General features: G+C 40.4%; 2 protein-coding genes across 6 annotated transcripts; one reads left to right on the top strand and one right to left on the bottom strand.

Moving 5' to 3' along the window:
* Positions 1-26,916: 26,916 nt before the first annotated feature.
* On the top strand, positions 26,917-41,566 carry Cbll1 (Cbl proto-oncogene like 1). 5 transcript variants are annotated; one of them, XM_048339802.1, is made up of 6 exons: positions 26,917-27,274; positions 32,433-32,591; positions 35,959-36,056; positions 36,380-36,463; positions 37,338-37,411; positions 40,121-41,566. In XM_048339802.1, exons 1-6 carry the CDS (start codon positions 27,262-27,264, stop codon positions 41,154-41,156), a joined length of 1,464 nt encoding a protein of 487 aa, XP_048195759.1. In that variant the 5' UTR covers positions 26,917-27,261; the 3' UTR covers positions 41,157-41,566. The 5 variants fall into 5 exon arrangements, with proteins under 5 accessions (XP_048195759.1, XP_048195758.1, XP_048195757.1 ...); XM_048339801.1 differs by having other exon boundaries at positions 26,918-27,274; positions 35,956-36,056; XM_048339800.1 differs by having other exon boundaries at positions 26,918-27,274; positions 32,433-32,600.
* Positions 41,567-49,477: 7,911 nt separating this feature from the next.
* On the bottom strand, positions 49,478-81,840 carry Slc26a3 (solute carrier family 26 member 3). Its single transcript, XM_048339796.1, has 20 exons — positions 81,660-81,840; positions 81,017-81,156; positions 79,323-79,433; positions 78,901-79,070; positions 76,957-77,121; positions 74,441-74,593; positions 73,924-74,006; positions 66,189-66,336; positions 65,962-66,075; positions 65,781-65,858; positions 63,422-63,517; positions 61,725-61,831; positions 60,299-60,368; positions 59,606-59,698; positions 58,249-58,344; positions 57,458-57,691; positions 55,670-55,724; positions 51,851-51,993; positions 51,663-51,728; positions 49,478-49,668 (listed from the first exon to the last, which is right to left on the bottom strand). Exons 1-20 carry the CDS (start codon positions 81,788-81,790, stop codon positions 49,645-49,647), a joined length of 2,277 nt encoding a protein of 758 aa, XP_048195753.1. The 5' UTR covers positions 81,791-81,840; the 3' UTR covers positions 49,478-49,644.
* Between the last annotated feature and the right edge of the window lie 60,763 nt (positions 81,841-142,603).

Here is a 142,603-nt window from a genome sequence, read left to right as displayed (position 1 = left end):
TTAAATGTTCATAAATAATGTTTCAATAACCATTTTGTTTTTCGTCGGTTTGTGGCTTGAACTCAGGGATTGGGTACTGTCCCTGAGCTTTTCTGCTCAAGGCTAGCACTCTACCACTTTGAGCCACAGCTCTACTTCTGGTTTTCTGGTGGTTAGTTGGAAATAAGAGTCTCACAAACTTTCCTGCCACTGCTAGATTTCAACCATGATCCTCAGATTTCAGCCTCCTGAGTAGCTAGGATTATAGACATGAGCCACCAGCACCTAACAGTTTTTTCAGGTACTTTTCTATGTCCCAGAAATTTGGAAGGATCTTCTGTTCAGGGCTTAGATGTATAAGATTTCAGTCAACACAATTATTATTCCTTTTTTTGCCAGTCCTGGGCTTTGAACTCAGAGTCTGAGCACTGTCCCTGGCTTCTTTTTGCTCAAGGCTAGCACTCTACCACTTGTGCCATAGTGCCACTTCCAGATTTTTCTATATATGTGGTGCTGAGAAATCAAGTCCAGGGCTTCATGCATATGAGGCAAGCACTCTACCACTAAGTCACATTCCTAGCCCATCAATACAATTATTGAATGGGACTAGCTACATAAAAAAGTTTGGTTTCAGCTAGAATAGAAAGCATTTATCATGCAAAGGGAATAATAGACAATGGGACGCAAAACACATAAACTCTTTTTTGTCTTTTAGTAATTTTATAGTTTTGTTTCTTTTTAATATTCTTATTGTTATAAGGTGATGTACAGAGGGGTTACATAAGTCAGGTAACGAGTACATTTCTTTTTGAGCAATGTCACCTTCCCTCACTCTCTGCCAGTTTTTCCCTCCTTTCCTCACCCACAAGTTGTATAGTTCATGTTTAACATAGTGTCTAGTGAGTACCACTGCTGCATTTGCTCACCCTTTATCTCTCTATTTCTGTGCCCTCCCCATAAACTCTTATTGTATAATCCTAGGTCATATAAAAGAGCCACACAATGAAAAATAGCTAAAAAAAAAAAACAAAAAAAAACATGGGACAAAAAGAAAGACAGAAATAATGAGGGAAGAAAGAAAGGAATGTCTGGGTAACAGTAATAAAGGGGAGAGAACCATTGATAAAGAAATGGCATTAGGGAAGAAGAGAACTAGGAAAGCTCATTTTCTTCTTGGGTAACTAGAAGAAGAAAGAGAAAATCTAAAGGGCAGAGGGAAGAAAATAGAGAGCAGGAAGAAATAGAATAATAGGGTAGAGTGATAGTAGGAAAATAAATTCAAATAGAGGATCAATTTCAGTACAAGCATATTCATTAAGAACCCAACAGGGGGGCTGGGGATATAGCCTAGTGGCAAGAGTGCCTGCCTCGGATACACGAGGCCCTAGGTTCGATTCCCCAGCACCACATATACAGAAAACGGCCAGAAGTGGCGCTGTGGCTCAAGTGGCAGAGTGCTAGCCTTGAGCGGGAAGAAGCCAGGGACAGTGCTCAGGCCCTGAGTCCAAGGCCCAGGACTGGCCAAAAAAAAAAAAAAAAGAACCCAACAGGGGCTGGGATATGGCCTAGTGGCAAGAGTGCCTGCCTCATATACATGAAGCCCTGGGTTCGATTCCCCAGCACCACATATACATAAAATGGCCAGAGGTGGCGCTGTGGCTCACATGGTCGAGTGCTAGCCTTGAGCAAAAAGAAGCCAGGGACAGCGCTCAGGCCCTCAGTTCAAGCCCCAGCCCCCCCCCCCCAAAAAAAACCCAACAAAGTTAGCAACACTTCTCTTGTGATATACACACCACACCATCTCATGAGTTCTTGGGTCTGTTTTACCTACTGCAATCCCTTCTTCCCACAATAGTTATGATTTTCTAGTATGCCCCCCAAATTCACTAATAGTGTCTAATATCTCTTCCTGCCTCTTCCTTATGTTATAACATAAGTGTCACCAATGCAGAGTGCTGTATTTTGTTCCTAAACATATCCAAAACACTTAGAAGAATGAAAAGCACAGACACAGAGTAGGTGCTCAGTAAGTATTTCTAAATGACTGAACTAAGCTGAAGTTAGTGATGATGAATGAGGCCTACATGGGGAGTAGTCTTCCAAGTAGATAAAACAGTGTTTCAGGACTATTGGTAAGGCCTACACAGTTTGCCTGCTCACTTACTTGTCTACATATATCAGTTTCCAGAAAAGGGGCTGGGAACTTACTTGGATGCTAACAAAGCGCATTATGTTCAGGAACTGAATAAAGATTTCTTAGCCCCTGTTCCCATTTTGAATATGCTAATCAAGATAGATAATTTCATCCTATTGCTCAGGTACATCATTGGGCCTGAGTACAGAGGCACTGTTTTTGTACAACATCTTATAGCTTCAAGGTCATTATCAATACATGTGTTTAGAGCAAGGGCTTCAGGCCTCAACCCCATCACTTAAATCTTTGTATTTTAAGATAATTATAAATCCACACTAATTTGCAAGATCCACATATCCTTCAACTGGTCTTCCTCAATGTGAACAGCTTGCATAGCAGGACAATATGAAAAATAGGAAACTAGTATTGGTACAGATCATAGCACTCATTCACATTTCACTAGTTATACATGCATTTGTGTGTATGCATAACTATGCAATTTTATGTACATGTATACACTACCACAACCAAGTAACTCAACTATATCAGCAGCACAAGAATCTTTATGAAACTCTTAAAACAAACAAACAACACTCCAAGCAGTGTGGTATATGCCCACATCTTTTATTCTTGCTGTCTAGGAGGTGAGGGTCAGGACTGTGGTTCTAGTCAGTCTGAGTGAAAAGTTTTTAAGACCTAAGCTGGCCTAGGCTGGGGGCATACTAACCCTATCTCAAAAATAACTATAGAAAAAAGGTATGGAGACATGGCTCAAGCAGTAGAGCATCTGGGTCACATGTGAAAAGCTCTGAATTCAGAGCTAGTACTGCTGAAAAAAATGAACAAAAGAAGCTCTCCATGTGTGGCTACACCTTGCCACATTACACCACCTTCAGATTTACAGCGAAATAAGGACATTTCCTTTTTGTGTCAGTATTAGGGTTTGAACTCAGCACCTGGAGCTCTTACTCACGCCCCACCACCACAACCAGGTCTGGCACTTTACCATGAATCATACCTCTACTTTCTAAATGAGGACATTTAGAGTTGGATGAGCACCTCTTATACTAAACTACCTGTGGCCAGGAGAGTCCAACACCTGATATTCTATTATAGAACTTCTTTTCAATGACCTCCAGCGAGCCTCCAAGAAGAAAATGCTCTTCTTCCATTTCTTTTCTATCTACTAACATTGTAGGTGTGGAGGAGCTCTAAAGCCACTCAGACATAAAAGAATGGAATGTTACAAGTTCTGGCCAACCAAGAGAGGAAGAATAGGTGCTGCTTTTTCAAGTCATCTGTGGCTTATGGGACAATGCTTACCATGAGGATGGTTCTTATAGTGATGTTAGAATAGTCAAGTTTACCCTTTCTAGATGAATTTATTTCCTAGCGCTCAACTTATGATAAACCACATGGCAGCATGCCTTTTACCCGTTCCTCTAAGTCTGTACCATATACACAACGACAAGGGCCGGATATCCTTCTCTACCCCAGTGCAGATATACTTGGCGAGTAGAAGAGAAAGGTCTGGACCATGGAAGACTCTTGTGATTTCATGAACTTTCTCCAGTAAGTTTCCAATTAAGTGGGTCAGGGAAGGAAGTGGAAAGAAATGGAAGCTGGAAGATGGACTGGAGCCATATAATGAGGGGCCTTGTATAGTACATTAAGGAGCTTGGATTTTATCCTCCTGTCTGGTAAGGGATAAAGGCAAAAGTGGTTGGGTTACATTACTTGGCTAATCCAATCAGATGATCTTGGTACCTAGAAATAAATTCGGAAGGTGAAATTAAAGTAGAGATGAATGAGGCTTTTGTTTTGTAGTTTCCAAGGAGAAAGCAGGAGATGAAAGAAGATGTATTAGCTTTTGTGACTTACAAATAAAAGGGTTGTTCCATTTATGTGATTATTTCTATACTTATATGTTTAAGATAATTTGGGTATTATTCATAATTATTTGAGGTCTTTTATCATCAGGAAAAAAGAAACACATACTATTTTAAGACATAGAAAGCAGATGTAGAAGCTGATTTGAGATGGTAGAGTTACTATTTCCCTATAAATATGTGGTTGTTTCTTTCTGGAAGCTGGGATTTGTCTTTCTGGTTTTACTTGCTTGTAAAAATAAAGGAACATTCAGTCTCTAAAACAAAGAAGTGGTTGCTTAATATTTCTGTTTGAACCACTTATTAAATGTCTGTGACAAAATAACAAGCTTTGGCAAATCGGGCTCTGTGTCTGATGACATCTCCTCCCAAAGACTTAAAGGGCTGGAAACTTTGGAAGTGACACACAGTTTTGGTTCTCCCCGCCCCCCCCACCCCCATCCTTATACTGTGTGGCTGACCTTTGGGGAGACCTGTCAGCTATATGGAGCAGAAGCCAGAGAAACAATATGGAGGCCAAATTGCTGGTTAAGTAGTTGAGCTTATCTCACTTTACTTTTATCTACTTCCCTCACCTCCATGTGAAGGGCACTAGTTTTCCTATCACTTCCTCATTCATTAATTCATCAAACTCTTAATATTGACCTATTTTATAGTAGGCATGGAACTAGGGGTTAAACAAAACAGATTTACTCTGTTCACATGAAACTCATAGTTTAATGTGGGAAACTGTCAGTAAAGCAAAGATATGTTGCATTGTTCCTAGAAGCTTTGCAGATACCTAAATCCATACATAGTCAAGTCTCTGACATTAAATCTTGTAATGTTTGCATACAGTCTAAGTGCATCCATCTTGCCTATATGCTTCAAATCATACCAAATACACTGTACATACCATACAAATAATTGATATACTATATTATTTAGGAAAACGTGACAAGACTTTCAAACATTTACAAGATTTAATAGACATTTAATAACATATTTATGAGGCACAGTGATATTTCAATCGCATATATTCTGTATAATGATCAGATCAAAGTAACTGGCACATCTATCACTTCAAACATTTATCATTTCTTTGTGTTGGTAACGTTAATATTCCTGTTGTCAATCACAGTTACCTTACTGATGTCAAATATAGTTCCTAAGTGTGGTTGGCTCAATCTATAGGTGCAGACACTATGGGTATAGAGGGCTGATTACACAGTGACTATTTATACAGGAGGCTTTGAAGGTGACATATGGGGTGACCACAGGGAATAACAGGAGTGGGAGGGTTAACACACTCTCAGAGGAGAAAATACTTATGGAAGAAATTAGCTTGTGCAGACCTGGGGAAGAGCTTTTCAAATAGAGAGAACAGCATAGGCTTTATTTTATTAAATATTTTTATTGTTATTAAAAAGGTGATGTACAGAAGTGTTACCATTTTGTTTTTTATTTTGTCAGCTCTAGGGTTTGAACTCTGGGCCTGGGTGCTGTCCCTGAGCTCTTCTCATGGACTTTCCTGTCTGGGCTGGCTTTGAACAGTGATCCTCAGATCTCAGCCTCCTAAGTCGCTAGGATTGCAGGCCTGAGTCATCAGCACCTGGCTATTTTGTTTGTGTGTTTTTGTTTTTTAATTCAACATAGTTTCTTTTTTTTATTATTTATTAATTGAACACAAATTTTTTGACAAGGTGTTGTGCAAAAAGGGTACAGTTACATAGTAGGGCAGTATGTACATTTCTTGTGATATCTTTTCTATCTCTTCTCTAGGTCAGGTAGACATATATACAATATACAATGTATCAAGAACATATACAGTAGCCACGTGGCCACGCCCAAGAAAGTTCGCCTAGGGCTTTAAATGTAATGTAGATATTAGACCATATGTCCACAGTAGTCTTATATGAACATACATACATAGCTTTTGAGCTATTGTATTCCCCTGAGAGGTCAATTTTTGACCTTTATATGTTGAGTAATTGTTTGGTTTTAGTTACATACTGTTGGGTCGCTGCCCCAATCCTGTGGGGAATACTATTTGACAAGCAGTTTTTGGTTTCACAGACTTGGTCTCTACTGTCTCTCCGTCTCCCTTTGTTAACAGTCATATATCAGGGAGATCATGCGCCTTTGTTTTCTGTGTTCTAGGCTTGTCCCGCTCAACATTATTTGTTCGAGTTCTGACCATTTCCCTGCGAATAACAATATTTCACCATTCCTAATCACTATGTAGTATTCCATTGTGTATAAGTACCATATTTTTTGGATCCATTCGTCTGTGGAGGGGCATCTGGGTTGTTTCCATATTTTGGCTATTGTGAATTGTGCCGCGATAAACATGGAAGTACAAATGTCTTTTTGATATCTTGGGGTTTGCTGTTTAGGATAGATGCCTAGGAGTGGTATGGCTGGGTCATAGGGTAGGTCTATATTGAGCTTTTTGAGAAACCTCCATACTGTTCTCCAAAGTGGTTGTACTAATTTGCACTCCCACCAACAATGGAGAAGGGTTCCTCTTTCCCCGCATCCCCTCCAGCATTTGTTGTTGCCTGAGTTCAGAGTATAGGCCATTCTAACTGGGGTGAGGTGGTATCTCAGGGTTGTTTTTATTTGCATTTTCTTTACTGCCAGGGATGTTGAACATTTCCTCATATGGTTCTTTGCCATTTTTATCTCTTCTCTTGTGAAGTCTCTCTTTAGCTCCTTTGCCCATTTCCTAATTGGTTTATTGGGCTTGGAGGGGCTTAGTTTTTTGAGTTCTCTGTAGATGACCGATATCAGGCCTTTGTCTGTTGCTGTGCTGGTAAATATCCTTTCCCATATCGTTGGCTGTCTATTTTGGTGGCTATGTCCTTAGCTGTGCAGAAACTTTTTAATTTGTAGTAGTCCCATTTGTCGAGTCTCTCCCCTATTTGTTGTGCCCCTGGGACTCTATTCAGGAAGTTCCTTCCTGTGCCTATAAGTTCTAGCGTCTTTCCTACTCTGTCCTTCAGTAGTTTCAAGGATTCAGGTCTGATATTGAGGTCCTTGAACCATTTTGAGTTGATCTTGGTGCATGGTGATAGGCTTGGGTCTACTTTGAGTTTTCTGCATATGGGTGCCCAGTTCTCCCAGCACCAGTAGTTGAAGAGGCTATGTTTATTCCATTGTATGTCTTTAGCTCCTTTGTCGAATATCAGTTGGCTGTAAGAGTGCGGTTTTATTTCTGGGTCTTCAATTCTAATCCATTGGTCTTCCGATCTGTTTTTTATACCAATCCCATGCTGTTTTTGTTATGATGGCCTTGTAGGAGAGCTTATTTGCTTTGGCTATTCTATGTTTTTTGCTGTTCCATATGAATTTATGGATTGGTTTCTCTATTTCAGTGAAGAATGTGGCTGGGATTTTGATAGGTATTGCATTGAATTTGTATAACAATTTGGGCAATATGGCCATTTTCACTATATTGATTCTGCCTACCCATGAGCATGGGAGGTCTTTCCATCTCCTTGTGTCTTCTTTGATTTCCCTTATTAGGTTTTTATAGTTTTCATTAAATAGGTCCGTCACGTCCTTGGTTAAGTTGATCCCAGGTACTTTATTCTTTTTTTGACTACTGTAAATGGAATTGTTTCCATAATTTCCTTTTCTGTTTGTATATTGCTGGTGTACAAAAAAGCTGCTGACTTTTGTGGATTGATTTTGTATCCTGCTACTTTGCCAAATTGGTTTATTAGGTGTAGGAGTTTGAGTACTGAGTTTTTGTGGTTCTTCAGATATAAGATCATGTCGTCTGCGAATAGGGATAACTTGATTTCTTCCTTGCCGATGTGGATTCCTTTGATGTCCTCCTCTTGCCTTATTGCTATAGCTAGGGATTCCAGCACTATGTTGAAAAGAAGTGGGGAGAGTGGGCATCCTTGTCTTGTTCCTGAGTTTAGGGGGAATGATTTAAGTTTCTCTCCATTTAATATGATATTAGCAGTTGGTCTGTTGTATATGGCTTTTATGGTTTTGAGGAATGTACCATCTATTCCAGTTCTCTCCAAAGCTTTAAATAGGTATGGATGTTGTATTTTGTCAAAGGCTTTTTGGGCATCGACTGAGATAACAATGTAATTCTTAATTTTAGATCTGTTTATGTGGTGAATTACGTTGATTGAATTACGGATATTGAACCATCCTTGTGACTGTGGGATGAAGCCTACTTGGTCATGATGTATGATTTTCTTGATCAGTTTCTGGATCCTGTTAGCTAATATTTTATTGAGGAGCTTTGCGTCTGTGTTCATTAGTGATATTGGTCTGTAGTTCTCTTTTTTTGTTGGGTCTTTGCCTGGTTTGGGAATGAGTATGATATTAGCTTCGTAGAATGAGTTTGGGATTTCTCCCTCTGTTTCTATTTCGCGGAAGAGTTTGAGGAGTACTGGTATTAGCTCATCACTAAAGGTTTTGTAGAATTCGTTGGTGAATCCATCTGGGCCTGGGCTTTTCTTTGTTGGGAGGGTCTTGATTACCTCCTGTATCTCATTGTAGGTTATTGGTTTATTTAGTTGATTTGTTTCTTCTTGGTTCAGTTTGGGCAGTTTGTACTTCTCTAAGAATTGATCCATTTCTGTAAAATTATTGTTTTTTGCTGAGTAGAGGTTTTGGAAATAACTCCTTATGATTGTTTGAATATCGTGTGTACTTGTTGTAATTTTTCCGGTGTAGTCCTTGATTTTACATATATGAGTCTCTTCTCTTCTTTTTTTTGTAAGTCTTGTGAGGGGTCTGTCAATTTTGTTTATTTTCTCAAAGAACCAGCTTTTAGTCTTATTTATTTGTTGAATGGTCTTTCTATTTTCAATCAGATTTATCTCTTCTTTAATCTTTGTGATTTCTCCCCTCCTAGTCATTTTAGATTCTGTCATTTCTTGTTTCTCCAGTTGTTTTAGTTTCATTGTGAGGTTATTCACCTGCTCTGCTTCCATTCTTTTAATGTGAGTGCTGAGGGCAATGATCTTGCCCCTCAGTACTGCCTTAGCTGTGTCCCATAGGTTTCTTTGTGATGTGTTTTCATTGTCATTGTGGCTTATGAATTCGTTGATTTCATCTTTAATTTGGTCTGTGGCCCAAGTGTTGGATAGCAGTGTGGGGTTTAGCCTCCAAGAGTGTGTATAGCCTCTGTGGTATCCTTTGTTGTTGAGGGTTACCTTTAATCCACTGTGATCAGATATAATACATGGGATGATGTCCATACTTTCGTATTTGCTGAGGTTCTTTGTGTGGGATATGACGTGGTCTATTTTGGAATATGATCCATGGGCTGCTGAAAAGAAGGTGTATTGGGTCTCTGTAGGGTGGAAGATTCTGTATAGGTCTGTCAGATCCATTTGGGATATGGTGTTACTTAGGTCCTCAGCTCCCTTGCTAATCCTCTGGGTGTTGGATCTGTCTCTTGGAGAGAGTGGGGTATTAAGGTCACCCACTATGATTGTGTTTGGGTCTATCTTGTTCTGCAATTCTGTAAGAATTTGCTTGACATATGTAGGGCCTCTTTTGTTCGGTGAGTATACATTTATCACCGTGATGTCTTGTTCTGGATTTTTCCTTGTATTAAAATGTAGTGACCTTCTTTGTCTTTTTGAGTTGATTTTAATGAGAAGTCCAGCTTGTCTGAGATCAAGATGGCTACTCCTGTCGTTTTGGTAGGTGCGTTTGCTTGGAAGATCTTGCTCCATCCTTTCATTCAGAGCCTGTTTTTATCCCTTGCTGTAAGGTGGGTCTCTTGTAGACAACAGATGGCAACTTTTTGTTTGCGGATCCATTCTTCCAGTCTGCTCCTCTTTATCGGAGAGTTTATAGTGTTTATATTAAAAGAGATCAAGGATATGAGTGTTTTTTCTCCTTCCATTTTCTTGTTGGGCTGTTTTTCCTCTTTTTTTTTTTCCTTGTCTTTAGTGAGCTGCTCTTTCTTTTGGGCTCTGGCTATTGTAGTTTCTTTCTGTTTCTGTTTGTGTGTCCTGTACGATTTCTATTGGGTGGGATTCCCCTCTTAGAATTTGCTGTAGGGCTGGTTTTTTATTCACATACTCCCTTAGATTCTCTTTGCTATGGAAAGATCTGGTTTTCCCCTCGAATATGAAATCCAACTTCGCTGGATATTTTATTCTAGGTTGGCACTTGTTGGCCTGTAGAACTTGGATGGTGTTCTTCCATTCTCTTCACGCGTGGTAGGTTTGTGTGGAGAGGTCTGCTGTTATTCGGATCCTCTTCCCATTGTAATAGATTTCTTTCTTTGCTTTGGCTGCATTCAAAATTTGCTCTTTATTCCTGAGATCTGAAGTCTTGAATATTATGTGCCTTGTTGTGGCTTTTCTGGGGTCTGGTTTGCCAGGTGTCCTATAGGCTTCGGTTACCTGGATGGGGTCCCCTGTGAGATTGGGGAAGTTTTTGGCAATAACTTTATTGAAAAGATGTTGAAGCCCTCTGCTCTGGTATTCGGCTCCTTCTTCTATTCCAATTATGCGCAGATTATATCTCTTGTCTTTGTCCACTAGCTCCTGGATTAGTCTGCCCTGGAGCTTTACCGTTTCTTGGAGTATGGTAATTTTCTGGTTTTTATCGGCTGCATTATCATCCAAGAGAGAGATTCTGGATTCAATATGGTCAATTCTTTGTGCTGTGGATTCAACTGCAGACTTTATGGGTGTCAGAGAGCTATTTATGGTTACCAGATCAGCTCTGATCGTGGAAATTTCACCCTTTAAGTTGTATTTTAAATCTATTTTTTCATGCATTTCACTTCTCAGGATGTTAAGGTGTTCTTTAACAGAGGTTTGCACTGTATCCATTTTTGCTTCCATTTCTTTCTTGGCTTCCTGGATGTTCTTTGAGACTTCCACTCTAAACTCCTGGAATTGTTTTCTGATTTTGTTTCTGAGACTTTCCATCATTTCTGCTAACTTAGCCTCAGTTGATTATTCATTCTCCATCTCCTCTTCAGTCATGTTGCTTTTTGGAGCTGGCAAGTTGGCTTGTCCTTTGATGAACTGTGTTATATTTCTTTGTGATTTGCACATCTGGAGATCTGTGGGTGGCTTCCCTGGTTTGGCTTTGTCCTGGTTCCCGCTGGTCTGTCAGTGGGAGATTTGTGTCCTGGCTCTGGGTTTGACTTGGGTTGTTGAACCTTACTGCCCAATGGGTGAGCGTGACCATCTCAGTTGTTGCTGGGGTGGTCACCCTCACTGCACTTGGGGGCAGGTAGGTTCTGTGTCTTTCTCTGCGGGATGGTGTCCTGCCGCTGTGTTGTGCTGACCCTAGAGTGCCCCTGGTGGGGTTTTGTTGGTCGCTGATTCAGCGTGGCATGGAGGCTTTTTTCTTCTTTGGTTCTTTTTTCCACTCTCTATCTTTGTCAGAGGAGCTCACCTCTCAGGCGGTTCGCCCTCCTGTGCGGACCGCTCCCGGGCCGGTGTTGTTGAGGAGCGGCCCACCCACTTGTGCGAAATGCGCCAAACTGAGTGGGCACCGCCGTTGGGGAGCTCTGCCCTCCTGTGCAGGCACGCCTATCAGAGTGGGCGCTGTCGCTGGGGGGCCCACCCACCTGTGCAACATGTGCCCACCACAGCGGGCGCTGCCACTGGGGCCCTGCCCACCTGTGTAGAGCGAGCCCTGGGTTGTTGGGGTGTGCTTGCGCCCTCCCGCAAGTCCGCTGTGGGGTGGTATGTGTGGGGCCCAGTGGGATCAAGTGTCCGGGCATGGGTTAGCACCCACAGACTGCACCTCCGCTGCAAGGGGGAGGGCACATGATCGGGCCCAGGTGTCCCTGCTGGGCTGGTATTGCCCACCAGCGCCCGTGATTTTAGTTGAAAAAGTCCATGAGGCCCAGGCGCCTCGGGTGGGGCTTGCAATGCCGGCCGTCCCTGGGCCCCTGTGGGAAGGGGGCGTGGCCTGTGCAGCAGGTTCAGGCTCCTCTGCTGCTCCGCCCTTCCCCTGCTAACTCCTGTGTCTTCCCAGATCCTGGTGGGATCTTGCCGCCTGATTTGGGGGTTCTTTGTTCCCTCGGGGTGGGGAGGGGGAGGGAGGGAGTTCTAGCTTTTTTGTAGGGTTTGGGTCTCTGATAGATGGTCTCCCGTTGGGTGAGGGAGCAATGGGGAACTCACTGATCCTGGATTGTGTGTGTGTCCCGCGCCGCCACTGGCCCTTCGGGGGTGAAGTGCTGGGGTATGGCGAATGGTCGTGGTGGCAGCCCCAGCTCTCCCCTTATGCACCACTTGGTTCCCCCGCCACTCACATCCGATCCTGGCCATGCAGTCCCGAACTACTGTCGCCGCAGTCTGTCTTGGTCCGTGCTCCCCCTGGGGTCCATGGAGTCCTGCTGTCTGAACTCTGCGCTCCTGGTGTGACTTTTCGGCAGTTGGTCTGCCAATCGCCGGGTCCCCTTTCCCCGCCTGGCCCTGTTCGGGCCAGGGTCGGTGGGTGGGGGGAGGGTACCCCGGAGATTCTCCGGCTCCGTGCAGGTTATAGGCTCTTCTTTTTTTGTTCCTTTTTGTTTCCTGTGTTTCTCCACTGCTTCTGGCTGCTGGTTTTGCTGGGTTCTTGATGGGGTGTTGGGTGCTGGGGTTCCCAGCTTGCTATTCAGTTGGAGTGAGTTGGGGTGCCTCCCTACTGTGGCGGCGCCATCTTCCTCCCAGATTTGCTTTTTATAAAAGTTTGTTCTGAGGAGAAATACAGACTCATTTGTAAGAATAGAATACATTGGTTCTAGCCTTTTGGTTGCCTCTAAGAACTGGGTAGCTGAGGGCAGAACTGGGAGGCAGAATTCCTATGTAGCCACTAAATTGTAGGGAAGTGATCTATCTGTATCCCAAGATGGGGAGCAGGATAGGAAGAAGGCTATGTGGATGGCCAGAATGTATCTGAGACATAACATACTTAGGGAAACCTAATGATTAGATTGTGGAGAGAGAAAGGGAGAAATTAAATTGATTCCTCCTTGTTTGGGGATTTGAGATGGAAAAACTAAATGGTTCAGAATTACTGAAATTTGCGAGGCTTGAAGAGGGACAGCCTGGGGCAATGGCAGCTGCAGAATTTTTGTTTAGAGAGGTGTATGAATACTCTGAACATGATTTGTCTTAAAATATATACTTGGATAGCATTTATATAAGTCTTATTTATGTTAGATTTATACACCTATAATTATACTATGCTATCCTATAACATACATATATATATATATATATGCACACATATCTAGAACTTTAAAGAAAAAACAAGCAAAAGTCTCAATGGCTTATTCACTTATACAACAAAAGTCTTCTTTTGTTTTTTTGTGTTGGGACAATTTTTCTTAGAGCAATAGTGATAGTGCAGCATTCTAGGCTGTTTTGATGTTAGCCATCTACATTTCAACACATGGGAAAAAAAGGAAGCTGCTTTAAATAGTTCTGCCAGAAGCAAAGAGTAACTTCCATTCACATTTCAGTGGCCAAAGTAAATAAGGAGGCTACATATAATCTTCCAAATGTTTAGAAAGGAAGGAGAACCAGAAATATTGGTGAGCACAAATGATGTTTGCCATGATACTTTATCTATGTCTGAAAGAACAAGATGGACATTATGAGGGACAGTGGCATTGGCCCATCCCCCAAGGACCCAGACTGCTCAGTGCTCTGGGCTATTGCACTGGATTTTTTTTTGTTTGTTTCTGTTTTGTTTTGTTTTTGGTGAGGAAGATGCATATGGGGGGATATAAGGGGATATGGAGTTTGGACTCAGGGTAAGTGTTCAACCACTTAAACCATGCCTATAGCATTTTCTTTTTTTTAAGCTTTAGGGTCTTATACTTTTACTCAGGGCTGATCATGGACCACAGTCCCCTTATCTCTGCAACTAAGATTACAAGCATGTGCCACTGTACCCTGCTTGTTTTTGTTCTTAAACTGCAATCCTTCCATCTCTGCCTCTCATGTAGAGAGAACAGGGTTGCAGTGTGTGTGTGTGTGTGTATGTGTGTGTGTGTGTGATTCAAGTATCCCAATTTTGAATATGTTAAATTCAGTATGACTTTACCTAAGCAAATAGAGGTGTCAACTAAGTAGCTAACTCAATCGTCTGCATACATAAATTTTTTTTTTTTTTTGGCCAATCCTGGGCCTTGGACTCAGGGCCTGAGCACTGTCCCTGGCTTCTTCCCGCTCAAGGCTAGCATTCTGCCACTTGAGCCACAGCGCCGCTTCTGGCCGTTTTCTGTATATGTGGTGCTGGGGAATCGAACCTAGGGCCTCGTGTATCCGAGGCAGGCACTCTTGCCACTAGGCTATATCCCCAGCCCTGCATACATAAATTTTGAAAATTAAAAAAATATATATATCTGGAGTTGGGGTAGGAGAGTAGGATGTCTAGTGGTCTAAGCTAGTGTGGTTTAGGAGATAATAACAAAATAGTTGTAGACAGAGCCCCACAAGACAAGCAACATTAAAGGATACACTGGAAAGAAGACTGAGAAAGAACAGTCAAATGGAGTCCAAGACACAAACTAAAAAGTGCTTAAAACTAAAAGGTGTGTGTGTGTGTGTGTGTATGTGTGTGTGTGTGTGTGTGTGTGTGTGTAGCTGAGGACTGAACTCAGGCCCTTGTACTTGCCAGGCAAGTGCACTTCCACTGAGCTAAATCCCCAAGCCTGCCAAAAGAGCTTTAAAGAGTATGTATTTCAGCTCTTACCTAAAGCAAGACTTGTGTAAGGGATCCCTTCCCTTTCTGTATTTTACTTCTTTCTCTACAATAAGCAACTAAATAGACTCTAGTCACATTTTGCATCTTATAACCAGTCCTCACACTCCTTTTTTGATTCTAAGCACCTTGATTTTACAAAGCTCTAGGCATGAGGGTATGCATTCTGTTTCTCCTCTCTGGGAAGCAATCCCTCCAGATTTTATTCAAGATTCATTCTTTCAGACCTATCAGGTCTCAGCTTAAATGCCACTTTCCCAAATGGGTATTCTTTGACTATACTGTACAAACCATCTCTCCATCCCTGTACCATGGATGTTTTATCTCTCACTGTCCTGCTCTATTTCTGTCACAGCATATGTAGTTGTCTGAAAGTATTTAATGTGCACACTGCAGTTTCACTCCCATTAGAAAGCAAGTCCTAAGAGGACATAAGCTTAGTTGGGGTAGATAATGAGGTTTGGAAAACAAGTAGTAGTCCAATGGGCTACCTGTTAGAGATGTAACATTGGTAGAGAACTGTTAAGATCATGGTGGCATAACATTTGAACAAGCAGGGCTGGGAATATGGCCTAGTGGTAAAGTGCTCGCCTCGTATAAAGGAAGCCCTGCGTTTGATTCCTCAGCACCACATATGTAGAAAAAGCTAGAAGTAGCGCTGTGGCTCAAGTGGTAGAGTGCTAGCTTTGAGCAAAAAGAAGCTGGGGACAGTGCTCAGGCCCTGAGTTCAAGCCCCAGGACAGGCAAAAAACAAAACAAAAACATTTGAACAAGCAGTCTATGATAAAAGCAGAGTAGTCAGATAGTGGTTCCCTTGTATGTGCTTACTGTCCCATCAACCCATGTATGAGACTCTCTGTTCTGGCTCCAGGGCAGATATCAAACATGGTTATACACTTGGGGAAGCACCTGATCTTTCTGTACATCACAGTGCCTATACACAGAGAATATGCAGTAATCATTGAATAAATGAACAATAGGGTCAAAGGTTTGTGAAGCCTTTTATAAAATCCTTACATGTAAAATGGGCCGGGGGTGGGGGGGAATTCCCCTCAAAGTTTGCCTGCTGTCCCCTTGGAATCTCCTGGAATCTAGGAATCACACCACAAGTTTTATTACAAATTAAATGCTTAGTTTGGGGTTACAATCTACATGTGTACATTGAATTAATGCTATTACAGTTGATGAAGTGGATATACTTGGAGATTTTATTTACCTGTGGCTACTGCCATCTAGTGGGCATCATCTCCTGAAGAGGCTTGAGCCTAGGCTTTTGTTACCTGGCAAAGATTTATTCCATGTTTATTTTTGTTAGGAATAGTGTTCAGTGATGCTAATTTATTTAAATTTTCTGGCCAATTTAACCTAAAAAACAATGATTAGGAGTAGGAAGAATTATCCCCATTCTACAGATAATAAAAACTAAAATAAATAAAGGCTGAGTATGTTATTGAAGGCTGCTCAGGAAGTATATGGCAGAGATAAAATTCCAAGGGTTCATATCCTTAGCTACTGGAAACATGAAGTCATCTTAATAAATAAGGAAATACATAAAGTATGTTTGTATATTGGGGGTAAGTGGTTGTGGTTTAACATGATGATGTCTGAAGAAGACCTAAGTACTCACAAGAAAGCAGCATGATTTTGTCCTGGGATTTTAAAAAGGGCGGAGGAATGCCCTGTATAGCATGTTGAGTAGGTAAGTTCGGTGCCTTACACAAGAATGAAGATAGACTAGTTCATCTGTCTCAGGATCAGTAAATGGAAGTGGCTGTGAAATCGCATCATGAGAAGAGGACAGATGAATGGAAAACTGAAGGCTCTGAGAAAGAAAAGCCAAGTAGTATTCTGTGTAGCTGCTGTTTTCTCCCCACCCCCATGTGTCAGACCTTCCTTCTCCATTTGCACTAAGAGCTGAGTGGCTTCTAGCATGGGTTACTGAGTTACTCACTTTTGTTGATTTTTTCAGTTTTCCTATTATAATTCCTAGTATTCCCTCACTAAAACACCTGAAACAGTTTTTATTTAGACCCTATGTGCTCTTCAATAGATGCTATCTTTAAAAAGTTCTCATTTCAGTTAATTTACCTGAAGTTCTATTTTCCTTAAAGTGTTATTTATAATATCTTAAGCTACATTTTAACTTGTAACAATAGACAATTTAGTGAAAAATCAGTGCTTGCGTTTTCTGTACCTTCTCTCTTCCCTTTGTAAATTTTCACTAATATTTATTTTGCCCAATTTCATATCATTTACTTTCTATACTGTGGTAACAATTTCCATAGTTGTTTGGTATTAATAACTACATGCCTAAAGCAGCCATACTTTAACAGAAGCTGAATTTCATGAAGGCAAAGGGAGTTGACTGTTTTCTTCACTGATTATCTACAATGATGTCTGGCTCACAAACAGGCACTAATAAAAATCTGCGGTTGAATAAATTTATCACAGATTTTCAGTTCCTGAGTTAAAATTTTTTGTTTCTCTCCATTTTATTGTTTTGTCTGTATAAATAAATACACACATATATACGACTTTTTTTCTCCCTCAAAGAAAGCCCAGGCATGCTGTGTGGTTTAAATCTTTCACATTTAAGAGTGAATGGCTTGGGGGCTGGGATTATGGCCTAGTGGTAGAGTGCCTGTCTCGTATATATGAAACCCTGGGTTTGATTCCTCAGCACCACATATATAGAAAAAGCCAGAGGTAGTGCTGTGGCTCAAGAGGTAGAGTGCTAGCCTTGAGCAAAAAGAAGCCAGGGACAGTGCTCAGGCTCTGAGTCCAAGGCCCAGGACTGGCAAAAAAAAAAAAAAAAAAAAAAAAAAAAAGAGTGAATGGCTTATGTGTATGTTTGAATTGTCTTCTTCATTGGACCTATCCTCTTTGATCATAATCCCTCCAGAAGAGGCTCTGTATACATTGGGCATTATCTTTTAGCATTAGATGTTCTTTATCTCATTGTGTTGTCATAGAAAGATGAACAGACCATTGAGACACCAAGCAAAACACTTGGAGGGGTTGAAGAAACTCAGGCTTATTTTACATTGGCAAGCCCAGAGGAGTCCTTTTCAAAGTTTGAGTCCCAACTACAGGTTTGTACAGAGTATTTGTAAGCAAGTTTAAGTGTGGAGGGGGAGGTAGGAACTTGCTCAGACAGCGTGACTGCAGGAGCTAATGGCCCAGCTCGTTCAGGCTCTGTCATAGTTAAACTGATTACAACAGTGGCTGGTTGACTTATCACTAGAATGATCCCTGAAGGAGAGAGGGGGTCCTGTTTCATTTCAGATTTCTAGACTTGACATTGTGAACTCAGTGAATATAGACTGATGCAATAAATTGCTACTAATTCTTTATAATCCCAGTGACTAATGCCTTTGCATCACAATTTTTATTGTGAGCTTTTAACTAGTGGTCGCATTCATGCATAAAAGTTTAAATTGTAACACTTCTGACATGGTCTTTGATAACAAATACTTTGTAAACACTTTCTGTTAAATGTCACTTACCATATAAATATGAATGACTACTGAGCCCTAGTTTCATGGAGGTTGACTTGTAGGATGGATAAAATATGTTGCTCCAGTATGTAGTACAAAGTGATATCTTCAAAGGAACATAGTGCCTGGGTGTTCTAAAGGAGTAATAATTACCAAGGGGAATGGAAGAAATAAACATCTAACAGAGCCTTGTTATTGGGAAGCAACAGAGACTTCATAGATGTCATCTCCTTTTGTTGAGGGAAGTCAGACTGACTCCATCTTCACTAAGATCTCCCCCACCCCTGAGCTTCAGAGTTGAGGGCCATGCCCTGTCAGCTTGCAATCCAGGGAAGATCTCCCTCACTGTGAACAGTTATTACCCCGCTCCCATGAGTAAGCCCATCGGCCTGTATTGTGTGGGCCAGACAAATTTGCAGGCCAATTCTAACTAAAATAATAGGTTGTTAAACAGTTACTATGAGGCAGACTGTAACTCCACTGGCCACCTGCATGTGACCAAGTGTTATAACCTCATTGGCCACCTGTGTGTTGCAGGCTTGACCATGTGATATTTGTCTTTATAACCCCAACCCCAGCCTGAGGTTACAGTCCCAGCCCCCAAGTCTGGGCTGCGGCCCTGGCCAATCAGCACGCTTTATTTCCCCAATAAATCCACCTTTTTTCATCTTTTGCTTGAGACGGTCTCTGAGTGGTGGACTCTTGGATAGATGGGGAATCCCCTCCCTCAAACCCCCTAACACTTTGATCTTTGGGATAACTCTGAAAAACAAAAACTATAATCGTCCCCATTTTATTGATAGTAACTGCCCAATATCACGAGGAAATATTTGACATTTGAACCGGACTCCAAAGATTACTTTATATCACCTGTTGCAAAAGTGAGAGAAAGCTTGTTGGAGGAGGTGGCTGTGAGACCAAAATGACTCCATTTTGGAAAAGAAGCAGTCATGTTAGAGTTAAAAACACAGCTACTGGAAAAAAAACCCACAACTAGGGGCCCACCCAGTAGCCGAACAAGCAACAGATAGGGGGCAAGCTGCAAGCAACAGATAGGCAAGCTGACCTAGCCAGGAAAAAAAACATTGCTGTTTTGAAGTGTGCATGGCCCCTAACCAACCAAGTTTGAAAATATCAGGCATTACTCAAGGTCGACCAATAGGATGGCTGTCAACATGGAAAGTTACCGAAGTTGTTTGTTCACCTGTATAAAAAGTGTGTAATCCCCTTCCTCAGGGCCTCATCTCTCAGCTGCATCTGGTGAGCACGTTGGCCCGAATGTGCATTTGGTAATAAACAGCACCACTGCTTTTGCATTGATCTCAGTCTCCGTGGTCTTTGGGGTATCTGGATTCTGGCACGACAGTGGCAGGTATCTTAACAGGTATGTAGGAATTAAGGAGGCAATAACTGAAAATTCAGAATGGGCACTGGTGGCTAATATCTATAATCCTACCTACTTGTGAGGCTGAGAGATTTGAGAATGACACTTCTGAGTCGGCACAGGCATACTAATTAGTGAGACTCAAATTAACTAGCAAAAAGCTGGAAATGGAGGCACTACTCAGGTGGCAGAACACAAACCAGTGAGTTAAAAAGTCGAGCAAGAGCAGGAGGCCTTGAGTACAAGACTCAGTATGGCACTATTCCTCCCCTACCAAAAAACCTGCAAATCTGTGTCTGGCATTTTCCTCATTGGAAGAAATTGCCTTCTTCCCCCATTTAAGACACTGTTTGGGAGGAAGGAATTGTCCAGTACAAGAAAATTTTCAAATAATTTTGTTTTTAAATTTCCTGGGATTCTTTGGCCTTAAACTCAATTTTCTTCCTCCTCATTCTTTTGTACCAACTTGGAATAAACTTCCCCAATTTAAGATTAATCCTTCCTCTCAGATATTTCTTTATTTTTCTTTTATTTTTTGTCAAAGGGAGAAGGGGTCCAAAGGTTTCCAATTTGTTGTTTAAATGGCTACATTGTAAAAATACAGGAGACTCTAAGCTTGTTTTTCTAAGTTTCCACCCTTTGTTAGAAGCTGTTCAATCCTATTTTGGACAAGTCCTGGGGGGTGGTGAGGAGTGGTGCTAGTTCTGCTCTCTGCAGATTGGTTACAGGCTCAGGTAGTGGTGATGAAGAAGAATATAAAGTTAAAACTGGTTATGTAATTTGTGCTTCTCCTATTTAGTGCAAATGTCGACAGTTTCTCAGGAAGAGGAGAGGTTGCTTTGCCTTTATTCTATTGGAAATGTACAGGCCGGAGAAGTACAAATTCAACTAAGAGTGAGAAATATGAAAGACACTTGGAGCTTACAGCAGTGCTGCATCATTTTTTTTTGAAATATCAGGGATGAAAAAATACTTCACTGAGATTTTTTGTCAGGTGCACAGAGATACTTTGCAGCCTGAAGTAATTTCCAGTTCCTCTCTCCAAGCGTTAGCACAGATAGGAAATGTAAGGGCCTAATGGCAATGCTATTATTTGTTGGGAAGCATACAGATGGGTTTATGTTTGAGCTTCTAGGGCATTGCATTTTTTTTTAATAAAATGGGTGGGAAGAAGCAAAGATGCTCACGAAGGAGTTCAGACTTGTAATGGTGGAAAAGTCAAACAATGAGTTACAGTCTAAGCATAATCTCCTCGGTTGCACCATGATTTCCTGATGAAAGACCCGAAGTGCCCTGCACTCTCCTCCCCCTAGGAGATCTGCCCCCCTAAACCCAGCAAAACGTGGACAAGCGCCTTGTGCGATATTTTTTTTCCTTCATCTTGTTTATTGTCAAAGTGAAGTACAGAGGGGTTACAGTTTCATATGTAAGGCAAGTGCATTTCTTATCCAACTTGTTACCTCCTCCCTCATTTTTCCACCATCTCCCCCCCTCCCCAGTTCCCTTCCCCCCCCCCACGAGTTGTACAGCTGGTTTACACCAATTTGTTTTGTAAGTGTTACTATTGTGATGGTTTGTCTTTTTATCTTTTGTTTCTCGATTTTGGTATTCCCATTCCCTTCCCTAGTTCCAATATACATACATACAGTATCGGGGTACTAAGATCGGATACAGTGATAGGAGTAAAACCACAGGAAGGGAATACTAGAGGAAAAAAAAGGGTACAGTTTCACATGGCATGTTGAAAACCTCAATATTTCTTGACTAGCATAAACTTTCCAGAATATCATGGGAGATGTAAAGTTATGGTCTTCAAACTTAGATTACAACCATTTGGTGCAATCTGATATTTAGGGCATCATAATATTTTTTAAATAGCAGAATAGACATAGCAGTGAGGATCACATATAGCTAAGTGTAGCTTCATGATGCTTACATGTATGTGTAAATCTATATTCATGGCAGGCCATGCAATAAAATGAATTCCTGACAGTGAGAAACATCTAAACAATAACAGGATCTATCATAGCCAGAAATACTCTACAATTCTAGCACTTGGAGGCCAAGGCAAAAGTATCATGAGCTAGAACCCAGGCTTGTCTGGACCATATATAAAAAGCAAAAACCCTTAAACAAAATTATCCATGGTCTATTTATAAGCCAAACAAATCAAGTGTTTTAGACTATTTGTGTTACTATAATCATGAGTCATATAAGCACGAGTAACTTATAAAAACTTTTATTCAATCTGGAAGTTAGAAAGTCCACTGTCAAGGTGTCAACAGAGTGGTACTTGGTGAGGGTTTAGATTCCGAGATGGCATCTTGCTACCATCCTCACAAGGTAGTCAAAGAGAGGAACACTGTCCTATGGCTGAGGGTCAGATCACTGCTCTTTGAAGCCTCTTGTAAAATCATGACTTCCACTTATGAGGGCTTTGTCCCCAAGGATTCTACTTCTTGATATCACCACTGCAGGGATTAAGATGTGTGTGTGTGTGTGTGTGTGTGTGTGTGTGTGTGCCAATCCTGGGGTTTGAACTCAGGGCCTGAGCACTGTTCCTGAGCTTTTGTGCTCAAGGTTAGCACTTGATCACTTGTGCCACATCTCTACTTTTGGCTTTTTGGTGTTTCATCAGGGATAAGAGTCTCACGGGCTTTCCTGGCTGGGCTGGCTTTGAACTACAATTCTCCTATTTCTGCCTTCTGAGTAGCTACAACTGTAGGCATGACTCACCAGTGCCTGACAGTATAATATGGAGGTCAGATCTGGCCAGCAAAAGAGGGCAGAAGCTGACTCCATCTCCACTATTTCCCTAGCCCCCTCTGCTCAGAGACCTGGAAGATTCCCTCTCCCTGTAAACAATAGTGCCCCACCCCCCTAAATCTGCACAGCAATTGTTGGTGGGCATGCCTGGATTCCTACAGGAAGGGAAGTCCCATCCCCAAGTAATGGGAGTTCCTGAACCCCAAGAGACAGGGGCGGCACATAGCCTATAGGTTACTGAACCTGTCTGTCAAATGCTTGGAACTGGGAGCTTCCTGTGACCCAGCCCCCTGACCTGAGCATATTTAGGGGCAGGCCAGCTCAGGCACCATTGTGCCATGACACATGTTCAAGTCTTGTGTTTCTTGTCCCCATGATGTCCCAATTCAGCTCTCCATTGGAGCTGAATTGGTTTGTTGGAATCCCCTGGAAGTAAGTCTCTGTGCCACTGTCCTGTTCTGTGTTATATGTTTTTCTGAAACCTGGGACCGGTCCATCTGGAACTTCCCCAATAAATTCATCTTTTTACTTGAGACTGTCTCTGAGTGGTAGACTCTTGGAGGGATGGGAGATTCCCCCACTTTGGCCCTCCCCCCATTACAGCAGGATATGTTGTATCATACAAAATTTGGAGGGACATATACATTCACAAAACAACCTAGGGAAGCTAGCAAACCTCTTCTGACTGGTGTGGAGTGGCAGCTGAGGTTAGGGTCAGGGAGCTGGCAGATACAAGTTTTCTCAAGTCTAGGAAGCATCATCATAGACTACTTACAGCACAATGGCATATATATATACAGCAGTTTAATATGTCTTGTTCTGTTTTGTGTTGGCATAACAAAATATCCAAGACTAGAATTTTTTTTTTTTTTTAAGATTTATGTCAGTTTTGGAAGTCCAAGAGTATAGCATTGTCATTGGTTTCTGGTGAGGGCCTCATATGGTAGCACAGGGCAAAGAATGGGTGTATGTATAGGGGACAGGTGGTGAGAGAGGAAGCATGTGAGAAAGGTGAGGAAGCCAAACTTCTTTTCTTGGTGGTACCAGGGTCTGAACTGAGAGCCTACCACTTAGTAAGCAGGTGTTCAACCCCCCTAATCCTCACCCTCAACCTTTTTAGTTTCTTGTTTTCCTGAAGATAAGGTCTTTATGTTTGTATTCAGGCTAGTCAGGATTTAGTTTTCAACTAACAAATCTAGGTAGATAGGATTAGAGACTAGAGCCACCACACTAGGATTCCAAATTTGCTTTATAATAGCCTGCTGTTATGGTAACCAAATTCATTCCCCAAGGTGTAAAAGCTCATTCCCACAAGAAAGGCACTCTTAATGATCTAATCACTTCTTAAAGGTGCCATCCGCAAATTAAGGCAGGTTTTGCATTATCAGCTTCTCTGGACATCTGCCAGCAGCCTGTTTTTCTACTAGTATTACATCACTGGGGGGGGGGGGGGAGGAATGGGTAAGTACAGCAAAAAGGGCTGGGGGTGCAGTTTTAGCAAGTCCCCAAGGTCAAAACTCCAGTATCAAGTGTGTGTGTGTGGGGGGGGGGGGGGAGGGAAACAACATATACACCACTCAGTGCTTCAGACTGTCCACTATGACTTCATTTTTAAAAACCATAGGTCAATACCATGCTAAATAAATATTACTGTCAACTATTTGTAAGGTCCAAGGGAGGGCTCCATGCAGATGTCTCTTGCCTGTCTAAAGTCTCCACTCAGTACTGGCACACCTGGAGGCAGCCACCGAGGTTACATCCTGGCCCTGATTCCTGCCCCCCAGGCCCTAGAAAAGGCGTAGCTTGAGGGTGATTCTCTTTCTTGCTTGCCATAAGTGCTTTGGTCTTGGCTGCAGGCCAGCAGTTTGGCAGAATAAAATGTTTTCTTTTCTGCTTGAATATCTCATGGTGTTCGATCATCGGCTACCTACTTTAATAAACCTAACACTTTAAAAATTTCCCATTATTTTTACTAGCATACAATGTGAGTGTCATTGTGGTATTTCTTTATCTGTATATAATACTTTGGCAATATTCACTTTTCCACTTTTATCCTTCTTTTGCTCCTTTTTAAAAAACATTCTCGCAACTAAATAGGTTTCATTATGACCTTTTTGCACATGCATACAATATACCTTGATCACATTATTCCTCTTGACCCACCCTCTCTTCCCCTCTCCCACTGGTCTCTAAAGGCCCATTTTAATGTACATCCCTTTTTCCCCTCTAGGTCTGGATTCCATGAGAGAAAATAATGTCAACTTTTGATAAAGTGTTTTCTGACTAATTATGACACAGAAGCCACTAACAAGGGGAGGGGTTTAGGGGGAGGGAAGGTGGGAGAAAAATGAGGGAGGGGGTAACAAGGATGACCAGAAATGTACTTACCACCTTACGTATGTAACTGTAACCCCTCTGTACATCACCTTGACAATACAATTAAAATTTAAAAAGCCACTAACAAGGAATATTAGAAAGTAATAATAAAAGTCAACAATGAAAACTTTTTTTTTTTTTTGGCCAGTCCTGGGCTTTGGACTCAGGGCCTGAGCACTGTCCCTGGCTTCTTCCCACTCAAGGCTAGCACTCTGCCACTTGAGCCACAGCGCCGCTTCTGGCCGTTTTCTGTATATGTGGTGCTGGGGACTCGAACCTAGGGCCTCGTGTATCCGAGGCAGGTACTCTTGCTACTAGGCTATATCCCCAGCCCCAACAATGAAAACTTTTGAGAAAGAAATCTAAGAAGACAATAGAAGATATAAAGATCCCTCAAGTTCATGGAGAATTAAGTTTAAAAATGTCCATATTACTAAAAATGACCAATAGATTCAATGCACTTCCATCAAAATTCACTTGAGAACAAAAGCACAGATAACTTTTGTTCATCAACATCTTTAGCTGTGAATGTGCCCACAAACTTGCTTATGAAGCTGCAGAAAAAGTATGAAAGTCCTTTCAAAAGATCTCAGTAAGACAATCACCCAATAACGGGCTACACTAATAGTATCGGCCTTCTTGGGAATGTAATACGGAGGTTAGATCTGGCCAGCGCCATCAGTGGCCACATGGCAAGTTGTACTACCTAGCATCTTGTCTTGATGGGTATTCCTAGAAGGGAAGTCCCATCCCCAAGTAATGGATGTTCCTGAATCCTGAGACAGGGGTGGGCACATGGCCTATAGGTTACTGAACCTGTTAGTCAAGTGCTTGGGACTGGGAGCTTCCTGTGACCCTGGCCCCCTGACCTGATCCTATTTAGGGTCAGGCCAGCTCAGGCGCCATTACCCCTCCTGTGTCCTGTCTCTTCTCTTGTCCCCATGGCGTCCCAATTCAGCTCTCCATTGGAAATGAATTGGTTTGTTGGTAAATCTTCCGGAAGTAAGTCTCTGTGCCGCTGTTCTGTTTTGTTACATGTTTTTCTGAAACCTGGGACCTTTCCACCTGGAACTTCCCCAATGCTTCTTTTTTCATCTTTTTACTTGAAACTGTCTGAGTGGTGGATTTGGATGGATAGAGAACCCCCTCCCTCGAATCCCATATAATAGGGACTAGTCACATTATTAATGAACAACTACACACAAACAACACCTTGCTACTCAAAAGCATCTTCCCCTCCCCCCCTAGGAACTGGCACTGAAAGTGTGAACCACCCAAGGAAAAGATGTCATCACCAAGGGACAACAAGAATAGAACGCAAATCCCCTGATTCCCAAGATTGTGTTTTGCACTAATTGTGCTTCTTTGTATCCATCTGAGAGCATCCAATGTAAAAGGGCTAGGAGGAGAGTGGACACACAAGAGCACCGGTCTGCTAGGTGAAGACTGGACTGGAAGAAGGAGCCCTCGGCCACTTTCTGTTTAATTTGGGCTCAGCAAGATGAAAGCAGCAACCACAAACCCCTGGGACCAAGAACTGGAACTAGGTACCGTCAGTGGTGGTAACTCTCTCTTCTTGAGGTCTTTTCATCTCTCCCTTCCGGCCAAGCCCTAGTACTCCCTCTCCGCCCCCCCCCCCCCCACTAATCCTCCCCCCTCATCTGCACTTTACTGCGGGTGACTTGTAACCTGGCCCAGCTCGCAGTCTTTAGGAGTGGTTCTCCGCCGACGCCCTCCTTTTCTAGAAAATGAGGGTCATCAAGCATTATAAAGTGTGGTTCCAACGTTAGGAACTTGAGAGGTTGGAACGGGGTCGCTAACCGCGTCGTCTGCAAGCTCGGTGGCGCGGGGCGCAGGGCTTGGACAAAGCAAACCGTAGACAATAGCACACTGCCCAATCCCCGCCACCTGTCCTACTCAGGCTCTCCCTTTCGCCCTCCCCCTCCCCCTCTCTAGCAGACAGCACCCCTCTCTCCCCTCCCCCCCAACCTCGGGCAACCACCCGCTGGCAAACACCTTCCGGAGCGCGCGCGTTTGATCCTCTCCTAGGCGGGGTGGAGGAAAGATGCTCGCTAACCCCGGGGATACCAAACCGTTACTCCGCCCAACGGCTGAGCCTGCGCACTGGGCCAGCCGACTCCAGCAGACTACAAGTCCCAGCAAGCCACGCTTCCCAGGGGTGGGGCGGGACGGTCGGCCGTCGACCTGCCGCAAGCACGGTTCCTCAGGGCGCCCATCATTTCTCCCGCCCCCGTTGGTGCCCTTTTCACAGCTAAAGGCAACTTCCCTTTGAGGCGCCGGAGTAGCCTTAGCGACCTCAAGACCCCGCCGCTTCTCGCTTACTCGCTCGTTCTGCCTCTGCCCAGACTATGCCCGATTCCCTCTCCAGAGTGGGGGTGGTGGAAGTGAGAGAAGGAAGCCAAAAGCTTGTCAAAGCCGGGTTATCCGGGCGCACTTCCGCCTCCCGGAACTCGGAACGTGTTGCGCACGCGCAAGCGGCGACTCTGGCGCGATTGACTTCCGTTCCCATCGTGCACTGCGAGCCGAATCATGGATCACACTGGTAAGGAGGCGGAGGCTCTGGGGGTCCGGGTTTCTGCCCCCCACGACTGTTGTGGGATTCGTCGCCCAGCAGGCCAAAGGGGTTATGTTCCACCAACAGCTCTGGGGGCTAGCAGGGAGAAAGGAAGCGCACAGAACCTTTTCTGTGCGGAGCGGGGCCTGCGGCTTCCCGGCCTACCGTCCGGTGCATACCTTCATCCTTGGGGCCGGCTCCAGCCGCTGGTTCTCTGGTTCTGCTGAGAGCGGAACCGGGACCCTGGGCGATACGAGCTTTGTGGGAACGGGAGTGGGCAGGGAAGGTCTTACTTTTTTCCCCAGCCCAGATGCTCTGCATTATGTTATGGGGAAGTGGAGGGTGGATTCCATTCTCGGAGTTGGAGGAGCCTCTTTCTGCTGGAAGTAGATAGGTGAGAGGGCTGGAGACATTCTGAGGTGTCTATCAGAATTGAGAAGTTACTGCAGAGTTCATCTTATGTTGTTGTTGCGTCTCTGGCCCCTAAAGGGACTGGAGGTTAGATTAGGAAGTCTAATGTAGTTTCAGAAGTTCTAAACGGAGCACTTTTTCTAATACCCCGCTTTTAGTCTGTCGTCGTTTCTCATCATTTGGAGCTGTTTATAAAGGAGATTTAAAAATCAAGACATTAACGTCCCAAGCTCCAAGTTAGAATAGCTCCATCCTTTGTTATATATTTATTGGCTTTTCTTCGTCGTGGATCTTGGATTTGGATGAGTTCACTAGTCATTAATGTTTTACCTTACAATTAAATGCTTCAGTTTTATAGATCATAGCACGAAGAGGGGGAAAAGATGTACTTAAGTATTGATTGGAATATCTTCACATCAGATAAACAACTTCATTATATAATAGTATAAACATGTATAACATATATATGTATTAGATTCAGGTAATTGTAGGTCTGGAAATGGGATGATGGTATAGTTTAAACAATAAGTCTGGATTCTTGTTCTCTTGGAGATTACATTATATTGGGGAAGACAGTTTTTTAAAAATAACTTTTGTTTATAGATTATGGTTGAGTGCATTGAAGAAATGGGCTTTGTGCAGTTGAAAATTTCAGGGAGGTTGGTCAAGGAAGGTCATCCTGGAAGGGTAATAGTTAAGTGGAAGTCTGGTAGATGAGAAGAATCTGGCCATAAAATAGAGCAGGGGAGGAAAAGCACAATATAAAGGCACCAGTAGAAGAGTAGGTGGTCTGGGGAAAGCCAGTGCCCTGTAGCTTTGTTAGCAAGAGTAAATGAACCCCCAGATGATATGGGGAAAGGGAAGCTCTTCAAAGCCCTTATTCAGGACTTTTGAAAAACATGCTAAAGATGTTCATTTTAAGTGACTCTAAGCCACTGAGCAGAAGCAGGAGAGAAATATAATCCTTACAAATATAATAGACTCTTCTGTGTAGAATATTGTAAGAGAGGAAGAGAAGAATAATAGAAAATAATCTGTCCAGAAGGAGTACTTGGTTTAGTGAAAATGAAGGGGTGGCACTTGTAGCCCGATAGAGTACTTGGCTAGCATGTCCAAGGTCCTGGGGTTGATCTTCATCAACTCAAAAATGAGAAAAAAAAAAGTGGGCAAAGGAGGAATGGACAACTGCAGTAAATACTTTGGTGGTAGAACTGAAACGTGCTCATAGATTAGTTTGGAGATGTGTGAGAAAAGTAAGAAATACCTGGGTTTCTGATATGTGGGTTTTGGGTAGTACCTGCTGTTAAGTTGGGGAAAACTTAAGAAAACGCACCTTTTAAAAGTGGTAGGAGATTGGCATTTGGAAACAATAATTTGATTGTGGACTTCCAAATATGAGATGTGTATTGATACACAGAGGGAAAGGAAAGATAGGATCCGAAAATATGTATTTGGAGACTAGGTCTTCATAGTTCATACCGTGAGGCCAGGGATTGGTGACATCATTTGAATGAATACAGAATCAAGTCCTAAGGAACTCCAATGTTTGGAAATTTTGTAGAGTTGAAATTTTAGGATCTTGAAGGTACAAACAAGTGTTTGGTTTTAGCAAAATATTCTTAATTGATCTTGTTACTGAGATTGGGAATCAAGCCCCTGGTTCAAAGACATAAGTGTGGAAATAGGAATATAAATGTTTGTATAAAGGGGCTCATCATCCTACTTTTCTAAGTGAAAAGGTTGCCTCAGAAAGTAAGTCATCCTAACTGAACAGTCATTAATGAGCTGAACAGTCAGATGTCTTTTCTGCATTTTATGTGCTTTCAACTTCTTTATGAAGCAGTCTGCTTAATGCTTTATATCAAAAGACAGTATCAATTATTATGCATTGATTGTGGGAAAATTTTCACATTTTCCAAAAGATTCAAATTTGAAATTTTCATTAAGTTAGTAAAAATGAATATGATAACTATTTGAGTCACAAAGCCATTGTGAGGAATGAGGGAAATGTCAGTTAACTGGAGACACGGTGATAGAGTAGACATCTAGAGTAGACCTCTAGATGTAGACTCTAGTAGACATTCATACACAGTGAGACCAAAGGACACTCTAGGGGAGGAGCACAAAGGTACCATGACTCTGTGCTTCTGATCATACATAAATAGTATTTATTGAAGTGAATGCCAGGAAATGGAAGCAAGAGGCTTTCTTTCTCTCTCTCTCTTTCTTTCTTCCTCCCTCCCTCCATCCCTTCCTTCCTTCCTTCCTTCCTTCCTTTCTTTTTTTAACCTTTTTTGTCCTGTTCGTTTTTTCTGTCTTTGAGGGGGAAAAGGGGTGGACACAAAAATGGAGGGGCATAGTGTGAACAAATGCAGTAGTGATACTTAGTAGAAACTATGTTGAAAATGAACTTTACAACTTGTGAGTGGTGATGGGAGAGGAAAACTGGGAGAAAACAAAGGAAGAGGGGACATCCAAAAAGAAATGTACTCATTACCTGACTAGTGATACTAACTCCTCTGTGCATTGCCTTTATAATAACAATATATAATATATATGAGCTCAAAAAACTTGAAATTTATATTTAAAAAGGGGCAGCTAACCTCAGAATGTTGTCACTATTAAGCCTTGTTATTTATAACTCGAAATTTTTGATAGAAACAGTAAAATTTTGATGGGAAACTGGCTTTTTGAATTATGTTGTTCATGGTGATATGAGAGCAGACTTTCAATACAGTGTTGGAATTTTCATTCACAAAAGTAAGCCCACTAAGACTCCCTTTAATAATGTCTGAAGAAAATCTGTTTACAACAGCTTGCTGTTTTTAGTTCATTGGAAAAGGAGGAATACTTTTTGAGCATCAAAAAGTCATTGTGTCATATCTGTCTTCGGCTCTTGAATTACTTTTTAAGTACATTTACACAGATTAGCATATATAAAGTAGACAGATAAAATACATTGGCAAACCTGTTCATTTAGTGAAATGTTGCAAGTTGATCAAGTTGGGTCTACTCAAGATTTTAGCTATCAGTAGAATTCCTTTTCCAAGAATTTTAGAAGGGGGATACAGTTTTATGAGTAGAAAGTACAGTGAAAAATACTAAAATAATCATTTTGGACCCATTTTAAATTTTGTTTTATATATTCACAAAAACTAAATGAATATAAATTTAATGTGACATCACTGGAAGTCAGTACAAGTTTACTAGCACATTTTGGCTTATGAAATCTAATGTGGCTATCAAATTGTATTATTTCTTATAGAGATTTTGTACAGTAACTTGTGTTTCAAACAGTATAATTTAGAAATCACTTGCATTTTCCTACTTGAGTATATTCCTTTTTATCTCTAGATAAAGTTGAGTATTTCCCTCCCCCACAGGCTATACTGAGATTTGAACTATGGACCTGTTATTTGGGGAGGGAGTTACTCTCCTGCTGTGCCAGGCCTCCAGTCTTGAGATATATCTCTTCTTAGATACTTGAAAAAGGCAGCTCTTGAGCTTTCTATGAGTTGGTTCTATGAGATAATGTATCTGTTTCTCTTAATACCAAGAAGAGATTAAAAGTGTTGGTTATTTAAGTCCAACTTGAAGATAGAAACATTGTATACTCCGAAACTGTAATTTCCTACTTCAGTGCTTAATAAGAGTAACTCAGTTGCTATTGTCTCTATAAATGTTATTGCATGTTTTGCTACTAAATAATATAATTTGTGCAATATTCCTAAATAGTTTTTAGGGGAATTATTCTCTTAAAATTAACTTCATTTTCAGATGCATTATTCAATCATCAAAGTTTATTTTGTATTTTCAATTTATAAGTTACCCTGATGTAGATTTATAAGTAAATTTAGCAAATTTATTGTGTGGCTACTTTGCATATTTGAGAATTAGACACAAATAGAGAATTTTGTTTTTTATTTTTTAAAAAAATCTTTTAACAGTTGAGATGGGTTCTTAAGTTCATTAAGGATTTTGTTTCTGTAATAGAATTACATGGAATTTTTTCTGGGTTCAATTTTCTAGAAAAAGATAGTTTCTGTAACTTAGTAGTTTCTAAAAAGATTTCTTGTCTCAACGAGGGTTAAAAGTAGTTCTTCAGGGCTGGGGATATAGCCTAGTGGCAAGAGTGCCTGCCTCGGATACACGAGGCCCTAGGTTCAATTCCCCAGCACCACATATACAGAAAACGGCCAGAAGCGGCGCTGTGGCTCAAGTGGCAGAGTGCTAGCCTTGAGCGGGAAAAAGCCAGGGACAGTGCTCAGGCCCTGAGTCCAAGGCCCAGGACTGGCCAAAAAAAAAAAAAAAAAAAAAGTAGTTCTGCAAAGATTTATCCAAAATACAGAAAAAAAGTGATTAAGTGTAGGTCAATCTAATACTTAAAATGAAGACTATTTATGGTGCCAGTCCAGGGTGCTGTCCCTGAGCTTTTGTGCTCAAGGGAAAACAGATTTTGTATTCTACCATTTGAGTCACAGCTCCGTTTGTAGCTTTTTGGTGGTTAGTAGGAGATAAAGAGTCTCACAAAATTAACTACCTGGGCTGGGTTTGGATAGGGAACCTCAGATCTCAAAGTCCCTGAGTAGCTCTAGGGTTACAGGCTTGTACCACTGGTGTAGGCTAAAACTAAGATCTTTAATCCTTGATAATGTGGTTATGTTGTTTTAGTACTCATTACTTTCTTCAGAAAGAAAAACTAAAAGAGATTACTATTCTTCCCCCCCTCACATAGACAATGAGTTGCAAGGCACTAACAGTTCTGGATCCTTGGGTGGTCTTGATGTTCGCAGACGAATTCCTATAAAACTCATCTCTAAACAAGCAAACAAGGCTAAACCTGTACCTCGAACTCAAAGGACGATTAACAGGATGCCTGCAAAGGCTCCAACTGGTGAGGAAGGTAATTTGTTTAATAGATGTATCCATTTTTCTGTTTTAATTTGTACCATATAAGCTGTGTGAGCTTAGGTACTTACTGCTGCCCTTAAATAAAACACAAAAAACCTTACATGTGCTATTATTCATTCTTCAACCTTTTTGTTTGACTCTCATTTTGGTTTGTTCTGCTTTTTTTTTCCTTTGTAAGTTTTCCTATGAAAAGAGTCCATAAACAATATGACAGAAAGTATAACATTGGAAATAATTTTCTCCTCTCTTCTCTTCAAAGATAATCTATGTTAATTTTTATATGCAAATATTATTCATATATAACTGCATTTCTTCATGTAATCTGCATTTAAAGAGCTTGCCTTACCAGTACCCTACAAATATGTTTCATTTAATAAACTGGTTTAACCAGATATTGTGGTATATTCTTGAAACATCAGCACTCAAGAGGCTGAAGTAGGGGAATTCATGAATTTGAGGCCAGCCTGGGCCACATGGCAATACCCTGTTTTAAAACAAACAGATATAAATTTCTGTGTTTATTTGATAAACGTACCCTAATGTATTTGATAGTTTTTCTTGATTTGTTTTGCTATAACTACTTTAGCAAATATCCTTACACATACAGCTTACTATGTGTACTTTGTAGAGTCTATGCTTTGCAAAACATTTAAAACTTGATAATTGTACTTTTTGGGATATCAAATATTGTTAATTCTCCAGAAAAGGTATATTAGTTTATACTCCCACACAAGAATATTTGGTATTACTGAAGTTTTGTTTTGATGTGAATGTCTTCAATTATGTGTGAGGTTGTATACCTTTTCATAGTTTTGGTCATTTTTTTTTTGCCTAGGTGCTTCCTGTTTATATCCTTTTCCAATTTTTCTGTTTGGCTGCCTTTCTCTTTATTGCTGAATTCTTGGTCAATTAATAAAACTGTCTGTTTGTTACATTGTATATATTTTTTGTCTTGAACATTTTTACTGAAAAGAGAGTGACAGTTTTTTGTGGTCAGTCTTTGCTGTTATTTGTCTTAGTGCTTTAAGACATTCTTAAAGTGCCTTCCCTCCATGTCTTTGAGTATGCAACCAAGTCAGCATACTATGGCCTATAGAAGAGATTTAGCTCTGATTGTAGAAATAAAATTTCTGTAACACAGTCAACACCATTCATTAAAGCATCATCTGTGGCTGTTCTCACAGTACAATAATAGAATTGAATAATTGTGATAGAGATGATACATCCTAGAAAGCGGAAAATAGGACTTGTACAGAGAAAAAATCATTGGCTCCTGCTCTGCAATTGTTATGGATATGTATTTTGGCTATTATATATAAAAATAAAGTGTGATCTTGCTTTTTTTTTTTCCTTTTAGCCAGTATGTCCGCTGTTGACTTGTCTTTTCCTTGTTGAATAGGAATCTTGCCGTTGCCATTGCATACAATACAGTTCTTAATGTAGTTAGGTCTGTTTCTGGACTTCCTGCTCTATTCTAGCAATTTTTATTTCTTCTAGAAAAACGTTATACCTTATAAAATATGGTTCCTCTACTGTAACTTTTCTTTGCCTACCTAAACAAATATGCTTGAAGTTGAAATGTTGTAAACTGTAGTAGTGAGGCTTAAGGTATAACTCAGTAGTGGACCATATGCTTAGCATGTACTAAGGCCTAGGTCCAATCCTTAGCACCAAAGTTAGTCACTCTAGTAGAAGCCTACTAGTTGCTGCATTGTCTGTAATCTAGGCTTCCCTGCCCTCTGACTTTTCTCAGGTTTTTTGGGGGGTTTTTTTTGGCCAGTCCTGGGGCTTGGACTCAGGGCCTGAGCACTGTTCCTGGCTTCTTCTTGCTCAAGGCTAGCACTCTGCCACTTGAGCCACAGCACCACTTCTGGCCATTTTCTGTATATGTGGTGCTGGGGAATCGAACCCAGGGCCTCATGTATATGAGGCAAGCACTCTTGCCACTAGTCCATATCCCCAGCCTTCTCAGGTTATTTTTAAAGTACAAATAACATACAAATACAGTCTTGGTAAATATTCAAATAATACAAAAAAGCCCAAATCTCCCTTCTGCCTTTTTCCGTGATAGTATGCCCTCATACCCTCAAGCTGTCCAGCCCCTTCTAGAGGGAACTACTGTTAGTGGCTACTGTTAGTGGCACATTGACCTTCAACATAATCATTGGATACTTTAGTTTCACCTATCTGCATAATTTTTTAATTATTTTTCTAAGGCATTGATCAAAGTAAGGACTCTTGGGTGCCATTATGATAGTGCAGACATATTTAATGACAGTCGCTCTATTTGAATCACCCTGAAAAATGGTAATGTGCTTCATATTTACTGGGCCACTGATCTCAATCATTTTCTGTGTTTGAAATATTGATTTTGCTTTGAATTTTAAATAATATCAGCTTTTAGGAGGTATGGGCCACATAAAAGACCCCAGGGGATACTCAGATGTTATAAGAACACCCTGGCTTTGAACTAGACATTTGTGTTAAAGATAAATAGCAATCTAGTAGAGTATTAGCTTCAATTTTTTTATTTTTAATTTTTTTGCATCACTGTGTGTGTGTCTGTCTGTACACAGGTGCTGTAATTTAGCCATGTGGGCAAAGTTAAAACTTGTGTGCTTTGGCTACTCTGTTTACCAGTTCTAGGGCCAAAAGAGTCGTGAGAAGCCTGGCACCTTGGAGGGATATATTTGTCTACTCAGCTTTACTTTAGGTAATTGGATTCTATCTAGAATTCCCATTAGACTATTCATTGGTTTTCTGTTCTTTTGTGTAAGAGGATTGCCACCAACTTTTTAATCAATTAGACCAGAGGAATTGAGCCCATTTGACCTTGCTGTTATTCAAGTTTATAGTTATATGTGTAGATGGAGAGGATATTTGTAAGTATTATGGCTACTGCTGTTCAGTTTCGGACTAAAGAAAAATATGCCTAATTTGGTAGGTCTTAAGAAAGTCTGCAGAATCATTTATGTTTTCAATGAAGTTTCATACTAGAGAGACTTTTGAATTGAATTGAGCACTTTAATGGTAGTCAAGAGCTGTAGGTCCGTTCTTGGCTCTGCTGCTAATCTGATAATAATGAGTTACTGAATATTAATCAAACAGCAGTATTTGCAGTTGCAAGTAGGGGAATAAGACTAAATGATAAAAAAAAAGACTAAATGATCACTAAGATCACTTGTATGATACTATGAACTAGTTTCAGTTATCTTGTTAGAAGACCTTTAAAAGGCATCAAGATGATCTTCTCAGTGAATAGGCATATTGTGTCATGTAAATATACTTCGAAAATGAAATCTGAGGTTTGGAAAGTTAATAGGTAACACTTGTCTTTTTTTCCTCAGAAGGATTTGATTATAATGAAGAAGAACGTTATGACTGTAAAGGGGGCGAACTGTTTGGAAATCAGAGAAGATTTCCTGGACACCTTTTTTGGGACTTTAAGGTATAACTAAAAATGAAAAATTAAACATTAAGTATTTGTAATGCAGAGCACATATAATTCACACCATGTCTGGTATGAATTTTATTATGTCTGTGACTTTCAGCACATGAAAATCATTTACCTATTAATTCCATATTTACAGAAATAATTTTAATGTTTCAGTTCAGTAATGTCAATAGCTACTATTTAAGAAGAAAACAAGTGGTGTATGGTAACCTAATTCCAGTTGTTGCAACAACTTTCAACCATTTCATTGTATGCATTATAGATATAAAATTTTGAAATTGCTCAAGGAGGAAACTTTAATTATATCATTTCAACAGATAAACATCTTAGGTGAAAAGGATGATACCCCAGTTCATTTCTGTGACAAATGTGGATTGCCTATTAAAATCTATGGGCGAATGGTAAGTACAATTAAAATTAATCTTTTTTTTAGAGGTGAAATTCTAGAATTTAAGTGGATAAGCTTACTATTTAATAACTAAGTTTATAGCATTTAAAAACAAATATGAAATACCAAAGGGAAGTTTTGAACTAATTGTTTTACTACTTTGAAATGCTTTGAAGAGAAACATAAAATGTTACAGTTTTTTTTTTGTTTGTTTGTTTTTGCCAGTCCTGGGCCTTGGACTCAGGGCCTGAGCACTGTCCCTGGCTTCTTTTTGCTCGAGGCTAGCACTCTGCCACTTGAGCCACAGCGCCACTTCTGGCCATTTTCTATATATGTGGTGCTGGGGAATCGAACCCAGGGCTTCATGTATACGAAGCCAGCGCTCTTGCCAGTAGGCCATATTCCCAGCAGTTTTTTTTTTTTTTCATCAGGAGCTTTTACACTACTGGGTCTATGGTTAAAATATATAAAGTTGACGTCTCCAGAAAGTATAAGCAGATATCTATGGCTTCATATTGTAGGCTTGTGATTTCAGCACTTGTGAGGTTGAAGCAGGAGGATCTTGAGTTTGAGGGCAGCCTCAGCTATGTAGGGAGTTTGAGGCCAGCCTGAGCTATAGTAGTGAGACTATGTCTCACTAAAATGAAAATCAATACAAAGTGTAAGCAGATACTTGGGAAAGGGACCAAAGTTTTCAACAATCCTCAAAAGGCTTTATGATTAAAAAGTTTGACTGCTGATTTTATATAATTAGTATAATAATTGTGTTAAAAAAACAGTTCTCATGTACCTTCGATGTGTGATGTGTTAATGTTCACTGTTAGTGTTTTTTTGTGGAAATATTTTTAAGTTCTAATAAGTTTAAACTATAATATCTTTGTTTACAGATTCCATGCAAGCATGTTTTTTGCTATGACTGTGCTATTTTACACGAGAAAAAGGGAGATAAGATGTGTCCAGGGTAAGATATGGTTATTTTTACATTTTAATAGTAAAGTTTGTAATGTAATAAACTGTAAGCTGTATTAAAGCTCAGGCAAGGGCTCAGATGTGCAGGCAAGACTAATCCTCTGTGATCCCGGGGTTGGCTTCAGTCTTTAAGATGTGTCTGAATAGCCCCTGTCTGCCAATTCAGAATGATCAAAATGATGAAGTCTGTTTGCCATCATATAAGGAGATTTATAAGCAAAGAGCGTTTCTTTTCTGGGTCACAAGGAGAGGTAGTATGCTATGGTATATAATCGAGAGCAGATTCCCATGACTGTTGGGTGATAGAGGTACTTGGAACTGCTATTGGCTTCCTAAATTCTTTATAATCTGGCTGAAACTAACTCAAGATTCGTAATATTGGTCACTAACAAAGCTACTTGAGCCGGGTGCCCATGGCTCATGCTTCTAATTCTAGCTGCTCAGGAGGCTAATCTCTGAGGATCACAGTTTGAAGCCAGCCCAAGCAGGAAAGTCTATGAGATTCTTATTTCCTGTCAAACACCAAGAAAGCCAGAAATGGAGCTGTGAGTCAAACGGTAGCGCACTAGCCTTGAGCACAAAAGCTCAGTGATAGCATTTTTCAAGCCCCAGCACCGGCATACACACACAAAAGAAGAAGCTACTTGGGATTGTAAGGGATGAATCCCTTTTGTAGTATAGGAAAATAGCATCACTGGGAGAGAAAGGGACGATTTATTGACAACTCAGTAACAACAAAAATTTTTGGCATATTTTATCCTGTTTTTAAAGCAACATTGTTAAATTTGTCCTGTGTATTTACTGAATATTCTTTTTGTAGAATTAAAATTCAGTTGTTATAAAGTTAGAAGTACATCGCTTATTTGGTGTATTTTCTTAATGCCTATTTTTTCCATCCCAGTGTATGTACATTTATTTTAAGTTTGGTGGTTAAGTTCAGTCCTTTTAGTGGGATATACTTTTTTTTTTTTTTTTTTGCCAGTCCCAGGGCTTGGACTCAGGGCCTGAGCACTGTCTCTGGCTTCTTTTTGTTCAAGGCTAGCACTCTGCCACTTGAGCCACAGCGCCACTTTTGGCCATCTTCTGTATATGTGGTGGTGGGGAATTGAACCCAGGGCTTCATGTATGGGAGACAAGCACTCTTGCCACTATGCCATATTCCCAGACCCTATAATTTTTTTATATGTGTTAAAACCCTGAATATAGAGGGCATTAAAAAGTTTCTGTTTTTATGTAAATTTTCCAGGGTTAATGTCTAAAAGGAAATTTAGTTTTTTAACATGCTAAATAAAATCCAGCAAGACCCTTACCTGTGTGATTCTTAACTATTTAAGGCAAAAGTCCATTTGGATTAATAGACTCAGATCAAGAAGTAAAGAGAGGCTGGGAATATGGCCTAGTGGCAAGAGTGCTTGCCTCCTATACACGAAGCGCTCGGTTCAATTCTCCAGCACCACATATGTAGAAAATGGCCAGAAGTGGTGCTGTGACTCAGGTGGCAGAGTGCTAGCCTTGAGCAAAAAGAAACCAGGGACAGAGCTCAGGCCCTGAGTCCAAGGCCCAGGACTGGCAAAAAAAAAAGTAAAGAAATAGCAACCCAAATTAATTTTAGTAGAATAAACTACTACAACAAAGTGCCTCACTACACAACAGAAAGTGCCTCACATCCTATTCATGTGAGATGTTTCTGAGTTTATAATGAGTGAAAAGGGAAGAGGGGGAAGAGGCATGCAGTCTTATAGCAAGGATGTGAAAATAAGACAATTTAAACTCAAGAATATAGAGCCATTTAATATAGTATCAAATGACACATACTCCATGACATTAACAATGATTAAATAATGCCACTTTCATCATTGCGTTTGACCTTAAAGATATTTTAAGTAAGGTGAAATAGATAGAAAAACATTGTGAGTTTGGAAAAGTAAATCTTTAAGCTCCATTTTACAAATGTGAAGATAAACTCAGATCCATGAAATATCTTCCAAGTTATAGAGCCACTACTCTCTCAGCTCTTGGGATTTTTAGTTTGGTACTCTTTCCATGTTATGAAACTATTAAAGGCCAGAATGGATTGAATATAAATGAGTAGTAATTATTATTTTGACCTGGATCATTATGAAAATGTTAAATATAGTACTTGGAATTTAGACAAGCATATGTACTACATTAAAATTTTCCTGGCAACTCAGAAAAATGCCTTTAAAGAAACTTGATGGTCAGGGTTTGAATTTTTAAGTTACTTAAGTTGTTTAATGTTAGGAAAGCTAATGATTAGAATAATCAAATTTATTCTTGTAGTTCTTGAAGCATTTTCCACTTAGTGTCTTCCCCTTCATATTTTACTTAATCATATTCAGGATTGGATCTGTGAATGTGAATATATTTTACTTTGCCTTGATTTTTTTTTAAACAAATGGATACAAAGAATACATCTGCTCGTGAATATTAGGTAAATTTGGGGCGTTGGAAATACAAGGTCTCTCAGTATGGTCATATTATGTTTGCTAATAGCATTAAGAGTTCTGAGGTTGACAGAAATGATTAGTAGCTAAGACAGTAGAGCTGGGAAGATTAAAGGCTCCTTTTATGAATATTTTATTCTGTTTTATGTAATGTTCTAAAAGTAGATCTTTTTAAAAACAAGTGTATTATTTTTATATTCTTTTCCTAGTAAGCTTTTTTTCCCTTTCTAATTCAGCTGTAGTGATCCTGTGCAGCGAATTGAGCAGTGTACACGAGGTTCTCTCTTCATGTGTAGTATTGTTCAAGGGTGCAAGAGAACGTATCTGTCTCAGAGAGACTTACAGGCTCATATCAACCATCGTCATATGAGAGCTGGAAAACCTGTTACCCGGGCTTCACTTGAAAATGTTCATCCTCCTATTGCCCCACCACCAGCTGAAATCCCTGATCGTTTCATAATGCCACCAGACAAGCACCATATGAGCCATATTCCGCCAAAGCAGCACATCATGATGCCACCACCTCCTTTGCAGCATGTGCCACACGAGCACTATAATCAGCCACACGAAGATATTCGAGCTCCTCCAGCAGAATTGTCCATGGCTCCACCTCCACCTCGTTCTGTCAGTCAGGAAACCTTTCGTATTTCAACAAGAAAACACAGCAATTTAATAACCGTCCCTATTCAGGATGACTCAAACTCAGGTGCTAGAGAACCGCCACCTCCTGCCCCAGCACCTACTCACCATCATCCTGAATATCAGGGTCAACCAGTGGTCTCGCACCCTCATCATATTATGCCTCCACAGCAACATTATGCACCACCCCCACCTCCTCCACCACCAATAAGCCATCCAATGCCCCATCCTCCCCAGGCAGCAGGTACTCCTCACTTGGTATATAGCCAAGCTCCACCTCCTCCAATGACCTCTGCTCCTCCACCAATAACACCTCCCCCAGGACATATTATTGCCCAGATGCCACCTTACATGAATCATCCTCCTCCAGGACCTCCCCCACCTCAGCATGGTGGTCCACCTGTAACTGCGCCCCCTCCTCACCATTACAATCCTAACTCTTTACCCCAGTTTACTGAGGATCAAGGAACTCTGAGCCCTCCATTTACACAACCCGGAGGAATGAGTCCTGGTATATGGCCAGCACCAAGAGGGCCACCTCCTCCTCCACGAATGCAGGGTCCGCCTTCTCAAACCCCACTTCCTGGACCACATCATCCAGATCAGACAAGATACAGACCGTATTATCAATGAGGATAGTATTTTGAACTGAAGCTATGAAAAAATAAACTTACATATAGTCAGTTTTTTAATTCAGCTTTGACTTTGGGAAGGAAAAAAAAAAGTACCTCCTCTGGGGTGGCTTTAAAACACATAGGGTCTTACCTGTTCAAATGGTTTTAAATCTTGACCTTAGGATTGATTTCTAGTACTATACTGTACTGCAGATAAGCGGCTCAATTGAGCACATAATATTTTAACAACTGTTTCCCTAGTCTGGGAAGTTGACCCAGAGGTGACCATTTGTAAAAACCTTGAAAAAAATTTTTCATTGTTCCACTTTCAAAAATACTGCTTTTTGGTTAAACCCAAGGTTTACTTTTTCTTGTGATAACATTTGTTAACCTGTGTAAAAGGATTAAACTTCAGTATGGTTGTAAAAATGCTTTTATGTGAATTAAGTGCAGCCACATACTGTTTTTTAAAACCATGTTTTGCCACTAATTTCCCAAAGTTATAATAAAATCCTGAAAACAAATCTCTACTAGAATTTGCTATAAGGCAGACTGTTAAATGATAGAGAATCACTTCACATACTAGGCACTGAAGTTTTGAGGTATAGTAAGCATATAATGCATGTCACTGGGATGCCTTTTCATGTTTAGACAGCCTCAGGAGCACCAACATACATAGGAATACAGATGTTTATATTTGTTTTATTAAAAGGCATTCTAATTTGGAAACATTGCCAAAGTAATCAATTTTACCATGCCCAAGTTAGTGATGAAGTACTCATTGATGCTTTTTCTACAGAATGGTTTCAGTCACATGCTGCATTACACTTTCTAATCTTAAGTAACATTATTTATAGACCTGTTTAAATGGTGTTATTTAGATAAAGTGTGTTCTACTGTGTTCATTGTTGTAAGCTAAATACTTAGGGCTGAAGAGGCTTTATATAAATCCTCATTTCATGGCAGTTGGATTCTTTGCTTACATGAGCTTTTGTTGGGTTTTAACCTACGACTTGAATGCTATGGAGGAATTTGAATAATGTATTAATGAAAGATGTCTCTTGTAATCACAAATTTAGTATTTGCTCAGGTTTCATTGCTATATGATAACGGTTTTTCCTCTAACTTGAATTTGGAAATCATTATTTCTTATTCCTTTTTGTTGGTAAAACAATCTAAACGTGGAAAGTTTTAACATAGAGTCACCATTGAAGACTACCAGATAATTTTGTATTGGAAGAGAGAAGAGCAATGACTAAATTGTAAATTTCAGTGCTTTATAAGGTGCCTTGAGTCGACTTTTGTATTATAGGGGTTTGTTACAATACAGCTAAGATGACCACTTAACAGTTTATAGAAATTTCATGTATAAGTCAATATTCTTAGGATATTCCTACATATCCTTTGGATTGAATAAACTCCTGTGAAGCTTTTCCTCTCCCCTAAAATGGTGCATAATATAAACATGCTGTGTAGTATGCAGATGTCACTTATTAGCTTATAGTGTGTAAATTGAAAGCCTATTTCTTTTTTTGACAAAGAATGACCTGGTGGCAAATTTGCCATTTTATTTTGCTAGGTACAGGCAAAAAAAATTCCTCATCTTTGATCAGAAGCAAGACAATTTCTGAACTTAGGACAGAAGTTAGAAAAACGATAAATGTCCATTTCAACCTTGACCGGCCAAGAAGAGCTAGTATACTTTTTTTCTTAAGTAATTTTTCACACTTAGCAGGTTGAGAGTCTTGTTTATTAATGCACTATTCCTAGTAAGGAATTCTTGTTAGAGGCATGGGAGTGAAATAGTGTGGAATGTTGGTGAGTGCTTCTATCATAATACTGTAGGTACGTGGACTGGTGCAGACTTGATTCTTTTTCATGACCCCATTTAGGAGCTATTAAAATTATTACTGTTAAAAATTCAAACTTTTATATTTCATATAATTAGAAAATAGCCAAACTCATTATAGAGCTTCTTGACTATAAAGAGCTCTCCTTTTGTTGAAATTTACCAGAATTGAATGTGGTTAATTAAAAAGAAAAACACCACTTAGCCTATATTTCAGATAAAATAATGTCATGGTAAAACACATTACAAAAATGAGATTTTAAAAGTGATTTATTTTCAGTTAGGCTTAATTTGTTATGCAGGGAAGCAGATAAGATGAATGTCCTATAGCAGACAAAGATTTTAAATGTTAGATTCGAATTCATCAGGTAATTGTTTGAATGAGGGTTGGTGGGTAGAAGGATAACAAATTATGGTTAGTGTTTCTTAAGAAAAAAGATGTGAATCCCAACCTTATTTCAGGGAAGCCTTTAAAGCTGATGATGGACGTAAGTCTAAATGTATGTTTCGTTATATTGCTCTTAAGACTACTGAGGTGGCAGTTAAATTCTTTAAAATAAAATGGAAGCATAAATACTATTTTGCCTACAGGAGTTTTTAACTGGTGTCACATTGAAGGACTTTCATGTATATGTTGCTATAACTTTGTATAGTAAAAATAGGCTAATTTTTAAAGACTAAGATAAGTTGTGATATTTACTCAATGGCATGCTTGCTTAAATACAGTATTTGGGGAAAGATCCATTGCAAAGATTGTATGAAACTATTCAATTTTCCCTGTAAAAACCACTTGTTCAAGATTGTGTAAATACTAATCAAGTGTAACTGCAATATAAATACAAAAGAAAGTGTGTATATATACACACACATTTATATTTGGTACAGAGGCTTGAACTCAGGGTCTCACACTCTTGCTTGGCTTTTTCACTCAAGGCTGACATTCTACACTGAAACCTCTACTGCAGTTAATTGGAGATAGCATTTTCATGGACTTTTCTGTCTAGGCTGGCTTGGCTTTTCACCCTTGATCCTCAGAACTCAACCTTCTGAGCAGCTAGGGATTTTTTCTTTTTCATATTCTCTCTCTCTCTCTCTCTCTCTCTCTCTCTCTCTCTCTCTCTCTCTCTCTCTTCCTCCTCCTCACCCCCCCTCTCTTTGGTCAGTTGTGGAGTTCAGATCTCAGCCTCCTGAGTAGCTAGGATTATAGGCATCAGCCACCAGCACCCAGCTTGAATGAAAAACAAAATATATGTGTATAATATTTGTTTGTTGTGGGGCTTGAACTCTGCCTGGGTGCTGTCCCTGAGCTTTTTGCTCAAAGCTAGCACTCTACCACTTGAGCCACAGCTCCACTTCTGTGTTTGTTTTTTTTTTGTTGTTGTTGTTTATATTGGAGTGAAGAGTCTTAAAGACTTTCCTGTCCTGACTGGCTTCAAATCTCAGTACTCAGATCTCAACCTCCTGAGTAGTTAGGGTTACCGGTGTGAGCCACTAGCACCTGGCTTGAACCTATTTTTTAAACGCACTGTAAGTGGCTGTTTACTATGTGTAGTATAAACCATCTCTAAGGTTTTGTTCTAATTCATTGGAAGAGTATGTTTTATCTTTTAGTAAAGCCCTAAAGTCCAGTCCTTCATAAAGTTTTTGGAAAAGTCTTATTAGTATGTAAAAATTTACAAGTACCTGAAAAGATTACTCAATTAGGTATCAAATTAGATTGATACTAAATGAAGTGTTTAACATAGTCATCAACATACACTATATTCTGATGGAAGTTATTGTCTTTGTTCACTGGTGAAAAGCTACTTTTTGAAGTTACTGCCTAGACAGCATTTACTTCAGTAATTATGCAGTCTAATGACACAGTATTGGATATAAGCCTAAAGAGGAATGGGGAAAGTCAGGCAAGAACTAGGGAATGCTACTAATAAAAACAATCTCAATGCAAACAGTCGTGCTTTAATTTTCAATCACTGAGGGAAATTTTTTTTAAGACCAAATGCTTTCATTATCATGTTAGTGTCAAAGTTACTTTTCCTATCTTGGCCTTTAAAATTTAGGACTATTGCCAGGGTGCCATTGGCTCATGCCTGTAATCCTAGCCACTCAGGAGGCTGAGATCTGAGGATCACTGAAGCCAGCTCAGGAAAGGAAAGCCTGTGAGCCTTTTATCTCCAACTAATTACCAAAAAAAGAAAAAAGGAAAAAGGAAATGGACCTGTGGCTTAAGTGGTAGAGCTCTAGCCTGGAACACAAAGAGACAGCTCAGAGACAGCACCTAGGGCCAGAGTTCAAACCCTAGGATGCATTCTCTCTCTCGCACTCTCTCTCTCTCTCTCTCTCTCTCTCTCTCTCTCTCTCTCTCTCTCTCTCTCTCTCTCACACACACACACACACACACACAAATTTGGGCTTTGTAGGCATTACAGAATCATAGGATTGAAATAGCAAATCCTGGGTTTAGGTCACATGCTTGGGTGGGACCATCTTAAGTAGTTGTAAGCACCCTTCTTCATTGCATTTAAGCCCTTTTTCCTTTACTCTGCCCTTAAAATTATGCTTCTTTCACCTTCTGATTAAAATTTCTACTTTTACTTTTCTTTGTGGTGCATTCAGTACTAAGTTTTCATTTCCAAGTTCCTACTAATTTTCAATAGTAAATCTTGTGGGAAAAGTAATAGTAAAAATAAAGATTAAGATCTCAACCACTATCCTAGTGAGCTGCTTCTAAGTATCTAAATACTATTAATAATTTTTACCTGTTAATTTTAGTTTAAATTTAGTTACAGATCTGACAAATAGGCTCCATGCTCTGGTAAACATCCAAGTCCATGCTAAGTGTAGTATTTTATGACACTCAATAATTGTATCCTGAGTTTCTATTTTATGGGATATAAAGTTCCATTCAAATATTTGTGTTTCAGACACATTGGTAAACAGTTGGGATGCACTAGTCGTTAAGATAACTGATCCATAAACATTAAATTAGAAGTGTAATGAAATCATGGAGGGACAATGTATGAGTGGGGTAGTTTGCAGCTGAATGCATTGAAAAGATTACATGTGAACAAAGATACTCAGGTGAAAGCCACATAGGTAATGTGGGCAGAGTTTTTCTAACAACAATGAGGGAGACCAGAGGCTTTCTAGCTCATCATAAAGACTTTGATAGACCCGGGAAGCCATATTGGAACCCTGAGCATAGGAATATAATGGGATGATCTGGTCTTTTTTTTTTTTTTTCTTTTCTTTTTGGTGCCAGTCCTGGGTCTTGAACTAAGGCTTGGGCACTGTCCCTGAGCTTTTTAGCACTTAAATTGCAGTTCCACTTCTGGCTTTTTGGTGGTTCATTGGAGATGAGTCTCATGGACTTTATTGCCTGGGCTGGCTTTGAACAATGATCCTCAGATCTCAGCCTCCTGAGTAGCTAGGATTACTTTATGGGCCACTGGTGCCTGGCAAAATACATACTTAATATATTAAATAGTTTTCTTGATAGGCTTTTTGGTGAGAACAGACTGAAGAATGGTGTCATTATTCATGGAGGCAGAAAAGAAGGTGGCAGAGCCCATTAAGAGGGCAGGTCAGCCAATGTTTCAACATGGCAAGATGCATTAGGTAATCACCTGAGTTCATTATTCCCTTTTGCTATTTCTGTTCATGCAGTGCACAATCAAGCTTGGACTTAAAACATGTTAAAGTATTAAGTTACTATTCTAGTCATCAGCTATCAAATGTTTAAGTGATTTTTAGTATAAATTGCTCAGCACTTAGTTTAACATTTCTTAATTTGAGTCATGTTTGCCTCCAGAGTACTCTGTCCCCCAGTCACTTCCTTTCCTTTCAGTCTTGTTCTGGTTTAAGTTTTATTTTTATCTTTCTCTATGGTACTTAACACCTTCCTAAATCAGGAGTCAGATTTCCATACTATATAATCTCCAGTATTATCTGAAGCAGAGAAGTAAGCATGTAGACCTGCATAGTCCCATTATCCAGAGTATAGAAGAAACATTAAAGGATGAAGATATAAGTGACCTTCTAACGTGTAAAGATCACGTGTTTGTGTGGGCATAGAACTGGAGTGGTTGTGCCTGTCCTTGTGATTTTGGTTGTCAGGAATTTAGAGGACTGGGAAGATGCAGGTATCAGCAACAAACCTATATGGTTTTGCCCTACTCCCAAACCAAGTGATCACTTAAGTAGACTCTTGTTTTCAATCTCTACTCTGTGCTCTGAAGGAACAGCTCATACTCTGAGATTTATTTGGGGGGTGTATGCAAATGAGTATGTTTTCCCTCAAAATTCACCAGGTGCATGAAGGTATCCAAGACAAAATTTAAGAAGTAACTGGGCTGGGAATGTGGCTTGGTGGTAGAGTGCTTGCCTAGCATGCATGAAGCCTTGTTGATTCTTCAGTACCTCATAAACAGAAAGAGCCAGAAATGGTGTTTTGGTTCAATTGGTAGAGTGCTAGCCTTGAGCAAAAGAAGCTCAGGGGCAGTGCCTAGGCCCCGATTTCAAGCCCCAGGACTGGCAAAAAAAGAAAAAAGAAAAAGATACTGGGTAAAAGGTATTGATACTCTAGTGTTTAATTATATGTAAACAACCTTTATCATAACTTTCTGTGTTTGAGCTTAAGTCCAGTAGACAAGCCCACTCAGTAAAGACTGGATGAATGTGTACTTTGACAACAAATATTTAGAGCTAAGTCTGAAACAATTGGGGCAACTTTTCCCATTGATAAAGTGGTTTGATGTTTAATAGAGGGCACTGAATCTTTCAGGTGTTGCTAATGTTTAATTTATAACAATCACATGAATGAATAAAAATTCATACTGCCAACAGTGTAAAGAGAAATGTGGATGCTGAACTTCATTTTTAGACACTGATATCTAGAACGGTTTATTACTGTGTAAGTTACAAATAACAAGCAGCTGGAGTGGGCAGGAGAATTGTACTGCTTCCTAGGATTTATTTTCTCCTAGTGAGACCAGGAAGAATTGGATCCCTGTCACATTTTCTGTTTTTCCCTTTGCTTTGTCATTTTACAGCCCCTATTACCTCAGACAGTTTTTATGCTAGGATGGGAGCTATAAGGATTTGCCTTAAAAACTAGTTCTAAGACCAGGCACTGGTGGCTCATTCCTGTAATCCTAGCTACTCAAGAGACTGAGATCTGATGATCATGGCTCAAAGCCAGCCTGGGCAGGAAAATCCATGAGACTTATTTCCAATTAACCACCAGAAAATTGGAAGTGGAGCCCTGGCTCTAAGTGGTAGAGTGCTAGGCTTAGCAAAAAGAACTGAGAGACAGGGTCTAGGCCCTGAGTTCAAGCCTCACAACTGACCAAACACACACAAACACACACACACCTAGTTGTAATTACAGATGTGGCATTAGAAGGGTTGTGTCTAAATATGGATAGGTTAGATGCTTTAAAAACACTGGGTTCCCATGGCTCATACTTGTAATCCTAGCTACTTGGGGGGACTGAGAACAGGAAGATTGAAGTGCAGGATCAACTCATAGCTGGTGGCAAATTGTGCACATCGATCAACCCGTTACATGGGAGGATCACAGTTCCAGGTCAAGGAAGGGTAGAAGAGAATGCAAGACTCCTTTCTACAGAGGGAAGCAGGACAAGGTGGTGCACAGTTGTGATCCCAGCAACTATGGGAAGCCTAAAGTAGGCGGATCCCAACTCAGGTGCATGCCCCTGTGCAAAGCAAGACCCTAACCTAAAAATAACCAGTGAAAAATAGGCCTACTGTGCCAGCCTAGCAAGTGTGGGGCCATGAGTTCAACTCCAATTTTGCAAAAACAAATATGAACAACAATAAAAACAAAGCCAAATGCAGCAATAATCATAAAATCTGGGCAAAGAAGTCTCATTACAAGAGTTTTGTTAAAAGATGCCAGATAGAGCTGGGAATGTAGCTTAGCGGTAGAGTGCTTGCCTAGCATACATGAAGCCCTGGGTTTGATTCGTCAGCACAACATAAAAAGAAAAAGCCATAAGTGGCGCTGTGGCTCAAGTGGTAAGAGTGCTAGCCTTGAGCATAAAGAAGGCAGTGATAGTGCTTAGGCCCTGAGTCCCAAGCCCCAAGACTGGCCAATATTTTTTGTCTATTTATTTTTTGTTCATTTTGAGACTTGAATTCAGGGTCTGAGTGCTGTCTCTGAGCTCTTTCTTTTTTTTTGCCAGTTACGCAGCAAGCATGTCCTAGAAAGCTAACAAATTTAATAAAATGAAACACATCTGCTGTACAACTGAATTTTTTTAGATGGAGATATAATAATATGACTTGTATAAGTTATGAGATCCAAAACAGTGGTATAAATACACCACAGAATATTTATTATAAGTGAGGGTAGTAACTTAGATGGAAATCTGTCAGTGTTCAAAAAATATATATGTACAAACAAAACAATTTTCTTCCCTTGATAAATCTACAAAGTATAAAATTATGAGTATTTACATAATTTCATACTAAATGTGTGAAAAATATACCATGCTAGAACAATCTCGTTCCAAAGTTTGAAACATAATTCTGTCAAAAATATTCTTCATACAATGTATGAACTTATCAATAACTTTCTAAGTATAAAGTTCTTGATGTGACTGTCAGACGAGGATCCTTCTGAGTTAAATTTTGATTAGAATTTCGTTTCCACTGGTACCTGAAAGAAGACGGAAAGTTCTTGTTTTAAAAGATTTGTTAAGTTCTAATTTCGACAAAGGCTCAATTTTACCAAGTACCAACAATTTTTTGCCTTGAATTTCAACGACTAACCTTCCATTGCTGCTTGTTACAGAGATCTGTGTGACATGCTTGATCTATGGACCTACTGTAACAAGTAAAACAATAGTGCAATATGCAATAGCAATGTATTTCTTCACATTTGTTTCAGGGACCATGTGATCTCCAAGAGGCCATGTGTGCTGGCCAGGCACATTCAGCTTTTACCCTTAATAGGGTAAAAGATTGTGTCTAAATATTGATAGAGTGGCTCATGCTTGTAATCCTAGCTCCTCAGGAGGCTGAGATCTCAGGATCATGCTTTGAAACCAGCCCAAATAGGAAAGTCTGTGAGACTCTTGTCTCCAATTAACCATCAAAAGCTTGAAATGGAGCTCTGGCTCAGGTGGTAGAATGCTAGACTTATGCAAATAAGTTAAGGGACCACACACAGGCCTGGAGTTTAAGCCCCAGTACCAGCACACACACAAACATGGATAGGAGGTTAGATGCTTTAAAAAAAATATGGATGCTAGGCACATACATGGCACACACCTGTAATCATAGCTACTTGGGAGACTGATAACATAAGAATCAAGGCACATTCAGCTTTTACCATCATTTTGGCTCATCCACAACTGTGGATTTTCCTCTAAGAAAAGTCAGGAGCCAATGTTAAATGTTTCAAGCTTCTATGGGTCAAAGATCAGATTTGAATGTTCTTCTCCTGCTTTAATCCCTGTTATTTCTTGAGAATTCTGAATCCAGCTACTTGTAGAGGGATTTTCTGGTATGAAGTGGGTTTTATTTATTTCTTTATTTAATCAAGGTACTCAGGCAAGGTGCTGAGTCTGCATTTCTCTGGAATCTAGTGTTGGGACACACACAGCCTTGTGGCACTTATCTGGATTCTCTCACCTCAGGTCTATTTAACTTTCTTGAATGACCTGTTCACTTGACCTTTGCTACTTGATAGCACTCTTTGGTTCAGTTATCTTGTGTCACACATCTCTTCATTCCTAATATATATTTAAACTAATTCCTGTTTTTAGGTCTTTAAGAGAAATACCACCTCTTGTGCCTGAAGACAGCCATTTCTTTCTTTCTCAACCATTTCTTTCTTTGATTAATTTTTCATTGAAGAACAGAAGCAGTATACTGTAGTGAGGAGAATATAGGTTTAAATTCTGTTGCTGTCACCAAGTATGTTACTGTAAGAAAATTAGTTAAGCTCTCTGAGCCAGTTTCCCAACTTTCTCACTTGTATCATGAAGATAGCATCTTTGTCTATTGTCATAAAGGTATAAAATAATGAATGGATGTTCATGCCATGTACTGGGCCTATACATCATCAACTATTTGATTTGATATTCTGCATTTCTTAAGTTAGAGACATTGCCTTAAGGACTGAATGTTTTAATAGGGAATGTTCTATAATGGAGTAGAACTCTATTTAAATGATTACATGACAACTCATTCTAAAAAGGAAGGAAAAGAACACAGCTTTCATGCTGTGCTAGATACTGTGCCAGGAGCTTCCTATGTGCTTGGATATCAGGAGGTGTTTATTAATTCCTCAGCTCCATCACTAACTCATCTGTAACTGGATATAGCAGTGTGGTCTCTGCTGCCTAGATTATTACAAGACTAGAATTAGAAGATTAGAAGAAGATCATGGTTGTTAATTACTTTGAAAAAAATAAAAATATATGCTCAATTTTAATAGAAACCTACTCTTCTCATTTTGAGATTATTTTTCTCAAGATTCCCTATGAGACTGGTTGGTATTATGTTAGTTTCTAGAGATGAGGTACAAAGGCTCAGATAATTTACTAGACTTTCTGCAGCATGCCAAAGAGGCCCTACCTTTTTGTTTGTTTGCTTATTTATTCTCCTTGATGTCTAAATGAAGATAAACCAGATAAAGAATCTCACCTGACATTCTCGATTACGTAATCCTCCGTTTGTGTTTATGGTAAAGTCAAATTTTGTTTCTTTTTCCTGAGAAGAAGACAATGGAAGTATGAATTAGGGACTGATTATTTTAAAATGTTGAAATATAAAGGAAAGTTTAAGAAAGTTTAAGAAATACACATATGAATGTCATCCAAGAGAGCTGGTACCTGGCTGGAATTAAACTTTGAAGTACTATAATCTTTCTTCATCAGAATATGCAAAACAGCATCATGGATTGTTAAGAAAAATATTGAGTCCGTGACTTCATCATCAAAAAATTCACACCGGGTAAGCTTCTCAATGAAATCATCTGAAGAGAGAAAAGAGCCAGCGTACTTAAGAGGAAGTAATTATTTTTTCTAAAGGTTTCTAATTTGAAACTCCACTTACAAATATGTATTTCATTGTAACATTCTGTGTGTGTGTTTGTGTTTGTGTGTGTGTGTGTGTGTGTGTACTAGGGGTTTGAACTTATTGTTGCTCAAGGCTGACACTCTACCGTTTGAGCCACACCTCTGCTTCCTCATTGACATTGTTTGTGAGGCCTGGTAGTACCAATACCTGGTATTGCAATGCCTTCTGGAATTAAAGGGTAGCTTTTTAATACACATATATACTTATTTAATGCCCTAATGGAAAAAGGAAAAATGAGAAGATTCAAATGAGAACACCTTAAGTAGTTCCCACAAGAAATTAATTCAAAATTATTTAGGCAGGAGCCTAGAAAGTTATGTTTCTACTTAATGATTGGAATATCATTAAAGTTAAAAATTGGGATTCTTCCCCAAATAGGAAATATGCTTATAGATAATTGGTATGTTATCATTTTTGGCTGCTACACCTATTTACCAGTTACTGCTGTTTTATTAGAAAACATCTTCCTTAGCATCCCACATTACCTTTTCCATCATCTATAACACATACAATCCTTGTAAGCACTGACGAGCATTTGTTTGCCCAGCCAAATATGACTTGATGTCTGCTATGTGCAAAGCTCTGGCTGAGTAAGAAAAAGTATCAGAGGCAAACTAGACCTGAATCTTGCCCTCAAGAAAGGTAGAACATTTATAAGTAACTGCAGAACTGCAAGGAGTAGTTTGATTCCCCCCCCCTTTTATTATTAGTCAAATATATTTCTATGTAAAGAAAAAGATCCTTGGATTATTTTTGTTTAATGAACAAGAGGTACAAGACATACATTATAGAAATCCTAAGACACTAAGCAAAGATTGTTTCCTTTGGGGGAGTATATGGGAATAGTTGACCAAACAGATACCATTTTATAGTGCTAAAGACTCGAAGAAAGGAGGAGGAAGACAAGGAACAAAGGATAGAGATGGGAGACTGTTCACACAGACAGGCGACTGCAGCCAGGAAAAGGATAAGAAGGAAAGTTATGGTGATGTCAATTAGACTGAGAGGGCTGCCAGAAGCAGGAGTAGACAGTTTCAAAAAGATCTGGGATTATAGGAAAGGAATGAATTGGCAAATTAAGAAGTAACTAGGATCAAGAGAATGTTTGTTATGATAAGTAACTCTTGAAACTAGAATGTGTAGATTTTAGGGCTAAGAGCCAGGAGAGGAAAGATTGAAGATACCAATTTCTGCCTCCTTGAAGACCAGTTTATACCAGTCATCACCTCTCCCTAAAATGCTCTTCCACAGTTCATTTTGATCTCCACCCAAATGTCACATTCAGCATGCTCTCAGATCACTAGTCGAAAACAGCACCATCTCTTTTTCTCTGTGTCTCTTTATCCTGCATTATACTTTTGCTCATTATATAGTGTTCCCTAAGACTATAAGCTTCATGTGGACAAGGGTTATCATTTACTGCTATACACAACCAGAGTAGTTCCTGACAAGTCATATCCTAGGGAGTAGGCAAGAGACAGTGAAACAGAAGATAGAATAAAGCCAGACATCAGGAGCTTACACCTGTAACTCTAGCAACTTGGAAGGCTGAGACCGGGAGGGAACCTCCCCCTCCCACCCCCCCCACCCCCACTTAAGGACAGCTCAGGCAAAAAAGCTGGAGAGTCTCCTATCACTCCAAAGCTGGGCATAGCAGAGCGCTCCTGTCATTCTGTACTACGTGGGATGATTAAAGTTTCAGTCTACCCTGGGCAAAGAGGTCCTCGAGCCCCCATCTCCACAGAGGGAAGCTGGTGTGGTGATGTACTCTTGTGACCCCAGCAACTACTGGAATCCTAAAGTAGGCTGATTGAAGTGCAGTATGGGCTTGAATGTGAAATGAGATCCTAGCCTAAAAATAACTAGTGAAGAATAGGGCTGGAGGTATGGCTCACTGGTAAAGCTCCAACATAATAGCAAGAGAAAGGCTCTGTGTTCAAACCTCAGTATAGGAAAGAAAAAAAAGGTAAAACATTTGAGGGGAGAGTATATTTAATTGAGGACACAAATACAGAATATAATAATGTGATACATGTGAATTCTGCAGATGCACAGGCTGAAGATCCATTGCTCTGCTTGGGGAAGGAAGGAAGTGTTTAGTTATTGCTGGAATTTTCTAGTTGGAAAAATGTCAGCATGCTAGGGATAGACAAGAACACTGATTAGAAAGGTCTTCAGGAGGAGAGAAAAGAGGAGGGAATAAGGATGTGCAACTGGAGAAAAGACTGCTTAAGAAATTATTTCTGGCCAGGTGCTGGTGGCTCACACCTGTAATCCTAGCTACTTAGGAGGCTGAGATCTGAGGATTACAGTTCAAAGCCAGACTGGGCAGGAAAGTCTGTGACTCAAAGTGGCATTGTGGCTCAAAGTTGTAGAGCATTAGCCTTAAGCAAAAGGAGGCTCTGAGTTCAAGCCCCATGTTCTCCACCACCCTCCCCCCCGCCCCGCCCCGACAAAGAAATTATTTCTGGACTTGATGGCTCATTGACTGCTGAGGGAAGGACAGGGGAAGAGATGCTTTTGCGGTTTCTACTTTGGCAACTGGTGAGTAATGTTCTGGTGGTTGACAGAGAAGGGGAGGAGCAGTTTAGGGGGAGGGTTGGAATATGTGGAATGAGCACCTGGGGGGATCCAGAAGGTGAAAGAGTGCATGCTAAAGATTTAGTATGGAGATACATTAACATATAGATATACTTGAAGTTCTAAGTATAGAGGAGATTGACAGGAAAGAATCTATAGATTCAGAACTGTAGGGTTTAAGGTTCAAGCTTGGGGAAGACCAACTGCTGGGGGTTGGGGTGTGTGTAGAGGGACAAGGCAGAGGAATTCAGTGTCAGAAACTGAGGAGCTACTAGAGGGGTAGAAGGGAACCCAAAGAATGAGCTTGCAGAAGTTAGAGAAGAGAATTTCAATGACAAATTCTAAAGAAAGGGGCCAAACACTCAAGCAGGCTCCAGAGAAGAGGCTGAGAAGGAGGCTTTTAATCTTGAGTGACTGGTTGACACACCAATAGGTAACCTTGGCAAGAGTGGTCACATCAGTGAGAGGAAGCCAAAACCAAGTTTCTGTGAGCTTCAGAATGCCAGGGAGGGAAAAGAGGAAGCAAGATAGAAAACAAAACTGCTTTCTAGCAAGTTTAGAGGGAAGAAATAGTTAACATATCTGTTCCTTTACTGCCTACTAGATCCCATTCAAATTCACTTACTTATATATTAGCATAGCTGAAACAGAAAATGCTGTTTAATAAGGATTTTTATTAGCTAAAAATTAGATTTCCTTCTTGACAATTATATAAAATATCTGTTTGTTTTTTTTTGGTGAGGCTGCCCAGTCAGCATTGGCAGAGAGCCTGAAGTGACAGTTACAACATAAAATGAAAATTAAAAATCCTGGGCTGAGGATGTAGCTCAGTGGTTGCACTTGCCTAGCTTGCATTGGCTGTAGGTTCTATCCTTAGGAGAAGCCCTACTGGTTTTTAGCTGGATATGAGGCAACGGCTAGAGGATCTTGAGTTCAAAGCCAGCTTGGGCTACATAGCAAGACCCTGTCTCAAAAATTAATGAAGAACTTACCGTCGCTTCCAACAATATACACGTCTACCTTGATCCTGATAAATTCTTGTAAAATCTGTTAAAAATAATGTAGATATTGTTTAGGTTAGGTTCATTTGTCAGAAACATGAAGAAAATGATTGTAATTATACTTTATGGCTGATGTACTACTTGCAGAACTTTTTATATTTTGAAAAGATGATGAGTAAGAAGCTACTAAAGGTGAAAACAAGGCTGCATGGCAGAAAAAAAAATAAGGCCTGTTGGGAAGAGTAAAAAAGTTTGTAGTAAAAAGTTAAAAAGGATCATTCTTGAAGGAAGTATTATACAGAATGTTCTGTCTTGAACTCACAAGATCGAATCTGGTTTAACTTTCAGCATGAGAATGAATGGGATTAGAGTTTTTTCTACCTATATAGAAGCAAAGAAAAACAAAACAAACACTGTGACCCAGATGTTCATTTTTCCATAGTAGCTGATGTATCCAGCAGTAAGAAAGAGTTGTGTGATATTAAAACAAATTATCTTGAGAGTTCTGTCATATGACACAATTGAGAGAAGTTGAAAAAGAACTAAGTTTGATCCAGTTTTCTAATTTTGTATCCAGTCCTCCCATATTTCATGGATCTTCTCTAAATTCAGCTCAGGCAGTGAAAACCTAAGAAAAACAGAGCAGTGTAAAATTCCTTAAACTTTCTTTATAGTTCTACATTTTGGTTGGAAGCTAATTTGTTTCAAAAATGCTAACCTATAGGAAAAAAGCATATTGCACCTGCTTGCTTTAGTCCTGTTTTAAACCACAGGTAGCATTTATTCTTTCAATCAGCTATTTTTAGTCAGATTTTTAAATAGCCAAGTGAAATTTCATCACTTTATAATGGATGAGGATGAAAGAAATAAAAGGGAGGACTCAGGGTTCTATCCCTCCCCTACTAAATCTGATTTCAGGATAATTTATGGTCTGAAACCATCAAAATGTATATATACACTTAATAGGAGAATGAATATAGGTATCCATTCTTAGAAGTAGGGTTCTACAAAACTATGTGCAGTGTAATGGAAAACACACTTCTTAAGAGTGTGGTTCCCCTCCCTTCTGTCCCTTTATGGAATAGTGTAAAATTAAATTGTGCAAGATTAAAGAGTGTTTCAAATTAACTGTGTATTTTCTAAAGGAACATCCTTTCATTTTTATTAAATATTTAGTTAATGATTGGTTGTTATCATTAAGAAAAAAAAGCTGACTATGAGACATCCTGCTTACATGGGAGGCTGAGAGCAAGAGGATCAGGGTTTCAGGCCAGCAGGGGCAGAAAAGTCCACAAGACTCCAGCTCAACAGAAGAAGCTGGGCATGGTGGCACACACCTGTCACCCCAGGTAGAATGCAAAGCCTAAGGGAGGCAGACCATGGTCCAGGCACATGCCTGGTGGTTTAAGTGAGACTTCATCTAAAAAATAATATGCAAGGGGGGCATCAGTGGCTCACATCTGGAATCCTAGCTACTCAGGAGGCTGAGATGAAGGGATCGTGGTTCAAAGCCAGCCAGGGCAGGAAAGTCCATGAGATCCTCATCTCCTCCAATTAGCACCAGAAAACCAGAAGTGGCAATGTGGTTCAAAGTAGTAGAACCTTGAGAAAAGAGCTCAGGGACAGCTCCCAGGCCCTGAGATTAAGCCTCATGACTGACAATAACCATCATCATCAGAACAAAAAGGGCTGGAGTTGTGGCTTAGTGTTAGAGCCCAGGGATAACAATAAGCATGAAGCCTTGAGTTCAAACCCCACTACTGCTCCCCCAAATATTACCGTTTTAAGACCCCTCATTGATGAAACATCAAGAAAGGACACTGCTGAGAAATCAAGAATGAGGCTGTGGAGGCTGATTTTGGGGACCACGATATTGAGTGGAAGGTCAGCATTCCAGTCTATCTCAAAGGGCAGGTCTGTAGTATTGATCGGCTGGTCCAGTTCTTCTATCTGATTGTTGTCAAGCTCCTCATCAGAATCTTTTAAGCCTTCAGCAGTGCATATGAAGCCCTTCTGCAGGAGAGATAACATGCGTGAGAATTCTGACTATGAAAAACGTGTGGATGTCAAGGAGAACTAGGGAGTTTTTGAAGCAGAGATTCAAAGTTGTGTTGAGCAGTGGGATTATAGCTCCTTGTCTTGGGTACTTACTTAGGACCATAAACATTTTAAGGACTTTCCCCAAGATGTCACTTAAAAAAATGACATTGACCCATAAAACATGTTCAAAGGGATGGAACAGCAGGTGTCAGTGGCTCATGCCTATAATCCCAGCTATTCAGGAGGCCGATACCTGAGGATCATGATTCAAAGCCAGCCTGGTCAGGAAAGTCCTTGAGACTCTTACGTCCAACTACCAGAAAGCCATAAGTGGAGCTGTAGCTCAAAGTGGTAGAGTGCTAGCCTTGAGCAAAAAAGCTCAGGGAGAGCACCCAGGCTCCAAGTTCAAGCCCCACCACTGACAGAAAAAAAAAAAAGAAATAAAAGAAAAAGGGATGAAGCTAATACCTTGATCTATTGTATTCTATGTCTTACTATGCTGTTAGTCTCAATGTAATTAGGATACTCACAGGTGTCACTTGCAGCAGGCCTCGCTTCTGTAGTTTTCGGATTTTCTTCAGAGCTTTGTTGCGCTTGCGTAAAATCCGATGAGGACTAAACCCAACCTGAAAAATTCATTCTGTAACTCTGTGTATCTGCATAATTGAAACAACTAGCTGGGGTGGGTTGAGGGATTAGGACCCCTTAATAAGAATATTTGTGATGTAATTTAGAGTAGTTTAAAGAGCACCAACAAGAATGACGTATCATGTCTATGATTTGCTTAGCATGTATGCTATCATCAAAATTTAAAAATCTCTGTACAGTCAGGATTTAGATAAGAATGATCCATGAATATATTTTAACTTTACTTGATTGATTCTGTTTGCGTTTGGTGATTCTATCTGATTTATTTTTCTATCTGTCAAATATAGGTGATATCTATTTACTATTCTGCTTCTAATACTATTTTTCTTCTATTTAAGTTTATATAGTCATATTTTATAAAGTTTATTCTTATATGAGTTTATAATTTTAGTATTAAATTGAGCTAACGTTTACTTCACTGTTTTCAACCGGTCTGTTCTTATTTGCTGCAGCATTTAGCTCCAGAGTAGTAAAAAAGGAGAATAAAATTATTTTATTTGTGGGCTAGGGATATGGCCTAGTGGCAAGAGTGCTTGCCTCCTATACATGAGGCCCTGGGTTCAATTCCCCAGCACCACATATACAGAAAACAGCCAGAAGCGGCGCTGTGGCTCAAGTGGCAGAGTGCCAGCCTTGAGCAAAAAGAAGCCAGGGACAGTGCTCAGGCCCTGAGTCCAAGCCCCAGGACTGGCCAAAAAAAAAAAAAAAAATTTATTTGTCATTGTATTGTTATTAGGCATGGTGACACATGCCTATCAATCCAGCACTTGGGAGGCTGAAGGCAAGAGGATTATGAGTTTGAGGACAATCTGGGCTACATAATGTGACCCTGTCACATTAAAAACAACAGATAAACACCCCAAACTTGCTATCCTGAATCTCTTCAAGATGTAGTCAAATATTTAAATGCTGCCCCATTGTTTCTAAAATTGATGCTCAAGAAAATCTGTAGAAATATAAGCAGCCTAAAATCTTATGGTGTTTTTTTTTTACTGTTTACCATAGAATTTGATAAAAATGATTTTATTGTATTTATCAAGAGGTTTATTTTACAACCTATTAACAGATACTTTATACAGTACTTTAATTTGCTCTGGTACATGAGACACCTAAATACTGATACATCCCAGCCTCAACAGATGGGAAGTGAATGACCTTCTTGTGAAAAACAAACATTTCATTCTATAAATTTAAAATTGACTAGATTTTAAAAAGAAATTAAATAACCCCAAACCTTACAGCATCAGTAAGTTTCTGCTTAAAGAAACCAATATTTGCAAAGTAGATTGGAGATGGACATCTGAAAATTTTCACTCCTTCTGGCTCATACATCTACAAGATAGAGAAGAAATATTAGGTGATACATGCTAGATTCATGTCCATATCTTTTTTTTTTTTTTTTTTTTTTTTGGCCAGTCCTGGCGCTTGGACTCAGGGCCTGAGCACTGTCCCTGGCTTCTTTTTGCTCAAGGCTATCACTCTGCCACTTGAGCCACAGTGCCACTTCTGGCCTTTTCTATATATATGGTACTGAGGAATTGAACCCAAGGCTTCAGTTATACAAGGCAAGCACTCTTGCCACTAGGCCATATTCCCAGCACTCTTGCCACTAGGCCATATTCCCAGTCCTCCTTTACTTCCTTTTTTTTTTTAAATTGGTTGTGAGGTTTGAATTCAGTGCCTAGGTGCTGTTCCTGGGCTCTTTTTATTCAAGGCTAGCACTTTACCACTTGGAGCCATAGCTCCACTTCCGGTTTTCTGGTGGTTAGTTGGAGACAAGAGTCTCATGGACTTTCCTGCCTGGACTGGTTTTGAACTGCTGTCTTCATATCTCAGCCTCCTGAGTAGCTAAGATTACAGGCGGGAACCACAGGTGCCCAGCTCATATTCATATCCTTTAACAAATCGAAGACAAAAATAAATCTTTCTTACATCAGAATAATCCTTTTTGTTCTTATAAATGTTGCTCCTCCCAATGTTGGCTAGGGTACTGCATTTTGGACTGTAGGGGAAAAAACAGTAAGTAAATACTCATGGCCAATAGGGCTAACACTGATTTTCCTTCTAGCACATCAACATAGATTCACTTTTTGAAACTTAAAGGGCTGCAGGTTGTCATGCCATAGAGGCCTGCCTGGAGGGTAAGCACACTGATTTGCATAGTGTTGTGATTTCCCACAGCTCCTAAACAGGAACATCACCTTTTACAAAGCACTTCTGTAGCTTTGGGCACACTGATTCTGAATATCGAAGTGAGACAATATAATGCCTACATTATAGATAAGCATCTGGAGAGGTAAAATGACTTATATATATGACCACTGGGTTTGTCTCAGTGTTTGATGGGTCCACTGTAAAGAATCCAATAAAAATATAAATGCACAAGAGTGCAAATGCAATACTAAGTGCAATGTATTTCAATCTCAGTGTATTGTGCCAGATGAGGAATAACTTTTTTTTTTTTTTGGCCAGTCCTGGGGCTTGGACTCAGGGCCTGAGCACTGTCCCTGGCTTCTTTTTGCTCAAGGCTAGCACTCTGCCGCTTGAGCCACAGCGCCACTTCTGGCCATTTTCTGTATATGTGGTGCTGGGGAATCGAACCCAGGGCCTCATGTATATGAGGCAGGCACCCTTGCCACTAGGCCATATCCCCAGCCCGGGATGAGGAATAACTTTAACAACAATAACTTGTGTTCTAGAACTTCTTAGTTCCCAGGCAGCTGTACATCTATCTCCTTGTGATCACATTATAATTACCAGTGTAGGCTGAGTGACCACACGGTGGTAGTATTATGTGACAAAGATTTAAAGATGCAAGAACTAACTGAATGGTTATTAGTAATCAATTTAATTCTTTTGTGGCATTTCGGATCTGGAGGGGCCTTTGAGAAGTTCTCTGATCCAGTTCCAAGCTTCCAAAGTGAAAATGCAATCTAACAACCTCTGAAGATAGCAGCTGTCTGTTCCTGGAGGGTCTTACAGGTTTTCTTTGCAATACATCTTCCTCTTTAACATGGCTAAGGCAATGACATTCAACTTGCTTAGAACAGAAGTAGCTGTAGTTTACAGCCAGGTAGGGTACAGATACAGTGGTTTGTTGACTTTCTCTGAATCGGTATCACCTATTAATGCAGGAAACAAAACAAAAGCAGTTCTCTCTGGACCGGTGCTGTGATGTTGGCCTGTTCTGTTCCACTGCCCTTCAAGGCCTGAAGTGAGCAACTTGGGGAAGGCTGTAAGGGCCAGTCCTGACAGATTTGCCAAACTACTTTTTTCAAGCTCAGTGACAATTCTTTTTATCTTGTCTTCTGACTGTACAAGCTAAAGCCTGCTAGAATGCAGAACACTGAACACTCACAATTGGGTTCTGAACACGATGGTCAGGAGCTGAAATGCCACGCTTGCTGCCAGGCCTAAGCCAAGTCCCAGGACAATGGCAAAGATGAAGGTCATGATCCAAATTAACTGTAACAACACGTATAAAATACAACGGCTTAGGTCTAGAATGATGAGAAAGTATGAATTTCTAGGTCTAAAAACAGAGGCTAAAAGTTTGTGGGTTTTTTTTGTTGTTGTTGTTTTCTTTAACTCTGAGTCAAGGGTACACCCATTTCAGAGGTCATTTCTATGGGCTCAGGTTCTAGGCCACCAAAACACAAGCACATACAAAAAGATCCACAGAAAATATGTTCATTTCAAACCTCATCCCTGAACAAGCTATGGAAATGGGATGGAGCCTATCTGTCTGCCTGTCATAGCAAAAATTCCAGAGCTATCCCATTTACTAAAGCCAGCAAACTAGGCTGTCATTCAGTGTTAAAGCTCTTACATTTAGCACGCAGGAGGCCCTGGGTTCTAGCCCCAGCTCTGTGAAAATAAAACCAAAAAAGGTTTGTAAAAAATGTCTCCCCTACCCGCCCCCCCAAAAAAAAAATTCAGCAAATTAAGTGAGCGAGAGCCCAATCATACTCTTGGGCTATTAATTTAATTAATGCCTACTACTCTACCAAAATTTTAGCATGCAAAAAGAGGGTTAAAAGTCACCCACAGGGATCTATCAGGAACTAAAATTATTCAAGGGTAGCTTATTACTTTATGCTCTCTAAGTACCATAGGGTATGTCGACAAGCACTTTTACACCACAGACTTTGACCCTGATTAGATTATGGACTCGGCTTCTCATTGCAAGGCATAAGAATAGGCTTCCCTAATAGTCCAAAAGAAAGTATTTCTAGAAGGAATGAGTATTCAGAATTTAAATTCTTCACAGCTTCTTCATCACAAATACACTATATAATAAAGAAGAAAAACAATGTAAACCCTTATATCCTGTGATTCTGCGACCTTAAGGATCACTGAAAGAATTGTTAAAACAGGCCTAAGAAAGTCTTGCATGAGTGTTTTGGAAGCATTTTCTACTTGTAGAAGCCTATCCCCCCCCCTCTCTCTCTCTCTCTCTCTCTCTCTTTCTCTCCTCTGTCTGTCTGTCTCTGTCTCTCAAAAGGGTCTCACTATGTCACCCGACTGGCTTTTAACTTAAGATTTTCTGGAGTCAGCCTCTTGTGTGCTGGAATTACAGGCCTGGGTCACCATGTGCAGCTGAGATCCACCCTTCTAAGTTAAAATCCCAGAGAGCCAGACACCAGTGGCTCACATTTGTAATCCTAGCTACTTAGGAGGCTGAAATCTGAAAACAACGATTCATAGCCAGTCCTAACAGAAAAGTCCATGGGACTCATACTCCAACCACCAAAAAGCCAGAAATAGAGCTGCAGCTTGTTATATTGTGCCATTCTTGAATGAGAAAGCTAAAGGACAGTGCCCAAGCCCTGAGTTAAAGCTCTAGCACTGGCACAAAAAAAAATAAAATAAAATTCCAAAGAATGATCACTGGAGTGTGCAATTTAAGGACAGTAAATAAAATGAACTAAAGTGATTTCAAATAGATATATAGAAGCAAAAATTCACATAGCATACAAGATAAAAGTGTATTTGACACCGGCCTTCAACTGTTATCTTGATTTCTGTCTCTCAAATACTTTTGGGTCTACTTACACAATCATATTTATCTTTTCGCCATAATCTGCCTATTTCAGCAAACTGCATCAGCATTCCCTTTAAGTTTCCAAGTGCCAAAGCGGCCAGGACAGACTGTGAAAGACATAAATACCAGGTGTACTTTAAGTTAATCAAATAAACCATATAGAAGCAAAGGTGAAGGCTATAGATAAGCAGGCCTTTAGTAGGCCTCAGAGCATATCAAAGGATACACCCTTTTCCGGTGTGCCAGGCAAGACACATAGAGCTGAGACTCTGACCTGTCCCCCCTGCATGAGGTAGTCCCCACTACAGCAACAAGGGCTGAACTGTTCCTGTGATTATGCCATGGATGATTTGATGAGTCTGTAACTTGGGGTAGAGAGAGGCAGATTTTACATCCTTTGACATATAAGTTCTGGAGGAAATTCTTACTAAGCAGAGCCAGTCTCTATCTGTTTATTAATGTGGAGGAGTACATTAAAGTTTCAGCGTGCAATGCCCTGGAATTAGAATTTTAGCCTTTGTTGATGACCAGTAACCACGTGGACTCCATGGGCAGCACAAATCCTATTTGTCCTTTTCACTGCTGTATCTCCAGATGCAGCAGAAATAATGATGAATGCCTACAGAAGGGGCTTAAGAATTATTCTAGGAATAAAGCTGGGTGCCAGTAGCTCATGCCTGTAGACTTACTCAGTAGGCTGAGGGTCCCAGTTTGAAGCCAGCCTGGGCAGAAGAGTTCATGAGACTCTTATCTCCAATCAACCAGCAAAAAGTCAGAAGTGAAGTTGTGGCCCAAGTGGCAGAGAGCCAGTCTTGAGCAAAAAAAAGCTAAGGCCTTGAGTTCAAGCCCCAGGGCTGGCACAGAAAAAGAGAAGTAGTAGAATTATTTCAAGAATGAGTAGATGGACTGGTGAATTAATATTCCCCAAGCCAGTGCTAACGCCCATAACAGGGCCCCTTAAGAAGTCACAATGTTGACACCTTTGAATAGTGGATTCATTAAGGACCTTACTTAGATCATAAACCCAAATGTCAGGCTTCCAGTTCTTCACATGCTAGAATGCCATAATTGGTCTTGTGGGAGTTCTGATGGTTGAGGTAAGTAACATGCAAATAGTTATTTGGATTCTAACACAATGGAAGGAATCTCTTCCACCCGCCCTTTGAGCCAGTCCATTCTGTGTGGAATGACACTATGAAAGCACAGTGTATGAAAAAAACCAAACATAGCTTATATTTCCATAACTTGAAGATGTTTAGCTGACAAAAAAAAGAAAAAAAAGAATGTTTAGCTGACACAGGTATTGTGTGTGTGTGTTTGTGTGTGTGTGTGTTGGTCTTGGGGTTATGAACTGAGACTGTGCTGTCCCTGAGGTTTTTTTGTTTGTTTGTTTTTTTCTTTAAGGCTAGCATGTTGAACCATAGCTTGGCTTGGCAGCTTTTGATGATTAATTGGAAATAAGAGTCTCATCGACTTCCCTGGCTTCAAATTGTGATCCTCAGATCTCAATCTCCTAAGTAGCTAGGATTATAGGCATAAGCCACTGGTGCCCAGCTTCACAAGCAACTTTCATAATTTATTATCTAAGCAGCTAATTTGATTCTCCAACAGACTAGAAATCATTGTTTTGGAGAAGTCTTTAGTAACTTTAAAGAGAAAATGGCATACAAATGAATGCCATTTTAAAAATAGAGAGAACTGAGTAAGACCTGTAGCACAGGGAACAACGTTCTTATATTTATCATTACCTTGTTTCTTGAAGATTCTATATTTTCCAGGATCTGACATAGATACATATTTTTTTTTCGATCTAGATGCCACAGCAACCTAAAAATTAGACCCTCACAGTTGTAGACAGATAAGTCTGAGCGTCAGAAGGGTAGGCCTGTGGCTGGCTGTTTGCGTCCATTCTGTAGGCTGATAGTGTTGGTTTTGGAGTCAAACCAGACCTCTAGGAGCAGCTGGGTGTATTCCTAACACATCTTGCGGCTGGTAGCACCATTCTCTATATTAGATAGAGAGCCTGATTGCCTTGATCTTGAAGCAAATCTTCACTTCAGTCAACCCAGGTTGAAGCTGCAAAGCCAGAGCACCCTCCTATTTAAGCATTAATTATATTCTGCACCATGCACATGCAGAACCCAGAGTAGATAAGGTAGTTGGGCCTTCTGCATTCCTTACATTCATAAAACACTGCCAAGAAAAAGGCAATATTTTTGGCCCATAGAGTATTGAGTAAAAGAGAGTACTTGATATTTCATCATTACCTCATTTTCCCTCTTCAGTTTAGGCTTTCAGAATTGGAAAGCCAGGGGTCCTTGATTTCTCACCCCAAGGAGAGAGATGTAATAGAGAAGAGAGGAGCACTACCTTTTGTAGTGGTTGCAGAAGAAATCCAATGGCTACAATGACAATCAGCACAATCACAGCGGAGACAAGCCCAGCAACCTGGGAAGACAAAACAGTGCTCACTACAATCTGCACTTGACCTTGCTTGGATTTGCCAGTTTTCAGTGCTAGGATGATGGCAGAAGTAAAGACACCACAATACCTGTGTCTTCCCTCCAGTGCTCTCCTGAACCCCTGATCTGGAGAGGGCTGTGCTCCCTGCAAATCCTTGGAATGACCCAGTGAAGATATTATTCACTCCCAATGCTATTAACTCCTGGCAGGAAAACAAAAAGAAAATGTTTTTAGAAGTATCCACTTTAAAAAAAAAAGATTATATGCACAATATATTCACATTGCCTGAAGACTCAGCATAGGTTGTATTCTTACCTGATTGCCATCAATCGGATAATCATACTTGAGAGAATACACGCTGGCTACCGAGAAGGCCACTGCAAAGGCCACAATGGCGATGCCAAAGCAGTCTCCGATGGTGTCTTGGAAAACCTGCACATCAGGTGTAATAGGGGGATGAAATCTGAAATTGAAATTTAGCAAATCCAAATGTTATCAAACTTGTTTAGAAATCCTTTACTGGGCAAGTCAATGGATGTCCTAGTGAGAGGACACAGTTATGAGACACAACAAGGAAGCTGGGTCTCACCTTGGGGTATGACTTAGAAGAACTTAGTCCCTATTGAAAACTTTGGAATTGGCCTTTTTAATGGTGAAAAGCAATGCTGCCTGGATGTCATATAAGATTTTACGTCTAGTTCAATGATAATGATACACTGCATTTATATTGTGGGTCCACTAACATGATTGTACTATGATAGCCTTATAACTTAATGTTTTTTGTCAAGTCTCTTGCAAAGCATTGCCCACAAAGACGTTATAGTTATCTTTAGTGGAGGCTCTTTGTGCAAACACTTCGATTCTGAGATAAGGAAAGTAAAAAAAAAAAAGCCTTCTGGGGCTGGGGATATGGCCTAGTGGCAAGAGTGCTTGCCTCATATACATGAGGCCCTGGGTTCAATTCCCCAGCACCACATATACAGAAAATGGCCAGAAGTGGCGCTGTGGCTCAAGTGGCAGAGTGCTAGCCTTGAGCAAAAAGAAGTCAGGGACAGTGCTCAGGCCCTGAGTCCAGGCCCCAGGACTGGCCAAAAAAAAAAAAAAAAAAGCCTTCTCTTCATTGGTAATATAACTTTTCAAGGAAAAACCCCACCAAAAAGGTAGGCCTTGGACTTTACCCCCACACATCACAGATCTGCAAGAGTCAGCCATAGCCCCATGGAGAGTGGCACTAGTTTAAAATGATCAAGTGGTAGAGGAACTTGAACCTCACAAAGGATAAATACTTTAGGGCTTATGCACCACAAAGTGAAAGCAGTTAAATACATTTCCAAGTTGCATTATAAAAACTGTCCATCTATCCAGGTACCGGTGGCTTGTGTCTGTAATCCTACTTACTGAACAGGCTGAGATCTGAGAGGATCATCGTTCAAAGCTAGCCTGGGCAGAAAAGTCCCCGAGACTCTTATCTCCAATAAACCACTCAGAAAAATCTGGAAGTGGTGCTGTGGCTTGAAGTGGTAGAGAGCTAGCCTTGAACACAAAGAGGCTCAGAGACAGGGCCCAGGCCCCAAGTTCAAGCCCCAGGACTGGTAAAAAAATCCAGCACCCATTTATGCTAAAAGCCCTGGAAAAACTGGGATTCCAGGGAACATTCCTGAATATAATCAAGGCAGTTTATGACAAACCAACAGCAAGCATAACTCTAAATGGTGAAAAACTAAAGCCATTCCCTTTAAAATCAGGAACAAGGCAGGGATGTCCACTCTCTCCCCTGCTCTTCAACATAGTAGTAGAATTCTTAGCCAGAGCAATTAGGCAAGAAGAGAATATAAAGGGGATCCAAATAGGAAAAGATGAAGTTAAACTTTCTCTCTTCGCAGATGACATGATCCTATACCTAAAGAATCCCATAGACTCTACCCCCAAGCTACTAGAGCTGATCCAAAACTTTTGCAAAGTTGCAGGATATAAAATAAACCTTCAAAAATCAATGGCCTTTCTCTATGCTAACAACCCGAAGACCGAGGCTGAAATCAGGAAAGCAACTCCTTTTACAATAGCCCCCAAAAACATAAAATACCTAGGAATAACCTTAACCAAAGAAGTGAAAGACCTCTTTGAAGAGAACTTTAAAAGCTTGAAAAATGAAATTAAGTCAGAACTAAGAAAATGGAAAAACCTCCCATGCTCCTGGATTGGGAGGATTAATGTAATCAAAATGGCAATACTGCCAAAGGCTATCTACAAATTCAATGCAATACCCATTAATATCCCAACACCATTCTTTAATGAAATAGAGGAAGCAATCCAGAAATTCATATGGAACAATAAAAGACCTAGAATAGCAAAAACACTCCTAAGCAGAAAGAACAGTGCTGGAGGAATTACAATACCCAACTTCAAGCTGTACTATAAAGCTATAGTAATAAAAACAGCTTGGTATTGGCACCGGAACAGGAATGAAGACCAATGGAACAGAATTGAAGACCCAGAATTAAACCCACAGAACTATGCCTACTTAATCTTTGATAAAGGAGCTAAAACAATAGTATGGAAGAAAGATAGCCTCTTTAACAAGTGGTGCTGGCAAAATTGGCTCAACACATGCAACAAACTAAAACTAGATCCTTATATATCACCCTGCACCAAAATCGATTCCAAATGGATTAAAGACCTTGAAATCAAAACAGGCACCCTGAAGACACTAAAGGAAGGAGTAGGAGAAACACTTGGGCTCCTTGGCACAGGACAGAACTTCCTTAACAAAGACCCTGAAAGGCTACAAATCAAAGAAAGGTTGGACAAATGGGACTGCATCAAACTCCAGAGCTTCTGCACGGCAAAGGACATAGCTCTCAAGATAAACAGAAAGCCCACAGACTGGGAGAAGATCTTTACCGGACATTCAACAGACAAAGGCCTCATCTCTAAAATATATGCAGAACTAAAAAAATTACCTTCTTCCAAAACAAAACTGCAAAGAACCAATAGCCCCCTCATCAAGTGGGCTAAAGACTTACAAAGAAACTTCTCTGATGAGGAAATGAGAATGGCCAATAGACATATGAAAAAAATGCTCGACATCACTGGCCATAAAGGAAATGCAAATCAAAACAACATTGAGATTCCATCTCACCCCAGCAAGAATGTCATATATCAAGAAAACTAATAAAATGGGGCTGGGGATATAGCCTAGTGGCAAGAGTGCCTGCCTCGGATACACGAGGCCTTAGGTTCGATTCCCCAGCACCACATATACAGAAAACGGCCAGAAGCGGCGCTGTGGCTCAAGTGGCAGAGTGCTAGCCTTGAGCGGGAAGAAGCCAGGGACAGTGCTCAGGCCCTGAGTCCAAGGCCCAGGACTGGCCAAAAAAAAAAAAAAAAAGAAAACTAATAATAACAATTGTTGGAGGGGATGTGGCCAAAAGGGAACCCTACTTCATTGTTGGTGGGAATGTAAACTGGTTCAGCCACTCTGGCAAGCAGTATGGAGATTCCTCAGAAGGCTCAATATAGAACTCCCCTATGACCCAGCAGCCCCACTGTTGGGTATCTATCCAAAAGCCCACAAACAAAATCACAGTAATGCCACCAGCACAACAATGTTCATCGCAGCACAATTTGTCATAGCGAGAAGCTGGAACCAACCCAGATGCCCCTCCATAGATGAATGGATCAGGAAAATGTGGTACATTTACACAATGGAATTTTATGCTTCTATCAGAAAGAATGACATTGTTCCATTTGTAAGGAAATGGAAGGACTTGGAAAAAGTTATACTAAGTGAAGTGAGCCAGACCCAAAGAAACATGGACTCTATGGCCTCCCTCATTGGGAATAATTAGTACAGGTTTAGGCAAGCCATAGCAGAGCATCACAAGGCCCAATAGCTATACCCTTAGAAACACATAAGATGATGCTAAGTGAAATGAACTCCATGTTATGGAAACAAGTGATATATCACAGTTGTAACTACTTTCAACGTCCTATGTGTATGTGTAGTTTCTATTATTGATGATGTTTTGTATCACCTTCCTATGTTTGTACCTACACTATCTCTGTAATCTTATCTGAGTATATTGGAAACCGTGTTTACTGGTATTGGAAGTAGGAAATCCAAAGGGAATACCAAATTCGAGAGACACAGGGTAAAAAAAGAGAAATAACTACAAAAGCAATACTTGCAAAACTGTTTGGTGTAAGTGAACTGAACACCTGGGCGGGGAGGGAAAGGGGGGGAGGGAGGGGGGCATGAGGGACAAGGCAACAAACAGTACAAGAAATGTATCCAATGCCCAACGTATGATACTGTAACCTCTCTGTACGTCAGTTTGATAATAAAAATTTGAGAAAAAAAATAAAATAAAATAAATTAAGTAAAAAAAAAAAAAGTTGTCCATCCCAAACTCAAATTAATTTACTAAAATGTTCACCTTCTTTAAACATCTGCATTTGACCTAATGTTTGTTCAAAATAGGCCAACTGTATGCAGCCTACTTTTACTACATTGCTATTGTATGTATTGTGAATACCGTTGATCATAAGTTTTTAGCCCCAGGTTTTTTTTTTTTGTTTTTTTTTTGGCCAGTCCTGGGCCTTGGACTCAGGGCCTGAGCACTGTTCCTGGCTTCTTCCCGCTCAAGGCTAGCACTCTGCTACTTGAGCCACAGCGCCGCTTCTGGCCGTTTTCTGTATATGTGGTGCTGGGGAATCGAACCTAGGGCCTCGTGTATCCGAGGCAGGCACTCTTGCCACTAGGCTATATCCCCAGCCCCCCAGGTTTTTTTTAAGTTAATTATTTTTTTCTGTGCTGGTACTGGCCCTTAAACTCATGGCCTTGTCTTTCCATTCGGCTTCTTTACTCACAGCTGGTATTCAGCTTTAGCGCTACTTGAGCTATATTTTCAATTGCAAGTTTTGCTGGTTAATTGGAGATAAAAGGCTCTCCAACTTTTCTACCCAGGCTGGCTTTGAATCAGGATCCTCAGAGCTCAGCCTCCTGAATAGCTAGGATTACAGGTGTGAGCTATCAGCACTCCTCTAAGTTCTCGTTGTGAAGAAATACTATGAGTCTATATTTTGCTGACACCATAGATTGGAAAGTTAGCTAAAAATATTGTTTTGTGATTTAAAAAAACACATCTGTCAGCAATACAACTAATGTTTGTATTTTATAGAAAAATAGCTAGTACTCTATTATTCTTTTCTATTGACTTTTGAACACCACAGAATGGTCTGATAGAGACTTCATTTTCTGGCTTGCCTCTCAATACCCTGAGCCTCAGTTTTCTAATGTAAAGGAGGATAATAACACCTGTTCTCTCACAGTTTGAATGAGGGTCAAATAAAATAAGGTGTGTGAACTGTTTACACCCTGTGAATTTTGAAGTATCTGTTCTCTAGTATTGTAGGGTGTCCCTGGAATCTAAGTGTATCCTCCATGTTTCCTTTACTATCTCATCTAGCAACATCACAAAATAATTTTGAAGGTGCCATGTGCATAATAGCAGATTAGCAGTAATTTATAATCATTGCCTTCTAGCAATATTTTTGTTTGCAATTATCAGAAATTTAATATACCAACTTGATCATCATTTAGAAAAAAAACTGGAATGTAAAAAAGCACATTGTCTGGTGCTGGTGGCTCATGCTTATAATCCTAGCTACTCAGTAGGCTAAGATCTGAGGATTATGGTTCTCAGCCAGACCTGGCAGAAAAGTTCATGAGACTTGTACCTAATTAACCAGCAAAAAGCTGGAAGTGGAGGTATGGCTCAACTGGAAGAGAGTCAACCTTAAGTGAAAAAGTTAAGCAAGAGCATGGGGCCCTGAGTTCGAGTCCCAGTCCCAGTACAAAAGAAAAAAAAGCATATCAAATGTCTAGTAACTTAGGCAGTAAATTAGTAATAGTAGCAATGTGGTTTAAACACTTATGATAGGCCAGGCTCTCCAAATCCTTTTAAGAACACCATCGAAGAGCTATTCTTTTTAGCCCCATTTTTACAACTAAGCCCACTGAGACACTAAGGTCAGTCATTGGCTGAGGGTCAGGAAGTGAGTCTGAAGACAAGCAGAGACCCTCTGCTGCTAGAATCCATGACTTAGCTACAAGATTCTGCTGTCTCTACAGTGTCATGAGAAAATGTGAGCTAGCTACTTCCCCGTCCCACACACCTGGAGAGAGGCTAGCTGACATGAGTGTATTTACTAAATAAAGCCTCTAAGATTACCCCTCAGTGATCTTAAGCTATCATTTATTGTCAAAATCCTTTTGCTTCTGACAGATCCTCTTTGATTTTGCATGTGGTTTCTCTGGTGAGGTTTATATCTAAGACATTTAAATATAATGTAATCATTGGAAAATTTCAGGATGGAGGGAAACCCCAGATAATAGACTTAAGAGTTTCAGCCTTGTTTCTACTTCACAAGTTCTTAAATTTAAGAATGACGTTTGCAGTGCATTAAGTGGAAGACACAAAGATCTGATGAGAAATTTCTTTTGGCTTTTAAACCATTTATGAGGAAAGAGAGCTGTGGCTCAAGTGGTAGAGTGCTAACCTTGTGCAAAAAATGCTCAGGAACAGAGCTCAGGCCCTGAGTTCAAACCCCAGGACTGGCAAAAAAAAATAGATCTAAACCATATGAATCTGCTTGTAGGGTGTGTGTGTGTGTGTGTGTGTGTGTGTGTGTGTGTGTGTGTGTGTGTGTGTATGAGAGAGAGAGGGAGGGAAGAAGAAAGAACAAACTGGGAGAACTGGGACTTGAATTCAGGTTCTCATTTTCTAGCTCAGCATTTGTGTCTGGCATCCTACCACTTGAGCATGCCTCCACTTCCCATATATTTGTTGTTAAAGGAATTTTTGGTTTAACAGCACTAGGGTTTGAAATCAGGGCTTCATATTTGATAGGCAAGTGCTAAACCACTTGAACCATTCTCCTGTCCTTTTTTGATTATTTTTTAATATAGTGTCTTACATTTTTATCTGAGCCAGCTTCACTCTTCCTACCTATTCCTCCTAGGTAGCTGATATCACATGTATGTGCCACTATGCTCAGCTTATTAATTGAGATGTGGTGTGGGTCTTGCTAACTTTTTGCCCAAGTTAGTCCCTAACTTTTATTCACCTGTTCTTTGCCTCCTGAGTATCTGAGATTACAGGCATGAGTCACTGTGCCTGGCTTGATATTTTTAACACTGTGTGTGTGTGTGTGTGTGTGTGTGTGTGTGTGTGTGTGTGTGTTGATTTCTAGAATTCTCAAATTAAACCTGGGGAAGAAAAGCCAGCCTTCCTTCCTTCCTTCCTTCCTTCCTTCCTTCCTTCCTTCCTTCCTTCCTTCCTTCTTTTCTTCCTTCTTTCCTCCCGTCATTCCTTCCTCTCTGCAGGGTAACACCCTTCCTAGGTATATTAAGTTGCAAGAAACAGATCTATCTTTAGTCAGAGGACACAGAGAGGAAGCAGACCTCCCTTCTGGAGCTCCCTTCCCAATCCACTAAATGTAATGCAAGACATATTCAAATTCCTTGAACAGATTGGGCTTCCCATCCTTTGATGGTGCTTAAAGAGGTCCTGGCTTTGTTTTGAATTTGCTCATGGGAAAGGACAGAGCGTCCCTATCTGGGTTGCTGAAGCGGTGTTCCTTCAGTATCTCTTTTGAACTTTTGAAACTTGGCTCCAGTAACCTCAAACAAAGCACCACTACTGTTTACAGTAATTTATGCACAAGGAAATCTGATTTCAGCTGATGCTTCTTTATAAGCAGAAGTGATTTATCGAGCCTATTCTTCTGCTTTCATTAACTTTCCCAAGTTTGCCTTTTGTGGGAGTCCTTGCTTGTCTACCTTTGTGAGTTGTTCCACAGGAGAAACTTCCTGATGTTAACAACAGTGAACTCTGACATCCATGCAGCTGCTTCCTTGAGAGACAGCCTCTTTTATGCATGCAAGGTGCCAAGGGGTTCTGAGGGGGGCGGGATATGCCCTGTCAGTACCCTGTAGTGCTCACTACTGTTCAGTGCTGGGAGATGCCAGCACACAAGACACACTTACCCACTTTTCATCTCCCCAACCACAGACACATTAAACCTGTGTTCAAAATCAAAGCCGTAGGATACACCTGTTGCGATGACGGTCTGCAAAGCAGCAAAATGCCCAAGTTAGAAATGTGAGGTGCAACCAAGAGTCTTACTTTGACACAAATACACCACAGGCCAAACCCACTCCAGCTTCCTGAAATAATAATTCCTAGCCTGAGTGTTTATATAATTTTTTAAAAAAGAAATCTAGGGGCAATTCTAATTTGTTATTGAGATGGGAAACCTTCAGCTCTAATTCTAATGGATCAATCTATTGTCTGATGTCTCTGCACCCTCCTCCTTTGACATGAGAAGAGCAAACCCAAAATCTTAATAGGAAGTTAATCAGTTGTGGGTGAAGAGAAAAACCATACTAAACATTGTGCCCAGAAACTGCAGGTGTCATCTACCCACTAAAATCTTCTGTATACATGGTGAAGGGCTTTTAACATAAGGACATTGGACTCGAAAGACATTCTTAAGATAGTTACCATGATGAGTTCGATGGGAATAGGCACTGGGAGTTTGCTTTTGTAGCACTGGTTTATTTCTTTAACCACAAATACAACCAACAGGATAATCACGGACGTAACAAGGTCTGCAATATTCGTTTTCTGTATTTGGGTGAATACAGATTCTAGAACCTACAAGTTAATAAACAAAAAATTAAATCAAAGTCCTCTATACGTACATAATTTGGATACAGATACCTCCAAGAAGATGTAAAATAAAAGCAAAAGGACTAGCATAGGTGGTTGCAATTCTGCTTCTGTTAACTATGAGCTTTGAAGTAGTAGCGCTGAGCATGGTGATATGATAGGGGTGAATTAGCAGTGTAGGTGACACGCTAGTTTAGGGATGCTTCTGTCATTTTGGGACAGAAGTTCTCTGGCTACTGTCAAATTCTGTGAACAACTTTTTTTGATTTTTACAACACATCTCTTCTGTCCCAGGTCTCTTTGGCTGTTGTTTTATTTCACAATCATTGCTGCTAAAAAGCCCAGTGGATAACTTTTCATCTCCAATTTTTTTTTAAAAAGCAACCATTCCCTTTTATTCTGGTGTTTCAAATCTCCAGACCCCTTAAGTTTTGTATGTGACTCTCCAGGTCACTTCCAGTAAATGTTTTCTTGAATTGCGCTACATTGTTTTTCTCCTTGAAGTGGGTTGAGTACTCTATCAGGGAATTATGACAGCTCAGATAGGCCCAAACTAGGTCCCACAAGAACCCCCCATTCCTGCAGTATCTGGGGACCAGATGAGACAACTTCTCTCTCAGACTCAAGACACCCAGAGGGTGTCTTGATATGGTCCTGAGCACAGTATCAATTGTGAAACAAAATAATGTAAGGCCACTAGTTTGTACTGAGCTCCTGAACAAGGTCCCCACAGACCATACCACTGGACTCACTCAAGCTAAAGACCACGTAACCAAGCCAAAACTTTGAGGAAGCAGGTAAGCCCCCCAAACACAAAAGGTTTCTTTCCTCTTACTAAACACAAGAGATTCCAGTATGAAGTAGCCTAAAAATGTGGTTCCCACTGCTTTAACTCATGATGGCAAGGAGAAAGGGGAGAAGTTAGAAATAGCCTGAATTAACCAATTTTTCCCCTATTGTTCTATTTTCTGATTGCGAGTTTACCAAGCCTATCATCTTACTATTTTCCAGTAGGATTTGAGATCAAGTTCATTTATGATGGTGACAGAGAGCAGTGATATCAATGCCCAAAGATAAAAAAAATCTTCTCAAAACTGAGAAATTGACCAAAAGTCCTCTGCACCTATTTTAATTTGGCCTAAAGTTTCTCCTTACATAATAACCTAACTTGATGCATAAACAGAATGTAACTTACTCAGGAAACAAGTAGCTGATACATGACCAGTCACAAATGGCCAGCTGTTTGAATCACATCCGAATGAACTGTAACGGGTCCCGCTGTCTCTGCACCTCACTTCTGTTTTCTCTCTGTCACTTTTTATTTTATTTTATTTTATTTTATTTTATTTTATTTTATTTTTGGCCAGTCCTGGGGACTGGACTCAGGGCCTGAGCACTGTCCCTGGCTTCTTTTTGCTCAAGGCTACCACTCTGCCACTTGAGCCACAGCGCCACTTCTGGCCATTTTCTGCATCTGTGGTGCTGGGGAATTGAAACCAGGGCCTCATGTATAAGAGACAAACACTCTTGCCACTAGGCCATATTCCCAGCCCTGTCACTTCTTTTACTCCTGCTGTAAATGTAACCAGGCCTTGTGGTGGACTGAAGTATTTTGAACCCCATTGCTAGATTCTGCAGTTGTAAATAAAGCTTCACGTGTTGTAATTTTTTCTCTTAGTATTTTACTTTGCATCTTTTGGAGGAATGGAAGACCATTGCCCTATCTACATACTGGCTAATTTACTTTCTGAGAAATAGGGAAACATCACAAGCTAATAAACTTTTTTTTTTTCCAAAATAGGATTTTGGGTAAAAATTTAAAACCTAAAACAAAATAGCAAAGCTTTGATTGATATACTTAGATTATATATTTCCTTTTTGAAAATAGTTAAGAGTCAATTTTAAGAGAACTGTATCTTCACCAATGTTGCTCAAAGTACTAACCAGATATGGTTGAATTAAAATTTCCTTTTTTTTTTTTTAATTTATGTGACTTAAACTCAGAATGCATTGATCTCTTGGGAATCATAGGTAATCCTCTCAACAAAAAGAAATTCTCAAAAAAAATACAAAAATAAGTTTCATTTGCATTGGGGCTTGAATTCAGTGCCTTGAACTCTCACTTGGCTTTTTCACTCTAGGCTGGTGGTCTACCATTTGTACCACAGCTTCACTTCTGGCTTTTGCTGGTTAATTGGAATTTACAGTCTCACAGACTTTTCTGCCCAGAGTTAGCTTCAAACTGTGATCCTCAGATCTCAGCCTCCTGAGTAGCTAGGATCACAGCTGTGAGCGTCCAGTGTCTACTTGTTTCAGTCGAATTTTTCTTAAGGGAAAGGAATACTCACTTTGAAAATTGAGAATGGGTCGGTGTGTGGTGGGACTGTCAGCTGCAGCATGAATTTGAGTTGAGAAACTAAAACATGAATGGCTGCCGCAGTAGTGAAGCCACTGATTAGGGACTCAGATAGGTAGATGACAACAAAGCCAATCTGCAGGACTCCCAGAGCCAACTGGAAAGGGATGACAAAAGCCTTTGTTAGGGTAGATTAGGAATACATCTCTGCAAAACAAAGCGGGGGCAATTGGAATGATTCAAATGTAATGTTTAGCTTTCAAGTGCATGCCTTGAAGAGTTGGAGGTCTCTGCCTCCCGGAACACCTCCCATTCAGGTTCACCTCTCTTCTCCTCCCCTTCTACTCCTCTCAGGTTGAATTTTACACCATGTTCAAATAAGCCAGAAGTCCAATATGCCCTGGGGAAGTAATAGACTTAGGCCTCCCCTTTTATTTTTCAGGTGTGGTTATTGTTTTTTTTTAGAGTCACCATGAGCTGTTTATAGCAGAATCTTATCTTGCATCAGCCCTGATACATTTGCAGATGTCATTTTAGGTTATACTTTCTAGCTTCCCTGGCATGCATGGGTGAGTGTCCATTCATATTCCTTCAAATGAATTGTTTGATTTGAATCACATCACTGCTAACTGGTTATCAGAAATGCTTAGTCCTAGCTAGAGTACAAGAGTGTATAATTCCCCCCAAAGTATCTGCATTTTGTAGTAAATTGAACTAAGTGGTTTCTCCATCCCTAGGTACCTGACCTCTCTTTCCCCTCTTGTGTCCAGAGTGCAGACAGACTTTGGCTGTGCAAAGTCCATTTGGTTTCCTTTCTGTACTTGGCTGTAGAAATGTATTAGAAACAAGTAATACACATTTACAACCTTGTAAAAATTCTGCCTTTTTCTTTCTTTAAGAAATAGTCTGATGTTGTACACTGGTGGCTCATGCCTATAATCCTAGCTACTCAGGACGCTGAGATCTGAGGACCACAGTTGAGAGAGAGCCAGACAGGAAAGTCTGTGAGACTCTTATCTAGAATGAACTACCAGGACACCAGAAATGGTGTTGTGGCTCAAAGTAGTAGGGTGCTAGCCTTGAGCAAAAAGAGCTTAGGCACAGCGCCCAGACCCTGAATTCAAGCCCCATGACTAAAGAAATAAAAATAAAGAAATAAAAGATGTTGAGGCTATGGGGCTTGAACTCAGGGTCTGTGGGCTGTCCCTAAGCTCTTTTGCTCAAGGCTAGTGCTCCACCACTTTGAGCCCCAGCACCACTTTCAGTTTTCTGGTGGTTCATTGAAGATAAGAGTCTCACAGATTTTCCTGCTTAGGCTGGCTTTGAACTGTGATCCTCAGATCTCAGTTCCTGAGTAGCTTGGATTACAGGTGTGAGCCACTAATGCAACACCTTTCAAAGTCCATGACATTTTCATTATTCAACATGGTATCAGTATTGTGTCTTGGGAGTGAGACTTTGGAGCCACCATAATCCTCTTAAGTTTACCCTACATCTTAAATATAATAACTGCAAAGCCCCTTACCTCCCAGCTACATTCTTGTTGTTGAGGAATTAGGAAAATAAATCCAAAGTCATTAGTGTCAATACTACCTGTGGATAGTTGCATTTCATGACTGTATAAATTCCAAAATATTTTATTAAATTCAGTATTTCATCATTTATCACTTAGGCTTCCTGTGATTTAGACTTTCCTTTGATTTAGACTCATATTCATTCATTTTGCGTGTGGATCTGTTTTTTATCCTCACTTCTAATGTTGTAATGAGTGATCCTTAAAAAAAGTTACTTCTCACAAGCTACCAAAGGAGTGCTAAGCCAAAAGAAGACAAGAGGAGTGGCTGGGGATAGAGAGAGGGAAAAAAAAACTGAGAAATATCTGTCCTACTCAGGACAAGTAGATCTCAGCAGAGTGATTATATGAGAAAGTGCTCACCTGGATGATGCCAGAAAGGACTGTGACAGATGCAGCCACCAATATCTTCTTCTCCTCCAGTAATGACTCATTACTCATTGAGCCACCAGTAAATTCCATATTGCTACTTGCTTCTGGGATCATTCTTGTAACTACTGCCCCGACCATCATACTCAGAACTGGAAATGGACCTAATTGACAGAGGGCAAATGGTGGTCAGTACATGCTTTTCTAAAGCAAAGCTTTCTTTCAACCACAGGGTAGCATAGAAAAAGGGTGTCACGTATAGTCCAGCCCTTTTCCCCCAAATCTTAGGTCATTACAGGAAACAATGGCTCTTCCCATGGACTATGCACTATTTGGAATCCATACAAGATTTGGCTAGTAGAATTCCTTAAAAAATAAAAAAATAAAGGCATGAATCAGTCTAGTAACTGACTTACCCACAGATATGTGTCTTGAAGTGCCCAAGAAAAAGTAACTTATGACTGGGAAAAAGGCTGCATACAACCCATAGCGTGGAGGGATGTTGACCAGCAGAGCAAATGCTAAACCTATAACACAAGCAAGGGAATCATAGAGATTCTCACTAGATCCGTCTGGCATTTAAGATTGCACCTTTAAAAATAATTCTCTTATTTAAGGTATGAAAGATATATGTAAAGACTAAAACTATAAAATTCAGAGAAAAGCATTAATGTAATTTTTGTGAATTTGGATTATACAATCATTTCTTAAAAATGACACAGCATACACAGTCAAAAATAGATAAATGGACTTTATCAAAATTGTATTCAAAGTACACTGTCAGGGGTGACATCATCCAAAAAGAAATGTACTCATTACCTAATTTATGTAACTGTAATCCCTCTCTATATCACCTATATAATGATAAAAATTTTATAAAACAGACAAAGTATACTATCAAGAAAGTGAAATGACAGCTCACAGAATGGAAGAAATTATTTGCAAGTATACAACATTCGATAAGGGTTTAGAATCCAGAATATACAGATAATTCTTACAACTTCACAAGAAAAAGACAATGCAATTTTTAAATGAGCAAAAGGGTCTGGGGGTGTAGCTCAGTGGTAGTGCATGCCTGGCATATATTCAGGGCCCTGGGTTCAATTTCAGCACACATACATATATACACACATATACATACACATGCACACATGCACAGAGGACAAGATTTAAATGGCCATTTCCCACAGCGATATCAGTAGCACCTAAAATGATGCTTAAAATAATTATCAGTTAGGGATATACAAATCAAAACCACAATGAGATGCCCTTTCGCACTCAGTAGGATAGCTAAAATAAAAGATGTATGATAGTAAGCGTTATGGATGTTGAGAAATGTGAATTTTTGCACACTGCTAATAGGGACAGAATGCTGGCAGCTACTTTAGAAAATAATTGGGCAGTACTGCACGTGAATAAACAGTTACTGTATGACCCAACAATTCTACTCCTAGGGATATAACCAATGAATTGAAATATAGGTTTATACCACAAGTTAGAAACGATTGCTAATAATTCTGTTGTATATAATATAATAACCTCCATGTTAAAACAAGTCAATGTCCAGAAAGTGTGGCTATACATTATCCACACAATATGCTGCAATATGGATGAGCCTGAAGAACACCAAGCTATGGGGAAGGAATCAAACACCAAGTTCTACATATTGTACAATTGCATGTATGTTGAATACCCACAATAGAAAAAGCCAAAAGCCACAGAGGCAGAAAGACATTAACAGGGGCGGGGGTAGGGGGAATCAATGTAGAATGTCTGTCAGTAGGCAAAGGATTTTTTTTCTTGATAAGGGGAGATGTATGTGAAAATGTTATGGAATTAGTGGGGTTGGGCACACAACTCACTGAATATACTGAAAAACACAATTGTGTACATCAGGAGTGTAGCTAGAAGTATAGCTCCTGGTAGAACACATGCCCAGCCCGTGTAAGATCCTGGGTTTGATCTTGAGCACCAGAAATAAACAACCAAACCTAGAACTCTAGTATGAATTTTATGGCATATAAGGATATCTAAGAAAAATAAAGGAAAGAAAAGAAAATAAGAAAGAGAAGGGAAGAGAAGAAAAAGAAAAGGAAGAAGAAAATGCTACCTTGAAGTACAGCCACCAACCCCGTGCTGATTCCAGAAACAATGTCGCTGAGCAACCATTCCTTTATGCGGTATGTAGGTAACCAAGATGCTACGGGGAATAAAGACAGAGCAATTCTCTTGACTTTTTGCGTGGAACACCTGAAAATATTGAAAGCCACAGGTCAGGCAATTAGTATTAAATTTTAAGTTTAGTACCTGATCGTGGGTAGAAAATTGGTAAAGATAAGAACACATTACAGATTACACTACCAGTTTTACTTCTACTAGGGTTCACTTCTTTGCCCACATCAATGCTTCCTGGTCACCACCAATAGATTTGTTTAAACAAAAATGCCAGCTTTTCTTTACCCATAATAATTAGAACATATTTGTCATCCTCAGCTCAACTGTGCAGGACTTCAATGGAGAAGTTGCCTGTGTCTTTGTCTGTGAGCTGACCAATTTGGAAAGCCTGTGTTGATAGCTGAGATGGTTATTTGTTAAACACCTGATTTTTCAGCTCAGGCAGGGAGTTTGGAAGTGAAAGATGAAAAGATTCCTTGGGTTATGGAGTAGAGCCAGAGAGGAGAGCTGGAAAGCTAGGACATTTAGGAAAACAATACTTTATTCCTCATGCAAGTATCTTAAAGAAAAATTCTTACCTACAACACAGTTTGAGATGATCTAGAAATGACTTGTGATGTCTGTGTTTCTTCTTATGTTTTTCTCCAAAAGTGTTTAACGAGTACACTGGCCTGGCCACCACATACTGATTCCCGATGGGTTCGATCATTTTGCTTCCTCTGGAGGTGGTGGTAAGTGGAAGACCTTTGAAACTATGTGGTGAACCCTTCTTCTTGCCTTTAGCAGGTTAAAATGCCTGGAACCAAACAGAGCTTGCTTCTTAAATAACTCAGAGATAATGTGATGCAATTTACAGATGAGTGAGCTTGAACTGAATGTTACCACCTTTTGAGATCAAAAGAGGCAGGATTAAGGAACCTAGATTGTATTTTGTGACAGTGATATCACTTTTTCCTCCAATGAGCTGGCCATAGCTCCTCTGGGCAAGTAAACAAGAACTTTTATTTTATTTTATTTTTAAAGATTGCCAAAAAGCAATAAAAATTGATTCAGTTTGCTAATCAGTGAGTCTATTTTCTACTTACAAAGTGAGATCATCCTGTTGACTTTTTTTTTCTAGAAATATTTCCAAACCTATGGCATTGAAGTCTTCATTGCCTACAACTTTAATACAACTTGGGTAAGCTGGAACAGCTTATCCATTAGAATTTAAAAGACAATAACTTACAAGATGCTGTTAATTTGTGAAATTCAAAAGTCATTGCCTATTTTTCCTGTTGTTTGTGGGATTTTAGTGTTTCACAATTTATACTTGAGGAAACCATACATAACTAAACATGACTTGGTTATGTAGTTCATGATGTGATAAGATCTTTTTTGCAGAAACATGGGCAAGTTTTAACCCCTAAGAACCTCATCCATATAATTGAGATAACAATATCCAGTGGTTATGAACTTAAAGGAGAATATTCTCAAAACATCTACCATTATGTCTAGTACACCATAGGCATTCACCAAGGGTAGTTATTATTTTCCCAATTAGTATTTTCTAGGGCTGAGGAGGTAGCTTAGTGGTAGAGCACTTATATACATAGGGCTTTGAGTTCCATGTCTAGGTCTACAGGTGGGGCTAAGGGGGAAACTTTTCCAAACAAGATAGCTAAAATTTTCAGTCTTAACTCAATCTTGTTTCTATTATACTTAAAAATTTGATTTTTAAAGCATCTTTTATTGCATATAGTCAATTTAGGAGAGTAGAGGAAGTGGAGCTGTGGCTCAAGTGGCATAGCAGCAACTGTGTGCAAAAAAAGCTAAGGGACAGTGCCCACGCCCCAAATTCAAGCCCCAGCACCAGTACTTGCACCAAATGAGAAAATAATTGCACACATCCTTCCCCAAATCTTTTTTTTTTTTTTTTTGTCTGTTGTAAGGCTTGAAGTCAGGGCCTAGACGCTGGCCCTGAGCTTTTTCACTGAAGGCCAGTGCTCTACCACTATGAGCCACAGCACCACTCCTGGTTTTTTGGTGGTTAATTAGAGATAAGAGTTTCACAGACTTTCTTGCCCAGGCTGACTTTGAATTGCAGTCCTCAAGTCTCAGCCTCTGGAGTAGCTAGAGTTACAGGCATGAGCCATCGGAGCTCAGCTCTAAATACTTTTTCTTCAAAGATCAGGTAGCAGTTTTAAAAATGGCACCTCCATTTTCAGACTTCTCTATTTTTAATTCGGTATACATTTTTCTAGTGCCCAATGAAGCCTTAATTAAAGCATATTCTGCAAGCCTTTTTCCTGCCCACCTTCCTTCTTGATTCTGTAATTCTGCCCCCAAATGCCCAGCATTTTGTTCTCTGACTTAAATAGCAGGGATTACTTGAATTATTTCACACTGGATTGTATGTTGTTATATGGTGTTCTCTCGTAGCACAAGCTATTTTTAGTATGTTTACTGAGCTCAGTTTATATGCAGGAATCAGATACTGGCCTCAACTTTGGCCTTGCCTATGTCTCAGCCTCTAGTGTTTTCATTATTTTTTCAAATTGGGACGTTTTCCCCTAGGTTGGTCTGATCTAGTGTTCTTCTATTTTATGCTTCCTGCAGAGCTGGGATGATAAGCATGTGCCACTGGACCTAGCTTTTCATTGGTTTTGATAAGGCCTTGTGAACTGCTTGCCTGGGCTGCCCTTAAATTTTATTGTCCCAATCTTGACTCCCAAGTAACTAGTATTGCAGGCATAAGCCACTGTTCCCAGAAGTCATGGCTGACTCTGTGATGTGCTCCCTTAGATCTCCAGCTGCTTTAAAAGCCTCAACTGTAGCCCTCTTGCTGAAGACTGAGAGAGCCTCCTCTTCACATGAAGAGCCACCACAAGGTGTGTGCAAAGGGCAGGAATTAGAAAAGCTGAAGACATCTTTCCAGAACTTGGAGCGAGACCTTGAGAGTCACGCTGCACTCTTCTACCTTTGTTGGCTCCTACTGCCTCATATAGCACATGTAACAAACAACATGAGCCCTGAATATAGCACAAGGAACAGACAACATGAGCCCTGAACCACCCACCCTTGGGGAGCTTCTCCAGGGCTCTGGAAAGCCCTACACAAGCTTCTTCAGAATAACCCACTTTAGTTAAACATTCAAAAATATCTTATTAACTTGTTTTTCCTCCACATAGGTTATCTTTTTCCCCGAAGTTCTTGGAAAATCATTTTAGTGTCTGGGATCACAATTCCAGTTTCAGATTTTAGATCCATATTAATGTATGATGTTTTTAAGGTTGTGCCTCAATTTATCTCTGGTTTCCTTAGGGTAGCAGCAACTTTGGGGGAACTAAAACTCAATTCTCAGAGACATATTCTCCTGATGAATTTGCAATTGTGAGCCTTATTTGTAAATACTTCTAGTGCTGTGTGTGTATGTGTGTGTGTTGCACAGGTGTTGGGGCTTGAAGTCAGGGCCTGAGTGCTGTCCCTCTACTTTTTCACTCAAGGTTAACATTCTACTTGAGTCACAGTTCCACTACTGAGAGAGGAGCTCCCACTTTGAGTAGTTGATTGGAGCTAAGAGTTTCATAGACTTCCCTGCCTGTGCTGGCTTTGAACCACAGATCTCAACCCCCTGGGGAGCTAGGATTACAGGTATGAGCCACTTACACCTAGCTTAACTACTTCTACTTTTTATTTCATTTTCTATGTTGTATTCTTTTCAATTTCTTGGTCCTTATGATATGTACATATATTGTCACACACATATACATACATACATTTACAAACCTGGTGCTGTGTCCTAAGTCACATGTTTGTCAATTTCAACTTTTATTTATTAGCAGAAATAAAATTGGAGCTGGGTACTGGTGATTCACACTTGTAATCCTAGCTATTTAAGAGGCTGAGATCTGAGGATTGTGGTTCAAAGCTAGTCTGGGAAGGAAAGCTAATGAGATGTTTATAAAGCTCCCCCTCCCAAAAAACACCCCAAACCAGAAGTAGAGCTGTGGCACTAGCCTTGAGCAAAAAGAGAAGGGGACAGTGGCCAGGCCCTGAGTTCAAGCTCTACAATTGAGGGGCGGTGAGAAAAAGAGAAAGAAAGAAAATTGGGCCTTAGGGTTAACTTCTGGGAACCGTTGTGGATACCTCCCTGTTCCACCTCTCCAAGCTCAACCCATTTCTGGCTTATAGCCTAAAATCAGTCACTGCCTGCCTTACTATTACTTGGAAGCTCTGCTTGCCCAACACTACCTAGAGATGTCTTATGGCCCTGACCTATCCACTGCTCAGCACATAGCCAGTGTTCTAGTCTTTCAGAGCTCTCCTATTTGTGCTGGGAAACAACTAATTTAAACCACAATGGTCATAAGCCATGCGAGCATCTGTTCTTAATGAGTAGTAATTTGAAACCAGGAGGTAAGCACAAGTGCAGAGCATTTTCCAGGCCCACCCCAGCCACAGGTGATACCTTTCCCTTTAAATAAGGCAGCTCTTGGTGATACCCCTTTCAATAGCCATTCAGGCTAAGGAGGGTCTGTGGGGAGCCATCATTACCAAGGCTGCACTATGCCTGAAACCTGTTTAAAAAAAAAAAAAAGCACTTTCCTATACATGGATCTCAAAATGTCCCTGTGCCAGAGGCAAGCCAGGTTGATTTTGTGAATTAGTCCTTTGAGAGAACGGGTGTAGAACTGTGTTCTGAGACTGCCCTTTGGGGGAAGGGTGAGAGACAGGGGAACAAAATAGAACAGTTGCTTTAGTGAGCACCATGAAGGGAGGCCCAGTCAAAAGCCAGAGAGGAACTGGGATCAAGAGCACAAAAAGGCCCACATTCTGGTTGGTGTCAGGCTGGATGGAAACAGGGAGATTGTGATGGCAGCCTCCAGAGTGGTGATCAGAGTCGCCGTGGGAATGCAAGGGCTCAGCCCACTGCTGGTGAGGTGGGCAATGATTTCCCATGACAGGCTGTGATTGTCCTGGGCTCCAGTTGCTTTTAAATCTCAGCAGGGCAGTTACTAAAGCCTTGCTATCTGTGTATAGAAGAACTATTTCATTGCAAGGAAAACATGGGCTAACATTTAGAACATGAAAAATGCTTCTGTTCTCTGCCATTCACTCACAATTTCTTGAAGGCAATTAGCATCTCACAAATACTTACTTTCATGACTTCCAGAGCCAATTCCTAGAGAGAGCTAGCCCTAGAGGTGTTTAAGAGTGAGGGCACTGGGGTGAGGATCTGAGTGTGTGACAATTTCCCTAGGTGTCCAAGACCAGATAACTGAAGACAGAGTTCTTGACGTTTTTCTTTGGCCACATTTGTGTGGCTATTCACGTGTCTCTATTCCTGTGTTCATAGTAGACAAAAAGGTAGTAGATTCTTCTTCACAAACCTGTAATCTTAGCTACTCAGGAGGCTGAGATCTGAGGATTGTGGTTTAAAGCCAACCCAGGAAGGAAAAGCTGTGAGACTCTTATCTCCAATTAACCACTTAATAACCAGAAGTGGAGCTGTTGCTCAAAGTGGTGGGCTGCTAACCTGACCAAAAAAGCTCAAGAATAGTGCCCAGGCCCCGAGTTGACCAAAAAGAGGTCTGTGGGCATATCTTATAGTGGTCTTATAAGATCTGAAGAAATTTAGCTCCATTTACTTTTAGCTTAGGCCCTAAACTTAATGTTTTTCATTAGCTTCATAGCTACATTGCCCACAGTGGTTAAAAAAAAAATGGAGGCAAACCTAACAGTCAAGGAGTGCAATGTAAAGTAAGACGTTGACAACTCAGCACACCTGACTTCAAATACTTGCTTTTGCTTAACTGTATTTGCTATGAGCAGTTGATTCTAGGCTTAATGTTTCTAATGGCAAAGGAAGTTATCTTCCTTGTAGGGTTGTTGTCAAGGTAAGTTAAAGTACAGAAAGAGAGACTTTGTAGCCTTAATTTTTCTAGGAAACAGCTTTAGGGTGAGTCTTAATATCAACTGTGCAGATTCAATCCTGAAGCCATTACCTACATGACAAAATGGCTCAGCACCTCCTGGGAAATATTAGTGATGCCAGCTCTTCTAGAACATCACATTTGCTCTGAGCTATCTCCAAAGGGTAGCTGTTTTCCATGCTCTAATTTTCTTTACTATAATTTCAAAAAGATGTATCTGCCTAAAGGCTTTCAAGGCCTTTTATATTTCAGCTCTGTCCATGTTTCTTTAGTCTTCTTTATAATTCCATTAGTAGGTTCCTCTCACACTATCATATTTAACATCTCCACATCTTGCACACCTTGTTTTCTTTGTCTGTGACCATGCCTGCTAAATTGAGAGGGAGCCTTAAAAATATTCAGCTGTTCCTGACCATTCATTGATTTCTTCCTTCCATTGACAGTGGTTGATCAACCTATTGTTTGTTAAAAACTTGGTTGTACAAGAGGAGATGATGTAAAGTTTCACAAAATCCCCAGATGGTTAATCATTTCTTTTTTGTAAGTACCTTAGACATATTTCTATTCCATATCCTGCTGTAATGTCCCATATTTGTTTATGTTTCTCTTCCCTGTAAGACTGAGTTTCAGCTGGCTGCACTAGTACATGTGTCTAATCTCAGCTGTTTAAGAAGGAGAGCCTGGATGATGGAGAGTTTATGACAAGCCCTGGGCAATTTAGTAAGATCTTATCTTGAAAACAAAGTGCTGGAGTCAGAGTTTAAGTGATAAACTACTTAAGTGTGAGGCCTCCAGTCTGATTTCCCATACCAAAAAAAAAAAAAAAAAAAGAGGAGAAACAGCAAGAATAAATTTCCCAAGGGCAAGGCATACATCTTTTTTTTTTCCTTTTGCAAAGATTCCGTAACATAGTCAGCGTGCAAGAATTTTTACTACAATAAACTACAAACAAAAGCATATATGATAGAACTCTGAATGCCAAAATTTATATACATAAATGCCCAAAATTATCTGTACAGATTATTAGTTGAAGGAAGAGATTCCAGTGTAGGTTGGAATTGAGAAAAGTTTCATGAAGTTGCTGTGGGTCTTGAATTAGCTCTTAAAGCAATGGGAATGAGAAAATGATATTAAGGTCAATCAGGAGATCGCAAATGGAAACAGAAGGTTTTGTTGGCCAAAGGGAAAACCATTAGAAAACTGTTGAGATGCACCAGACTAACAAATTTTAGATCCAGGAATAGCTCAAAGTAGAACAAAGAGAATCCTTGCCCCTTTCTATGAGGCTCGGTGGTTTTCTTAACACTTTGGCTTTTCTTCCTTTGGTCTTCACCTGGGAAGCATGCAGAAAAAGCGAGTATTATTATTATCGATTTACAAATGAGGAAATTGAGAATGGAGAACTGAAACGAATTTTCCAACTCTAAATAGCAAATGACAGAGCCAGGTTCTGTACATAATACACCACACTGCATACTCTTCTATGCTGTGTTCATATGGGGTCCTCTTAGCTACTATCCCCACGATAGACAAGGCAGGAGAACAGAGCGCCGGGAGAGGCCTCCTTAGTGCCCCTTGCACATACAGCCTCGTTACATCCCTCCTCTCAACATCATGCACACAAGTGAGCTCAGGTAGCCTTGAGCTCATCTTCTAGAAGTCACTCTCAGCTTATTCTGTCCTTTGGTCCCCATCAACACAGTGAAAGGAAGACTTCTACTTCATGTGGAGAACCAAAGACCTTCCTAGTGAAGAACTATATTATGCTATTGTTTATTCTAGTTACCAAAAAATATTCATTCATGAGATAGAGTGGTGGGACATGCTTGTAACCCTGGTTCTCAGGAGGTAGAGGAAGGAGGATCATGAATTCAAAGTGAGACAAACCAGAAGCTTCTAGGAAAAGAAAAAAAATCTATGCTCATTTTTTGAAGTGTTTTGTTTCTTAGTTAAGTACAAACTATTAAGTGGGGATTTATGCATCTGTTGGTTTATGTATTATGAATTCATTTATCCAGAAAGGAGATAAGCATGTATTAATCCACTGTAAAATGCTTGTTTCCACAATCAAAGAGTTGCTTCTGAATTTCTTGCAGGAATTATTCTTTTTTTTTTTTTTTTTTTTTGCCAGTCCTGGGCCTTGGACTCAGGGCCTGAGCACTGTCCCTGGCTTCTTCTCGCTCAAGGCTAGCACTCTGCCACTTGAGCCACAGCGCCGCTTCTGGCCGTTTTCTGTATATGTGGTGCTGGGGAATCGAACCTAGGGCCTCGTGTATCCGAGGCAGGCACTCTTGCCACTAGGCTATATCCCCAGCCCAGGAATTATTCTTTATGTGGCCAACTTTCACTACCCTGCTTCTGTAAATGACACACTCATATTGAGAAAGAAGATTTTTCACTCTAGTGATTTAGAAAATTGCTTCTCATGAGTACATTTGATGCATATTGTAATCAAACGTGTGTGACATTTTAAAGAATCAAATAGACTTTTATCTTGCTAGCACTGGTGATCCATAGAACAGGTACTCTGCGCAGTATTGTGTACCTGTGGCCTGGGACATGCCGCTGCTGTCCAATGACAACTTTCCCTCTGCTTCTCTCCCTGTTACGCAGTCCATTGACTTTCCTACTTCCACCTTTCCTTCCCTTAGTCTTGTACTTTGTGGGGTATCTGGCAGATAAATCCTTCACAAGTGGACAAGATGACCTTTCTAATTCCTTTCTAACAGATGATTTAATCCTCTGGGAGAAACTTTTCCTAAAATGCTTGCGTTGGTGTGCTAACCTTCAAAGCAAATGATCTACCTGTGGCGTCAGATCTGGGTAGAGAAAGGAATTACCTGAATAATTAAAGCCAACAGCCACTACTATCTCTGAGAAAGCTATTTAAGTCTTCACAGGCACATAACCACTTACTTGGCAACTTGAGGTTGCTCAGATATTTACTTCACATTGTGAGTGGTTCCAGACATAAATTTTTAGCCTGTTAGTAAAATCATCCAAAATATGCTCCTGGATTAACTCAGGAATAGAGCAGTAACTTCTAAATCATTAATAAGAAAAAATCATTTTGAAGAAATAGAAAATCAGGTTGAGAAAAATTGGTGGTAAGTTTAGTTCCTACCTGAAACACACCGGGGAGCTTCAGCAATAGTGAAGCAGAGGTGAGGCAAGCAGTCCGGTTCTAATACAGGGTCCATCTACTTGGGTGTACGTGCTTTGAATGCATCCATATGTCTAGAGATGTTTATATATAGGTTATGTAAGGTGGTGGGCAGATCACCTCTCTGTCAGCTTTAATAATTAACTTTCATTAACTTTTACAACAATGGAAAGACTCCAATGTGGTCTTGACCTTTGAGACTCTGATCAGCAGAAGTGATGATGACAACAGCTCCTCAAGTTCCTTGTGAGATTAAACCACCACTGCACGTGTGTATGTGTGTGTGTGAGAGAGAGAGAGAGCGAGAGAGAGAGGGGGGGATTTCATTGGTTTGCAGAGTTTTACACAACAGATGTAAAAAAACAAACAAACCAAAAACCCACACACATCACAAGTGTTATCTCCCTGACATTTTACCTAGCAGTTTAGAAGGGAGTTCAGGGGCGTTGATTCTTGGCTAGATGACTCCATGAAACTCTTAGGAGATGCAAAAGAGTTGTGTGCAGGTTAACTCCTGGTATGATAAAGTTCCTTGAAACACTGTTTCAACTTCAAGCAACAGTCCTATGTTTGCATTCTGATTTCAGGTCCCATTGTGGCTCTGACTAAGAGCAAAACAAACCCAGCTACTAAAGCTGACACAGTTGTTTTCAGTGCTCATCTTACTAAACCTCTTAGCATTTGACCCTGCTACGAATGACTCTTCCTCAAAAACTACTTCTTTTAAAATTTGAAAATAATGCTATTACCAAGGGTTTATTTTCCCCCTTCATACTTTCTCAACAACTTCTTCTGCCCAGTTCCTCTTTTCACATTCGTCAAGGTTCTGTCCTGGTCTCCTCTCTGTTCTCCTCTTTTTCATCTCTCTCTACCTCTAAAGAAGAGCCCAGTAGTTCCCTTCAGACTTCAAACTCTATTCCTCAAGATTCACATATTTAAAGACCGGCTCATCATTTGGATGCCCCACGGACATCTCAAACTTGACCCATCCAAATTTCCCTCCCCAAATCTGCTTCTTCACTCAACTTCCCCTTTCCAGAAAAGAACACTCCCATCTTCTCATCTCTAGCCAATCCATCACCAAATCTTACTGAACCTATCTCCCAAATTTCTATTATAAAGCCACTGCTTAACCTCATCTCTACTCTCTTCTGCTACTTGAGCTATGATGGCTCACAAGAGCCCCTTGTTGCCCATCTTGCTTCCTTTCTTAGTCCTCCCCATTTCTTTCCACCCAATAGACAGCACACCTTTCGTGCTACTCTCTTCATGAAGCTAATGACTATACACAGGATAAAAGCCTTCAAAGTCTTTGCTGAATACCACCCTGTCCAGCATTCCAACCTCAACTTGCCTCTGCTGCCACCATATCTGTCCATCCCCACCATGTGACCTCTTTTAGTCTCCTGGATTTGCCTTCCAGACATCTTCCCTCTGCTTGAACACACTTCTTCCCTCTCTTTATGTGTTACTTGGCTTTAATATCACATCTTCAGAGAATCTTTGATTTTCCAACCTCAGTAAACACTTTGGTGGCATTCTTTTTAGTATCTGTTTAAAAACTGGCATTGCAATTTAGACATGCACAGTTACATCCTTGTGCAATGTTTGAGTCCTTCCTTGGGATGGCCATTTTATGTTATTGGGATGCTGTCTTGTTCATTACCACATCTCTGATAGCTTCAATAACTTAATCACTAACATAAATATTGGTTGAATCACTGTTAAATGAGTCAATTGCATCTGATATAGTAGAAAAGTATCTGGACAAAACATCAGAGTTGGTTCTAAATTAATCAATGTTTTAAAAATCTGGGTTGTAAGTGTACTAATTGAATTAGTTATATTTCATTTATGTCATGATTTGCATAATAGTAGCTAAATTTAACTCAGTGCTCACTATGATCCACAAATTGCACAAAGTATTTTACTGGGTTTATTCTATTTAATTGTAAAAAAATTGAATATTTTTATATGTGTTCTGGCCCTTGGGCTTGAACTTGGAGCCAAAGTGCTTTTCAAAGCACTGAACTTTTCAAAGTGCTGAGCTTTTTTTTTTTGCTCAAAGCTAGTGTTCTACGACTTGAGCCACTTTCAACTTTTCTTTTCTCTAGGTGGTTAATTGGAGATAAGACTCTTGTGAGCTTTCCTGCCTAGGCTGGCTTTGAACTGGAATCCTCAGCCTCCTGATCTCAGCCTCCTGAATAGCTAAGAATATAGGCATGAGCTACTCATGCCTGGTCAACACTACTAAGTTGAAGAAACACATCCTCTAAATCTTAGGGAATTCCATGTGTTCCTGTACTATCATAGCAGTACCAACAATAAAATAAATAGAAAAGGAAATATCCTAAATGTTCCTTTACAGAAAAGTGGATAAACAAATCTATATTTTGTTCATAAAATGGAATTTCAACAATAATAAACTAATATATTGAAGCTGCACATAAGAACATGAGCTTATCTCCCAAATCAAATAAAAAAACAAGTTACTAAAGAATAGGTCCTTTAAACTAGATTTATAGAAAGTTTAAAAACATGTGGAATCACTGGGTCACCTGAAAATTCTATTTTTAATTTTTTGAGGAGTTTCTTTGCTGCTTTCCATATGGTTATACCTATTTCCATGATCTCTGTACCAATTTACAGCAATCTCATTTCTGAGTCTATATCCAAAGGAAACAAAATCTGTATGCCAAGGAAATATTTGTATTCCCAAACACATCGCATTTTTCTTCACAAGAGCCAGGATGTGGAGACCTAACTGTTCATTAGGAGATGAGCAGATAAAGAAAATTTGTATACATATATATTATATGTGTATATATACATATACACATATGTACACATATATACATATATAGTATATATGTATATATACATGGAATATACACACACATACATACAATGGAGCACTATTTATTTATAAAGAACAAGTAAATCCAGGCATGTGCAGGAACAGAGACAAACCTGGAAGACATTAAACTAAGTGAAATAAGCCATGTACACAGAAAAATACTGTATGCTATCACTCATATGTGGAATATAAAAAAACAGTGAACTCTTAAAATCAAGAATACAAAGGAGGTAGCTACTAAGTGCTGGTGGCTACTACGAGCCAGTGCACAAACACATACACAAAAAGTAACAATATAGACGATTGATGTGTTCATTAGCTTGACTGTGTCAGCCACTTAAAATATATACATAGATCAAATCATTATGTTGAACCTTTCAATAGATTTAAATTCTATGTCTATAGAGAGAAAGAGCACGATGTTACACATCTGTAATCTCAGGACTCTGAAGGCTAAATAAGGAGCATTGATTTGTTTTTGCCAGTTGTGGGGCTTGAACTTAGGACCTGAGCACGGTCCCTGGCTTCTTTTTGCTCAAAGCAAGTACTCTACCACTTGAGCCACAGCGCCACTTCTGGCTTTTTCCATATATGTGGTGCCGAGGAATCGAACCCAGGGCTTCATGTATGCAAGGTAAGTACTCTACAGCTAGGCCATATTCCCAGCCTGACATAAGGAGCATTTTTGAGTGTGAAGCCAGCCTGGGTTATAATGAAACCCTGTCGAAAAGGGGAAGGAAGGAGAGAGGAAGAGAGGGCTTTCATTTTTCCCCCAACAAATTAGGAAAATGAAAAACAAATGCTTATGATTCATAGCTATATAGTGAACATATGAAAACAAGCAATGGAATAATAAACAGGAGGGCTGGGGATATGGCCTAGTGGCTAGAGTGCCTGCCTTGTATTCATGAGGCCCTGGGTTCAATTCCCCAGCACCACATATACAGAAAATGGCCAGAAGTGGCGCTGTGGCTCAAGTGGCAGAGTGTTAGCCTTGAGCAAAAAGAAGCCAGGGACAGTGCTCAGGCCCTGAGTCCAAGCCCCAGGACTGGCCAAAATAAATAAATAAATAAATAAATAAATAAAAATAAACAGGAATTAAGGCTAGTGGTTATTTTATTTTATTTTATTTTTGCAATAGCAAGGCAAGACTTTATTTAAGCGAGCTGCAACTCGGGCCTCGTCCTACCCACCAACACAGCGGAAGTTAGGAGGCAGCCGCTAGTGGTTATTTTTGTGGAGAGATGGATGAAGCAGGATTCAACTGTATTTGTACTGTTTTGTTTTTCTTATTGCAGATTATTTTTTTCAGTATGTATGAACTTCCAGATCTGCCAAACCAGTATGTCAGAATCTAAAGAGCTTAAAGTATATTTTTTGAAAGGCCATAAGTTCAAAGTTAGGATGTCAGAAGGACCATATTACTATGATACACAGAGTAAGATCCTTCCTGCCTCTTACCTTTGATTATGCCATCAATCTTTGTTGTTGTTGTTGTTGTTTTTCTCGATGGATCCAGGGAATGTGTGAATTCAGGGACTCATATGCTAGGCAAGTGTTCTACCACTTGAGCTCGGTATTCAGAACTTTTGCTTTTACTTTATATTTTTAAGACAGGAGCTCTCTCTGTTGGCCAGGGCTAGCCTTCAACTCATGATCTCCCTGCCTCTGCTTCCCGAGTAGCTGAGATTATAGGATTGTAGCATTATACTCATTCAGTCTTTGACATTCTTGTCTTGCAGCTACTTCACACCAGTATCTGCCTTTGCTTTCACACAATGTTCTCACAGTGTGTGCCTATCTTTTCCTCTTCTTAGAAGGACATCATATTAAAGGCCCATTCTACTCTGATATGACTTCATTGTGACTAATTACACCTACAAATAGAATGTATCTGAAGCACTGGGAAATAATTAGTTGTTGGGTTTTGTTTTTTATGCTGATGATGCAACCCAGGGCATTGTACATGCTAGGCAAGTGATTTACCCCATTTCCCTTTGATTTTGTGTGTGTGAGTGTAGTTTGTATATATATCTTGAGACAGAGACAGACAGACAGACAGATTTTTAGGGTTTGAACTCAGGACCTTCTACTGCTAAGCAGGAGCTCTACTACTTGAATCATTCCCTGGCCCTGTCTTTGTGTGTGTGTGTGTGTGTGTGTGTGTGTGTGTGTGTGTGTGTGTGTTTGAGACAAGGTCTTACTATATAGCCCAGGCCAGCCTAAAGCACATGATCTTCCTTCCTTAGCCTCCCAAATGCTAGCTTTATAAAAATGTATCACCATACTCAAAAGGAGCTATTGTTTTCAACATGTATTTTGGAAGGATTGTTTTGGGTGAATTATGTCAAAAACAGAGATGGACATGTTTGTGTCTGTCCACATTGTCAGAATTTATTGAATAACAATGAACTGATAAGCTATGTCAATTTTGTTGACTTCCATTCACTAAATCCTACTGCTTTTACTTGGTAGTGGCAGCCATTAACAATCACAAGATTGTGTGTGTATGTGTGTCATTTGTGTTTGTGATTGTGTGAGACTGTGTGTGTGTGCATGTGCACACATTACAGAGTGAGTATGAAGGGCTAAATGATTAAAGAGGCTGCAGGGAAGAATAAGCAGAGAGCTCATACAGATGCAAGGAAAAGTCCCTGTAGGACACCAAAATGAAAAGTTATACAAACCACAGGTGAAGACTGTAAAATGCAGATTGGGGTGGCAGGCAGTTTTGAGTGTCATTTGGAAGTGGGCAGCTTGTCATGGCAGGAGATCTGAGGATAAACTGAGTCTTCAGATAAGGATGAAGGTCTTTCACTCTGGCCATTGTCCTTGGTTGGACTCATGAAGAGTGGCCAGGTGATGGGTCAGTGTGCCTGCCACATCTTAGTCTTGATGGGTTTCTTCTTTTATAGTCCCAGATGAGGGGGTTATATTATACATGATTGATACATTCACACAGTGAGTGTTTCTGATATGATTGATATATTTACAGATGTAATTTATGGGTTGTTACAAATAAAGTATGTGTTTCATGGCATGCTGATAGGTAGTGGTTGTTTACTTGTATAAACAAGATGTACAATCATTCTATCTTGGCACTTTATAGCCAAAACAAAATCACTTAGGTCAGAAACTGCTGCTTTATAAAAAGGAGTCACTCAAGGCTGAAAGCTGCTGATCTGTACTAGGCAGCATGACCCCAGCCAGACCCTGCCTGCGCTCCTCAGGGAGGACACAAGCCAACCACCTACAAAGCAGAAATTACATGTAGTGAAAAATGTGAATCTTGATGGACATTTGATGAGTTTTAACAAATGCTTATATTCATGTGTATTGGTTTTCTATTGATCCTGTAACAAATTACTATATAAATTTCATATAACAGAGACTTCCTATACTTCCTTAGTCAAAAGTCTGATACAGGTCTTATTAGGTTAAAATCTTAGTGCTAACAAGGGTGTATTCCTTCAGCTCTGGTGGGGAGCCTATTTTCTAATCTTCTATAGGCTACTCACATTCCCTTCTACTACCTTCAAAGCTAACAACATCTCTTTCTCCCTCTCTCCCTCTCTCCCTCTCTCCCTCTCTCCCTCTCTCCCTCTCTCCCTCTCTCCCTCTCTCCCTCTCTCCCTCTCTCCTCTCTCTCTCTCTCTCTCTCTCTCTCTCTCTCTCTCTCTCTCACCATATCTAAGAAAGATCCTCAGCTTTTCTGAGTGCTATAGATAATATCCAGGATCTTATATATCCCTCATCAGCTCTCTGCTTATAGGAGTTCAGATTGGTTGCATTTGAATAACCTCCTAATTTAAAGTTTGTAACCACCCTCCCCAGCGCCCCCCCTCCCCTGCCCCAGTCCTAGGGCTTGAACTCTGGGTCTGGGCTCTGACCCTGAGCCTCTCTGTGATCAAAGCTAGTACTCTACCAGTTGAGCCATAGCACCAGTTCTGGATTTTTTCTGAGTAGTTTATTGGAGGTAAGTGTCTCATGGACTTTCCTGCATGGGCTGGCTTTGAACCATGATCCTCAGAGTTCAGCTTCCTGAGTAGATAGGATTATAGGTATGAGCCATTAGCACCCACCATTCTTAACCTTAATCACATCAACTGAGTTTGTTTGCACCATGTAATGATTCTTACATGGTGCAATATATGGAAATACATAAATATATACTTACATATATGTATGTGTGCATATGTCCCCACAGGGTTGTCATATTAAAACATGGACACCTTTAGAAACCACTACTCTGCCTTCTACTCTGTATCTCTCCCAGGAAAGTAGATAACCTTTCTATTGTCACAGGAAATTGCTTCATGCCTTTTCTCAGTTAACCTCAGCCAACTCCCAGAGGCAATCTCTGTTCTGATTTCTATCATCTCTGGTTAGCTTGGCTTGTTCTAGAACTTTATATAAAGGGACACACAGTATGTTCTATTTTGTGTCTGTCTTCTGTTTCATAGCTTAATAATTTTGCAGTATGCTATATTGTTATAGGTATCCATTGTCATCCCTTCTTGTTATTGGATAGTATCCCATTGTATGAATGTGTTATAATTTGTTCAGAAGTCTCTTGTTGAAAAGATGGATGGTTAATAGTTTGAGGCTACTGGAAACATTCTTACACAATTTTTTTTTGTAGGCACATACTTTAATTTATCTCCCATAATGAAAAGATTGATAGACCATCTGAAAGAAATATATTTAACTTTATGTGAAACTGCTGAATAGTTTCTAAAAAGTTGTCTTGCAAATTAAAATTCCCATCAATAATGCATGAGAACCATAGTCTCTCCTCATCCTTGCCAACATTTGGGATTATCAGTTTTAGCCATTATAGTAGGTATTTGTTTAATTTTGAAAAATATAATGGTATTATTATTAAGATGTTGTACAGAGTGATTGCCATTTCAGAAATCAAGTAATGAGTACATTTCTTCTTTTGGACAATGCCACTCCTTTTTTATTTCTTAAAAACAAAAAACAGAAGCAAAAAAAAAAGTCCTTCAAAAGCACAATACGTAATATTCCTTTACAGTTTAGCCCAAGTGCCATAAAGTTAAACCCTTGGTTATACATTACTATGCCATTTTGGTGATTGCATTATTTTAACTTGGAAGAACTTCTAAACTAATAACAGGTGAGTCTGACTATAATGAATTTGTTGACTTACTTATATATCCTTGGAAGCAAATCCATTTTTTTTTGGCCAGTCCTGGGGCTTAAACTCAGGGCCTGAACACTGTCCCTGAGCTTCTTTTTGCTCAAGGCTAGAGCTCTACCACTGACCCACAGTGCCACTTCTGGCTTTTTTTGTTTATGTGGTGCTGAGGAATCAAAGCCAGGGCATCATGCATGCTAGGTAAGCACTCTACCACTAAGCCACATTCCTAGCCCTAAATTCAAATTTTATATTGTCAACTTTTATTCCTGTGATTGACATGATGCCCCAAATTAAATATTTCCCTTAGTTACTCGCCAGTTTGTTTTTTGTTGATGGTCTGTGTTTATTTATCTTTTTAGCCTAAATATGTAGCAGAGTGTTAAGCATATAGCCAGTGCCCAATTAGATTGGTGACCCAATAAACAAAAAAAACCATATTGATTTAATACACAAATATCAAAGACTAGAATTACCAATCTCTCTCTTTTTAATAGAAAGATTAGAGTTTGAAATTTGTGTTGAAATCTTAATGTTGTTTTATCTTTTCCAAATTTGGATTGAAATATATTTTTATTCTTTTTTTCATTTATGGTGGGATAGGTTTGTTTAAGAAGAAAATTGGCATTTGTAAAAACAAAGCTTAAAACAAAAATTAAAAAAATAACAAAATAAAATGAGAGGGTGAGGGGACTTTTGGTAGCTGTGTTCTGCTAAACCATTAAGTTTTTCTTTTGCATCTTTGATCCAGATCTGATAGAACATGTCTTGCCACACTGAGAGAGGTACTGATGTTTAGTAACAGGAAGTCACCCTAAGCTGCAACATTCTGTACTTCTTTTAGAGGGAAGAACATCATTCAAAGTCACTTTAAATGCAACCAAAATGCCTGACTTGGCATCACTGAGATGTGGTAAAAATAATCAGGAAATCTGCTACTGCTCTACAAAGACATGTATGTATTGTGTATTGTGTGTGTGTGTGTGCGTGTGTGTGTATGTGTGCAAGAGTGAAATCCCTACAGTTTTCATCAGAGCCATTTTTTTTTTTTTTTTTTTTGCCAGTCGTGGAGCTTGAATTCAAGGTCTGAGCACTGTCTCTGGCTTCTTTTTGCTCAAGGCTAGCACTTTACCACTTGAGCCACAGCACCACTTCTGGCTTTTTCCATATATGTGGTGCTGAGGAATCAAACCCAGGGCTTCATGTATACGAGGCAAGCACTCTACCACTAGGCCATATTCCCAGACCCTTCATCAGAGTCTTAAAGGTGAAGCAATGTGGAAAGTCACAGATCAGATTTCATCTTGTGACTGTGTTGATCAGTTACCACACTGTGTAAAGCCAAAAATCAATGAAGTTATTTAAATAACTAACCAGATGTTTCTTTTCCTGAATCATCCATTCTACCATATTCCTATGAAAGCATCCAAACAAAAATTTTCTGGCATAATGCAAGTACATTCTCAGTTATTCACAAAACACGTAGAGAAATCAAACTTGGAAGCAAATCTCTTAGTCACAGGAAGAGCAGCACTTGGGTCCCCGAGGCTCCCTATTCTGCCTTGGTTTCAAACCATCCTGATTTTTTAGTAGACATGGGTGGCCCTTCCAAAATCCACTGATACTACAGAACACCTTTTTTTTGTGTTACTGCTTAGAAAAATGAGACAATTATTCTTCTCTTTAGATTTATCTTCAAAGTAGTCTATTCCATTCAAGAAAGCAACTCCTTAGTTGTGTAGGCGTCTCTAGTAGTCTACCTGAGTATTATGTGGAGAAAAGAGTAGAAGTCATGAGTCATCATTACATGGAAACATATTCAGTTTTTCTGGTAGCTTTTATTTTAGTCAAAATTGAGACTAGAGAGTACATAGGGAAAAGAAGACACAAAATCGCATGGAATACAGGCGTAAGGCATTCTCCCTTGGCTTGGAGTAGGTGATGTGGTGGAGGCGCATCCTGCTCAGAGCTCTATGTGGGGCGGGGTGGTTGCGGGAAGGAATGAGAAAGCAGGTGGAGGCATCTGGAGGAAGTACACACCGTACCATCTCCACAACACACTCATGATTTCCCTGCGTTTTTCCTTTATGGCTTCATATTTCAATTTGTTTTATGATGTGTAGCTGTATAAGACTTTGTATAGCAATATTGGAAGGGTTGTGTTTTATATGTTCAAATAGAGCCTTCTTTCACCTTTTGCCCTCATCAGGTTAGCCCTCCCTCCCCCAGCCAGAGTCTTCATGTCAGAGGTAGGACTCTCAGTAAAATAATGGGTGTGTGGAGTGGGTGTGGGATGGGATGGCTCGAGTTGTCATTTTGAAATTACCTTCCACTTTATGACCGACATTATTTAATGTCTTGGAACTGTGCCAGGCTTCATCATTGGAAACATTTAAAAGAGTTGCCTGGCAAGGCTTTCCACCCACTTCCTATAGTAGATTGTTCTGCTAAACAGTAAAGATATCTCACATAGATTTTGTCTGCATATGTCCCAATAGTTGGATAATAATACATTGAATCTCCCTTTTCATTCTCTACCAAATCAAATGGCTTCTTTCCCTCCAGCTTTTCACTTGCTTCCTGGAACTTTCTTCTTTCGCCTTGACTAATTTTAAATTTCTTTTCATTTTTCTGTCAGCGGCCAGTCTCACCATAGCTGAGTTCCCCTCCCACCATTATCTCTGGTTCCTTGGCTTAGTTTTGATCCTCTAATCTTTCCAACTGTACACCTACTTCTTAGGGAGGTTTGTTTTCCTCATGAGGACCATTGTACAACCAGCACCTATGCTCTTTACCACTCATTCACATGCAGATCTTTTTTGTGTGTGGGGGGGTGGGGGTGGGGGGGTCCTGGGACTTGAACTCAGGGCCTGAGCACTGTCCTTGGCTTCTTTTTTCTCAAGGATAGCACTCTGCCACTTGAGCCACAGCACCACTTCTAGCTTTTTCTGTGTATGTAATACTGAGGAATTGAACCCAAGGCTTCATGCATGCTAGGGAAGCACTGTACCACTAAGCCACATCTCTAGTCCTCACATGTAGATCTTTATAGATTGGTCACTTACAGCAGTGCTCCTTTTCAGTGACCCTATAGTTCCTTACACTCAGAATGTCTAAAAATTTTATGCAGTGGCTTAAACCAATAATATGGCATCTGTGTCATTTGGGCAAGATAAAAACAATAACATTATTCCCACGCCAGATTAAAATATTTGGCTCTGAGAGTTAAAGGTTTTTTTTTTTTAAAGTAGATACTATGTGTTTGACAATATTAATGAACATTTAAAAGATATTTGTGCCAGGTACCGGTAGCTCATACCTATAATCTTACCTATTCCGGAGGCTGAGATCTGAGAATAGCGGTTTGAAGCCAGCCTGGGCAAGAAAGTCTGTGAAACTCTTATCTCCAATTAAATCACAGAAAAAGTCAGAAGTGGCGCTGTGGCTCAAATGGTATAGAGTGCTAGCCTTGAGCAAAAGGAGTTCATGGACAGCACCAAGGCCCAGAGTTCAAACCTCAGGACCAGCAAAAAAAAAAAAAAGTGTTAAATATTTTAGCTATTTGAACTGGTATTTCCATTTCTAGGAATTTAATCTTAAAGATATATATTCATAAGTGAGTAAATAAATTATGTACAAGAATTTGCAGTGCCACCGTGTTTTGTAGGTTCAAGCAAAGGTAGTAGAAGAAATAGCCTCCTACTAAATACAGCCAGAATACTTTTTAGTAAAAAATAGGTTACATATATATTAAATATGCATAGTGGAACACTTTGGTGCCTTTTAAAAAATGAAGAATATCTGTGAAGCTCTGGGTTTTTTTTTTTTTTTGGTGGTGGTGGTTTACTGGGGTTTGAACTTAGAGCTTCGGAGGCTGAGCCATACCTCTTGGCCCATTTTTTGCTGTTTAATTTTTAGGGTTGTGTCTCATTTTCCATCTGGGCACACACCTGAACTATAAATCCACCTACTGTAGACTTCCTGTCATTGCTGAGATGTCAGGCGTGTCACCATGTCCAGCTTCCTTTCTGTAAAGAGGAGTTTTGAAGGCTTTTCTGCATGGACTGGCCAGGTGCCATGATTTTCCCACTGTCAGGCTCCCATGTAGTTTGGGGTGAGAGGCCCGAGCCACTGTACCTAGCTATGGGTTAGAAAGTGCCCCTCCCTAACTTTCTGCCTGGGCTGGCCTTAAACCCTGATCCTCTTGTTCTCAGCCTCCCTAGAATTATGGGTGTGAGCCACTGGTGCTCTGCTCTAGATGGCCCTATCTTAAGAATATGCCAGTAAAGTCTATGTAAGTAAGATTTGATTATTTGTTTGTAAAAGTTTCATACTTATATAAAAGCAATTTCAAGAAAGAATATCCTGGAAGCAATTAATAGTCACTGTAGTTTCACAGTAAGATTTGGATTTGAAAAATGGGGGACTTTTACTATTTAATGTATACCATATTATATTGCTTATTTTTTGAAAATGCAGTCTTATTGGTCATGTGTTTTTAAAAGAAAAAAAAACTTCTTTCTTTCCTGAAAACTTGGTGTTCCCTGATTTCATCAGTCTCCCTCGCCTATCACTCTGGCTTGAGGTTCACATTCAGCCTTGATTCCTCTGTCCTTCTGACTTCCTTGCAGAGTTGTTAAATCTCTTTCTTCCCATCAAGTGTTTCTCAGCTTCATTTTCCCTCTTCTGTATTGCTTTCTCTGTTCATTTATTTGCACCGAGAGCCCAGGTAAGCCACTTATTTACCCTTACCTCCTCCTATTTAGAGTGGAATGGCATATGTAGGGGAGGGTGGCTGTTTTAGAATTAAATTAGACAAGAAGTTAGGTCCCTGGAATGTAGTATATTTTGTTTTCCCCTTGTTCTGCATAGTATTTTCTTATTACTCGTGTGTCCTCTAATTCATGCCACATGCTGAAATATTGTTTAGACCATTGAATCCCTGAGTGTACCTTGGAATCACAGACAGAACAATTGATTGGTCAGCATCATGATGCCTGGAGAACCAATGAAGTGTGAGGATCTTGGAGAACTGACTCTTGGTTTCCTGCTACAGTTACCATCAATCTGTGCTAGCAGAGCTAGGAAGAAAAGTTTTGTCGTCCAACTCCTTCATTCCCATTCTTGGGACCCTTCTGTAAAGGCTCTTTGACCTAATTCAAGTAGAAAACAGTGGGTATGCAGAGGAAGCTCCTTTGTCAGTACTCAAGATCTTGTACTAATTAGTTCTTCCCTATCTACTACATTTTCTTTCCTACTTGTCCTCAATTTAAACTGTAGGTCCCAATCCTCTACTGTTCTTTCTATGTTTGTTTTCAAAATGGAAAACTGCTTTGGGTGCAAGTTACAAAAAAATTTATAAAAATAAAGCAGGTGCTGGTGGTTTCATGCCTCCCTACTCTAGAGGCTGAGATCTGAGGATCACAGTTCAAAGCCAGCCTGGGCAGAAAGGCCATGAGATTCCTAGCACCAATAAACCAAACTAGAAGTGGTGCTGTGGCTCAACATGGTAGAGTGCTAACCTTGAGCAAAAGAGCTCAGAGACAGGGCTGGGAATATGGCTTAGTGGTAGAGTGCTTGCCTTGCATACATGAAGCCCTGGGTTCAATTCCTTAGCACCACATATATAGAAAAAGCCAGAAGTGGCACTGTGGCTCAAGTGGTAGAGTGCTAGCCTGGAGCAAAGAAAAGAAGCTAGGGATAGTGTTCTAGGCCCTGAGTCCAAGCCCTGGAACCGGCAAAAAAAAAAAAAAAGAGCTTAGAGACAGCACCCAGGCCCTGAGTTTAAGCCTCAAAATGGACAAAAAAGAGATAGATAGATAGATAGATAAAATTTTTGTGGAGATGCACAGGGTAAAAATCAAGGTCCCTTTCTATAACCCTATTTTACGTTCCAACAACCAAAGCTAAGTCAAGAATCAGTTAAGATTTTTTAAAAAAATTCTGTCAATAGACTTAAATGACAACACTACAATAACCTTTGGGTGCATGTCTATAAGCAGTACTAAAGTTTTCTTTGCCAATGGTTTTAGTGGAGGTGAGGCAGAGATGTCATGCTCTGGATTCGCTGTAGGCTTTCTGATATTACTGTGTTTAGTGTTGGGCAGGGAGGCTGGAAGCTAGAGCAGCCAAGTGTTTTTAGGAGGCTCCCAGAGCCAAACAAAATGGGAACCAGAGCTGCTACCTGACACAGCCACGTGGTTAGGCCCCAGACTCTGTCCTTGCTGCCACTGGCCACTCATGGGTCCTCCTGATTCCTGTGTGAGTCTGAGCTGTGGGCTTACCTTCTTGGATGATTCTGATCTTTGAGGACTTGCACAGATCATGTTCCAGGAACCTCTCTGTTTCCAGAGCCCCAGCTATAATCATTGTTAGGAGTAATCTTTGTTGTTTTTGTTGTTCTTTCGAAGTCCCAATTCTTATCTTGCTGACTTTCTCCACAGTCTCTCCCATACAAGTGCAATTATTATATGTGGATATTGGACAGAATTGGTAGTTTATTTATATTCAAATTGAATTGTATATATCCTCATGTGTTATCTAGACAATATAGAACAGATTAAATGGGAAACTTGGTTATTTCTTTTAAAAAGAAGTATAGAGTGTGACATTTGGTTATGAACATAACCAGCTATGGCAGTATTCTTCCTACAAGAAACCACATGTGCCTCAGGGTCTGTTTTATGAGGCCTTTCTGTGTGATGTCAGCCACTCTTAAGTGTAAGGACCTCTTGTCCCAATGTTTCTTTTTATAATCATTGAATATTTAAAAATTCATTATAAAGTGACTCCAAACGTGAGTATTGCCAGCTTTAATGTATTCTTTACTGGATAATTAAAATTTTATAAACAGAGACATAAATCATGAGCGATTGGGTATGAAAAGGAGTAAAAATGAAATGAGAGTTACATGATTGACTTGCAATTTTGTCTGCTGTTCTGAAATGCTAGCCCACGGCCTTATAGTTGTCATGCAAGTCATAGGCACGTGACTGCTACTGTCATGTCCTCAGTTCAATATGTGATTTGTACATACTTGTTTGCTTTTTCTTTTTACCTTACACTTTTTTTGCCAGTCCTGGGGCTTGAACTCGGGGCCTGAGCACTGTCCCTGGCTTCCTTTTGCTCAAGGCTAGCACTTTACCACTTCAGTCACAGTGCCACTTCTGGCTTTTTCTGTTTATGTGGTGGTGAGGAATCGAACCCAGGGCTTCATGAATGCTAGGCAAACACTCTACCCCTAAGCCACATTCCCAGCCCACAAACACTTTCTATCTTAACTCATTTTAAGTATTCTAAAATTATGAGGACCTTTTTCTTCACATATTATCTTGGCAAAATAGAAAGGAAAGTTACCAAGGTTATTTTCAATTAGGAAAATAACCACTGATTTGTATGTACTTGTAATCAGAGCTACGTGGTTTTACTTTCAAAACAAGAAGCATGGGCTTTGCTTCAACAGTAAAAATACTTTTCTGTGACACTTTTCTAATCCTAGGTTAACTCAATAAGGAAAGGCAGCCAGAGGACAGGCTGCTGTGAATTCTCTATCACCTTTACACAGATAATGGGTGGCTTAACGAGTTGCCATCTTGTACATGTAATTCAAATTCACTATCAACTCCAAAGTTCATTTTCTGTTTTTTTCTTTCATATTTGTAGAGTCTAGAAAAAGCTTCAAGCAAGTTCAGTCTTCTTGGCTCATCCTTTCATTTTCCAGAATAATATTGTGATAAATAAAGACTCAACTCAATAGATCTCTCTGGAGTATGCCATTGTGACACTAGATGAGACTAAGCAAAGGCTAAGACTCCTTTGGTAGCCCTCTCCTTGTGGCCAGTGTTTCTTTTTGTCTCTATCCTTTCTCTCTTGGTGTGTGTGTGTGTGTGTGTGTGTGTGTGTGTGTGTTTAAATTCATTATCTCAAGCTGGGATATAGCTCAGTGGCAAAGCACTTGCCAAGCAAGTACCCCATCCTGGGGTTCAATCCTCAATACCAACAAAGAAAGACAAAAAAAATAAATAAACATCTCTCAATTCTCATTTTTGTACATCATTTTTCTTTTTTTTTTCCAAATTTTTATTATCAAACTGATGTACAGAGAGGTTACAGTTTCATACGTTAGGCATTGGATACATTTCTTGTACTGTTTGTTACCTTGTCCCTCATACCCCCCTCCCTCCCCCCTTTCCCTTCCCCCACCCCCCGGAGGTGTTCAGTTCACTTAAACCAAACAGTTTTGCAAGTATTGCTCTTGTAGTTGTTTCTCTTTTTTTACCCTGTGTCTCTCAAATTTGGTATTCCCTTTGAATTTCCTACTTCCAATACCAGTAAACACGGTTTCCAATATACTCAGATAAGATTACAGAGATAGTATAGGTACAACCACAGGAAGGTGATACAAGAACATCATCAATAATAGAAGCTACACATGCACATAGGACGTTGAAAGTAGTTACAACTGTGATATAACAATTGTTTCCATAACATGGAGTTCATTTCACTTAGCATCATCTTATGTGTTCATAAGGGTATAGCTATTGGGCCTTGTGATGCTCTGCTATGACTTGCCTAAACCTGTACTAATTATTCCCAATAAGGGAGGCCATAGAGTCCATGTTTGTTTGGGTCTGGCTCACTTCACTTAGTATAACTTTTTCCAAGTCCTTCCATTTCCTTACAAATGGAACAATGTCATTCTTTCTGATAGAGGCATAATGTACATCATTTTTCTCTTTCTATAAGGGAAGTAGTTTTCATCCCAGAGAACATGAACTGGGCATGTGAACTTCAAGAGTATCCTTATATATTTTTAAAGTCAGATTTGTGATTGATTTTCTTCAACAAAATTCAGGTCTAGAAAATGGTCTTCCTTTCTTTTTTAATGAGAAAACAGGAGGTTCTGAAGGAAGGGCACTTCAGATCACAAATGTATAGATGATCACATAGAGATGTAAACTAAGATGAAAGGAACCAGGGTGTCTAAACAATGAAGACACCGTGCTCATGCCAATAGGATGGTCTTCGATTTGTGTTGAATGATGCTACCTTCTTTTTTCAATCTCACAGGCTGTTTGTTAGTTGTAAATTAGGGTCATTAACTCATAGTGTTCAAGAAATGTCAAGAAAATATTACAGTTGAACAGAAACTTGAATCAGTATTTAAACAAGTAACCATTTCTTCCCAGAAAGTTCTGAGTAATTCTGATTTCAAGTAACCTATCCCATGGTTCCTGTAAATGCATATGGACTTGTAAGTCTCTATATTCTCCCTTATGATAAGGAAAATACTCCATAGTTGCACAGCTACTGAGGCAGATAGATTTGCCACAAATAACTGAAACTCTCAAGTCCAGTAGGTTTTAATATAGGAAAAGGCAATGTCTTGTGCAACCAAAAAACTCAAAGCTAGGTTTCAAGGATGGTTTGATTTGGATTGATTTCTCTGAAAATTTCTTGTCTGTGCTCTCCTCTAGTCTCTATCACCAACTTAGAATTTCCTCAAAGAACAAAGCTAAAGACTATTCATTGATTCCAGTTGAGATCTTAGCAGGACCCATGATTAACCAGTTAAAAGGTGCCTTTTCCCTCAGAGCTGTGTATGGCCACTGCACTAGGACTGGCAACAGAATTTTAGCAGAAGGCAGAAACAAGGCCTTGCTTCCTATTTTCTTTCCATGGTAATGAGATTTTTATTTTAATAATAGGATTGCTTTTTTTCACTTTTTTTTTTTTAGCTCAGGGCTTTGTATATGCTATGCTACTGAAGATTACCCTAGCCTTTCTTCTTTTTTTTAAATTTTTAATGATGTTTTGCATAAGGTCTTGCATTTTTGTCTGGGGTTGGCCTTGCACTGTGGTTGTCTTATTTATTGATTCCCAGTTATCTGAGATGATAGTCAAGAACCACTACACTGGCTTATTGATTGAGATTGAATCTCCCTGTTTTTGTCTGGGCTAGCCTTTAACCACCGTGTTCCACCCAAGTAAAGACTTGAGCTATTTTGAACCAAATGGATGGTGATACCTCTGAAGAGAAAATCATCTGAATTATGTATGTTAAGGTAGACAGAGGAAAGGGTTCTGGGTCCTGGTGTTGTAGGTCTCCTGTGGTAGCCTTGAATTATTTATGCCCTAGCTGTAATATAAGGGAATGTGTCATTTTGTATAAGCCACTATTATTTTGGATCTCTGTAGAGTAGTGAATAAAGACCACTAGAGTTCCTGTGACTCTTTTAATAGGTCTAAAAGGTCAAGACTATTTTTTTAATAATAATATTATGTCAGGAGCTGGGAATATAGCTTAGTGGTAGAGTACTTGCCTAGTATGCATGAAGCCCTGGGTTTGATTCCTCAGTACCACATAGACAGAAAAAGCTGGAAATGGTACTGTAGCTCAAGTGGTAGAGTGCTAGCCTTGAACAAAAGAAGCTCAGGGACAGTGCCCAGTTCAAAGCCCAGAACTGGCAAAATAATGATAATGATATGATGATGATGATGATGATGATGATGATGATGATGATGGTGGTGGTGGTGATGATGATGATTTCAGGCTAAATATTGTCCCTCCACCCCCATGAGGTCCATATCCTAATTTTTGGAACTAGTGGATACATTAAATAAGGAAAGGGACTTTGCAAATTCAACTAAACAAAGGTCTTGAGATGGAAAGATATCTTTGGATTTTCAGAGTGGGTACAATAAAGTCAAGGATTCTTAAAAGAGAGAAATGGGGAATGGAATCTGAAATACATTACTAACCATGAATGTGGAGGAATCAGAATGAGACATTCCCCTATATTACAGCTGGGGCATAAGTAATTCAAGGCTATCATGGAAGACCTACAATATCAGGATCCAGAACCCTTTCTTCTATCTATCTTAACATATACAATTTGGATGATTTTCTCTTCAGAGGTATTACCATCCACTTGGTTCAAGATGGCTCAGTCTGTACTTGGGTGGATCATGGTTCAAGGCTAACCCAGACAAAAACAGGGAGATCCAATATCAGTAAGCCAGGTGTAGTGGCTCTTGACTAGCCAAGGAAAGTGGGAAACCTGCAGGTTTTGAAAAAGGCAACGAAATGAGCTCTACCCCCCAGCCTCCAGAAGGAATCCTTCCTACTGACACCCTGATTTTAGCCTGCTGAGACTGATTTTGGACTTCTGACCTCTGGAAGCCTAAACAAATAAACGTATATTGTTTTAAGCCATTAAGTTTGTGGAGCTTAGTTTCAGTAACAATAGGAAAGCAATATAAACATTTAGATGTTTTTCTATTTCACTCTGATTCTCCCCCAGGCACACAAAGGCTTTTTGCAAATGCTTGGTGGAGGATAACAGATTGAATGCATGATGTATGAGAAGCTAGCTGTCTTCTATTAGTCTAGAAAAAAAAATAAAACAAGATTATTCTCTTCACTATTTTTTTTTTTTGCTGGTCCTGGGGTTTGAACTCAGGCCCTGGGTACTGTCCCTGAGCTTCTTTTGCTCAAGGCTAGCACTCTACTTCAGCCACAGCACCACTTCCAGCTTCTTCTGCGTAGTTTATTGGAGATAAGAGTCAAATGGCCTTTCCTGCCATTTTGAACCACGATCCTCAGATCTTAGCCCACTGAGTAGCTAGGATTACAAGCATGAGCCACTGGTGCTCAGCTGCCTTCAATAATTTTTAAGGGCATAAAATGATCCTCAGATAAGATAATTTGAAATTGGCTATTTCATCCTAAGTCATCTTGTTTAAAATATTGGCCATAGCAATTTTAGATCCCCATTTTACTTACCACACAACATAAAAAGAAATTCCCCTTCAAAACATCAAGTAAAGCCTGGCACTAGTAACTCCTGCCTGTCTATTAGTTAGTCAAGAGTCTGAGATCTGAGGATCACAGTTCAAAGCCAGCTGGGACAGGGAAATCTATGAGACTCTTTATTTCCAATTAACCAAAGAAAATCAGAAGTGGAGCTATAGCTCAAGTGGTGTCAGCCTTAAATGAAAAAAGCCAAGGGACAGTGCCCAGGCCATGAGTTCGAGTCCCAATTATACCCCCCCCAACACATACACACAAACATTTAGCAGGAGTGCCAGCTTCTCTCTGACTAAACTAATGTGGGACCTGTGTCTGCTCAGGAACAATCAGGGTTACACACCCACAATGGAGCTGGAGGTGGCTCAATCTCAGTCAAAATATGTAGTTCTACCTAGTGGGAAGAGGAACATAAGTTTGCCATTGAGCATTGAGTCAGCCAATGATGTCCACTACCATAGAAAGCAGTAATGAGACTGGCCAACATATACCACCATCAGAGTCTGATGGAAGTGCTCACTTAATTCTTACAAGCACCCCAAATTATTATTTATTATAGAGCACAATATACTTTCTGTCACAACTTCAGCTCAGAAATATACTTGAGGACCATTTCTGTGTTTAAAGTTCCTAATTTTTTCCCCTTTTTATTCCTAAGATTTTGATGGAAACCTTACCATTAATCTACAGTAGTTTTAGGATAGCATGGCTGGCCCTGGGCTGTAGCCTATGACAGATTCACTCACACTGTGCTTGGCTTTTAACTGAGACTCTGACTGAGAAAACAGTCTAATTTATATGGTGTCCTTTATAAGTCCTCAGGGCATTTGTTACTGGGACAAAACTATATTCTGGTTTAGCTAACTAAATAAGGTAATGCAAGTCCACAATTTACATAGTCTCTTTAGACTTAAATAGTACATTTCTTTGAAGAATAATTGGACTGTCAGGTTTCTGATCCCTCTTCTCCAGACTTCAGATGGAGTGTTGGGGGACTGGATGGGGAGGGGAGTATTATGAGATTCACGGGCGCTGCCTACTGTGATGAGGCAGATGGGAGGGGAGCATTATGAAGGCCTGCCTTGGAGAATGATGAAGTGCCACAAGCCACATCCAGTTCCCAGATGTTCTGCCAGTGGCCACAGCTGAGGAGAGAGAGCCTTTTTCTTTCTCTCTCACCTTGGCTCAGTCTTCTCTTCCCTAACACCCCTGCCCTGCTCAGCTGGCATGGTGCCTGAGGACACCTTAGACATGAAAGTTTTGGCAAAGTCCCCAGCTAGACTGAAAACTCCAAATTTTCCACATGAGACTAAAATCCCCCAGGGAAACTAAAATGTGGCTCTCCCCCGATTAACTGTGCCACATAGGAATTCTTTTCAATGTGGCTGCCTTCACAAGGTAGTGCCTCAGGTGATTTCCTTCTCAAGGTCCTCAGCAGAAAGCAGAGCTGACACTGCTTCAGTCCACACTCAACCTTCACCTTTTCTACTCCTCCTCCTCTCAAGGGCTTTGGCTTACAGAGGAAAGGTTGGGACATATACCTCACCCTGAGGACCTAACTCTTGCTTTTCTTATGACAGATCATTAAGAGGGAAAAAAAACAGAGTTTGTCTATGTTACGTAAACCTCTCCTCTATAAAAATCATGGAAAAAAAATCTTCAAGACATGATTTTTCTTGTTTTCTTTTGTGCCAGTAGTGGGGCTTGAACTCAGGAACTCAAGCTCTCACTTGGCTTTTTTTCCCTGCTCATGATTGTTTCTCTGCCATTAAGTCACAACTTGACTTCTGACTTTTTGCTGGTTAATTGGAGATAAAAGTCTTTTCTGCTTGGGCTGGCTTTGAACCACGCTCCTCAGATCCCAGCCTTTTGAGTACAGCTAGTTAGGATTGTAGGCATGAGCCACTGTTGCCTGGCTTTCACATGTTATTTTATGATGTCATCACTTCTCAGTGTAACTAAAAATCTGGGACCACCCCCCACCCAACGTTTACAAAGGTCTTTGCTAGTTCTTCCTCACCTCTTATCTCAAATGCACACAAGATCTCATATATATATATATATACATACATATATATGTATATATATTTATTTATTTATAAAATGAGAACCAATGGCACTGGCATAATTAACTCTTTACCCACAAGTCTACTCAGTTGACTTTTTAAACTTTTAGGTGCTGCTCACATCACATAAAATTAACCATTTTAAATATAATTCAATGACCTCTAATGCATCCATAGTGTTTGATAGCCATCAATTATTTTAAAGATTTTTATTTTATCACATTCAAAGGAGATTCTATGTCCATTAAGCAGTTACTGTCCATTTCTCCTTGCCTGAGCCCCCAGGAAACCATGAATCTGATTTCTATCTCTATTAATTTACATACCTTGGATATTTCTTTTAGCTGAAATTGTACAATATGTGACTTCACATTCACTCAGCCTAACATTTACAAGGTTCATCCATGGTACAGCAGGTATCAGGATTTTATTTGCTTTCTACATCTAAATAATCATTATATATGTACCATAATTTATTTATTCATTCATCAATTGTAAAACATGCATTTGAGCATTGTGAGCAGGGCTGCTATGAATGTTTATGGGCCAGTATTTGTTTAAATACCTATTTCTAGTTCTTGGGGTCTATACCTATGCCTGGAATTACTGAGCCATATGGTAATTTTTTGTTTAAATTTTTTCAGGAATTGCTAAACTACTAAGTGACCTACAATGCACAGAGCTTCCAGTTTCCTAATATTCTTGTCAACACTTATTTTCCATTAAAATTATACAAATTTCCTAGTGTGTAAGAAGTAATTTTTCAGATATTGTTTCATTCTCCTAAACAAATTATGATACTAGACCTTTAACAGATATGTTTCTGTCATTCTGGACATTGCCTTTAACTTCTCAATGGTACATTTTCATAAGCAATTTTTTAACTTTCATGAAGTCCAACTTACCCATTTTTTCCCCTTTTGTTGCTTGTGCTTTTGATTCCATATCTAGGTATTGATTGCAAAATCCAAAGTCATGAGGATTTGACCCTGTTTTCTTCTAAGAATTTAAAATTTTAGCCCTTTCTCACTCAAAATAGATCAAAGATCTAAATGTATTTTTTGTATGTGGTGTAAAGTAAGGGACTAACTTCCATACTCTTTTCTGCCATTATCTAGTTGTCTCAGCATCAAAAAGACAATTGTCACATTGAAAGGTTTTAATATCTTGTCTAAAGTCAAGTACTCATATATAGATAAATAGATTATATATATATACATATATATACACACAGATGTAGATATCTCCATTGGCTTTTGCACTTTCTTTACTAAAAACCAAACCAAATGGACATTTAAAAATAAAATTTTTTCTTGTTTAGCATATGAAACCCATCCATTATATTCCCTACATATAGCTCAAATCTGTCTGCTGCAGTCCTTATCAAAGGTTACCAGTTTAATTCATGCCCCCATCAGTTCTCATCTGGACTCTGAGTGTTCTCCTGATGGAGCTCCTCTTTCTTCCCTTGTTGATTTTTTTTTGGCTGCTCCTAAGCTTCAAGGCTAGCACTCTACCACTTGAGCCACAGCACCAATTCTGGCTTTTTCTGTTATTTAATTGAAGATAAGAGTCTCACAAACTTTCCTGCTCTGGCTGGCTTCAAATCATGGTCCTCAGATCTCAGCCTGGGTTGCTAGGATTACAGGTGTGAGCCACTGGTACCTGACTCTCCTATCCATTCTTATCAGTCCTCAAAGGATCTACCAGAAACATTTTCTAAAATTAAAATCTGATCATGCCATACACTGACCTTAATTTCCTCTTGTTTCAATCATAAATTCAAGATTGATAATATCCCAAAGGCTCCAGGTTCTGCCTCTGCCATACTCCCCCCTCCCTCGCCATCCCTTCATATGGTTACAGACCAGCTTCTTGGACATGATGCTTCTTAAACTCACCAAGCTCCTTACTTACTTTCTCTGCCTGGAATAATCACTTCCCATACTTCATCACTTAGCTGTTATTCATCCTCAAGCTCTCTCCTTATAATGGTATTTCCCCCCCCCCCCTCTTTCTCTCTCTCTCATTGGTCCTTGCACCTTTCTTTCCTATCTCTTAAGGTCTAATCAGTATTTATTCACGCCCCCTTACAATGCTGTGATTGTTGTGTGTTTTCACTATGCCTACTGAGTCTAGTCATATAAAAAGCTAATGCTTGTTGTCTTGTCAATACCTGCAAGACAAGAGAGTTGAGTTTGTTTATTCCCCAACAATTACACATTAGGTGAATGCCTGTGGCACTAAATACTGGGAATAAAAAATGACCTGACATGTAATTGTAACCCCTTTGTAGATCACTTTTATAATAACAAATTAAAATTCTTTTTAAAATTATTAACAACTTCTGCCCTTGAGGAAGTCCCAATCAGAATATGTAGTCACTATCTGATGGATACCCAAATTATAAGATACTAATTCTCCCAGGAACCTGTAAATATTACCCTCATTTGGAAAAAGGGTCTTGACAGACATGATTAAGAGTCTAGAGAAGAGCGATTATGCTGGATTAACCATATGGACCTAAGAGTATCACATGAATCTTTGTTAGAGGGAACCCCCCCCACACACACAATCTTAGAGAGACCATGTAATATGAGAGTCAGAGATTGGCATGATGGGATCATAAACTCAGGAATGTCAGCAGCCCCCAGAAACAGGCAAAGTCAGGGCCTTAACAGATTATGATCCTCTTGACACCGTGATTTAACCCAGAAGAATGAAAGAATAAATTTATGTTGTTTAAAGCCACCTATTTTGTAGTAACTTAGTACAGCAGCTATAGGAAACGAATGTAGACGGTGCTATAAGAAAATCTTGTGAAACATTGTAAATGGAGATAAGCATCAAGGCAGCTGCAGAGGAAAGAGCTGCCTGGAAGGGGTCTGAGATGGAATCTCAGAGCAAGAGACATTGAGTTGGCTTTTAAAACATAAGCAATCATCTTCCTGGCTTCAATGGAGCCTGTGTACAAGGAGATCATTCCCTCAGGATCCACAGTGGGTGTGAGGGCCTGGGAACACATAGAGCATTCATGGGAACAGATCATCTGGGACCAGCTATAGATAAGGTGGATGGAGAAGAATGGTGGGAAATAAGGAAGTAGAGAATCAAACTGTGACTAGACCGTGAAAGAATTTGCAGGTCTTCGTAATGGGTTCAACCCTGATTTAGTAAGTCATAGGAAACTTACAGCAATAAAGGGATGACTGGCTTATGAATTCAATGTGAATCGTGAACTGAAGTGTAATGAGACCTGTTCACTTCTGAGAGTTTATGTTTAAGAACTGAATCTTTGTCCCTACATATCTTCACAACAACAACGAAAAACAAAGAAAGAAGCAAATGCATACTCTACCAAAATACTTGCTATAAGACTATGACAATGGCTGGAGGTGATAAACTGAGGCAGTTGCAATAGAGACAGGAATAGCACGAATTGGACAGTATCTCCTTGGGACATGCTGCAGAAAGTGCAGATTTATAGTGCACAGAGTGTAGGTGCGGAAGGGCTCGAGAATGGATCAAGAATTTAAGCTTGATCTGGGTATGGTGGCTCATGTTTGTAATCCTAGCTACTCAGGAGGCTGAGATTTGAGGATCATGGTTCAAAGTTAGCCTGGGCAGAAAAGTCCTTGAGACTCTTATCTCCAACTAACCACCAGAAAACTGGAAGTGGCACTGTGGCTCAAGTGGTAGAGTACTAGCCTTGAGTTGAAAAGCTCAGGGACAGCACCCAGTCCCAGACCACTGGGAAAAAAAAAAGAATTTAAGCATGTCAAGCTGATAAATAAGCCATAAACAAAATTGGTGGGGGAGAAGGGTCAAACCCTCTAGAGATTAAGTTGAAGAAGCCCGTGGAATTAAGTGGAGACTTCAGAAAGATGGCTAGAAATACCTGTTGAGTGTGTTCTAAGACAGATCTGGAAAATCTCAGCAAGAGATGAGACTCAAAAGGCATGAAGTGGAATGAGGAAGCAGATGATAAAAGGACCATGGTAAGAGCCCTGGACAGCACCAGAACTGGAGTACAAGGTGTACAGCTCATGTAATATTCCAAAAGGATTATTGATGTGAGTGTTCTACAGTCTTCTAAGTGTCGATACATTGGGGAAATAATCTTTATTTGAAAGACTTTTGGGTTCCTTAAAAACTTATATTGTCAGGCTGGGAATATGGCCTAGTGGTAGAGTGCCTGCCTCATATATATGAAACCCTGAGTTTAATTCCTCAGCACCACATATATAGAAAAAGCTAGAAGTAGTGCTATGGCTCAAGTGGTAAGTGCTAGCCTTGAGCAAAAAGAAGCCAGACAGTGCTCAAGCCCTGAGTCCAAGCCCCAGCACTTGCAAAAAAAACAAAAACAAAAAAACACCCCAAACATCCTTATATTGTCCCCAGGCCAATGAACCTGGCAGTCTATATTTGCATGATGACTGACTGCTTGGGGTCCCACCTTAAGGATATCACTGCAATCTAGTTAATCAGAACAACCACGTCAATAACCAAACCCTTAATACATCATTAAACAATTAATCCAGTGAGCACTTTATGATTTGATCAATTGGTTGATCATAATGAAAATGGAAATGTCCCTTTGTCCAACAGTTGGGCCAATTCATCACCATTCCTTGAGATAAGCACTTTTCAGTTATGAACAGATTGGCAATTACCGTGAAGCTATATACATAGGTCTGTTTAAATTAATGAGAAACATAACTCATTAACCTCTTGAGACCTCATTGCATTCTGAGTGTTACTGGCAGACTTGAGGTATGAGCAAGGGAGGGGAAACAAGGAAAGAAAGAAAGGACAGAATATAAGACAGGAAGAAAAGAAGGGAAATAGTGGGAGCAGAGGAAATGACAGAGAAATTGGGAGAGGATAAAGTAAGAATCATAAAAAAGAAGTTTATCTGAATTTGTTCCTAAGATGAGTAGTTTCCAGCAATCACACAAGAAACCAGCTAGAAGGTGCATCCAGAAGCAAATATGTTGGTGTTAAATCTAGGCTCTGATTCGAATTTTAAGGTGTTAGGCTGGTTACCCCACTTGAGCTTCATAACCCTTATCCTGAGAGGTAGCACAGACAGAAGTGGAGACCCATGTTCATGTTTAAATCCTGATTTTGTCAGGTAAGAGCTACATGACCTTGGACAAGTTACTTAACCTCTCTCTGACCTGGTTTCTTCATGCTTTAAAGTGAGGGGAAAAAATAGAATGTCCTTTATCAAACTGTTGTGCTCATAAATGAGTCAATACTTGCAAAGCACTTAGAACATTGTGCTTAATAATGTTGTTAGCTATTAGCTATAAAATTGTAACAATTAACTTGTAAAATATTTGTAAAATGCTCCTAGCACAATGCCTGGCTTACAGAAGGTACCCATTAAGCTGTGACTTCCCTCAGCTCTTCAGATGGGGGGGCGGGAAGGTTGATAAAAGAATGGCTGATCTTTAACTCACTGGGCCCAGCCAATTCACTTGGCTCTGAACCAAACAGATGGAGTTCCACAGAGAGGGGTTTATTATAATTGGGTGGGTGGTTTTTTTCCCTCAAAGCAATTTTCAGAGTAGTTATACAAGGTCTAATAAGTTCATAGTTAACTTTGCAACAGCCTTCATAGCTCCTCACTTTGAAGGGTAAACTTGGAATGCACTTGGCATGCTGATGAAAACCATACCCAAAAAGAGATCTAAGAGTGCAGAAATGAAAGTCTGTACTAGTTGAGGCTCCACTGTACTGTTCAGCCTTTTTTGTGCAAACTGAGCATAGAACGTAGTATAAAAGAGCGTCACTGCTTTGAACAAGTACTTAAAGATAATTTTTTTTAATTTTAAAAAAGAGCAAAAGCATTGCTTTAGTTCCTTCCCTAACTTCTGGATATATACACATAATGAGCACGTGTGTGCATATGCATGCATGCACACACACACATATACATACACAAACTTTTTACAACTTCCTAGCTGCATGACAGCATCTGTAGGACTGAGAAAAAAATCTTTCCTTTCCATGTTCAGCACAAGTCTTTCAACCTAAAAGTGAAAAATAGGGCAGGTATAATCCTAAGCAGACATATCCATGAACAAATATGGAGAACTTGACCTAGTGATTTTACTCCTATTCCAAGGTGGCTTGAAAACCCTGTCTCTCCTCTTTGCCCAGTCTCTAGATCACTCCCCTCTCCTGAGGTTTCATGTTTATTTTATACTGCCTTACTCAGGGGACTTTAACCAACCATGGTAACTAACATCCCTATGGTGCCCACAAATGTAGACAACACTAAGTAGTCTATAGAGGAAGTAAAATAGGATATATAGATGAGGAGACAAAGAAATAAAGATTATTAAAAATTATCTCAGTGGGACCTCAGCAAACCTTTAGCTGGGAGCTATAATCCGAGCTTCTTGGGAGGCTGAGGTCTTGGGAATTACAGTTCAAGACCAGCCTGGACAAGAAAGTCTATGAGACTTTTATCTCTAATTAATTACCAAAGAGCCAGAGATAGAGTTGTGGTTCAAAGTGGTAGAACACTTGAACACAAAAGCTCACGGACAGTGCCCAGGCTCTGAGTTCAAGCCCCAGGACTAGCAAAAAATAAAAATTAAAAAAAATTAAAATTAAAAGGGCCAGATTCAGACTTAAAACTAGGAAATAAAATATGAAAATGCCCTCCAACCACACCTACTTTTAGATGCTAAGGTGCAGGGAGACATATAGAAACAATCTGCATTGCCTTCTCTGAAAAAAACTTTTTTAAGCTGTAAAGTTTTACGACAGGTGAAGAGACCGAGGTTGGAAGGCATGCCTAGCAGAAGTTCTTGTGCTTTAAGTGAGCCTCAACCTCATCTCTGTGTTTTAGGGTAGTAAACAGCCCTTGTATTAGCCCCCAGAACCATAGTTGACAGAATTTGAAGTTGCCAGAGGACATGATCATGTGTATCCTCCAAATTCAGAAAGTATAAAGTCTCAGAAGTGGCACTATGGATTCAAAATAGCCAAAATATAGAAACAACCCAGATGCCCCACTACAGATGAATGGATCAAAAAAATGTGGTACCTGTACACAATGGAATACTACACAATGATTAGAAATGATACAATAATGGCATTTGCAGGGAAATGGTCAGATCTTGAACAAATCATGTTGAGTGAGACAAGCCTAGAACATAGAGAACAAAGGTGCATGGTCTCCCTGATATGTGGTTGTTGCAGGTGGTGGGGGGGTGGGTGGGAAACGGAGGAGAACAGTAGAGATTGTATCTGTAAAATAACTTATTTTCAAATGGTATTTCCATATTTTTTTGTCAGAGACTTTACATTATGTCTCTAAAACCAAACAATTACTAAATAAACATAAACATAAAAAGGTCTAGGATAGACCTATGAGAGGATCACAGTAGCTCAACAGCTACGTACATATTATTATATAAGATGAGGCTAAGCAAAATGAACTGCAAGAGATGGAAACAGGAGGATTTTACTGTTGTCATTATGTTTACTGTATTAGGTGAATTTCCTTTGGTGTACCCCTTGTGGTCACTGTATATGATTTTGGTACACTGAATAGTGTATATATGCTTATCTGAACTAGAAAAGGGAAAGAAAAATGAGGGCGTGTTTAAGAAATATGACAAGAAATGTACTCACTACCTTATTATGTAACTGTAGCCCCTCTGTATATCACCTTGTCAATAAAATTTAATTAAAAAAAAAAAGAAGTGGCGTTGTGGCTCAAGTGGTAGAGCACTCACCTTGAGCAAAAGAAGCTCAGGGTTGGTGCCCAGGACCAGAGTTCAAGACCCAGGACTAGCCAAAAACAAACAAACAAAAAACCAGTTACAAAGGAACCTCCACTTTAAGTCCTTACTCCCACTTAAGGAGCAAGAAATGTTTCTCCCCTCTGCCCCTTTTTTCCCCTTTATCCTATTATACTAAAATAAAACCTTGGAAAACATCTACCTGTTTGTCAGACACCCTGACAACCTGCTTTTCCTGAAGGGATCTCAAGGACCTGTAGTTTTGCATGGAGACTGGAAGCTCATCTTTCCTCCATTAGCCACTGACAAGAATAGGGCACAGATCTGGAATTTGAGTTCCATCTCCACCATCTTTAGGGGGCATACACTGCCCAGTCTTCATACCTTGCTCCTTGCCTCATTTTTCATCATCTCTAAAATAGGGATATTTCGAGGCCCTTACTCAACTAGTGGGGATTAAGGAGATGATTAAAAGAGATCAAGTAACTGGTCAGCTCAGGCCATGACTCATGATAAACAGGCAATAAACCGTTGGTGTTCTTCTTAGTAACTCAGGATAAGGGCCCAATACCAAGCAGACTACTTCAGAAAAATTCTTTTGCCCATAAGCCATGGATGAACAGCCCTCTCCCCCACCCCCCACCCAGTGCAGAAGAAACTGAGTTAGTCATACACATAACAATGTGCTAATCACATCAGCTTTACTGGGACAAGGCTTAGTGTTTACCATGTCCTGGGTTATTCTTCCTGCCCTGCTGTCAAGGTCACATGTCAATTAGCTTAAAACCCCTTTGGAAACTTGCTTGCTAAATATCAGTCTTGACCTCTTGATGTGTAGGAGCCTGAGCAGTCCAAGGGTGTGAGACACCCTGAGGAACATTTTCTAGAGATTAATTGCAGGGAGGTGAGCACACTTGCCAAACTAAGCTAGGGGCAGGTCATGATGGATCTGTTATGTACTCATTCCTACGTTTCTGCCATTCTCTCCTCTGTGAAGATTTAGGAGCATTTCTTCTTTCTTACGAGTTAGCTCTGTGCTAACCTGGGTGACACTGAAGTCTAGAGGTTTGGACTTCAGTGGGGTACATTGGCTTCTACATGGACTCCCAGGATCAGCTTTACGGAGAAGATGGAGCAGAGGAAGGAGAGAGGAGGGAAGGATAAGAAGTTATTTGCAGAGGATGGAGGAAGAGCCTGAGGCAACAGAAAGAGAGATATTTAGGTGGCAGCTGAGGGCAGGTAGGTCACAAGCTCCATGGAGCCAGTGGTATGACGTTTAAATGGATTATAATTGAAATTGAACTGATGTTTCAGTTTTCTACATTAAGAATGTCTCTTAGGTAGCTACTGGTGGATCATGCCTATAATCCTAGCTACTCCAGAGACTGAGAGAATCGTGGTTTGAGGCTACTCAGGCAGAAAAATGCAAAAGACTCCATCTCCAAAATAACCATCAAAAAGCAGGACAGAATGTATGGTTCAAGTTATAGAGCACCAGTCCAGCAAGCAAGCTGAACAAACATAAGACTCTGAGTTCAAGCCCTTGTATACCTCTGTGTCCGACTACCCTACTCTTTACTACCTAACAACCATGGGAGGAAGTGAGTGGTGGTGGCAGCCTGGAGCTTGTCTCTTCCCAGGCCCAACTCTGTTCTTTCAGCCATGTTCTCCCATTCTTCCCCAGATCCTTGAGCATCAATCAGCCTCAGAGGCCTCAACATCCCAGAAATTTCATGGCCAATTAAGTCTCCTTCTGAAGCCCAGCACTCATTTACCTTTGCCTAGCCGACTCCCTTTTGTTGGTTCCTCAGACTTTTCCTCCACCCCAAGTTTAAGTTAACTCCTCTTGTTTTTCTTTAGTGGCCCATATCTTTTACTTTCTCAGCACTTCACATAATGTGAATGTATTTGTTTACTTTCTTTAAGAAGACATGCATTTTTTCACTGGATATAGTAATTGTACACAGTCATGACATACAATGTGATATAGATAGCATGCAATGATCCAATCAGCATTACTAGTATTTCCCACCCTCAAACACTTCTTTTTCTTTTTGTGTGAGCTCTAGGGCTTGAACTCAGAGTCTGGGTGCTGTCCTTGAGCTTTTGTTCTCAAGACTAGCACTCTACCACTTGAGCTACAGCTCCACTTCTGGGTTTTTGCTGGTTAGTTGGAGGTAAGAGTCTCATGGACTTTCCTGCCAAGGCTGGCTTTGAACCTCAATCCCCAAATCTAAGCCTCCTGAGTAGCTAGGATTATGGGCATGAGCCACTAGTACCTGGCTCACTTATTTTTTTTTATATTGGCAGCATTCACAATCCTGTCTTCCAGCTACTTTGAAATATACAATAAATTATTATTTGTTTTTTCTTTTATTTATTGCCTTATTTTTTTCTTTTAGTTATTGCCAGATTCCCTCACTAAAAATCCAGGAATGGAGGGACCGTGTCTGCTTACTATATTATCTGAAGGCACACAGAAAACCTCTATTAATTTTTGCCAAATGAATGAACTTGGGTTTTAAAGCTCTCTTCATCTATATATAACAAGATTATACTTTCGTAGGGAAGGGGGAGCACTACAAACCAGAATGCCTAGGTGGAAGAATGGGCTCAGCATTTAAAAAATATAGAATAGCCTGGTATAATGTCAAGTGACTATAATCTTCATGACTACGGTAGGAGGGGCCTGAGGCAGGAAGATCACTTGAACCTAGGAATTAGAGACCAGCTTAAGCAACATAGGGAGACCCATCTCAAAAAAACTTTTCTATCTCTTATAATCAGTCTTAGAGATCTAGAGAAGAGACAATGAATGGTTTTCTCAGGGGAAGTCTTGGAAGAGCCCTCACCATTCTGTGGAAGGTTCATAAGGGCAGAGATAAGTATCATAGCCCCATATCAGATGCATTCCTCCTGAAGCACTGAACTGGCCAAGAATGCAATGAGCCCAGCCCTGAAGCCAGCACAGCATGGTTTCTATGAGATTTGAATCAATGGACAGCATGACAATGTATGATGATGTAGAGTGCATTCCCATCACCACCACCACACCTTACTCCTCCAGGTATAAATCATCCATCCATCTGGATACCAACATAAGAGAAAGAGGAAACTACTCAAAAGAAGAGAGAATTTTCCATAACCCAAAAGACAAATGTAGAAGCTGGTAAATACATTTATCCACAGCATCTTTAGATGTTTGAGGACATCCAGAGATTAGGGTTTATTGAGGAAGAGATGTGCCCTATGTTTTGCTCTTTTGTAGCAAGACAATAATGGATTATAAATCTTTAGACATGGTCATCTGAAAGCATGTATATAGATGAGTTTAGGTAGCTGGTGTAGTTACCTGTTCACGGAGTACCAAGTCTGTAGGGGGTGCTCAGGACATTTGCTGAATTTCAGAGTGCGATCAATCATTCTTTAAGACCTGAAGTTATTTTTTTCTGAATCATTCCAAAGTCTAGTCCATTTCCAAAGGAACATTGCTTCCCAAACAATTAAGAAACACTCCATACCCCAGCTGAAATTCTTACCTTCATGGCTTATTGAAATAGTTGTTTGACAATAATGCTGAAGACTCCCTAAAATCTCCATTAATTCTTTAAACACAGGCACATTAGCCTATCTGTGATGGTTCATTTATCAGAATTCTGCAACAGAACCCAGAAATAATGTATAATGTAGACAGAAATTCTGCATATGTGTGCATGCTTATTTCACCCATAGTTCAGGCTGATCAGAACAAGTCCTGTAGAGTGTTTTTTTGTTTTGTTTTTATTTTCACAGTGAGGCAACTGAGGCCCAAGAGTTAAATGACTTGCTTAATATTATACAGGTTTAGTGAGTCGTGAGGCCCAGGACAATGGTCATTCTATCGTATTCCCCCTTCAAGCCCTGCAGCTCCTCAGCCAAGCTGAGAAGCAAGTGTACATTGTCTGCAAGGGACTGGAGACTTGTGGGTATTGCCAACTTAGTATGAAGGGGTTGATAGAACAAATCACATCCATTTCCTTGGTATCCCTCCAGTGCATATTTACTGTATGTCAGGCACTGTTCTAGGCCTTGGTTATAGTAAATGAAAGAGTAAGGTAGAAAAGTCTGCTCTTCTTGAGCCTACTAAAGAGAGACATGCAATAAACAAAACAAGTAAGTTGAATGTACAGTATGACAGATGGAGATAAATGGTATAGGCAAAAGTACATCAGGAAAGAATTCAGAGTACCAAGTGGGAAAGGTGCTGATGTGATTTTAAATTGGGTGATCATTGATCCTAGTCTTGAAGAAGGTGAAAGAGTAAGTCATGGAGATTTGGGGAAAAGGGAAAAGCAAGCATAACAACTCCATTACAACAAATTAATGACACTTGTGGCTAAGAGGATCCTGAGGAAGGAAGATTCAGTATGGTGGCTCCCATAAACATAGTTTTTGATGAAAAAGGATAAATACTCAGTTAATACATAAGTCCACAACTTAAACATCTGGCCTGTAATTACCAGAGGAAAAAAATCAATATTTGAGTCTTGGACTGTGGTTTGCATAGGAAATAATCTTTTTAATCACATTTTCATTAGGAAAAGATTTAACTTATTAACTAATAATTTACTTACTGTGAGCAGTTGCATAATATATTGATCAAAACCAATTCTTACATATTTTAGAGGTACTTTTGTTTACTCTATGGTATTCTATAGGGCAAAGGTATGAGAACACAGTTCACCAGAATGTTCTTGGCACAATGGACACGATTTGGTTACACCTACACCCTGTGCCACTCACTGCAATAAGTCTTTCATTCTGGGACTAAATGTACTTGTGGATTTTCTCCTCTCATACCTTGGGTTTAGGTGATATACTAGTAAAGAAAAGAGTGTGCCTCTGCCACTGGGGATTAGACAATAATTGCTGCTTTAAAGATAATCACAATATTGGGTAAACTTCAAGACTGCGGACTGGATTTCACCCTATGCCAGGCCTTTAGTGTCCTTGGTTCAGCACCAAGTTCTTACTCTGGCAAGGCTCAGTGTGCATACTGGGAATACATGAGCGAACAAAGAAAAAAAATGTTTCCTGCTTTCACAGGGCTTCGACCTCCAGAAAAATATAAGCAATAAACAGGGTCGATCAAAAACACTCTAAAGGAAGTTAAAGACCAGGACCAATGAGGCAAACAAAGAGATATGATGGCAGAGAGCAGTCAACACAATCTAACTGGAGAAAATCAGGAAGCTCCTCTTCTACAAGACCACTGTCAGCAGAAACTCACAGCACCAGAAGGCTTCCCGAAGAGAGCTGCTGAGGGAAGAGGCAGCCCCAGGAATGGATGCCCATGTGCAGAGTGCAGGAGTGGGATGCACGTTTTGAAGAACAAGTATAGCTTTTTTCTAATGCCAGGATTAGTCAGCAGAAGTAGCTTATGCCTGTCATCCCAGCTGTTGAGGAGGTTGAGGTCTGAAGGATTGTGATTCAAGCCAGCCCAAGTAGAAAAGTACATGAGACTTCCTGTCCAAAACAACTATGCAAAATCAGGGCTGGGGGCATTACTCAAGTGGCAGAGTGCCAGCAGAGAATGGCAATCCCAATACTTGCCAAAAATATTTTTAAAAACCCCTAAAGTCAGATTGCTCTTATTATACAATTGTATGAGTGGTTTTTGTTCAGGGAGGAGACTTGAACTTAAGGCATCGGCTCTTTGATTTTTGACACAAAGCCGGCTTTCTACCACTTGAGCCACACCTCCACTTCTGGCATTTTGGTGGTTCACTGGAGATAAGGATCTCACAGACTCTTCTTACCCAGGCTGGCTTTGAACTGCCATCCTCAGATCTCAGCTTCCTAAGTACCTAGGATTACAAATGAGCCACTGGCATCTGGCTTGTGTGAGTTTTGACAAAAAGGTACAGTAGCTACCACGAATGATTGAATGACCTAAGAAATTCCCTCTTATAGTGGCTGACTCTCATTCCTAGTTCCTGGCAACCAACCATCTGTTTTCTGTCCCTGTAGCTCTTGCCTTTTCCAAGAATCTTCCATAATGAAAATATACATGGCTTTTAGAGTGTAACTTACTTCACTTAGCATAATATATTTGTAACTGTGGTATGCATCAGAAGATCAGTTTTGTTTTGTTTTGTTTTGTTGGCCAGTCCTGGGCCTTGGACTCAGGGTCTGAGCACTGTCCCTGGCTTCCTTTTGCTCAAGGCTAGCACTCTGCCACTTGAGCCACAGCGCCACTTCTGGCCGTTTTCTGTATATGTGGTGCTGGGGAATCGAACCCAGGGCCTCATGTATATGAGGCAAGCTCTCTTGCCACTAGGCCATATCCCCAGCCCCAGAAGATCAGTTATTTTTATTACAGATTAATATTTCTTTTATGCATTATATTAAAGGATTATACCAATGCCTCAATAAAGATTATTGGGTTGTATCTGCTTTGGGGCTGTGATGAGTAGAGCTAGTATCAATACTTCCATCTAGTTGTGTGATGTACATAAACATATAATTTTATTTTTCCAGGCTAGGAAAAAATAGGAGCAGGATGGCTGGACCCCTTGGTAGTAATATATATTTAACTTAAAAAAATTCCAATCTGTTTTTCAAAAACATCTGTATTGGATGAGCATTAAGAAAAAGATCTACATGGATCTATCTATCTATTGCCAGGTTTTTTGCTTGGATGCGGGCAGACGAAGCACCGCCAACTCAGAGGACTCAGCCAGCCGGCTGGCGGACAAGATGAAGACTGGAGAGAGAGAGAGCTTCCTCAGAAATCACAGCTCCCCATTCCCCCTCCATCCCGGAGGCACAGAACCTTTCGGACAGCTCATGGGGTACTCAATGGGCTCCACGGAGTACACCCAGATGACTGGAGATGCGAAGCGCAGGGACGCCTGGAACCACACACAAGGCAGACCTTCACTCCCTTCTAGCTCCCGTCGAGAGATTGGAAGGGACAGTAGACCTAGTTGCCGGGAGCACTGTGAAGAAATCCCAAATGTGACTCAGGACCCATCGGTCATCACTGCGAACGCTGCCCTCTCCTCGATTCCAGGTCGAAGATCTCATCAGGCGCTATTCAACCACAGTCTGCCAAACGTGGCCGCGCGGCCTCCACACTCACACTTGACCTGCAGAGCCTCCTGCAAAGTTTGAATACCGCACCCAATGACGACCCACAGCCACAACCCTGGACGCGGCTAGAGCGCACACCCGCGAGCCACAGCCTCCACCGGGGCCCATCCTCCGCGTTATGACGACCCTGGTGCTCCACTCAACCAAACTGACATGGCTTCATCCAGATCGCAGCCAGCCATCCAACTGGAGACTGCTCTGCAGGAGTCGGCCTCAGCCATTGCTCTTGCCACCTGGCATGAGACAGATCTCCAGGAAGCCCTCCAAGAACCCAATGGTGACGTCGCGGTGGTTCCTCTGAGCCTCCTTATCTCAGTCACTACAAGAACCTGAGATGGGGGAGCAGATCTCAGCAGCTCCAGAGCCCAGCTGTGCTGTGTGGGAGCATCTGGAATGACAGCCACCAGGCTCTAAACACACATCTTGGATGCTGTGTGCTGGAATGTCCGATGGCAGAGAATAACTTCTAAACTATGTATCAGGTTGCCGTTTAGTTTGATATGCCCTATTGGTCCAACAGGATTATGGCCCAATCCACACTTCACTCTGTGAAGTTAACAGCTTATTTGGGCAGAGTGGAATTTAATATATGCAATAGATACCAAATTCTCATAACTTTCCTGACAGGCTTACAGTGGTACCTAGACTGTATTTTCTAAAAGACAAGGATATACGGTTTGTTACATGGATCTAGAGGATGTCTGTGATTTTTATTACATTATTTATTTGTTTATCATTTTGAGGAAACATTAAAATTTGTAGGATATTTTGATGACTTTTGAGAATAATTTTTTTTTTTGCAGTGCTGGAGATTGAACCCAAGATGTCATGCTTTTCAGTCAAGCATTCTATTGCCTGAGCTATACCCCTAGGCCTTTTGTTTGTAGTTTGCTTGTGAGTCATGGTCTTGCTACTGCTTTTGTCTGGACTGACCTCAAACTAGAGATCCTCCAGCTTCTGCCTCCCAAGTACCTGGACTTAAAGGCAGATGTCACCAAACTTGACTGACAAATATTTAAATTAGCAAAATAGGACTAGAAAATCAAAGGTGTTTACCCTATAGAACATGGTTAAGCCACTTTTCCTTCTGTCTTCTTGACAACAATGGAGCCAAAGAAAACAATTTGAACAGAGTAAACTGCATGAACCAAAATTGTGGTCTGTGTGCATTTTGCATCTGGGAGGGAAAGGAACTTAGGTCTCAGCCCTGGTTCTACCATCTAGAACAGGATTGTGTTATGGGTCTTTACCTTTGAAAGGCTGATTCTTCAGGCTGATTCTTCATGGCAGTTAAAACAAGGATTTACTGAGGTCATGTTTGTAAAGCTCAATTCAGGTGCACTTTCAGGTGCATAGTGCAAGCCAGAGCTCAGTCAGTGATAAATCTAATCATTATACTTTTCTGTAGATATAAGAAGTGAATATGAAAGCTTTGAATTGGGGGCTGGGAATATGGTCTAGTGTTAAGAGTGCTTGCCTCATATACATGAAGCCCTGGGTTCTATTCTTCATCACCGTATATATGGAAAAATCCAGAAGTGGTGTTGTGATTCAAGTGGTAGAGTGCTAACCTTGAGCAAAAAGAAGCCAGGGACAGTGCTCAGGCCCCGAGTTCAAGCTCCATGACTGGAAAAAAAAAAAAACAAAGAAAGTTTTGAATTGCTTGATGTAGAGGCAAGAGATGATTTCTCTTGTACTATTAAAATATTTTCTATATTTACTACTTGTTTTTATTTCAGATGTGCAAATTTCCACAAACAGTAGTTTTTTTTTTGTTTTGTTTTTTTTTTTTTTTTTGGCCAGTCCTGGGCCTTGGACTCAGGGCCTGAGCACTGTCCCTGGCTTCTTCCCGCTCAAGGCTAGCACTCTGCCACTTGAGCCACAGCGCCGCTTCTGGCCGTTTTCTGTATATGTGGTGCTGGGGAATTGAACCTAGGGCCTCGTGTATCCGAGGCAGGCACTCTTGCCACTAGGCTATATCCCCAGCCCCACAAACAGTAGTTTTAACATGAATTTATTATCTTATACATTTTATTCATCAGAAATCTAATATAACTCTCTTTGCCCTAAACCAACAGGTCTGAGCAATACTTTAACTCTCAAAATATTATATTGCCTTTCTTTCTTCAACTGTTTTAGCAAAACTTCCAAGGAGTTCCAACTTCTTGAGATAGTTATAGAAACTTGATTCATGGAAAAATCAAAGAGAAAGGAGAATGGTGGTTACAGGAAGGGACACATTGAACAAATTCATTAAGTAGTTCCATGTTTTAAGGCAAAATCATCCACAATAGCTAGCATGGTGGCACACATCTGTAATCTCAACTACTTGGGAGGTAGACATTGATGTTAACTGAGCAAAAAATATTAGTGAGAATCCATTTCAACAAAACAAGCTAGGCATAGTGGTACATTCCTGTAATTGCAGCAAGGTATGAGGAACACATAAGAAGATTAAAGACTGGAGCCCCTGGCTAAAACATGAGAGCCTATCTGAAAAATAACTAAAATCAAGAAGAACTAAAGGCATAGCTCAAGTGGCAAAGTGCTTCCTAGCATGTGTGAGGCCCCGAGTTTAAACCTCATTACCAAAGTCATTCTAAACACATTTTTTTACTCTTGTATAATTCTTTAAGTTGCTATTATAAAAACAAAAATAAAAAGAGAGTATTGCCAAGTCCTTCTTCCATTCTGTACTTGAGTGGGTCTTTTTCCAAGAATGATACATTTAAATTAATATTTTCCTCAGTATTTTCTGCCCAGTGCCAATTAATCTGCATTAGTGTCGTGGGTGGCCCAGGATGATATAAATTCTGTAGTTAAAAAATGAGTAGGCTGGAGCCTGGGCTCAAGTAGTGAGGTGCCAGACTTTGAAGTCAGGCCCCACCACGTGAACCCCATTTTAGAATCGAACCCTGAGCCAATCAGATTTGTACCTGTGTTCTAATCTTGCTTGCACAGCTGATTGTTGTAACCTTGTTCTTTGCCTTTATAAGCCCTGTGTAATCACAGCTCGGGGCTCCCTCCTAACCTCCGCTGTGTCGGTGGGTAGGACGAGGCCCGAGTTGGCAGCTCGTTAAATAAAGCCTTGCCTTGCTTTTGCATTTCGGAGTGTCTGAATCTCGGTGGTCTTCTTGGGGGTGGTCTTGAAACTTGGCACAACATTTGGGGTTTCGTCCGGGATAGCCCCAGAGACCCCGAGATCCCAGACTCCGAAGGTAAGAAAACAGCACTGTTCATTTGTCTTGTCCTGTAATTTGTCTGTTTTGCTTTTGCTTGTAGGGCGCGAGTCAGTTTGGTTTTTGGCCGGAACTGACCAGGAGGACCTCCTAAACGAGACTCAACCCGCCCACCTTGTACTTGGGTCTGCTCCTTCTGCTTATCTGGCAGGAGGTTGTGGGCCAACTTGGGTCCACTCCTCCTGTACCCTGGCAGGAGGTTGTGGGCCAACTTGGGAGATCTCCAACTCGTAACTCGGGTCCACTCCTTCTGCACCCTTGCAGGAGGTTGTGGGCCAACTCGGGTCCACTCCTTCTTGCAGGAGGTTGTGGGCCAACTCGGGTCCATTCCTTCTGCACCCTTGTAGGAGGTTGTGGGCCAGCTTGGGAGATCTCCAACTCGTAGCTTTTCTTAGGCCTGTGTGTTTTCCTCCTTTTGTATTATCTTGAGGACCTCCATCGAGCCCCCTAGACTTGATCCTAGCTCACTGGAGGGAGAAGGAGATAGCTCAGAACCAAGGTGTGGCCCTTAAGAAGGAAAAGTGGATCACCCTGTGCAAGTCAGAATGGTCCACCTTTGAGGAAATTGAGGGAGCTTTGACATAGGGAGGAAGCACAGAGGAGGAAATGTTTCCCGCTCCATACTCCCCACCCCAGTTAACTCTACAAGAGAAGGACTCTGAGGAAAATATTTCAGCTGTGCCCTCCGCTCCGGAGGGTCCTGCCCAGTCAACTCAACGGCACCGACAGCCCAGGACACGGACGCATCAGCCCCGAGTCCAAGTCCTGACCCACAGCCGCCGACAGGGTGGACATAGGGCCAGCCCAAGCCACCCACAGGTGGCAGGGAGTGACCTCACCATGCTGCGTTGTCATCTCTGTGTTGTTTGTAAGTCTAACAGTCTCTTGTGTCAAACCTGCATAGCTCATTGGAAAGATGTACAGGCGATGGTTCACAATTAGAGTATGAGTGTCCACAGAAAGAACTCTGGGGGGACCCCCACCCAGCCTTCTTAAGCTCATACATCTGTTTAGTAAAGAAATGCCCCCAATCAACAGATTACTAAAGGAGCTCGCCTCTATGGGAATAGGCCAGGCGTGTATTGGGAAGTAGATTTCACAGAAATTACAAATATTTGCTAGTTTTTGTAGACACCTTTTCAGGATGGGTTGAAGTCTATCCAACAAAGCATGAGACTGCGAATGTAGTGGCTAAGAAGATCCTGAAAGAAATCCTACCCAGGTATGACCATTGGGTCAGACAATGGACAGGCTTTCGTCTCAAAAGTAAGTCAGGGAATAGCTGCAGCACTGGGGACAGATTGGAAATTGCATTGTGCTTATAGACCCCAGAGTGCAGGACAGGTAGAGAAAATGAATTGGACTCTAAAAGATATGATTCTGCTTCTGTCCCTACCCCCCATTTATTCAGACCAGGGGACTGAAATCCTAAGAACCACGGTGGAAGGAACCCTAGACGGCATCGCCACTTGGGTTCATTGCTTCCACGCCAGGCCAGCTGACCCCTTTGCCCTGGATGACAACTACCGTGATGGAACATGGGAGGTCTCCAAGCACCCAACTCAGCCGCTTTGCCTTTGCCTCAAGAAAAGAAAGTTAGACTGAGACTAAGGTTATAGGTTCCTGGCTAGGTAAGGTCTACGCCCCTGAGTCAGCCTGAAGAAGTTACAGAAGATGGATGATCTTCACCCATCAGCCCCCCTTTAAAATCAAGGGACCAGAGTTGTTTTTGTGAAGATGAGGCAGGATAAACTAGAGGCATGCAAAACAGAGGTACAGAGACTATTCTTGTAAGAAATGGTGACAGGCCCTTTGGTTACTACATTGGGTCCTACTGGCCCATGCCTTACCTCTATATCATCCCCTAGACATGCAAGCCATTGAAATGGACAGAATGGAGCCATGATTGGCTCCCAAGGTACCAAAAAGAAAAAGGGGGAAATGAGGTGCCAGACTTTGAAGTCAGGCCCCACCACGTGAACCCCATTTTAGAATCGAACCCTGAGCCAATCAGATTTGTACCTGTGTTCTAATCTTGCTTGCACAGCTGATTGTTGTAACCTTGTTCTTTGCCTTTATAAGCCCTGTGTAATCACAGCTCGGGGCTCCCTCCTAACCTCCGCTGTGTCGGTGGGTAGGACGAGGCCTGAGTTGGCAGCTCGTTAAATAAAGCCTTGCCTTGCTTTTGCATTTCGGAGTGTCTGAATCTCGGTGGTCTTCTTGGGGGTGGTCTTGAAACTTGGCACAACAGTAGTAAAGTGTTTGCCTAGCAAGTGCTAAAGCCCCAAGTTTGACCCCAGTATATACTGTCCAAAATAAAATAGGTTAGTAGTTTTGTTCTTGTTTTAGGAACCGAGTAAAGATTATAAGTAAATTCAATGAAACTGAATAAAACTCTTATGCAAGAAACTAGCATGTGTAAGAAATCAAATCTGTCATCAGACTCACACAGGGCACCTGGAGCTGTGGCCACTGGGATTCTTAGCAGCTGGCAGTTGACAGTGCAGCTTCCTCCTATTAACGCCTGAAGGCTGGACCTGGGGCCTAGTAGCACAGAGGTCTTTGGGACCCCTGTCTTCCACAGCCAGTCCTAGAGTCTGCTCTGTACGTGTGTACACAAGCATATCACAAAGCATCATTGGGTAAGAATAAGCTGGAACAAAGACCAGTTCACACAGCTGCTGGGTTTTCCTATCTGGGTATTTTGTTCAAACCATGAAATGAGCCTTATTTCAGTTGACTATAATAAAACACAGCCATGCAGGAACACTCGCTCTTTCATTTTAATCTAGAAACATCTGAGAAAGCCCAAGACACTGGGATGTTTGACTTTGCCACCTTTCAGATCACTTCCCTCATCCAAATATCCCAACTTATCCAGATGGGGCAGGGCAGTAGGGCAGGTGCGGACTGAATGGACTTCAGCCTGGGTGAGGTCTGCACGGAGAGACTCAGCATTACTCACTTTAAGGATGTTAAACTGGAATTGGGGCTGGGGAAATTGGGAGGGGAAGATGAGAAGGACAAAAGCATCAGGATGCATATTCAAGAAAGTAAGCATAGCTCTGTGTGTGCACATGCTTAGTTTCAGATAAGGTCTATTTATAGACCTCAGCTCCGTGGTCATTTACTCCGCAAGTGTTTACTGGGCACTGACTAGGGTCAAGTCATTCCGAGTACTGGGGAATAAAATGGATAGAACTTCCGCAGCTGCTTGCATTCTAATGAGGGAAACAAAGCATACGTCATTAACTGTCAGGATAAAGTAATAACAGATGGGAAAAGACAAGACCTTGGCTGACAGAGAAGCAGATAGTCCATGGCAAAGAAAGGGCCAGTGGATGGGACTAGAATTTATTCTATTTTGTTGAGAAAAAAAAATGATTTAGTACACTAACTTTATATATATGTATATATATATAAACATATATGATTTACTGCATTAACTATAGTCTAACTTTTTTTCTTTTTTCTTTTTTTTTTTTTTTGGCCAGTCCTGGGCCTTGGACTCAGGGCCTGAGCACTGTCCCTGGCTTCTTCCCGCTCAAGGCTAGCACTCTGCCACTTGAGCCACAGCGCCGCTTCTGGCCGTTTTCTGTATATGTGGTTCTGGGGAATCGAACCTAGGGCCTCGTGTATCCGAGGCAGGCACTCTTGCCACTAGGCTATATCCCCAGCCCCTAACTTTTTTTCTTTTTGGGGGGTCTGTACAGGGGCATGAACTCAGGCCTGAACACTGTCACTGAGCTTTTTTGCTCAAGGATAGCACTCTACCATTTGAGCCACAGCTCCACTTCTGACATTTTGGTGGTAATTTGGAACTAAGATTCTCAGACTTCTCTGCCTAGGCTGGCTTCAAACTGTAATTCTCAGATCTCAGCCTCATGAGTAGCAAGGATTGTAGGTATGAGCCAGAAGTGGCCAGGGTCACATTCTACTTCCTGTCTCTCTAAATTGACTAAGGATGTGAACTCACACAGACAATTCTTTTGTGTCTTGCTTCATTCCCATAGCATAAGGTCTTCAAAGTTGAACTATCTTGTAGCATGAATTTGAGTTTCATTCCCTTTTTATGGTGGGGTATTCATGCTCAAACGTAGGGCCTTTGCATTCTCATTTGACTTGCTTGCTCACAGCTGATGCTCTACTACTTAAGCTCTGCCTCCAGTTTGATTCTTTGCTGGTTACTTTGAAGATGGAGTCTCACAGCTGCTATCTTCTAGGTCACAGCCACCTGAGGAATTAGCAGTACAGGTGCAAGCCACCAACATCTGGCTTTTATTCCTTTTTAAGGCTGAGTAATATTCCATTTTAGAAATGTGCCAGATTTTCTTTATCCATTCTTTCACTAATGAACATTGGATTTCATTCCAACCTTTGATTGTTGAACATTACTCTTGAGATTCAGCTTTAAGTCATCAGCCTCTGATGTCTTCCTGGATGTATAGGTGAGGGAAAACACCTGTGACTTTTTTTTTTTTAAATAAAATCATGGTGGAAATGACTAAACGATAGTGAATTCTCTTCCTTAAAGTTTAGTTTGTTTAGTTACTTTATTTGTTGACTTAGGGTTGATATGCATTTCTATATACTTGCTGGTTATAATTATAAATGAAAATTTATTGAGTCCAAGGATTGCTTTATAATTACTTGTGAATTGTAATTGTCTTCTTTCTTGAAGTGTCCAATGGGAAATATATGCTACAAAATTAATTTTTCCCCTCTAAAATTGCATAATATGGAAAAGTTCCCAGAAATGACTTGGTCCCTAAACTGCCCTAAAGCACATTGCTCAGGCTCAGCCAGAATGTTCCAGAACTCATTCTGGTTTTCACACTGATGGGAAAGGTGAAGGGAAAGAAAGGGCTCTGATCATGTGCCATATCTGTGTCTACAAAACTGTTACTGCATAAATATGTCATCAGCTGTGTTCTCTCAAGGTCATCATATGAGGTGACAGTGGGACTCAGATTTCCATAAACCTGACTCTATCTCGCACCCAGATGACCAGCGTTATGTGGGCGGCTTCTCAAGGTGACCTCTGCAAACACCTTGAAGTGCACACCTGACATTTACCTGGAGAATGTTTGTATAAGACCCCAGGTGATTTGTTCCCTGCCTTTGATGAATCTCAGCCAGAGTCATTGACTAACCAGGTAAGAGCTGAAGACAATGCAGGGCAGATTTAACTCACTGTTTTTAAATCCTGGTTTAAATGTTCTAAAATCCTTAAAAAAAATCACACACTATAAATCCATAAAGAAACATGCTGTAATATAGTCATCCAAAGTGTTTTTGCTGTAAGATTTTGTGAAACCTCATGAATATATTAGTTTCGACACTCAAAATCCCTACCCTTCTGGTCTCTTTTGCTGTCCAAAACAGCACCTTTGCTTTCTGCGATGGTCTCATGGGTCACTTGAGGAAGTCAGACATTAACAAATAGGAAGGACTGACTGAGCAGAGGCAGCTGGGATGAGGCTACGGGAAAGGTGATTGGATTGGGGAAGTGTTCTCAGGCTTATTCCCCAAGCCCCATGCCACTGTTGTTCTCTCCTCTGGACCCACAGGGCTGGAGACAACTTTAAGAGATCTCTGCAATGGCATGGCAGGAAGTGTAGGGGGAGGAGGTGAATTTGAAGGACACGTTGAATTGCATCTCCTACATCTTAGATTACTTTGTTCTGTTGTTTTAGTCCCCTTCCTTTTCTTCTCTTTTCTTTTCTTTTCCTTTCCTTTTCTTTCTTTCTCTTTTTGTTCCACTTCTGGGGCTTGAACTCCAGGCCTGAACACTGTCCCTGAGCTTTTTTTGCTCAAGACTCTACCACTTGAGGTATACTTTTTTTGGGGGGGGCCAGTCCTGGGCCTTGGACTCAGGGCCTGAGCACTGTCCCTGGCTTCTTTTTGCTCAAGGCTAGCACGCTGCCACTTAAGACACAGCACCACTTCTGGCCATTTTCTACATATGTGGTGCTGGGGAAATGAACCCAGGGCTTCATGTATAGGAGGCAAGCACTCTTGCCACTAGGCTATATTCCCAGCCTTGAGCTATACTTTCATTTCCAGCTTTTTGTTGGTTAATTAGAGATAAGTCTATGGACTTTCATGCGTGGGCCAATTTCAAACCATGATCTTCAGATTTCAGCCTCATGAGTAGCTAGGATTATGGGCAAGTTCCCTTTCTTTTCCATCTTTCTTTTTAAAAAATCAGTGCTGGAGGGCTGGGAACATGGCCTAGTGGTAGAGTGCTTGCCTCGTATACAGGAAGCCCTGGGTTTGATTCCTCAGCACCACATATATAGAAAAGACCAGAAGTGGTGCTGTGGCTCAAGTGGTAGAGTGCTAGTCTTGAGGACTGGCAAAATAAATAAATAAATAAAATCAGTGCTGAAGACAGCAGTATGGTGGCTACAGATCCTACTGAGCATTGCCTTCTCATGTACTCTTGTGATTTTTCCTGACCCCAAAGCCCCAGAGCTTCAGTACTCTAAGTATCTGGAGATCCCTTTTCTACTCCCCTTTTCTACTCTCTTCAGAACATCAACCCCTTCCTCCAATTAACCAGTGTCACAACCCCTCTACTGTACTCTGTGACTTCCTCAAATTTTTTTTTTATATTTTGTACCTTTCTCCTACAGGTGAGGGTTCCAAATGGATGTCTATATTTAGTCTCATGATGTCTATATTTTCCTCATGATTCACTGCAATGTTCATAGCACTGTAAAAACAGAGTTGTAGCAGAGTTTCCCTGTGTTGGCTCTAAATGCAATTCCAGCAATCACAGCCAGTTTTGATCTGCCTGTATCTACATTTGCCTCAAATATGAAGAAAATTTACAACCTCTATGATAGTTGCAATGTGGGAAAGGTAGATCTAATTTAAGACACAGGCAAAATGGACAGTGATGATCCCAAAGTTCAAGCAACATCTCATTCTAGCACAATTGAAGAAGAACTTTCTGATAAGTTTGAGAGCACACCGCTGAGATTCCACAAATATGATCTTCCCTTGTCAGCCCCTCATCCGACTTCTGTTACGTTGCCCCCCACCTCCAAACTGCACACCTCCTCACACCTTCATCCACAACATGGCAGGCAGAAAATTTGCAAGGCCTTCTCTCCATTTGCCTAGACTCTGGCTACTTTCCCACTGAATCTATGTGCCCCTCTTACTCTCCAGGTGCCAAAGTGAGTCATTACCTTTGTCCTCCCAACACCTATGCTGCCTCTCATCTCCACCTTAGGGCTGGGCACATGGGACCCCTCTGCCTCCCTGTCACACTTGCTGCTCAAGACATGGCACTTGTTGACTCACAGCCTCTAACCCTTCTTCTTCCACGCAAGGATATTCCATACCTCATGAGCTTTGATGGGAGACAGCATTTGTACAGAAGTTGAGACAATCTGATACACACCATGGTATTCATGTTTAGAAAGACAGTTCTTATCCTGTTACTGAATAAGAATCAGGAAGAGAGCCTAGACTTGGCCCTTCAGCTATACTTAACCTGGGATGATGACTTGGAAAGTACTGGGACCAAGAAGACAGACAAGCTTCTCTCCAGGCCCTGACATGGGGAGGGGACAGTGATATGTGGATTCTGGGGACAGTCTGAGATGTCATGCCACCAACAGCATCCTCAGCACAATGACACCATTATTTCATCTTGCCAGAAACTGTGTGATCACTCAATGTCCTTTCCATACAGTCTCTCTGTGCTCAATAGAGCAGAGTCTGTGGTCATTACCTACAATTAAAACTGTGGTTGACATATGTGGTCATTCTATCTGTCTATCAAGATTCCTGTTAAGCCAGGCACCAGTGGCTCATGCCTATAATCCTAGCTACTCAGGAGGCTGAGATCTGAGGTTCATGGTTCAAAGCCAGCCCTGGGAAGAAAAGTCCACGAGACACTTATCTCCAATAAACTACTCAGAAAAAGCTGGAAATGGTGCTGTGGCTCTAGTGGTAGAACACCAGTCTTGAGCACAAAGAGGCTCAGGGATAGCCATCCTGAGTTCAAGCCCTAGGACTGGAAAACAAACCAAAACAAAAAGATTTCTCTTAAACAGAGCTTCAATGACACAAGTGGTTAACATGCAATATTGATAGGCCTGTTACAGGAAAACGAACAGAACTAGAGATCATGTTAGGTAAAATAAGCTAGCCTGCTAAGGATGACTCTTCCATGTGGAATTTAGCAAACAACTTGAAAGTAGATGGGGGACTATTAGTGAAGAGAAAGGGGACCAATAGGAGTGGGGAGACAAGTAAGGTAAGGTATGATCAAATGATGGTGCATATATGTAGGAAAATGCCATAATGAAACCCACTATTTTCTACAAATAATACACACTAATAACAGATTCTTCCCAATAACTCTTTCCATAGAAGCATCTGCCATCCCTGCTCACCCTGTGTGCTTGCCTCTTCCCTGCACGACTACAGAAGCCTGACCCTCCCAAGCTCAGCATTGATACAGTGGGGTCACCTTTTCCTATAACTCACTTGTCCCCTCTTCTGCACAGTAAGAGCATTGAGGAAAGAGACAAGGACAGTTATAGTAGCCATGGTAGCAACAGTGGTGACAGTAGTAACTAACATCTGCACCTACTTTGTGCCTAAGACAATTTTTCAGTTGCCCAAAAAAGGTGTTTTTAAATGAATAGATAAATGTATTGTTCACAGGATATTTTTGAATAGTGAGGTTTGGGCTACCTGGAGAACAAAAATGGCACCATGTCACCACACTGATTAATACCTCCTCTCCTCTGCATCCTCGCTCACTCCCTCCTCTCTCTTGCTTTCTCCCCATCTCCCTCTCTCTCTCCCCCTCTCATTCACCTGTTTTCCTCCAAATATGACTCTTGTGTTGTATTCTTGCCCTTAATAGATGTTCATATTTAGAAAAATGGTTAACAGTACAGTGTTAGTTGTTAATCATTTCATGATTGTTTTTCAAAGGAAGCTTCTAAAATGTGCAATGTTTTTACAAAGAATGAAGTCTGTGCTTAAAATGTAAACATATATGGAAAACAATCGTATATGTGTCTTTATATATACACACACATATATCCATCTGAATAAAATATGTTTTATGCAGTTGAGGTATGCAGTTGTGAGGTATCATGGTGAAACCTCATTGAACAATTAGCTTGCACTTTAGCAAAAATGAGTATAAGGAAGTTGAAATGTGTTGTCTGAAGTGTAAGTACTAGAGAGAATGGAGAGGGGAAAGGAGGGTGAATACAGTCAAAATACTGCGTGTGCTTATGTGAACATGGAACAAGGAAACCCAATGAACTTCCTGAAACTGGTTTAGGAAGGTGAAAGGGAAGGAGGGAGAATGATGCAGGGGATGACTCTGATCAAGATGTTTTGTATACATAATTGAGCATTATTTTATAATGAATTGACACCAATCAAAGAAAAAATGGTAACAAGAAATGAAATCTGGGTTGTAGACAGACTTACAATGGACCCTACTCATTTTTTAATGTGTTGAGCCCAAGAGTAAGGTAAGTAGGTACACGAAGAAAATTTGCTCATTTCGGTATGCAAATGGTTATAGGAAGCTGCTCCATCTCCTGCTCCTATATATTTGCTTTGTTTTAAAAAATGACTGTTAGGGAGGGAGGAGGACAGTAGAGACCAGGTCTGCAAAACAACAAACTTTTCAAATGGTATCTCCACATGTTTGGGTCAGCGACTTCACATTATGTATCTAAAACCAAACAACTACTAAACATAAAAAGGTCTAGAATAAGCATATCAGTGGATCACAATAGCTCAACAGTTATGTACATATGATCATATAAGATAAGGATAAGCCAAATCAACTCCAAGAGAAGGACACAGGAGGATTCTACTGTTGACATTATCTTTAAAGTTCTAGGTGAATTTCCTGTGGCGTACCCTATGTAGTTACTGAATATGATTTTGGTACACTGGATATTGTAAATGTGCCTACCTGATCTAGGGAAGGGAAAGGAAAATGAGAGTGTAAGATATCACAAGAAATGTATTCACTGCCTTATTATGTAACTGTACCCTCTTTGCACAGCACCTTGTCAATAAAATTTAATTAAAAATACTAAAATGTACCTGCTTTGTGAGACAATTTTTCTCTTTCTACTTTCTCCATACCATGAAAGTGTCAAATACCAACACTTCTTACAACATATATTGCTATACTTCTGGTTCAAAACACTATCAGCTCTCCCCAACATGCTGAGAAAACTTCCTGACCATCTCTACTCCATCTTTACTCTTAAACCTCACCCCCTCAGCCACACACACACTTGCAATCCAGCCACCAAAGAAGACAGTGGAATCTTCTTCCTCAGGTGTCAGATTATATCACTCTCTGGTTTTAATCTGTCCAAGATTTCCCATTACAACCAGATTCAAACCCATCCTCCAGGGCTGACTGGTGAAACCTAACAAACAACTATTCCTTTAAACTTTTCTCTTGAACACATCAAGCTTGGCCCCTATTCATTCATATTTGCTTTTTTCCCAGAGCTTGGCATGGCTAACCTTGCCTTTTCTGAGCCTCCTATTTGGTGGTACCTTAAAAAACAACACCACCACACTAGATATGTCAGCACCCTTGGCATACCTCCATTCTATTCCACCATCCTATTATAACTGCTCTTGGCACTTACAAGTGTTTGAAATTAAATTATCAAAAGCATGCCATTTACGTGTCTATTACCTGTTTACTCCCTACTCCAACTCTTGCATGTGAGCTCACTTAAGGGCAAAGCTCAGGTGCTCCTAATCACTACTGTATCCTCAGTAGACAGAATAGTGCCTAGCAAATAGTCATTGCTATATGACAACAAATTAACACTAGAGGTCCTAGAACAACATTATGACTCTCAACTGCCTCATCTGGAGTAAAAGACATCACAAGTCCTCATCATGTAAAATATTCCATTTCCATGGTGTTCTATGGAAGGCAAAGCTGTAGATATGGGGGAGACAAAGCAGGGCTTGGGGGTGAAGGTCAGTAGGAGATACTATGGAGGGATATAGGAACTCTTTGGGTGATGGGAACCAGTTTATAGTGCTTTGTTGTTGTTGGTGGTGGTCCTAAGGTTTGAACATGGGGACTGGACACCGTCTCTGAGTCTTTTGCTCAAGGCTAGTGCTCTACCACTTTGAGTCACAGTGACATTTCCAGTTGTCTGGTGGTTAACTGGAGATAGAAGTCTCATGGGCTTTCTGCTCAGGCTGTCTTTGAACCATGAAACTCAGATCTCAACTTCCTGAGTACCTAGGATTACAGGTGTAAGCCACTAGCTCCAGACTCTATAGCTTATGATTTATGGCAATTTCATGACTATGTTTGCTAAAATCATAGAACTGGTTTGCTAAATGAATTTTTGTATGTGAATTATACTTCCTAAGGCTGACTTTATTTAGTTGCCTGACAAAGACCTTCACTTTCCCTGAAATAGGCATGTCATGCTGAGCCTTTGCTGAGCCATCACCATGTGAGGGCAGAAACTATGGGAGCAGCTTGCTGGGGAGAAAATCATGGACAGAGGTTTGAATTTGGGCCTTACTATTTATTGTGTGTCTCCATAAGGATTTCTTGGTTACACCAAGCTGAAGTGCGCTAGCCGGCCTATCTACTTCCTGACTACACTAACACATGGGAGACATGTGAAACAGTTCTTGGACTCTTGTTGGGAACAGGTACCTGGAAGTGTGCTCCCAAAACTACCACAAATGGAAGGGTTATTATTCATACCTACACACCTCCAAAAAACTCAGGGTGCTCTTAGGTTGCTCAGCAGCCTAGACCTACAAATGTCCAAGAGGTACTGTGATTTATAAAACCTCTCTGATGGCTGGGGATATGGCCTAGTGGCAAGAGTGCTTGCCTCGTATACATGAGGCCCTGGGTTCGATTCCCCAGTACCACATATACAGAAAATGGCCAGAAGTGGCGCTGTGGCTCAAGTGGCAGAGTGCTAGCCTTGAGCAAGAAGAAGCCAGGGACAGTGCTCAGGCTCTGAGTCCAAGCCCAGGACTGGCCAAAAAAAAAATTAAAAAAAAAAAAACCTCTCTGAACTTTACTTTGCTCATGTATGGAACCTACCTCAGAGTGATACAAATCTCATAAGATAGGAACTGGAGACATGGCTCAAGTGGTAGAATGCCACTCATGAGCAGAATAGGCCAAGCAAGAGTGACAGAACCCAAATCCAAGTTCCAGTGCCAACATCAAAAATAAATAAAATATAGCAAGACAACTGATGTGCAGATTATAAAACTGTGCAGAATATAAATATTGCTTTATAAATATTATTTCCCCTTTCCTCTTCTTTTTGTTTGTCAAATATCTGCAGCATGCACCTCTCAGCACTACTAAATTCAGTTAAAACGTAGTAATTAATTTACC

The sequence above is a fragment of the Perognathus longimembris genome, chromosome 2, assembly GCF_023159225.1.
Source record: "Perognathus longimembris pacificus isolate PPM17 chromosome 2, ASM2315922v1, whole genome shotgun sequence".
Lineage (NCBI taxonomy): Eukaryota > Metazoa > Chordata > Mammalia > Rodentia > Heteromyidae > Perognathus > Perognathus longimembris.
The sequence above is the reverse complement of the archived record's forward strand: the minus strand, read 5'-3'. Positions and strand labels throughout refer to the sequence as shown.

Excerpts from the sequence above, each read along its gene's own strand:
- Slc26a3 (XM_048339796.1), bottom strand. The coding sequence starts at position 81,790 with ATGATCGAACCCATCGGGAATCAGTATGTGGTGGCCAGGCCAGTGTAC. Across the intron at positions 81,157-81,659 it reads CATCTCAAACTGTGTTGTAG|GTGTTCCACGCAAAAAGTCA; the intron begins GTAAGAATTTTT and ends CAATATTTTCAG. Across the intron at positions 51,729-51,850 it reads CAAAGTTTAATTCCAGCCAG|GAAAAAGAAACAAAATTTGA; the intron begins GTACCAGCTCTC and ends TCTTCTTCTCAG.
- Cbll1 (XM_048339799.1), top strand. Across the intron at positions 32,601-35,955 it reads GGCTCCAACTGGTGAGGAAG|AAGGATTTGATTATAATGAA; the intron begins GTAATTTGTTTA and ends TTTTTTCCTCAG. Across the intron at positions 36,057-36,379 it reads ACCTTTTTTGGGACTTTAAG|ATAAACATCTTAGGTGAAAA; the intron begins GTATAACTAAAA and ends TCATTTCAACAG.